A 144,179-nucleotide genomic window follows, 5' to 3' on the forward strand; every position below is an offset into this window, starting at 1 on the left:
TGTGTTGAGGTGGAAGCTCTTGTCTTTGATTTATGGCCATTGCTGTCGCTGGGCACCCCCAAAAAGCGCCTGGCACCATCCTCTGGCACTTTGGAGATATTTATATGCATTGATGGGATCGCCTTCTCAGCGTTCTCCTCTCCAGGCTAAGCAGGCCCACCCCCTGCGGTCTCCCCTCGTAATTGGGATGCTCTTTAGTAAAGGTGAATCTTTATTAAACTTCGTGGCAAGGCTTCTGTGAGGCTCTGGTGGCGTTCACAGGCTTGTAAAGGGCCAGAGCTCCTGTCTGCTCCTGCGCCCCAGGGCAAAGAGGGGTCTGGAGGGGTGTTTGTGACAAGGTCATTGCCAGTTTTCCAGCTGGATTCAGCCTCTGCTCACCAGCTTTGAATAATGCTCTTTGGCAGCCTGGGCCAAGAGAAGAGCAATGAGGCTGGTGAAGGGACTGGAGCACAAGTGCTGTGGGGAGAGGCTGAGGGAGCTGGGGGTGTTTAGCCTGGAGAAGAGGAGGCTCAGAGGTGACCTCAGCTCTGTCTAGAACTCCCTGAAGGGAAGTTCTGGCCAGGTGGGTGTTGGTCTCTTCTCCCAGGCACTCAGCAATAGGACAAGGGGGCACGGGCTCAAGCTCTGCCAGGGGAAATTGAAGTTGGAGATCAGAAAAAAAATCTTTCCAGAGAGAGTGCTCAGGCATTGGAATGGGCTGCCCAGAGAGGGGATGGATTCCCCATCCCTGGAGGTTTTTCAGCTGAGTTTGGCCGTGGCACTGAGTGCCATGGTCTGGTAAAGGGACTGGAGTTGGACCAAGGGTTGGACTTGATGATCTCAGAGGTCTTTTCCAACCCAATCCATTCGAGGATGCTATGATTTTTTTTTCTGTTCAGGTAGGGAAAAGAGACACATAGGACTCTGTTGCACCTGCTCCATCCTTCAGAGCACACATCATCCCCATGGCTGTCCTTGGCTGCTTAAATGGAAATAAGTGCATTAGGGATCATATTTTCCACTGACTTCAAGCACTGCAGTTTTGTTGCAGGCTGCCTTGAAGACAAGCTTTACAGATTGGAGTAAATCATGCCCTGTAATTCACTTGTCGCCTTGTTGGGGATGGAAACCATGAAAAAGAAAGGGTGAGGAGCTGAGTGGAGTGTGAGCACAGAGAGAGGATTACAAGGGAACAGGGAACGGTGAGTAAGTGGAGGTGAATGAGATCCAAGTGCAAAACTGTCTCATTCAAAGGAGACACAACCCTAAGTATGTTTACTTTCCAGAGCAAGGCACAGCAGTTACAATGTATAAGTGAATATGGCCCTTGAAGTTTGAAGGTTTATAATGCTGGGGGTTTAAATGCTAGAAATAATATCCTATTACATTTCTGTTGGGTATAACTAGTTATATTAGTTATATCAGGCTTTAGTGCTCATAAAATTGACCCTTGCTTTACTGTAGGCTGAGATGCCATTCCTTTGTTTTAAATAAATCTACTGTTTGCCTTGGTCATCTGAAGTTTCTTCACAATCAAGAATTCCAGACTTAGAGGATTTACACTTACTATCTTAAATGGGAGTAAATAAGATAGAAAAGTATATTGAAAGTAGTCTACCATAGGGGATAAAAACCAAAAACCACTGCATACATATGTAAAACCAAATGTAGCCTAAGGTAGAACTATAAATAATCTGTGTATTAATCATAACTTTTTATTGCACAGTAACATTGTGTGCAGGTGGTTTGGGTGTTCAAGGATTTACAAAAGTAAATTTGTTTAGCATTTTCTTTCAGCAAAACCTTAACCATGTTGTCTGGACTTACAGTGTTGTTTCAAAAATAATTGAAGCATCCTTGTAACATGTTTCATTCCATACTGTTGCTGAATATTCCCAGTTTTATCTCTACTGTTTTACTTTGTGGATTAATTGTTGTTTCCAATTCTTTGAGTATTTTCACTATATTTGCACAGAACTTCTCTGTCACTTTGGTTGTAGCAAGACTTGTTTCTTTGGCATGGTCAAATACAATATTCCTTACAAAGCCAAAATTTTAAGAATCTTGTAAAGCACAATAAAGTATTTTATCTGATTTTCAGGTTTAGGTGAGCAGCTGGACACTTTTTTTTTTAGTGTTTTGAGGGTCAAGACATATTGTGGCATGATTTTATTTAAAAAATATCAGCACATACATCATTTTACAGTATAATAAATATATGACAAATACATGATTTACTGAAACAGAAAAGAAAAACAGTGTTATGTGCACATGCAAAAAATTATAAATTCCTCACAGCAAACTCCAAAGTAACTAATTTTATGCATCTGTCAGATGGTCCTGCACAGTCCTTAACAGCACAGGTAGGGAAACAGGCAAAGCCAAGTAAAATGTGCTTATCTCCTTTTCTCAGAGATTAGAGCTAAGGTCCATAGTTCATTGGGATTAATCTTTTAATCACCCCAGAATCTGATATATATTCAATTTCTTCTCTAGTTCATCTTGTCCTGCCACCCCTCCTCACCCTTCCACCCCACCCCCACCCCCTCAAAAAAGGAGACAGACACATTAATATAGGCAAGGAAATCCAAAAGACTATGGAAAACAACTTTTTACTGTGTTCTCAGGTGTTTAATTGCCAAAAATACTTGAAAATCAATTTGACAGAAAAGTGAAATTGGTCTCTGATGGAAACAGTAGATCTTTTATAACAAACTAGACAGAGGAAAAAAATTAAAGCATTTGGAAATTGAGGCTTGGACTATTTTGTGCTTTTATGTTGTATTTTGAAATGAATGGATGAAATTTCCTTTTGGGGAAAATGTGACAAAGGGAAAAAGGGACCACTTGAATGGCAATTACAATTTTCTTTTTCCTCTTGCCTTTAAACCAACAATGTCTAAAATACTCTCTGTCTCTAGTAGAAATCATACATGGCTTAAGTGAACACTAGTTTTTTTATCCACAAAGATACTGTAGACACCAAGCCTTCAGAGTGCTGTAGTTCTCTCCTGTTTTTCAAACTTACACGGTTGGTAAGATAGAAGTTCATTCTTGCCTACAAATCAGTCTCTTCAGCCAAGCAATTAGAGAATTCTCTTCACCATTTCAGATTGTTGGGTATCAGGTGCCTGAAACTTTTTTGTAGCCACATTAGCAGAGCAGAATTATGTCTGCACTTTGAATGAGGAGTCAGAAAGAAAGGAGGAGCTGAACTTGAGGAAGTTTATGGCCAGACAAAGCCTGTACAAGTAGTTCTCCTACGTATCAGCATTATCATTTCTATTCCAGCCATAGGCTTAGTGCCCAAGTAGGTCACAGCTAAGATGGATTCTGACTTTGAGGCACAGTATAAAGAAGTCAAGAGGCATTTGTGTGACTGGATGAGGAGATTGCATGTATGTAACCAGACCAAGAAGACTTTCCCGGTTTCCAAGTCTGTGGATCTTGTCTTCCTCTGGATTTCAGGTTGGTTTGGACAGAACTGCACACCATCAGTTTCTTTCCATCCCTGCTCCACAGCCTGGCATCTGTGCAAAGCCATCAGAGCTGTGCTGGCTGGTCAGAGCTGTAGCACACACCACTGACTCACTTAGATGAGTATTTACAGGAACAGGATCCCAATGGGATGACAGCACACCAGCAGGAAAACCGACCTCAAAAAAATGGACTCTCTTTTTCAAGTGCACTTCAAAAACTCTCAATAGCAATAATTGGAGTCTACTCTTCCAGCTTTCACTCTGTATGTGCACTCTGACGATGCAGCCATGTCACTTCCCCCTCATCTCACAGGTCCTCTCTGCAACGGGGTTTATAAGCTATTGCAGAGAATTTAAAATTTTCGCCATCAAAATGTTGCACAGTTGCAGCTGTTCTTGTGTAATGTTTCTTCTTATTGATGACTTAGAGATTTATACACCCAACAGTCACAGCCATCAGGCACTGCCATCAGTATCACCTGGCTTGTTTTGGGTTAGGTCAGTTTTGTGGGCTGTTTCTGTGGCTTTTGGGAGCTCTCCCTCCTGGAGGAGGAATGAAGTCTGACTTGAAAGGTGGGGACTGTTTCAGGGAAAGAAACTGGTTTCAGGTGTGCTGTTTGTGTATATTTTACAGTGATTAATATAAACAAAGAGTTAAATTTCTCATTGTACCTGTCTATGATACTTCACATGTTTTGCAGCACAAACCCCCATGGCACTGGTGTCAAGCAAACAGGGGAAGTGAAGATAGCCCACACCTTTTTCTGCCTCTGAATTTCCATTTGCTTCATTTTCCCCTCACTCTTTTTCTGCTACTTATTTGTTTTAATTGTGTTGTCTGCAAGGCAGGACAAGGAATTTCATTGCATCTCTAAAATACTTAGCACTTTAACTTGACAAAAAAAATTAAAGCTTTCCCCTAAATACAGTATCACAGAGATTAATGAGCTCAGTAACTGCAATAGAGGGAGCAGTGGCTTTTGTGAGGAAATGGATACTGTGTTTCAGGTCTCCCTAGGAGTGAGAAGGTTAATTAAACCTCGGCTCATTGGTACAACATTAAATTTAAAACATCATCTCAGTCTTCAGGTCCTTATTGGGACACCCTTTATTGAAAGGCTTTCAAATATTTAAGCAACAGGAAAAAGGAAGGAAAGCAGTTAAAATGTTTCACTGATTGCCTTATGTTTTGATGGAATGTCCATTACAGGGGAAACTCCATGTTTGAAAATGTTCCTGATGAATTTTAAAATTATATGAACCGTCCTATTTTGGGAAGGCAGAGAGAGAAAAGAATTTAAACAGAAAGAATGGTGTTGATGAAAGAAAATAATCACCAGCAGGCAAGGGTGTGATAAGAGGAAAATCAAAGTCCCATGCCAGGTTTTGGCCAGGGTGAAGACAAAACCAGCAGTGTCCACAGTGCAATTTGATTCCCCCTCTCCAGTGTTGTCTGATGGCCTGTGAGATAATGGGGCCCAGGGGTACCATGGTAGATCCTGGGATCCCAGGATTTGCTAGCAATAACAGTCATGAATGTGAAATTCTTTGTATCTTTTAATTAACATAAAATCCAAATAAAGCTTTTCCATGAAAAGTCTTGTTTTTATAGTCTCCATATCTGACCACACTGTAACATTTCTATTTCTTGTGGTGGGTTGGCCCCAGCCAGGAGCCACATAACCCCCTGCTCCTTCATCCCAGTGGGACAAGGGGAGACAAGAGGAAGAGTAAAGGTGAGAGTGCACATGAGTTGAGATTAAAACAGTCAAATTGGTGAAGACAAAAATGAAACAAAGGAAATCACTCACCACCTCCCCCACACAGACTGATACCCAAACAGAACCTGCCTTGGGAGCCAGAAATCTCCCTTCCTCTTCCCTTGTTTTTGCTGATAACCATAACCTTATGGTACTGTGTTTTATGGTATGGGAAAGCCCTTTGAGGGTGAGCTTTCCCAGCTATGTCCCCTCACAATGTCTTGTCTACACCAATGTACTTGCTGGAGGAGAAAAGTGGGAAACAGCTTGATGCTGTGCAAGCTTCATTCAGCAACAGCCAAAACTTTGATGTGTTGGCAACATCACTTTATTCCCAAATTCAAATCACAGCCACTGTTAACTCCATGCCAGCGAGACCCAATGCAATATATAAACAATTTAGGTCATCATGATGCCAAATTCCAGTTGCATAAAGAGTATTGAGGTCTTCCCAGAGATATCAGTGTAGACACAGGAATGAGTAGCAGTTACACTGTGCCCAAATCTGCTTGTTTTTACATCAATCTTATTTAACACATTGGGTTGGTTTCCCTGAGATGACTTGGTGTAGGATTATGCCAGAGATATTAATGAAATAATATCCCAACTTTGACATATTGTCATCACTACTTAAAACAGAGCCTGCAGACAGATGGACAGTTCTGGATGAAATGGTAGGAGAAAGCTTATATATCTGGTTTTATACCAAAAGTTCAAATCCTGTCTGACCTGAAAATGATTATAGAAGAGCAATCTCAAGATAAAATATGAATATTTGAATGTTCAACTTTATGTGGACAGTAGCAAAGTTTGGAGTGAAAAATTCTGGAGGACTTTCTATAGAAAACCTCCTTCAGGCTGAGCATCAACTTCCATCTATGTGGAAAGTTCAAAGAAATTTTTTCCAATAAGGTTAAAAGATAAATCTTTGCTTGTAGGGATTTCTCACCTTTTCCTTTGATAATTTTGGTAATTAATATTTAGGGGAGAAATGGATATTGAAGTCCACGGGCTTCCACGGAGATGACCTTCAGTTTATACAGAGTTTGGGATTAGAAAGATCTATTTATTGACTGTAACTAAGTTTTAGAGAAGTACTTAAGGAAACCCTATCCCAAAGGAAAAATTATTCAAGGAATCAGAGCAGAAGCAAAAACATAGTTTTTGTTTTCATTTCAGTTTGTGGCAGCAGTCAGAGAACTGGCACCAAATGGTTCAGTCAGGTGCCACCAGGATGCCAACCTCTGGCCAACCCCTGTCCCAGTGGGTTTAGATGCACGTTCAGATAATTCCTGTTAATCAAACTCCTGGGAAAATGAGACACAATATGTTTGCCCCATTAAATAATTAACTGAAGTAACTCCTCTACATGTTAAGTATTTTCATTTCTTTGCTAGACTTGGAGATTTTTAGGTGAACAGTGAAACCAGAAGTTACTGCTTTATGCATTTGATGTCAGCTTAGCAATGGCATTTCACCTTATTGCACAACAAAAGAAAAAATGTGGTAGATGCACTCTACAATTAATGAATTTGTGTATGAAAGAAAATAAAAATTAATGCTTAACTTTTTGTCATCTCTGGGTTTTAATGAATAAAACACTTCTATATACAGTCAGTTGGTTATTTTTAACTGAATAAATTTTCCATAGGAAATCCTGCTTTTTATTATTTAATGAATTCACAGCCACCTGGAGAAACATAAAAAAAAATTGTCAAGGTTTTTATATTTGAGAAAATAATTTTATAATATTGTATAATGAATTTTTTTTTTCAAGATGAACACTTTAAAAGCCACCTTGTCTTTTTAAATTAGTATGTCAGCCACAAATCATTCATGGTACATAATATTCAGAATTTTGGCTTTTTATTTCGTATTACTGGGAAAACAAATCATCAACTAAAGTGCATTTAATAGCAACAAAAGCAGGATGGGTAATCTATTTCCACAGTAGCTCTAATCTGTCTGTAGATTTCTGTCTGTGTTTCTGCAGGGGAAGGTGCTGTATTGTGTGGGAAGATAGAAAAATATGGGAATGCAGAGAAGGGGATTTGAATTTTGTGGAAGAACCATGTGTGTCCTTGTTCTGAAACCTTTAAATTGCCACTATAACAATAAGAGGGACAAAGCTGAAATGTGGGTCACAGACCTTCAAGAAGAATCAGGAAAAGTTAACAGCCTGAAGAAGTAGAGGTGGAAAAAAAAATCTTAGAAATGCTTATTTATTTTAAATCCTCATTATATCATGGAAACCATTTAAGGAAGAAATCTAAAGAAAAACTGGCCAGCAAGCCAGAGCAGAACTGCTGACTGTGTCACAAGTGCACTCAGTAAAGAAGAAGTTCAAAGCATGAAATTCTGAGTATGGAAGTATAAACATCATCAGGATGTTTATGTTAGGTGTCTAATGGTGGCAGCAGCTGGGCTTTCCCCCTACACCCCACGAACAGCACAAAAGAAAGAAGAGGAAAAAGCAGAGGTGGCAGCCCTTATCCCAAGCTAATTCCAAATACCAGAGGAATTCAAGCTGGTTTTGTCTGCAGCTCTCCCCTCACAGGTCATTTGTATCCATTCCTGAGTCCCTCAACCTCATTTAGAAAGTAACCAGCAGCAGTGCAGTGATCTTGGAGCTTTCACAGCTCTGCTGAAATCCAAACAACTTTTCAACCAGCACTGGCAGAAACAAGGTCAGGTGCCAGCAGGCAGAGAAGGCTCTCAAACCCCAGGAGTTCTTGCGGCTCTGGACTATTTTCAGGACGGACCTGAGCTGCAAAACAGAAACACTTTGACTGCCAGGAGGGAGGGCTGATTAGATGGTCTGGAACATCAAGATCCAAATCTACAGCATCCAGCAGTCTCCCCAGCTTTTCACGGATGTTACTTCCCTGTGTCACTCTGCTCTGATCCTGCTCCCTGAGCACCCCCCTTTTCCTGCTCTCCAGCCCTGCTGAGCCCACAGCCACTGTAGCTTTATGAGAACAACAGCTCTTAATGCATGAAAATTGAAAGAATTCTCCGCACTCAAGAGAGGTTTGTGTGAGGAGTTTCATTCTCGTTTATGCCAAGAGTCTGAGTGGCAGAGTCCAAGGAGGAGTCACAGGATGCTCACATCCCAAGGTAGTTTTCAGCTTCCCCTTGAGACTGGAGACCTTAGAAGAAAAGGGCTTCTTGTTTGTCTGGAAAGTTATGGAATTCTGAGAGGAGTTAAAAGAACAGAAAGATACAAACTTGAACACTTGGCTGTATTTTAGAAAAGGAGAAGGAATACACCACCACGGGATGTTTGCATGCACAGCTCAAGTGCAGGGACTCTGGTACCACCACCAGCAAGGTGACTGCACTGCCAGACACAGGAAACCTGTCATGGGGGCTTAAAGGTGGAATTAAATATTTAACTTGTGCACAGCCACAGAGCTCCCTGCTTACAGCTCATGAAATACATCACTATTATTTAAGTTGTTTTACCAGCCATACAGTGCAGTCTGCACATGTTCACCTTCAGCTGGGGACTGAACAGATCAAACCACAGACAATCCTTTTCTCCAGCACATATTCATCACTATTCATTTTTACTTAACATACGAGATATGGGGTTATTTCTAGAAGTCACTTTAAAAAAAAACACATTACAGAAAACATTAATAAAATAAACGTTTATCAACTAATTATGTTTTTGAACAAATATATCATAACAGTAGCTTTGGGTTGTAACTTCATTTATCCTGCCACTTAGGACTAGCTTCTGAAGAGTACTGAAGTTGTTAAGAACTAGATCATAACATTTCTAATTCAATTTTCTAGACAATAAGGATCTATTCTAAGGATCTTTCTGTGATCTTTGTCCATCATACCAGCCTGGGGAAGAGCTCACATGCATCCAAGGCATAATGTAAAATTGGTGAGAAGAAGGAAGAAGGGAATCTTTTATAGTGAGTTACACAATTATTTAAATACCCTTCTCTCTGTTCATCAAGGGAAAACTGATTTCCAAATTAGCATGTAAAAAGTTATTAGTTGTTAAATTAAAATACATTATTAATTAGAAATTAGATTCCCTTGCAAGCAGGTCCTCCCTGGGTGGCAAAAGTGCAGTACGACAAGAATAATGAAGTCTGAAGAGGAGACCCAGAAAGCCACCCCAAATGCCTAGAGGTAAATATTCTAAAGAGAATCCTCCACTTGAGAATCTTTTTCTTTTTTTCTGCTCTAGATCAGTAGAACTCTGTTCTGTAGTGACATGACAGGTATAACCTGTTTGTTTGGAGAAAGGACAGCTCTTATGCATGGACTGGAGTGTAGTTACAAAGACATCAGATGTTTTCCTCTGCAGGAACAGGGATGGACTGTGGGTTTTGGCATCTGAAGTATTTGCAGAAGTGAGTCCCATTAAGAAACCTTTTTCTTATTCCACCGTCAAATGGTAAATTAACAGTAGCCTTCCCTCTTAAAGAAAAGGCTTGATAACAAAAATGCCATGACAGCAGTTCCCCTCACAGAAGGTTAAACTGACAAGGTTCATGTGATTTCACTGAGAAGGAGGACTAAGCAATGAGAGACATAACAGTACAGGAACTTCTGAGATCACAAAGACATCCAGGACACTCAGGCTTTTTCCACCACAGGTTTCTATTTCAAGGTTTGATCCTATTAGACCTTGGTGCTCTTTGTAATAAGGCTACTACTGAGCTGTAAATTAAAATATATCATTGATGGGAAAGGACAATGAAATCTTTCCATCAGTTCTTGCTCTGACCACCACTGCCCCCCCAAATAATGCAGAGATAAATATTTCCAACAGATGATGAATGCTACATAGTTTCACTGTCCCGTTGCAGCCCTGCAAAAAAACCTTCGCTACTTTTAACACCTTGTTAGTTTTTTCAGCTGTGCCTGAAGATGGAAAGGCACCGTGAACCTTGCCCTCAGCACCAAACTGAAACTAAGTAAAAGTAAACTCTAACCCTCCACAGTGAGTTGTTGATAAATGAGAACAGGTTTCCTCTTCATTTTAGTAAAGGTACTATATGGTTATGATGTTTTGGTTTGTATCTTGGGTGGGAGCAGGTTCTGGTTTGTCACAGTTTGCAAACCAAGTCCAAAGCCATTTGCCTTTCTGGTGGGTGTCTTAACAAATCTCTCCCTGCGTGGGGGGCAGCCAGAGGGGAAAATCTGGGTGTACTGAGGGTTTGGGTGACACTTGTGAATCTGCTGAGATCTCTGAGAAACCCAAGGGAATTAAACACTTGACTTCCATCAGACTGAAAAGGAAGTCATGTGCCTAAGCCTATTAGTGCTTGTAAAATTCCCAGACCTAATATTAGCTCCAGAGGTTGCTCCACTGAGAGATTCTTTTGAGAATAAGAAAAAAACTTCCATATTGCTTCCATGTGATTTGTTCTCCCTAACCACGTTATCACACTGGAGTTCACAGCAATAATTTATGTTCCATTATGTGTGGTACTTTATTTAGATAGGCCAGCTGCTTTCTGGTATAGCTGCCAGGAAAAGAGTGCACAGTCTTAGGAAATAACAAGTTTGCAGGTTTCCCTTGCCTGCCTTACTAGTCCTACAGGGGTGCTGGGGGGATGTTGTTTGTTTGTTCCCATCTGATAGGGAACTAACCCCAGTATGAGCAAGTTTTCTCATACCAAAAATACAGAGTTCTGTTCTGTAGCACATGGCTATGTCTTGTCCACACCTCACAGCTGCAGAATATTCAAGAGCCCTTTCATAGAAGCATTGGTTGGCAGTTTGAGAAGGTTTTTCCATCTTTTAGTGAGCAATTAACATTAAATTAATCAGAAAATAATTATGGGATTTGCCAGGTAAACTTCTATCATGTTCAGTTAGTGAGTCTTGGTCTGAGCATACCTGTTGGCAGAGAAAGGAAACTGCTCCTCCATCCTGGTAGATTATGCCATTATAACCCCAATATATTCTCTGTGCTGAAAGGCTTCAACTTCTTAAATAATAGGGGGAACATAAATTAAAGAAAATCTGAATTTTTGAATAAAGCTTTGTAAAAGATGGGAATTACATGATTATGTTCTAGGTGGAACATGGGAAGAGCCAAGTAGCAAAACAGGAAAGAGCTTAACCTGGCCATTCAGCATCAACTGCATTTTCCTTATATCTCATTTTTGTGCAATTGCTTAGAGTAAAACTTCACAGGTGGGAGAAAACCCACTTGTGCATAAAAAACTCAGCCTTGTTTCCTCAAAATTCACACTTCCCACAGTTGTTTGGAGAAAGGAGTAACCACAATGGGAAGGATTTTCCCCAGGAAGCCTCAGGGGATTAGCTCAGCTTTGTGGCACGGTGGACCCCACATAATTTACCTACAAAGCAGCTTTGCTGCACAAAGACCAAGGGCAGCAGTCAGTGGTCATTGCTCTGTGGTCCTTTATCTTCTGCCCTCTCTTGCCTACCCAGAGCTAAGAGTAACTGTACCAAATGTGTGGGGCTGTTTCCTGGCTGCTGATCCCTAAGGACACAATTACTTATACACCCTCCAGTCACCACAATGGGCTGAACAAGATTTAGCTCAAGTGACCACCTCATCTTAAATGTCACCACCTAAATGGAAATGCTTGATGGGCAAACAAACTGCAGGACCCAAGTTCTGCTGAATGAGTCCTGCCTGGTCAGATTATAAAGTGGACAGTTTTGACCACATGGGTTATGACAAAGCATGGCCTTCCTTTCGGGAAACCACCACCAAAAGGCTCCCACTTCCCTGGGGTGATGGGGGAAACACAAATGGCAGGGGAGAGCCTGAACCACTGCCACACGAGCTTTCTCTCCACAGACTGGAAGCAGCAGCCTGTAGCAGCATAGTAAAATGTACCTGCATGGTGGAGGTTTGTAATTAAAACATGCAGCTTCCAGCCCTGATCTTGACTAGATAACTTTGCTGCAGCTGAATTAAAAGGTGGGGGGAAAGGGGGAGTGCGGCACTCTCCTACCTTTGACAAGGAGCTTTGAGCTGATAGGAAGCATGCGAGAAATAGCATTTTCCTGAAAATACTTGTAGAATTTGGAATTTGTACTTCATTACAGCCAAGGTAGGAGGAGATTTATGAGATTTCCTAAACCCTGCCTAGTTTCTTTCTTCTACTGATTTTCCTCATAAATGATGCAACCACGAGCACAGAGATACTCGTTACTTCACTAGAGAAGTAAAAATCTGAAATGTCACGAGATAACTAGGCCATTGCTGAATTTGGCTTTTGCAAATGCTGCTCTGCATCAGCAAAATGAAAGACAGTTCACATGACAAGTCAAAGCAAAGTAAAACAACCTGTCATCAGAGGCAACTGAGCTCTGCACTATGTTCCATGCAATCCATGCCCCGGAGTCCTGCTCTCCATGTTCCATCAGTCACAAGCTGGTGTCTGTGCAGAGGCTTTTACCACAGATGGCACAGTGTCACCTACTTTCTAGCAGGTGCCTCAGGAAGCAACGTGCTTTGCCTGCAGCATGGAGCTCCAGCCACGCCATCTCAGGTGCCACAGCTCGAGCCCCAGCAGGCTCATCATGGGGCCCACCGCAGTCCTGCCCCATTGGCACAAACCTTTATCACAGCAGAACATAATGATGTTGGCAGTATAGGACACTTTTATATATGTGTATATATGTATATGTAATATAATGCGTTGATATCATACCATATACCTTATTATACTGATGTCATATATGTTATTTTTGTGGGTGACCAATAACTTCCAGCAGCAAAAGAAGGCTCAGTAGAGATGGGTGAGGGTGATTTGCCTGTGAAGTTCAGGGAATGAATTACAGAATATTAAGGGCTTGAATAGACCTTAGAGATCATCTAGTCCCAACCTCCCCTAACATGGTCAAGGACACCTCCCATTAGACCAGGTTGCTGAAGGCCTTATGCACCCTAGCTTTGAACACTACCAGGGTTGGGACAGCCACAACCTCCCTGGGAAACCTGTTCCTGTGTCTCACCAACTTCACAGTAGAAAATTTCTTCCTAATATCTGATTTCCACTCTTTCCATTTGTACCTCTTATTCCTTGTCCTGTCACTACAATTTCTGATGAATAGTCCTCTGGCTTCCCTGTATCCCCTTCAGATATTGTATGGTGCTCTGAGGTCTCCGCACAACCTCCCCTTCTCCAGCCTGAAAAGCCCCAATATTCTCAGCCTGTCTTCAAAGGAGAGATGCTCCAATCCTTTTATCAAATTTGTGGCCTCCTCTGGACTTGCTCCAACAGTTCCATGTCCTTCTTATGTTGGGGACCCCACATCTCCACACAGGGTCTCACAAGGGCGAAAATCACTTCCTTCCACCTGCTGGCCACGCTCCTTTGATGCAGCTCAAGACACTTTTGGCATTCTGGGCTGCAAGTGCACACTGAGGAGTCATGTTGAGTCTCTGGTCAACCATCACCCCCAAGTCCTTCTCCACAGGGCTTCTCTCAGTCCCTTCTCTGACCAGCCTGGAGGTGTGTCTGGGATTGCCACGACCCAGGTACAGAACCTTGTTCTTTGCTTTGTTGAACTTCATAAGCTTTGCATCTCCAGCCTCTCCAGCCTGTCACAGTCCCTTGATGCAGGATGTGACTCACCACAGCTGTGGCAAAGCAAAAGAGACCAGAGAGTGGCCTTTGGTTTAGATCAACAGCTGCCAACAGCTGAGTGGATCAACTGGTGGCTTAAATCCCTCCCCAGGTTAGACTGGCAGAGAGGGACTTGAACGTTACACTCTCCATGTGTGGGATGTCTAAAAAAATCTAGTCAGAGTATTGGACTCTGACCTATAATATTACAGGTTCACAGGTGTGATGAAATCCAGGAGAGTATTTCATTAACCCATGCCACAGCTATAAAACTTTTTCTACCTATAAAAATCTGTTATACTTACATAAAGTTTTGTTTCACAGAGGCACTCTATCAAACCTCTCAGGAACAGATTACAGTCTCAAAAGCACATAGAAAGTGCATTAGCCTGTTCCTCCCCCTCCAAAAGCCCTCTGCCCAACATAGCAGGAGTCAGGAGAGTGGCACATTTGAACCATGAACTCATTCCCAGAGCAGCAGCTGATTGTATCTGGTGTTGAGAACATAGCATTGCTTTTATGGAATTCCAGACTGTTTTCCCAAATATATCAATGCAGTAGTGGAAGAAAAAAAGTGGAATTAGGAAGATGAGGGATACTAGAAAAGCCACAAAGTGCTGCCACCAGTACCATCCAGCTTCCTACTGTGTTTGCGGTTTAAGGAAATGGTGTGTAAGAAGCTCCCACAGCTTAAAGATCACTGTGGTGTGGACTGCTTAGTACTGAAACAAACCACCTAACAACATTCCCTGTGCTTTCATGCAAGGAGCAGATGTGTTCTGCCATTTCCACAGCTCCCTTACACTGTGCTGACTGTCAGACACTGCAGTGACATGCTGCCCCATTCACCCACCCCTGCCCATACACCCCACTGCCGGACACTTCTACATCTGTTGTGATGTTGTGATGCAGTTGAGGGTGTCTGACACTGGTTGGTTCCATGTCAAAAATCCTCGCCCTTCAAAAATGAATTAAGGATCCAAGGAGATCCAGTGGAGGCACAGAAATAAGCAAAGCTGTATTTGTACAAACTGAAAAGTAACAGAAAAAAGTTTCTGCTTGCTTTCTCTTAGAATTGAAGTCCGTCCTTTCCACAAAAAAGCTCTGCCCACACAGAGACACATGTGCAACTGATCTGTCATTTTAAGGCAGCTCATCACCACCTAGACTATTCAAAGGGGAAGGGATTAGGGAAAGGAAAAGCTACAGGAAAAACTGAGCTTATTGCTTGCAGCGTAGCAACAAGAAGACCCAGGAATGTGATATTATTACATGGGGGTTTTTTTGTTTTGTTTTTTTTAGGCTACAGGCACATATAGGCCAAAAAAGAGCTGATGGCCCAGGGGACCAAACAGGTACAGAGCCAAGTCAGCCTGATAGTAGAGGCAGAAACTGTAGGAATGACCTACTGGTGAGCAGCCGTCTGGCAAAAAATACGGTGAAGAAAGCAAAAATGCCAAGAGATCATCCAGGGGGTCTTGGTTTTCTCTCAGGTAGGAGTGTATAATGTTGGAGAACAGCTGAGAAAGGTCTTTATCTTCCAGTGAAAAATAGAAACTTAAAAGATGTCAGATTTGACAAATTGGTTTAATCAACAGCATCCATCCATACAGCCACCACACCCTACTGCAGTCTCAGCTTCTTAGATCATACAGCTTTGAGTTTGTTTTGGAGGACTCTTCAGGAAAGGAAGATTCCCTCCCTCCATTCTGATCATTTGGAAGAGCCATTCAAAACTTTATATATTGCTGCCGTATATGCCTTGGTATTGCACTGTCCCTCCACCATTCTCAAGCACTGGCTTCGTGCAGGGAATGCCCATAGACTTAAGCTTGTTCTTGTTCCCAGCCCCCACAAAATGATTCACCCAGATTATTGCTGCAGACATGAACCCCTCACATGGATCAGTTTGCAGGACTGAGACCAAAAGGCATAAATGGAAATAAAACCAACCAAAGCAAAAAGAAGATAGCCCTTAGTGAATATTTAGTTACAAAAACAAGAGTGGCAAATATGAAAAGGATGCAGGTCTCCCAGTGAACACAGCAAAAATATCAGATACTGGGCAGTCACCCTTTTTCATTCAAGTACAGTTGAAAACCTCTATGCCAGCACATAATGTACAAAATCACATACAGTTAAATAAGCAACTAAAAGTGTGAATGAGATTCTAGTATACAGTACTTTCACACAGCCAAAGCTATTTTATTTTACAAGATGAGTCTTTTGTGTTCATCTTTTTCTGAAAGCCCAATAAAACCAGCATGAGCTACTTAAGCAAAATTTAAGGGACCACTTACAAAGTAATATTTGCATAGCACTGTAAATCTGCGTATTTGCTTGGGCACAGTTCTTATTAGAAACTACAGTAGGTGACAGGGTTGGGTTTTCTTAATAGTTTCTTGTTTTTCTTTCACGAGATTCAGACACATCTCTTCTGAACATCATAAAATCAAGTGTAGGAAATACCTGTAAAAATGTACAAAAATATATACACATGCACACTAAACGCATACCCTGTATACAGTTTTTATTACTCATTAGATTTGGCTAATAATGATCATCTAGTACTTACACTTCCCTCTGAATGACAAGTTTGCAACAAATCAATCAGCTTAAGGATGGTGAGTTTTCTCAGAGAGAAGGTTTTCATTAAAGCTACAGTACTTGCTGGTGATCTGAGGAGTGAGGGCTGCGCCGGCAGCGGCTGCCGCGCGTTCAGGCGAGTTCAGCATTCAGTTGTCACAAGGTACAGCTCGGACAAAGCTGAAGCAAAACAAAATGAAGGGACACAGCTTGGCTCTCTGCACAGATGCACATGCACGTTATAAAGGAGGTTCACAGAACCAGTTCATGCCTTGGGTAAAAAAAAAAATGTAATTCCTGATTAGGCTCTGCTACCTACTCTCCTTCCTCCTCAAATTAGATTTTAGTGTGATTTTAGTAAATCAGTGTGTTCCCTAGAAAATGCATGTTGGCCAAAATAAAAGAGAAATAAAACTTGGTTAAGACTGCCAGTTGGCAGTGGTAGCTCCCATACTAAAGAGTACTTCTAATTTAAATTTTAAAAGTACTATTATATTCTAGTTTCTGCTGAAGTGTCTATTTTTAAAGTACATTTCCTTCTAAAAAGATAAAATTCTGTTTCTACTAATGTAAAGCCTTTAAGAAATAGACAATCAACTTCACTCAAGTGCTCTCAACAGTGAAAGTGCACATACTAACTTTCTTCACAGTTTCAAAAACTAAACGGTAGCTGGTAACTACAGGTCTAACATTTTAAGAAATACAGGCAGCTTTTCATAAATCTAGAGAGGCTGAGGATAAGAGAAACACAATATGTTTGTCTTACAGGTGTCAATCCACTGTCTTCCCAATTCCAAAGTAGGAAATATCTTCAAGTCGTTTTCTGGTGAGTAACAAATGCAGCATGGACCCTGTAACTCTGACTTCCAGAATGTTTTCCCTCAAAACCACAGCAGGTAAAAAAGCCCCACAACCAACAATCTGCAAGGATCTTGCTGCAGAGACTGCTGAGGCAATGAGATAAACTGTCCTTTGGGATAAACATGGGGGAGTGTGGCAGAATGAGAGTTGCCATCTCTAACAAACCCTTAAGATGAATTCTGCCCCCAATCACATGAACATGGCAAGGGTTATCTTGCAAGTTGTCACTGGGAGGTCTCATATTCATATTAGAGTCAGACTTTGCCTCACACACACACACTTATCTCCGTTTGCAGAGCTCCTGGTAATCACTCAGTTTTCTCAGAGAAAGAATTTGGCTGGACCTGTTGGTGTTCCTCCTCCTAGTGACGCATCCTGTGGTGTTCCTCCTCCCTTCAGTGATGCACCTTGCAGCTCTCAGCATGGCTGTCACCTGCTTCAAATCCCAGCTTCACTCAGCCCCAGCAGCCCTGGGGCCTCCCATTATGATCAAAAAGTTCAGAAATACAGAAACAAGTAGCTGGGACAAGTACAAATTCAGCATTCCTGTAACAGGGATGGACTTCTTTGTGCAGGCACAAACCAGAACACGTGGCAATCACCTGCTGTGAAACAGAACCTTCACACCAAGGGACAAAAGCACATGGCACCCAGAAGACACTGTGAGCTACAGCACTGCATCCAATCTTCAAAAGTGGTTGAGGAAAGGAACGTTCACTTTTATCTGCATTGGCCTCCAGCATCTGCATGAAACACTTGGGCGAGGTCTGCCCAAGCTTGGCTTTAGACTTCATACTTCTCCAAGGTGCCGAAATACAGGAGGTTATCTGTCTTCGATCTGAAACACCCTGTATAGTGTGGACTCAGCATTATTAAAAGCCTTCAACCTCACATTTCTGTAATCAAAATGTACATGAAGCAAAACCAGGTTTTTTGGGTAGTCCAAAGACAGCAACTGTACCCTTTAGCAACTATCAGATATACAGTGACTCCTGCTTGTGACTTACTCCAACTCTCGGTAAAGACCTTGTCTTTTCAGTTCTTTTCTCTTGGTTTCACCACTGCCAGAAGGACCTGTTTCCAGGTAGGGATGGCCTGTGTGAGCAGGCCTGGGAAGGGCTTCTCTTCCCTGATAAAAGTTTTGCTCTGAAGCAGCAAAGTTGCATTATTGCATACCACAAACAAAAGTGTGTCACTTCAGACCTACAGAGCACATCAACCAGCACAAATATTCAGGAAGACAAAACCCCAGCTGTGTGAGACAATTTCTGTAGCATTGGTTGAACTGGTAAGCTCCAGGTTCCAGCTAAGAGGTCGCACTTGAACCATCTGCAGAAGACACAGGTGAGCAAATACACAGACATCGGTGACGGAGACAAGCGGTATCAAGTGGAAATGAGTAGACACACTCACTTTTCCTGTGAATTCTAGACAATTAGGACACAGGTAGCAGTCAGATTCATTTGTCAGCAATTAAGTGTAGAGCCCTTCGAGATAAGTTAAAGCAGAACAAAGGAACATTGCCCATGCTCTTTGTGCCGGAGACAGATATTTCTCTCAGTGATGCAAAGTCAATTGCAAGAGCACATTCAGCCCAAAATGAGCTAGAGAGAACTGTAATCCTACCGAGCCAAGACCTCTGGATAGCAGGTCCTTCTTCAGCACCAGCTTTTTGTGCCTTCCTAACCAACATGCCACAATGCTGGCAGACTCCAAGTTCTTACACAAGGTTCTTAGACGCAGGTCAATGGGATGCTGCTTTGGAACTATAAATCCCACTTGGAAAGAAACCTCACTGTTCTTCATGGCCAAGGTCAAAAGCACACATCATCTGTCCATATTGGTCTGAGAACCACTCCTCTTTGGAGTCAATGCTGAACTCCATGGCAGTCAGCTTGCAAGTCCATACTGGAGAACATAGAATGTATTCTGAACAATTAGGCAGTAAATGAACATTCTGAAAGGTGGAGAGAGAAAACACTCCCATAACTGTAAGTTTATTAAACCTAGCATGGTTGAAAAGCAAAAAGACATGATATGATATATTTTTGTTTATTATTGCTCTTAAAGGGCTTGGTAGTCAAATATACAAGCTATGTTCTATTAAACCAGAAGAAAATAAGATATAAAACCTATGCTCACTTTTCCAATCCAATCCATCTGCTAATCTTCATTAGTGACATTAACTCAGCTATTTCAAGTCATTTTAATTTATACATACTCTGGGTACGTGTGCGCGCGCATGTATAAAAAACCCCTATTTGAGGACAGAATTCAAAATGAAGAGATTTGTGTTGGGTTTGTACTGTTTTGTGCACTGCTGTATGTTTCAGTTTTTTAAGAGGTTACTGATATGTCTGTTTAAAAGAGCAATTTTAAGTATCTGATGATGTATTTATTATATTTTCAAAAAGAAAGCATGACCAATAAATAATGATAAGAAAATATGAAATGTTGATTATTCTCCCCTTGATGTACATGCACTAATCCCATGATTCTGAATAGGGAGTTACATGCACTAAGAGGAGAAAAGGATCCTGTAAAGAGAAAGGTTATTAATTCCCTTCTCCTCTAAGCAGATCCCCTCTTCTCAGCATTAAGAAGGGATTTATTTTGTGAAATTCTTGTCATGCCCATTAATATACGGCTCAAAATGTAGAGTATAAAACAGTCAGTGGTCAGCCTGCTTTGCAAGCCTCTTCTGCTAAGCCAGTACAATTTATATATACTCAATATCATCTTCAGGAAGCAAGTATACAGCATTTGTAGCATCTTTCTAGGAAGCAAGAATTATACCCATTACTGAATTAGTAAAGGAAATAAAAAAGAAAGAAAAGAAAGAAATAACCCCCCACTGTTCTTAAGACCTCCACTTAAAAACAGGGGAAAAACAGAGTTAACTTTATCAGCATTGGGATGTCTGACTGTATTTAAAGACAAGGTACCAAAACACCCAGCCAGGAAAACAGAGTCATGGCTGGGCTCTGTTCTCCTCAATTCCAAAATCATATTCCAAATTCCACTAACATTAGCAACAGTTTTGCAACCCCTATCTTAGGGAAGATTTATTGAGGGGACAAAGATGACATACTAATGCTGGGGGTCTGGGTACAAGGATTCAGCAAGGTTGAGTCTAACAGGAGACAAAAAACGTAGGTCATCCTTCAAATGCTCTTGTTGAAAAGACCACAAATAAAAATCAAGTGCATGACAGAACAGTGATTAATGACCGCAAGTAAAATATTTTTCTAAGTTACAAAATTGCTCTTCCAGTGTTTGAAAACAGAAAAACCTGTGGGAGAAGAGGTTACATTCCAACAGTTAAGAGTAAATACGAAAAGAAGGTAAATTATTACTCTCTTATCTTGGGTTACTGGAGCAAAGATGAAAACAACAACCAGTGCTTTGATAAAATCTGTTCTTTACAAAAGTGAGATAAATATGCTAGTGGCATCTGGGTTAAAGATACAGACCCTGAGGGTCAGCTTCTGCCCTCAGCTGTAGATCTGCAACTCATTTCACCCACTTCTGAGCACAGCCAGATACAGATTGTGACCTTCAGATTTGAACATACAGGTAGTTACCATCTGTTTGCAAATAATTCTCTAGCCATGCACACAGCAGCAATCTACAAAAATCTCTGAATGTGCGCTTGTAAGAAAAGGAAAAAAGAAACAAGAAAGAAATAAAAGGAGAGAGACAGGTACAGACATGATTCTGATCTCTAATTTTCAGTGAAAAAAACCCAAAATGTCGATAAGCAAAACTAAAGATATTTAAAATCCCTGAAGAGAGCTCATACTCTTTCTAATGCTTAACAGCACAGCTCACCTGCCAATATACTTCACGTGAACATCTAAAGCATGGCCAAGTCAAAAGTGCAGCACACCCTTATCCTTACACACACAGGGTAAGATCCTGGCCCCATCTGAATCAATGTTGAAACTCATCAGAAGTTCAAGAGGTGCCAGCACTTGAAATCTGACTGCTACAGACACCTCCTTTTCACATTTTTGTAAAAGAAGACATTTTGAAAACTATTGTGCTGATTTTTGCAGTTATCTCCCAGTTTACTGAGAGAGGTTGGCTGAACTGGGCTTTGGTAATGAGAGATGCAAACAGGAACTAAAGGAGAAATGGTTCAGGACAACCGAATAAAATTCCTTCTTTGCACAACTTCAAATCCCATGGTCAACCACTAATTCAAAACACAAAGCAAGCCCAAACAGATTCAAAATTGTCATCTGTGTTTGATGTGAAACAGGACAAACAGTATTCAAGACTGAAGTAATATTTTGAAATTAAACAGCCTTGAGCAGTTAGCAGGAGATGTGATGGGAATTTTATACTGTTTTATTATGGATCTGTTCTATGGGAATTGCTCATGGATAATGCACTGCTTCCAAACTCTACCATCCGTTCTCCTGCATTACAGAAGTTTTAAGATGTTGCCTGAAAAAAGTATCAATGTAATATACAAATAGGATTTCATCTGTAGCCATGACAACATAGCCAAAATTACTCTAACCCAATGAACACCTGTCAATCAATTTAAGTAGGGTGTTTTTTCCTGGCTCATTAGTAAAAGAAGTTGGAAATCAATAAACATTACGTTGGCTTTAGCAAGAGGAAACATTCAATGGCTCCTGTAGTAAAAGTGAGTGTAGTGCTCTTGACAGAAACCAGTGTTTTCAGTCATCTGAAGATACACATGACCACGTGGCCTTTTCTCCCCCACCCCAAGTCCTCCAACAAAGCAAGAAAAATTAGTTTCTTCTTCCACCCCACCCCGGATTTTCTCCCATAGCTTCATTACAGTAATCCTTAAACAGGCAGAATGTTGATGTGTTCTCTTCAGTCGATGCCTCCAACATCTTCATTCTTGGCTCAAGTTTTATTCATTAATATTAGTCAGCAGTTATTAAGAAAAAGATAGTTTCTAAGTGTTTGTTGTTGTTTTTTAACTGAAGTTAATTGGATACCATAGTCTGGTTATATGTGCTGAACTGCAGACGTCAGTTATTCCTTTTTCTTGAATTCCTGATTGCCATAGCTGGAGCCTTTTTCTATTTCAGTTACTCCTATCAGTCTACGAACTCCAAAGGAAGCTTTAAAATATAACAGAGAAATGAAAGGCATATTAAAACCAGTTCAAGGATTTAGGAAGTTACATATAAACACAAGCAGAACCCAAATGAATTCACTCAATCCCCAGGTCAGTAGAGACTGCAGATCACAGTGCACTGTATGAGGCTGCACATGGATCACAGGTCAAATGGCACTAAAAGAGGGGGATAATCCAGACTGAAAAATAGAATTGCTGCTTCTGTTGATTAACAGGACACTGAAGCATATCCTCCTCCCCACCCTATTTTTTTGGTAGCTTTTTTTTGTTGGGAGGGTTAGAGTTTATGTGTTTGTTTGGTTTTGGATTCACAGGCAAGTCATTCAGTGAAAGTAATTTTTTCCTTCAGGCACCATAATAATGGACTACAAGACACCTGCTATAGATTACTACAGTTTTTGCCTAAGATATGAAGGCAAGTCTGCCTCGACTAAAGCTTTTGAAATAATTAAAATGCTGTACAGTATAAAGACTACTGAGTGAACTCTGACTATTTTTCTGCAAGATCCATTGAGATTAATTAATACACAGAACTCATTGGACATCATGGATCTTGTTATGTGTCACACTGGGCTTGGCATATTCTCTGCTTTTATTACCTGCTCCAACAAGTCCCAGGAATGCAAGGATGAGGAGAGGTGATCCACTTGCAAAAACTCCAAAGCCAAATGTGAAGAGAGGAGAAAGGAGAACTGTGGCCCAAAAAAGAAAATTTAGGAGAGTCCATGGTCTCCTAGGAGGTTTAAACTGCTTGCCAGGAAATACACCTTCCTGATTATACATCTCTTGCAAAGCATCCTGGGGGAGAGAGAAGAGAGAAGAAAATAGATTCATAATGTTTGCAGCAAGCAATCCAAGACTAGTCAACTCCAGGACAACATCAAGGGCAGTATCTGTGGTAAATACCCACCAAGAGTGCACAGCATGCAATTCCAGTTGCTGTCACTTATCTGGGCATTTCTGTTCACTGCCAAGGTGACTGTATGAGTCCTTTGAAGGTAATTTTGACCACCATCAGAAACCAAAACCTTATGGTCCTCTCCATTACCAAATACCTTCATCTCATCTCTTAATTGCTCAGAAATCAAGGGCAGCATCAGACCACAGACCAGTTCAGACACTATTTGTGCCCTTAGCTGGGTGCTTTTTCTTTCTGTTTTTACTTCCAGGAAATCCAGCATGATTTAGCAAAGCCCAGCAGAAAAAATGCTATGAACAGAGCCAGGAGGAGAAGGCAAGGAACAAGCTAACAAGCAGAGACACCACCATGCCTGTCACAACCCAGGGACTCTGACTGAGCTGCTGCATCCCGAGCCAAGCCTGCAGAGAGATGCAATCCTGAAACATATCACTCAAATGCCCACAGTCCTCCCTCAGACTGCAAGAATATTCTCTAAGGTTCCCAAGCCATTACTAAGGATGGCTCAAGCCTGGTTATTTCTTATTTTTCCAACTTAGGTGTTTTTTCTTTAAGTTTCCCTTACAAAGGACTAAGAAGCACAAGGGGTTCCTTGCCAATAACGCCCTTTTGAGGATACATCCCCTGTGCAGGAAGAGGATTCTAGTTACAAAGTAATTGGAATAACTGGAAGAAGAGGATTCCAGTTGAAAAGTATTGCTAACACTGTAAGATAAATATATGTAATACCTACATATATAAGCAATACCTCCCTGGCAAGACCTCAAACCAAAGCTGAACTGAGGTACAGCCAACATCAGGAGGGATGAGAGGAAATTATGCCAAGTTGCACCAAAGGAGGTTTAGATTTGATATTAGGAAGGAAATTTTCCATGAAAAATTCTGTAAAGCAGTGGAACAGGCTGCCCAGGGCACTAGTGGAGTCACCATCCCTGGAAGTGTTCAAAAAAGATGGATGTGGCACTTGAGGGCATGGTTTAGTGGTAAACATGGTGGTGGTGCTAGGCTGATGGTTGGACTTGATGACCTTAAAGGTGTTTTCCAACTTAACAATTCTGTGGTGCTAATGGGAGGTGTAGGGAGAGGATGGTGATAGCTACTGCTCTCTGTAAGGTAAATTCTCTCTCATTAACTGAATTGGAGCTTAGGTATTGGAACAAATCAGGTTAAAATAAACAAAATTGAAACTTAGAGCAATTTGCTGTCTACCTAAAGACTAAGCACAAGCCTGGAAATACTGCATAGCTGGAGAAAGTCCAAGATAGTTTTTCTACACTTCTGTTTTCCCACAAAGATAAGCAACACAAAAATCAAGACAGACATTTGAAGTTTAGCAACCCACCAGTTAGGGCTGGGCAACGTTAATTACAGTTCTCTCCTTCTCCCAATAGAACTGTTAAATCTGTGATCAGGAAAATAACTAAGGTTAAAAAGAAAATGACACAAGGAAAAGCTTTGAGCCATGTGAAGGCATGATGTGCTCTATCACTCCCTGGCAGCAGATCCCAGGGACTGTCGCACCATGTCACACACCAGTGCAGAAGTATTACCAGGAGGCAGAAGGAAAGTGACAGTGGAAGAAAAATGAAAACAAAGAACAATTGCAGCTGAAAGCCAGGACTGGCTGTCCCTAACAGACAGTTATCATTCTTCTCGAGTGCCTAAAAACACCCACAGGGAAAATGGAGCTTTTGGAAATGTACGACAGAGATCCAAGAGCTGAAGAATGTAAAAAGACAGTGGCTTGCTATTAGTCTTCCACAATTCAGGCATATCTCTGAATTCCATCATGCTTCCTGGCAATTTGAGATGTACTCACTGGCCAGCCCTCTGCTGCGCCAAGGGGCTCTTCTGTCCTGCTCCTTCCAGCAATTTGAGGGATGGCTGCCTAATTATACATAATATCTTACCTCTTCTCTCCATCCAGTGGAATAGTGTCCATTACTCACTGCTTTAATACATTCCCCCTGTGAAAAGTCCCAAAAGACAGAAAGAAAACAGAGCTGTTTACCTTTTCCTGGTAAAGCTTATGAAGCCAGTTTGCAGCTTCCTTTTCATCTTGAGGGATATCTTCCAGAGGAAATCTCCTGGTTTGGTAGAGAGATTGAAAAAAGAAAGAAGAAAAACAAAAAAGAATTAAGGGAAAATCCAGGTATTTGACTTTAACCTGCTACTAGGGAAGATATGGAATTCATTCATTCATTCTTCACTGAAGAGCATAAATCACAGGCAATACTGTCACTGATGGTAGAGGTCTTAAACACAGAAAAGAACTGGGACTTCAATAACAAACTATTTTTCCATCTGAAAACTCAGATTCTTAAGACAAAAGAAATTGTACAGGTTCCAACAGTTTCAGAGCACATTAGTAAAATAAGCATTTCCCCCTCAAACACTGTTCTTTCTTCACCAGATATGCCACTGGTTGATTCGCAGTGAGCTCAGGCTGAGACACCCAGAGCTGGGAAAAACATAAGCAAGTGGCAAACCCAAGGATAACTGTTTGTTACATTTTGGTAGTGAAAAGCCTGTTTTAGAGTTAATGGGAGAGGTGGTTAAAAGTTCACTTCAGAGCAACTCTCAGGAAAGTATCATCTTCTGCAGGGACTGCACTTGTCCCTTCTGCCTCTCCAGCCCTGCAGACCAAGGCAGGGAGTTCTCAGTGCCTGTGAAAATTATACCCAATGCCAGGTACCGACCTGACCTTATTAAGAACAGGTGCCTTTTAAGAGCCTCTTTCTAGTGGTGAAGAGCAAACCATTTCTTTGTGTTCATTGATTTTCCAAGACAGGCCACTGGCATGCCCACCAATGTACTGTCTCCTTTCTCAGGGACACAGATATCAGTCCTGGATCGAGTTACAAAGAACTTGCTCAGTTTGTAGAAGGGAACCCCACACCTCATAGGCCAAGTATTGCCAAAATACATCCAGCATGAGGATGTCAGGGCTCCCTTCCAGGAGGGCAGTAAGAACAGGAGGGTGACCTCTGGGGCACCTGTAGACAGTAATCCCACATACAACTCATTTGCTGCTGTTCAGCCAAGGAATACATTTCCTCAGTACAAGCTAAAGCCTTTGAGTTTGCAGCAGCACAGGCCATCAAAAGAGTGTGCACAGCAGTTCAAGGGAGATGATTCTGCCCCACTACTCTGCTCTGGTTAGACCCCACTTCAAGTGCTGTGTCCACCTCTGGGGTCCCCAGCACAGGAAGGACATGGACCTGTTAGAGTGAGGCCAAAGGAAGCCACCAAGATGATTAGCGGGATGCAACACCTCTCCTATGAGGAAAGGCTCAAAGAATTGGGATTTTTCAGCCTGGAAAAAAGAAGGCTTTGAGAGGACATAATTGTGGCCTTCCAGTACCTGAAGGAAGCCTAAAAGGAAGATGGAGGAAGACTTATTTATGAGAGCATGGAGTCACAGGACAAGGGTGAATGGATTCAAACTGACAGAGAGTACGTTTCAATTAAATGTTAGGAAAAAATTATTTACTGAGAGGGTGGTGAGGCACTGGAACAGGTCACCCAGAGAAGCTGTAGCTGTCCCATTCCTGAAAGTATCCAAGGCCAGGTTGGACTTGGAGCAACCTGGTATAGTGGAAGGTGTCCCTGCCCATGGCACAGGGGTTGGAACAAGATGATCTTTAAGGTCCCTTCTAACCCAAGCCACTTTATAATCCTGTGAATACGTTCTAATACATTTCTAATAATTTTTGCATCCCATAAATGACCTTAACACAAGATCTAACAGATTTACTGTCATGAGCTCTAACATAAAGAGCTGCTCAATTAATATAAATAATGCTCATTAAAAGCTCAGTAAAAAGTCATTTATTGGAAGCTCTCTGGTGAAGCTGTCGTGGTGTTGCTGTCACCACTAGAGGGAACTCACAGCAATAGTATTTGGCAAAATCCTGATTATTTTCTCTGGAGCCAGTTGGGATAAAGACTATATCCACTGCAGAGAGCTAAGCTGCTTACCTCTGCACAGGTTACTGCATACACACATACAAAGAACAAGAGCTTACATGCTTCCCTTCTCTGAGCTACATTAAGTCTGCTGGACACAATAAAGAATATGTTCCATTTTCAGGGAAAAAACCTGTTAAAAGAGTCTCCTTATATTCACAGCTTCCTCTCCAATACAGAGAAAAAACTTTAAATGCAGAAAAGCATATTGAGAATATTGTTTCAGTCCATAAACATAATTTAAATCAAAATTATCTAAACACAGCCATTTCTTTCATAGAGTACAATTAGTCATTTTACCTGGCAACATCATCCTGAACAGAATTTTATGAACTCAAACCCTAAAACAATTGAAAAATATATTTCTCTTCTTTCCTGCCACTATCTCTCCAAGAAATAAAACCATCTTGCACCTCCATGAACAAGCCATAGGATATTTAAGTGAAGTCAGCTGCTTTTCAAGGTATAATTGTACAGAAGTGCATCCATGCACGTGTTCCCCAGATCCAGATAGATATCCTACATTCATCTGCCATCAGTATGGAATTGCAGGTGGCAACTGCCAGACCACCTGTTTTCCTGGCTGGCAAGTTGTCTGTTCACTTTCCTCATCACCAGTATGTTTTGCAAGAGCAAACAGTCAAAATGAAAATCCTTGCAAATGAGCTATCCTAGCTCTCCACAGACAGCTCCACAGTCTCCTTTCCCACCGAAAGACTAAAATGTTTTGGACATTCAGCCATTCAGGCTGAAGCACCCTGCCTCCCCTGGGATACCATTTCTTCCTCAAAACTTGCTGCTATGCCTCAATGCACTGTGTATTTCATGTGATTTCCTACAAAGATTCTACCCATTGGTGGCTCTGGCAAGACACACTTGCTTTGATTAGATGGACTGTGTATAGAGCCACTGCCATCCACCTGTAACACACAGACCTAAGGCCAGAGGGCAAAGGTGTGTGAGGAAGCAACAAAGCTTTTTTCTTTTTTTTTTTTTATTTTTTCTTTTAAAAAACCAAGCATCAACCTCATCATGAGAATATAGCAATGTTTTTCAAAGCGTGGGTGAAGCCCTCAGAGAAGCAGAAGAAAACTGACAAAATGACTGTAGAAAGAACAACCAGGTCATTTGTCAGGTTCAGACATAAGAGGGGAAAAAAGAAATTCAACAGGAAAGGGTTTGTAGTTCTTATGATCACAAGAAAGCCTTTAAAGGAGAAGGCAACAAGAAGAAAGCAAAGAAAGAGGAGTGTGTGTGTGCACATGTGTACATGCTGCATGGAGTTAGGTTTTAGCAGTTACTCTTTCAGGCAGAAGAGTAATGAGGAATGTGAGGAATGTTCCACCTCATTCATAGGATGTCTGAATTTCAGCATTGCTTAACTTCTAATCTGCTAATCAAACCATGAGAGTGAGGGAGAGAAACTGGTGCAGGAAGGAGCTTTACACTACTTACTACAAGGGACAACTGAAGCTGGACTGGCTATCTATGCTGTGCACATGCTCAGAGGGAGCTGGGAAGGGTGCAGGAGAGTGGGTTTTCTGTTGCCAGCAGAGAAGGAAAAAAGACAAATCTGTAACTGCAGAAAGCAGGGAAACCTTGGAACAAAGGTGTGGTCACACCTTGGCTTAAAAGGTCTGTCCAGTGCTCTCTGACTTGCTGGGTGGCATCATGTGATCTCACATAAAAGCGAACTGACACCTTGGGGAAACAGGGAGATCTTTGTGGCCTGAAAAGAAACTTAAAGGACAAGGAAAAGGGAAACAGGAAAAGCAATTTCCCTGCAAAATCCAAATGCATTCAACATGACAAAGTATGCATCTTAGGGCTCACCTCCATCAGTAAATGCTCACCTTACACACATATCTGCTTCATATTTCTTTCCATAAAGAATTCCTAATAAAGACGGGTTCTTGTTTCCTCTGAAATTTAGTGTTACATCATACACTGCTGAAACTGTTGCATAAAAAAGAAAACATGGCTGTTATAGCAGCAATTCCAGCAACCACCTTGCTGGCATCTTTGCATGAGACAGCAACAGAGCCTTGTGCAAGCCTTGAATTAATGATGTCATGTAGCAGAGAACTTCACTACATTGTGTTTACAAGTCATATTCATCCATATCAGCCCCCTGACATCCCCAGCTCTGTGGCACATGTGTTGTCAAAACACCAGATGACTTGAACGGAGCAACAGAGGTTTATTGGTATTTGAGACTGGTATCTGACAGTTTTGTGGCAATTTACAAATTAGCAGCCGACACGCTGAGTGCTTATTACTGCCAGCTCACTAATTATCATGGGCACAATGGAAAACAGAATATACTACACTGTGCCACACAGGGTACTAAACATCACATTACAGCTGATGCAAAGAATGAGTAGCAGCTTGGTAGTACCTGTTCCCCTGAGACACTGGACAGCAGTGGTGAAACCTTTGGTTCTGGGCAACAGGTGGTATTTCAGTTTAGGCAACCCCTTGGATTCAGCTACTTCCATACTGATACGGTGCTTGGTCTCTGTAAAACGAGTCCCTTCACAGTACAGGAGAAACTAGTACGAGACAAAAGGCAAAAAACAGGGATGTCTTGAGATCAACAGAAACGAAGAATACTGAAAATTGGTGTCAGATAAACACACATCCATGCTTGTGCACACACTTCAATTGTCTCGTCAGTTCATCAAGTATTAGGCATAAGCACCACCTCAACTCATTAGCAATTACCTTTAATTTTACCAACACTCACACGAAATTTAAGGCGACAAAAAGACAGCCCTAATTGTGGCACTTGCAACACACAAAATTTAGGAAATTGATTCACTCAAGTCAATTTTAATCATGATTTAAATTACCAAGCAGGAAGGCTTGATTTAAATAATCAATGCTAACTACATTTTGCGCTTCTATTTTGTAGTTGTTTTCCCTAGAGACTAGTCCTTGGTTCTCAGTCGTAGAATCATTAAAATGTATAGGTTTGCAGATGAAGTTCAGTCTTGAGATTTTCTAATTGGGAGGGTTTTTTCTGTTTTTTTCCAACACTAATCAAGAGGATATGTTAAATATAGTTCACATTCATATATTCAAGCAATTAAGCAGCTTAAAATCCATTCTCCAGATTCTTACTTTTTCTATCTTTGTAATGGTAGAAAATCACAATGCATTCACAATGTTCTAGTAAGGATTAATGTTTCACTATTCATTTTAACAAGCTGTATTGGATAATATTGTAAAAATCAATTTAAATGCACAAAGAACCTCTTAAAATGTTTTATAAGCCAAATAATTGTACATTACCTGTGCTGCTATAAAAGCAAAATTGTATATTTATGAAAACGTTTGCATTCAAAGCTCTAAGAAAGTTAATAGGTTGATTATATCACAGTGTTGCTGCAGTGAAACCTTACAACATTGCACATAATGAAACAGAGATGTTTTACCTTTGACTTTAAAAAATGTCAAAATAAAATGGAAAAATGTAACTGCAAAAGCAGATATAAGTTTTCCATACATTCTCTTGGACACTTTTTGGGAAACCTGTAATTTTACAGATCAATGAACACACTAACAGGAATTTTCTATCAAAATCCATGGTCTGTGCATCCAAATTCATTCACTTCTCCAAAAAAGATTTCTTCATTTATGTGTCTTTCCAGCCTTCCCCAGAACATGTACCTTAATGTTATATAGATTTAGTAATCAAATATAGGCTTTTTTATAGTTAAAAATAAGTTCAGACAAAATCAACAAGTATTACACAAGCCTGATTTATAAATTATCGTTAAGCTTCTGAACTGTGTCCCAAATAACTTCTCCTACCAACAGGCAAAGGGAGAAACTTTCTACCACCATATCCCAAAAGACCTCCTGAAGCAGAGGATGGCTTTTCCCTGGCAACACATGGAAGTGAGCAGACCTCCTGACACATAAGGCCAAAGTACCACCACTGTCCCCATTTCACTTCTGGCAGTCAGTACTGGAGGAGGAGCTCAACACTTACCCACATGTATTCAGGATAATCAGACAAACGTTTTAACCCTTCAATAACTGTATCTCTGTCTTCTTCCCATTTCCTTTTGCAGAAAACAATCTCAAGGAAGTACCACGTCCAACCGATTAGGGGCACATATAGCAGCTCTCTCTTAGCAAGGACTTTGGAACTCTTGGAGAAAAAAACGAAAACAACAATCCAAAAATGTCATTTGTTGATTTGTACTATGAGATCAAATACTTTAAAGTTAAGATGATGAAGAGCTGATGGAGTTGTATATGGAAATTCAAATGCAAGAAACTCTATGTCTGTGTTTTAAATGGACCCATCACCCTGCAGGTGAAGGGGAAGCCCAAGGCCCCACATACCCCCAGCACTCCAAAGCGCTCTGTCATTGTCCAGCCACACAAGAAGTCGATTTCAAAGTTGTGATTCAAGATGATGATGACGTGTTCTTTCCCAAAGGTGTTCACCGTGGCCTCGTCTGAGAACAAGGTGCACTCTGTGCCTGACCACCATTCCAGCAGCATTACCAACTCTAACAAACATGGTGAAGATGGAGAGAGGTGTTAGGGGTGCCCCTCACAGAAAGCTTTTAGTCCCAATCATTTAGTCCCTTTTGATTCCCAGTACAGTCACCTTCTCAAACCAACCCAGGGGAGATGAAATGAAAGCTTGGATAGGTATAGACCAAATGACAGCAGTAGTTAAGGCACTAGACATATGCATTATATATAATTTTAGCAAGTTTGGGCATTGTATTATGAACACGAAATTTCACAATCACTGGGAAAAAAGCCCAAGAACTTTGTGCCTGAAAACAGACAGTGGAACTGTTGATTGCTCCACTAAATGAGCACAGTTTCTCCCAGGTGGAATACAAGTTATGCATAGATGTAGCCTAATGCTTTTACTCAACAAGAAATAAGCTTTATGGAGGTAAACAGACCAATAAAGCTTTTTTAAAGGGATGCAGTGCCATAGATCTTCTGTGATAGATTTTAATATTAGAACACAGAGCTGTAATCATTCTGCATTATGGTCATCAACACAGAGTCAGAAACAGCAGACAATGAAGATAATTTATCAAAATACCTGGGCAAAGACATGAATAATAAATTGTGTCTTTTACTGCAAAAGAGCCTTTTTCCCTCTCTTTCTTAAGTTTTCAGTATCATAGCACTCCACCATGAACATTTCCTTTGTTACCCAGCCTTATTTTCCACCTCTCCTTTTTAAATCTTAAAAACCCCTTCCACTTAAATTCAGCATGCCTTGACTGTAGTTGCTATGGTTAGCTTATTTCTCTCATTTCAGTACATCGAGGCAGATGGAAGACATTTCTCGTATCATGGGACAACTATAAAAAGTATGAGAATAGTTCATTCTCCCAGCAGGAAGACTTGCTTCCATGCAAACTGTAGTCATTGGTATTTCCTCATTTCAGTGAGATATGGATGCAATCATAGTCTGTTTGCACAAATATGGTTGTTAAAAAGTCCACCTCTTCCCACATTACTACAGCAAATTTGCAGGGTCAGATCTGGAAGGTGTCCCCTCAGTTCCCTACATCAGGTTCTGCCAGGAAGTATTTCAACTTCCCGTCGGGAGGACCTGGCTTTGCAAAACAGGGCAGTGCCTTCCTACACAAGGAATCAGTGGGATCAGACAGGGTCATCTATCCATACTGCTTAATAAGAGTGGGTCCCATTTTGCACTACATCAGAAAGAAGGCAAACAGTATTTAGGTGAGTGATAGCAAAAACCAATTCTGGTCTGCTAAAGATACAGAGCTTCTCTAGCACTAGTTTTTTTTCTTGTGACCACTCACTCATCCACCAGAATATTCTCCTGTATCATTTTCAACACTTCCACATTTGAAGGCATGACAAAGTTGTGCAACTTGCTGATCAAATGAGCTTAACCCTGGTCAACTGGAAATACAGCAGAGCAAAGACAGAATTATCTTGTTCATTTACACCAGCTAGAGGTTTCTACCATCATTTCCCAGCTTTGCCTCCTTTGTGATCACTTACTTTCCTTTCTCTGGTTACCCTGGCTCGAAAAAAGGGGAAAGAGGACAGGAGGAGTGTCCTCAGTTGAGAGCACCTTCCAAGCAAGTGGCCAGGGGAATGGAGTACTGGTACCAAACACAGGGTGGTACTCAGAGCAACTTTCCCTTTTTGTTGCTGTGTATGTACTCAGCAGGAACGTCTCCAGTACCTGCTACAGTTGCTTCATTTTCTCATCAGAAAATATAATAAACTGGATGTGTTTCTTCTTCAAAATTAGAAAAAAAAAAATCTGCAGGGGCAGGTGTGGATGCCTCTCTGCAGAGCATTTATTTTACCATTCTCTAAAATAGTAGAGGATTTGCCAGAGTTCATACTGAGAGGAGGGTTGATGAGCCAAAGAATGAAAATGAGGAAACAGATTGTCCTTTGCAAGCATACTGATAAATGATGTAATTATAACTGGGAGTGGGCTCATTTCCTTTTTTTTTGGTGTGTGGGTTACAGCTACTTTGCGTGGCACTGATCCTGCTGATGCTACAGCAAGCACATCCTTCTGAATGACGGGATGGGAATACTCACTCTGCCAAAGATATTTCCTGCACAGGGCAAGCAACATCTTGCTACAACCAGCTCCTGTGGCTGGGGTTTCCACACACCAAAGCCAGGTGCATTTGCAGCCTCACAAGCCACCCACAATCAAAGCAAACAAGAGGCACAGCACATTCCTCAGCTGAAAGTACCAACACTTGAGAGATGATTTTTGCAACTGGACTAAACTAAACACGCTGCACTTTCCAAAGGTGTGAGTCATCTGCAAGGATCTGCTGTGTGACAGAGTGAAGTACAGACTACCTGTCACGAAATGCAAAGGATTTATGTTGAGGCCAGAGCCCGACAGACTTTCTTCCCCATATGTCTGTCACGAGCACTGCACAGTCACTCTCCCTCCCCTTCAGAATCTGTGCTTTATGTATTTGGGAGGAGATACAATGAGAATAGAGCCTGGTTTTCAGTACACAGCCAGATACACAATCACCTGTGTATCCACCCCTGCACATTGATCCTCTCCCAGGTGGGCAGAGCAGCATCTCTTACAGACAGCTCTGACATGAACCTCTTCAGCCTAAAAGAATAAACAGCTTCGAGTAAGAGAGCAAAATGTAGCACCCAGGACAGAACACCAACCTGCAAGTTCCTTGCCAAAAGGCTTCCCCATAATGACATATAGCTCATTATGAATGGCAACTTTTGAGCTGCTGCATTTACATGGCTTATTAAATTGTTATAAATCACAATTGAAGTGCATATTCTGTCAACTCTTCCATTACAGGCCATCAGCAGTCTGCAATCCCACATAACATTTACATTAATTTTCACAGTTTAATTTCTCAGTTAATTTATCACAGGATATACACTGGGGGTTATTCTAGGTACAACCCAATTATCTATTCAGCTTCTGCAAATCTCTTTGAACAATAGTGTGGGATATTTCCAGTGTTAGAAGACATAAGATAACAGCATTTAAAATGTGATTTTTTTCATGCACAATGCTAACTTGTAGAAGCTTGAACCTACAAGACTTACAGGAACCAGCAGCTCACATCCTCTGAAACACAAGACTATTAGTGTAACAAAAGTTTTCAGCATAAGATCAGATTCTAGATTATTAAAAGGACATTAAGAAATTCTTGCAAGCAAATTAAATATGAAGAAACCCCATACACCCCCACTCCTCTCCAACTAGGCTAATTTTGAACTTTCTTCTAAGCTCTTCCCTTACAATACCTTTTCTACTGAGAGTTTGCCTGCCACTGTATTTAGATTTCCTTTCTCCTGTGCTTCTCAGGCAATATTCTCCACAGGCAGGACAAAAAGCACAGGAAGGACAAGGACAACAAGGTTAAAAAGAAAACAAACTAGATACTTTGGAGAGTTTTTGTTGCTAGTACTTCACATGATGACTTATGAGATGTGGGTGCCTGTCAGTGGACTGCTCAGCTGCAATTTCAATACTCACTTTGGTGACTCATTTGCCCAAAGTGGGAGTTGGATGCTGAGCTGAGCACTAAGGTAAGTGGCCGTGCATACTGGGAGGGGATGGAGAATGGAAACCGATTAGATGATTCACTGCTGAAACAGGAGGTGACATTTGGGCTAAGGAGCCTTCTAAACACTCATTTCAGAAATCAAAACCCTGCTAAGCTGTGTGAGGAGAAAAAAAAAACCATTCAGAGGGAGGAACTTTTGCAAAGCTCTGAAAGAGGAGAGCAAAGCAGTTGAACTTACTGTAGAGCTGACCCAGAAAAGAAGAGTGACAAATTGCTTACAAGGGAAGACCCTGGTATCAGGGATGGACACTAGAGTTTAAGAGGACTCTGAAGCTTCTCACACAGTTCACCTGCAGAGACCTCTACACTACAGACTCTAAGAAAGACCTCTCCCTCTGCAGACCATACAATCAACTTGGGCTCCTAAGTGCTCAACAGCCCATGTACTCAATATCTGAAGTGGTCCCAGAACTCTCCCTTCCCCATCACTCAGCACAGGCTCTGATGCTGGATGAAGATGGCATTGAGACAGAATCAGCAATTCTTATCAATCCATATAGGGTTGAGCATAGGGAAGAGCTTTACTTCTCACTTTTTTGAATGACAGAGTGGGAATATATATCAGTCCTTCTGCATAATTTCCCAGTATTTCAATAAAAATGGCTGTTTTGAACTGCTTTGAAAGAGTCAACCAACCTATCTCTCTCTCCCGTCTCTGTATGTATCCATATACACAAGTATATACTTTTTTTTTGTAATTTGTAAAGCAGAAAACAAGAAAACCCTCTCCCCTCCCCAGGCCCAGCCCTCACATCCCCTTCAGGCATACTCACGGCTCCAAAGGGAATAGGCAAGGCGACAGTTTACTCGGCGATAAAACTGCTTGTTTATGGGCCAGAGGACTAGCGTGCATAGTTGAATGAAGTTAATGATCAGTCCACTCACAACAAAGACGAACCCAATGAGGAGGTGAACTATGAACTGAGTCTTCAGGAAGGCAATGAAGCCCATGATAACCACTCAGAAGCGTGTGCAAGGGCCGTCACTCAGAATAACTGTCCTGAAAGAGAAAACAAACAAACGAGTCAAATGGAGAGTGGATTTACAAGCCCTGGAACAGTCCATGCAACTTCAGCAAGAGGAACCCAGCCCAACAAACACTCTGCTCTCCAAGCGTGCCTTCATTCAGGTCTTAATAAACTGGTGACTGTTCAAATCACTTCCAAAAATAAGAAGGAATCATTATTTATAATTTACAGCCCACCAACAAGATTATTGTTTGCTGAAGACAAATCTCACACCTCTCTTCAAAGATTATATAACTGGACTTAATGCTGAGAAGAACACAGAGCCCTGCAATCACAGAGAGCAGTTGAGCCCCGATGAGTAAACAAGCTGCACAGCAACTGCTGAGCCTTTAGGGGTGCTGTCCCTGAACTGCAACAGGAGCCTCAGCCCTGAGAAGATCAGGGCGGGTCACACAGACCATCAGTCGGGCAAACACTAAGGCACAAAAATGGAAATTAGCTATTCCCACATCCAAACACAATGCTGGAGAAGGTTTAAGAACTTCTCACTTTGTCAAGCCACAGTTCCACAAACAAATATACAAGTTAGTGTGGGAGAAAAAATAAAATAATGAAAAAGCCTCAGGTTATGTAGGAGTACAAACTTGATCTCTAAAGGGTTTTGATGCAGAATCTTGATTCCACTGAATTAGCCAGAGCATTTAATTCTGAGCATGTACCATATTTATACCATGTGCAGAAAGACTGGCAATGCCTGAATCAGCAGAAAGTCACAGGAACTCTTGCAGACAAGCCGGATTCACTACAAATCCTGTCAACGTAAAGTTTACTCAATAAAATGTATTTACCAAGCCACCACATTGAGTCTGTTCCCAACCCCATGTTATCTTGCACTGGCCTTTTTGACCTGTTGAATACTGGAAGTCCTACAACAAGGCAAACCAGGCTGTCAAACCACAGCCTCCAATTTTCATGTAAAACCCAAAAGAATGACCTTGATGTTCTGCCACAGCCAAAGCTTGCTAACAGTTTTCATGCTCAGCTTTTATAAGTGTTGCAAATGGCCAGATCAACCAGTAGATGGTAACAGATACTTCTGACTAGCCAAGCATCTGAAGGTGATGTGGATCTCATGTCCAAAAATAAAGTACATGCCGCTGTGAGGAATCAAACTATTTTCATTCACCACCTGCTTAGAGTATGCTGCTATTTATAAAACTCCACAGTAATTTCATTTGTGAAAGGTTGTTTTCTACCATCACTTCAGGAAATCAGGTACTGTCATTAAAGGCAGAGAGTGTCTAGCTTTTGCACAATTAACATCCATTTGCATCATTAGTATCCACCCATTTCAGAAGCACATTACAGAGGCAAAAAAAAATCCCAGTTTCAATACAGCCAGTATTATGCCCACTACAGAAAGCAAAGCAAGGAAAATTGAATAGTATTGGAGCTTATGATAAATAATATAAATCCTCCCAATGTTTTCCTGTAAGAATGAAAGAAACATTTCTTCCACTAATAAATTACATTCAGAACAGCTGTTTGGAAGCAGAGACTTCTGTTTAAAAGGAAACAAGTGAAGCCCTCCTTCTTCTTCCCTCCTCAAAAGGCTGCAGGGCAGAGTTGTCTTGTACAGCCAAAACACAGCACCAGTGTTCACACATTACTGTATAGGACCTGGCCATGGTGTTCAGTGACTCCCTAACACAGCAATGGGGCTCATTTATCTTTCCCACTGGTATGTTCTAATAAATACTGTCAAACATTAAACACCAAGGTCTTTGCTTCCAAAATCAGAGCCATTATTTTCATCTGGTTTATCTCAAAAGCCATTTCAAACAACCAAAGAAAGAACAATTCCCTCCAAATATTTTTCGAGTTCCTATTTGCCTTCTGTACAGTCATATGAAAGAAGCTTTGCTGATGTCTGTATCGGGTGTCAGACCATGCAAAGGTTGGACTCGATCTTGCAGGGTCTTCCAACTTAAATGATTCTGTCTATCATAGTCAGTAGACCAGTACTTACCGTCTTTCGACACACAGCTTAGCCAGTTTCAGACTAGGACACAAAATATATACAAACAATACAAGGAAAAATAGAAATGACAAGTATTATCCTCAAATAAAATAGTTTGGCTCTACTTCCACTGCCTCGTCATTTTGAGCAAAGTCTAGAGCACTCTGGCATTTGTCCTTAAATTAAGGACACCGTGGTACTAAAGACCCAAAAGGACACAGCCCTTTCTACATTGCAGCACACTGTTTCTCCAGCTTTGTTACACATGGAAAACAGGATTTATCAGTCCTGCACCAGCATCCTGACCCACATGGTGGTCACAATAGAAACATTAAGGTTGGAAAAATATCTCCAAGATCATTGAGTCCAACATTTGACTGATCACCACCTTGTCAACTAGACCAGAGCACTGAGTGCCACATCCAGTCATTTCTTGAACACTTCCAGGGATGGTAACTCCACCATCTTCCTGGGCAGCCCCTTACAAAGTCTAACAACCCCTTCCAGGAAGAAATTCCTCCTGATGGCCAACCTGAAAATCACCTGACACAGCCTGAGGCAGTTTCCTGGGAGAAGAGCCTGAACCCCACCTGGCTACAACCTCCTTTCAGGGAGTTGCAAAGAGCCATAAGATCGCTCCCGAGTCTCCTTTTTTAAGGACTAAACACCTCCAGTTCCCTCAGCTGCTCCTCAGAGGGCTCATTCTCCAGACTCTTCACCAGCTTCATTGCCCTTCTCTGGACTTGCTCCAGCACCTCAATGTGTTCCCTGAAGTGAGGGGCCCAGCAATGGGCACAGGACTCTAGGTGTGGCCTCACCAGTGCCAAGTTCAGGGGGAGGATTGGATCCCAGAGCTGTGTGACTGGCTGGTGACACAGCACACCTGGGCTCACTGCACCCCTGTGTGTCTGGGGACTGTGAGCCTGACCAACCCTACTACAGGGCAAAGAACAGCAGCCACAGCACAGCTGGTTCCTCTCCAGCACCTTCCTTGCACAGTGTTTGCCCAATTGCTCCATAAAGCACAGCTGGTTTACTTGCACCTCCTCTTAAAATGGACAATCATCAACTAAAATATGGGTTAGTCTTGTCTGATCCTTCCAGTTTCAGTGTTGGATATAGAACCTGCCGGTCTCCCTTTTGGCAATCCCTCACTTAATTGATTTGACTTTTAAGATAATTTGTTGTTAATCATAATCTAGGAATTCTTCAGTGTTCTACATTCCTGCCCATGTCAATCCTGCCAGGCAATTTAGGGACAGGGTGACAGGTAAAAGGTGGTCAGCAGCTGTTCTGTTGAATCCCATGGTCATGCTGGGGAAATCATTGTTTGCGGGAGTGAGGAGAAGCACCACTTCTGCATCTGACACATTGTGCTGGTTTAAAGCTAAATCAGCAGGAGAAATGAACCCAGCACAAAAGAGATTATAAGTCAGAGTTACACTTTAATAACAATATTACAATAAATGCAATGGCACAAAGAGAATTAGGTTTTAACCTGCAAAACCCAGAAGTGTAACCCAGCACCCTGGGCATCAACACAAAGGGGTTTGTAGCCTCTGTGCTGAACCCCACGTGGTTCCTCCAAGTCCAAAGTAAAAGGAAGCAAGAAACCTGTTGGTGCAGATGGTGGTCGCAGTGTGGTCGAGAGTGGTGGTCTCCTCCTGCTGCGGTTCTGGTCCTCCTCTGGATTCAAGGAGTGGTTCCCCAAGTCCCCAAACCCCCAAGATTATATCCCCTCAGATCCAGGTGGGACTGCCCAGTACCTCCCTCAGGTCAGAAAATTGCACAATGGGTGATCTCACTCTGTGAGTCAGGGGGAATTTTGAAGTCCTTGATGGCCCTTTAGCAGATATGACACCTCAGGCTGGGTGTGGAGGTGCTAACGACAGCCTGGAAGGGAGTTATCACAGCTCTTATCTCACAGGTGTCTTTCACACCCAGTTTACAACCTGAGGGGTTGGGTGTGCCCCGGGCTGCTGCTGCAAATGGTCCATTGTTAACAGTTCTTGGGAAATGGCACAGAGGGTTCAGAATACACAGCCTTTGGTCACAGCCACACAGCGGATAAACTGGTTCCAGCTTGCTGAACTAGGTATATATTAAGATCAGCTAAGTGAAGTGTCTAGGAAGTAAACATCTGTCCTAGTCTAATACAACAAGTCTTAGCACAATTAATTTTTTTCTCTTTTTTTAAGTCTACCCATGTCATCTGCATATTCAAAGACCTGCTGGTAGAATCATATTTTCTCCTTTCTTTTCCTACAATGCTTTGTAAGTTCACAACATTGACCTTCCAGCACAAAACCTCCATTTCCTCCTGCATAGCCACACTGAGAACTGTGGGACACTTCAGTACTCCCCCTGCTCTCACATCCTCACAAAGTCCCTCCTTTCACAGCCACACTGCCAGACAGCACCAGGGTAAATCCAGCTCAAACCAAAGAGCACTTTCATTGCCTTTTCGTGCGTGACCTCACAGGGCTGTTTGACTTTCATAAAGTCAGAGACCCCTCCCCACAGTATTGATCACAGGATCATAGAATCATTTGAGTTGGAACAAACCTTAAATATCATCCAGTTCCAACCCCCTCCTGCCATGGGCAGGGACACCTTCCACAAGACCAGGTTTCTCAGAGCCTCATCCAGCCTGGCCTTGGTCTTTTATATGCCCAGATGAAAAAGTTCTTAGCTCTTTGCTTTAGGGCTCCCTCATTTACTCATATACCTCTCAAGTAAAGGGCAAGGAGGCAGATGTCCTATGGCTTTCTTAGAGTGGTGGGTTGACCCTGTCTGGACTCCAGGTGCCCACAAAGGCAGTTCTACCACTCCCCTCCTCAGCTGGACAGAAGAGGGAAAATGTAACAAAAGGCTCATAGTGGAGATAAGGACAGGGAGAGATCATTCACTGGTTACCGCCATGGACAAAACAGACTTGGCTTGGGTAAAGAGATTAAAAACAAATCTTAAAACATCCTTCCCTCCACCCCTTCCTTTTTCTCAGGCTCAGCTTTACTCCTGATTTTCTCTGTTTTCTCCCACCAGCAGTGCAGGGGAATGGGGGCTTCATAACTAGTCTTGTCTGGTCCTTCCTTCTTAGGGGGAGGATTCCTCACACTCTTCTCCTGCTCCAGTATGGAGTCCCTCTCATGAGAGACATCCTCCATGAGTCCTTCTCACAGGAAGCAGTTCTTCACCATGGGTCCCTTCCATGGCGTGCAGTCCTTCAGGAACATGCTGCTCCAGCATGGCTCCCTCATGGGGCCACAAGTCCTGCTCCCAGCATAGTTTTTCCTGTGGGGGTCACAGCCTCCTTCAGGCATTCACCTGCTCTGGTGTGGGGTCCTCCACGGGCTGCAGGAGGATCTCTGCTCCACCATGGACCTCCATGGGCTACAGAGGCACAGCTGCATCACCATGGTCTTCACCGTGGGCTGCAGGGAAATTTCTGCTCCAGCATTTGGAGCACCTCCTCTCCTCCTCCTCCACTGGCCTCTGTGTCTGCAGAGCTGTTTCTCCCACATTTTCTCACTCCTCTGACTGCAATTGCTGTTGTGCAGTTCTTTCCCCTTTCCCCTTTATCCCAGAGGCACAGCCACTGTCACTGATGGGCTCAGCCTCAGCCAGTGGTGGGTCTGTCTTGGATTTGGGAACAGAGTTCTGTCCTGAGTCTCCACATGTCTGGTGTCCAAAAGACTTCTCTGAGCAGAAGTTGGAACACAACCTTTTCCATTTAGCCAGCTTTCTACATTGAAAGTCCTAAGGATGAAACTTCCCTGAGACTTCCTCTGCCAAAGGTTACTGGAATGTGCCACCAAGCTCAAAAGCCATTAGAAGGGATGACAGAGAAATGGGATTGCATCAGCCCCATTTCTTGATGAAAGCAGGTTTAAAAAGCCCCTGATGCACAACATGCACATTACAGCATTTCATGAAACACAGATATTTAATGAACTCAAAATTAAAAACGAAGCCATTAATCATTCTATAAGACAGTATATCCACTTTGAACTCCGGGTTCTAATTAATTCATTGTTGTCATGTGTGTACAATTCCACTGAAGTCCATCATGTTTGCATGAATATGAGCATGAAATTAGAAACTGCTCCACTGATTCTACTATTCCAACACAGTGAGAAATCATGTGTTTGACAACAACAATAACTGTGGCAGCCAGTACTTACACCTCTAAGGTTTTGCCTTCAGTTTTTCTGAGCATGCTTTTGCCATTTTCCAGCTGTTTCCACTCTGCCATACTTACCTCCACTTATGAAACAAATTACAGACATCTTTTACCCTGAATATCTTGGCCCCACCCAGAATTCTTCTATTTTTATCTACCTCCAAACAATTTTGCTAATTACAACACTGAGTTCTACCTTTTGCTATCATATTTTAAAATACTGTGTTTTTCAGGTGAAGTTTTGTAACCCTCCTTGATGTCTGTATAAACCTGGTAAACCCTGTTTATGAAGAAAGACTAATGATACTGTAAGTCAGAAGCAGTACATAGAAGGCATTTTGTTGCCCATATGGAGTTTCCTCACCATTTATCAGAATTCTACATTCAGTATTCTGCTCATTGATAATACACAAGGAAAACTAAAACCTGTTTTTCATTCAAAGTGAGATCAATGTGTTCCATAAGCTGCTTCATGAGTATGGGGAGAGATGCAACCAGCAGCAGCCTGGAGAAATGAAAATGCCCCTTCTCTCAGATTACTTTCTACCCTCCAAATTTCTCTGATGACCCAGCTCAGGCTGCTTCTCTTTCAAAACCACGAAAACCAGCAGCATAAGTGTCTATTCCCTCACCTCTCCCCATGAGATCAGAAAACACAGGAATACTAAGCAGCTTCCCAGCAGTCGAGGCAAAGATATGAAGAAAAGCTTCCAATGCCCCTGCCTACACCTGTTTGGCATATAAAAAAAAGTCCAGTTCCCAGTCTGGATATTGGAGCATCCTTCAGAAGTACCACATTGCCACAGGGGCAGCAGGTTATTTTCCTGCACAATCCAGGGATATACCACACAAAAATACATTGATCATCTTATGAGTTGTGCTCAGTGATTAGAAGTAATTACCTCAGTTACCTCTCAGAAATAATTTTTCTTTGCAGAATACACAATATTTTTCTAACTGAAAGATAGAAGTGCAGCGGTTACCCAACTTTTCAAAGTGAAATGATATATTTGTAGCCAATAACTCTGATACAGGAAAATATTCAGGAAGAAAATAGGTCATTAATAGTCATCCACTTCCTGCACTGTATCACATCTCCTTCTGGGATGAGGAATTTGGGAGCCTGACCCCTTTGATGCAGAAATCATTCAAAACCAGCAGAGAGTATTTACCCAGGGCTTTGCCCCAGACTTCAAAAAAAGCTACTTGAGGCCCCTGCCCAGTCTGCCATGGCACCACTAAAGCAGTCTCCACTCAGGCATGATTTATTTTAGAAGAACCACTGGCAAGCACAGCTGTCTAAGTAGGCTAGAAAACATAGCTTAGATCAACAGCAGTGAGTCAGTATAGCAAATAAGGCAATATGGTATAACAACAGCTTTAGTATCCATTTGAACAGTCTGTACTAGGGATTCTCCAGATAAGCTGTAAAAATATCTAGCTACTCAACTGCATCCCACACAGCATTACAAACTGTCTACTACAGACCCAGCCTTTCAAACTTAAGCATGGCAGAAAGATTATCTGAATTTCTCACACAGTATAGGTCTAATTTCCCTTCACATGCCTCAATGAGATCCAAGGTTGATTCAGAGTTCATTAAAAAATCCTGCTTGTAATCAATCTTTAAAATTGAAGTGTTCAGAAGAGAACCTTAAGCTAAACTGAGGTCACAAAGATGTAAATTTGTTTCAAATTCCAAGAACTGGGAATATGATCTCAAAAAGAAAAAAATTATTACTGAGTTACCATCACAAAATTAAATGAGAACTTACTCCTAAAATTTTGTCAGTCTTGGCTTTGAAACAGCACTACAGCCACCTTCCAGAAAAGGTCTAGAGTAAAAGATTACCACCACTACCTGCCTGAAATACATGAATTATTTCGGTCATGATCTAAAGTCCATCAAGTCATAGAAGTTTCCACTAGTGTCAATAATATCTGGAGACATCTTTGATGAGATTAGTGTATTTCCATCAAAGTAAAAGCCTTTTGCTTAACTCATCATGCTAGTGAGATATCAATACTTCAAGATAAAAAAAAAAGGAGGAAAAATAAGAGACATAAGCTGTTCACGTTGTCTTGACATTCATGATTATTTCACGGGCACACAGGATGAGAGGTACTGAAAAGTCCTTACATTTCCTCCTGCCACAGGTCAAGTGTAGGTGTTAACTCCAGGTGGGATGTGATGGTCACTCAGAACAGTGACAACCATACACATCCTCAACTAGTCCCTGTTCGTGCATCCTCCACTGCATAAATATTCAGTTTTATTATTAAAAGACTGCAAATTTACCAACTAAACTTCATAAAAATAGATTACAAAATGCAGGTGTGAATAGTTTTCAGGAGCCAGGGAGTGACCACGGAAAATCATCCCACCATCCCACAGATGCCAAGCCATGGCATAGTCTCTTGCTGGAGGGCCTTTATATGCCCAGAGCACCACCTGCCACAACCCCACAACTTATGGAGAACATCCATCAGAGTTCCACATTCTACTGGAACTTCAGCCTTGGGACTGCTTTTCAAAGTGTGGAACTACTGGGCCTCCACTCCTCCCTGCTTCTAAAACATGAGGCAGCTTCCTATAGGATTAAGGATGCTCTAAAAAAAATTAAAAACCAGAACAAAACAAAGCAAGATAATCACTTGCTCAACTTGTATTTTTGTAGATAGATTACCAGAGAATATAAAAAGCAGAGAAAAATGTTCCAACAACTCAATGGAACTCATAAGGGGAAAAAAAGAGCTCTTGATGCTACACATCATTGCACTTGGGGGGCAGTTTTCCCTCTTCCTGGCCCTAAATGCAGTGTTACTGACATGATTAAGTCTCCTCATGAGCTGCAGAGAGCACTGTGCTTATGCCACTGCCAGAGATGAAATTATAGTTCTTTAACTTGTTGCTACAGTATTTCAACTGAAAACACATGCAGTATTAAAATGGCTCCATTCCAAATTTGATTTCAACCATTTCCCTTTATTGTACTTGGCACATAAAAAACCAAGAGAGCGAGTGTGCACAAATTAAATTTCTGCTCAGCACACACCCTTAGTTAACTCTGCCTCTATTTGAACAAATGGGTTGAATAACCAAAATGAATTCTGTCTTGCTTAGAAATCCACTGGGTGGAAGACAACCACCACAAGGAAGCAGAACTGCTCGAAGAATTTCTCTCCCTGCAAGCACCTCTTAATCAACAAAGAAAACAATGACATTTTCATAAGGATGTTCTGTTCACAACAGGGAACCCAGAGGGATTCTGTCATGAGTTCCCTGGGTAAAACCAGCCCAGACAACTTGGATGTCATGGCTGAGTATCACCAAACCTGACATCATTTTTTCCCCACAGCCTCCCATACTTGCCAGACATCCCAGGGGTCTGCATTTGAGCTTTCCAGTGAAGTTATCCCACTACTTCAAAACTTGGTTGTGCTTGCAATTTGTTTGTGTTCCAGGAAGACAAACATTGCCTTATGGTTTAGTAAACTTAGGATAGCTTCTATTAGAATATGTCATTTGTAACTGCTTGTAGGTGTTTGTGTGCTGTTTCTCCCCTGGATACACACACTTGTCATCCTTCAGTCTGCAGTCTCACTCTTTTGTTTCAGTATAAACAACACAAAATTAATTTTCCCTAAAGCTATAATTACAAAGTCTTAATTGCGTATTAAATTTAGATTAGATAATAATTGCAAATTTGGCAAGTTTGTTTCATTTCTCATAGGTACAGATGGGTTTTGTGGGTATATGCATATTTACAGATACTTGTGAGAGCCCTTGTACAACCCAGCCTTAATAAATCTTGTCCTTAACTTGAATATTACTAATTACAAAGGTTTTCCCAACTGCAAGCATTTGAGCTCAAACTCTTTCTTTTACCTTCTTCCTATCAAGAGTGACAAAAAAGCTACCCTGCAACTTATCTTGCTCTACAAAGTATATAATTAGCCTAAGTTTGCAAACCAAAGGCAGGTAGACACACATTACTCCTGGTTTCATCTTTAGTGGGAAGCACAGGGACATGAGCCATTGACCAAGGGCAAGGGGAATCTAGGCTCCCACCAGCCTGTTGGCACAATAAGACATAGCAGGAACAGGCCTGGCCCTTAGATGGAGCAGGAGAAATTAAGCAAGACTGCAACTAAAAAAAAAAATAAAAAAGGATAAAACCGGGGGAAATACCAGCCCGATGCAAGACATTTGCACTGAAATGCACGAGCTAGAACACTCTCATGTTCCATATATTTTAAGAAATAAATAGGAACAATTATCCAGTTTTGCAAATTCCTTGTGGCTCCAGACAGACAGCTAAGCATGACTCACTCAGAAATGGCTGTCAAACACCTTCTGCAAACTTGTTCTTTCTCTTGGGAGCTTTTAAACCTTCCCCTGGCCCTTCCTGTTTGTTTGGGGGCAGCTGTTCCCCCCGCTTTGCCACTTTAGATAAAACTGCCCCAAGGGAGAGGCAGGATGCTCATCCTTGCCAGCTCCCCAGTTCCCTATTCTTTCCCTCATGTTACACTCTCTCTGTCACACACACCAGTAACTTCCCAGGCCTGTGCAAGAGGCCTGCTGGGTGCCACAGAGGGTTTATGCCATTCAATCTGCACAGCATCACAGGCACTGCCTGCCCATCTGGTGTTCAGTCAGTATGTCAGCCCCAAGTTATGAAAATCATTGTCAAATTTCCAGCTTGCACAGACTTTGAGAGCTAAAGCAGAAGAAGCTACTGGAGAATTCAGCACACTCCAGCAGGTCTAACAGGTCCACTCCAGTTCTTCAAATGACAGACAAATATTTTCTGTGCTGCTGACTCTTCTCTGCAATTTCAGTCCCAGCGCAGTAGCAGGTTGTCCTGCCCAATTTCAGGGGAGGGAGGTGCTGTGCAATACTGGGATGCAGCATCTGCCAAGCAGTATTGGGATGCTCTTGCTGTTAAGTGCTCCCTTTTTGTTTACAGACAAGTTCACTCATCAGTGATATCCAAGAAAGGACTTCACAGAGTCACAGAAGGGTTTGGGCTGGAAAATACCTTAAAGATCATCCAGTTTCACTGCCCTGCCATGGGCAGGGACACCTTCCACAACATTAGGGCGCTCAGAGCTCCATTCAACCTGACCTTGAATGCTTCAGGAATGGGGCATCTGCAGCTTCTCTGGACAATTTGTGCCAGGGCCTCACCACCCTCATAAGGAAGAATTTCTTCACTATTTCAAAGTTATATTTCCTCTCTTTCAGTTTGAAGCCATTCCTCCCTGTCATGTCACTACAGTTCCTGATAAACAGTCCCTCTCTGGTTCCCCTGCAGCCCCTTCAGATACTGGGAGGTGCTCTGAGGTCTCCACACAACTTTCTCTTCTTCACGCTGAACAGCCCCAACATTCTCAGCCTGTCTTCACAGAGTAGGTGCTCCAGCCCTCTTACCAACTTCATGGCCTCCTCTGGACTCACACCAACAGTTCCTGCCCTTCTTGTACTGGAGGGACCAGAACTGTATACAGGTGAAATTCTTGCTTGGAGTACCAAGCAAAGCCCCTTTGGTAAATACAGTGCAGCCCTTTACCCCTGTGCACAAGGAAAGGGATAACCTGGGAGAACCAAGAGCCATCTGGAGCTCACTGCACAGCCCAGCAGCAGCTCACACATCACTGAAACACTGCACTTGCAGTGAACAAAATCGCCACCAGCACCACAAGACATTTAAGCAGCTTTGAATGCTCATCATGAAAAATAGGCCAACAAACCTCTAACAACCACAGTATCTGCATGCTTCTGACTTAGTCCCAAAGTTACACCCCAGGCATGGGGCATGGGCTTTCCTTGATGACACCAAACAGGTCTGGAACACTGCAGATGTAAAACACACCCCCACAGGCACCTGTTCATTGTCCACTTGCTGGTGCTCTCTGCTGCTAAGCCATGACTGACCATTTTGTCTGCAGCACCACACTGGTGTGGCTTTAAGGTTTCTGGGTCTCAGCTGGCCAAAGTGGGGGATGAAAAGAGTGGGGCAATAGCCTACAACTGTCCACAAAGAACTGCTGTTACACCATCATGTCAGGAGATGTCAAGAGACCTTCCTTTCATAAAAAGGAAAAGATTTAAAATACTTCTCCTGCAGAGGCAGGATTAAGTGGCTGAAAACTCACATGCCCACTCCTGCAGCCAGGGCTGGAAAAATACCTGTTTTCTCTGTAACAGAGAACCCAAGACCTCTAGGCAAGGGACCAGGAAGCAACATGCTTCTCTGTGGCAGGAGAAGGATGGAGAATATGACCAGTTTTACCAGGTTTTGTGAATGCTCTGGAGGTCTCATGGTTCCAGTGTGCAGCACCACACTGACACCCCAAACAATGCTCCTCAGCTGACAGCAAGTCTCACTGCAGCAGGGCAGAATTCCATGTAGGCTTGGGTTTGAAAATCATTTTGCTTATACACATGCACATATAACACAGGTATAAAAACATGCACAGGTCCTATCAGTAATTTCCAAGTTAATAGTCTTAGGCCTGAAGCAATTTCATTTTAACTCAGTAGTTATGCTGCTATTTGGGAAAAAATGGTCCACAGAAAATCAGCTTTAAATCAGAGAAAGGATGTGAAGTATAAACCAGGAGAGCGTGGATTTCATGACTCACAAGTAATGCCACAAGGCTGGGCTGGCCATAACCAGTGCTCTTCTCAAATCAGCTGATTTATTCCATCCCACAGCAGTTTAAACACCTGTGCAGGTAATACAAAGTATTGGTGATCCCACAAACCTGTGATAAATCTTACATTTGGACAGGTGCATGAATGTTTTCTTTTTCAGGCAATGTGGCAAGAACACCAAATCTCTTCCCTTTCCACAAAAGTGACCGATGACAGATCAATTTTCTCATTAAGCCAAGGCATAGATTAACTGATAGAAAGTAATAAGAAAGTTAAAATGAACACTCAATATAAACTCTTTTTTAAAAGGACAGACAAAGGAAAGTCAGCCCCAGACTCATCCCTATAACCTCCCTCTCCACTTTATGTGGAGGTAGGTGGGCAAAACCAACAATAAAATTACATACTGTGTGTCATAAATATTAGTTTGATTTTAAAAAACCTACACCCAACATTAAAAAAGTGAAACATGGTCTAGCTGCTTAAAATGATGAAAGAGGACTGAGACCAAAACTTACAAACATGTGATTAATCACAGAAACAATTGAAGCTGTAAGTTACCTCTATCAGTCCTTCTCAGAGAGCTGAAAAAAGGGCACTTTCATTATTTTGAAAATCTCAGGATTTTGCAGCACCTGACTGAAAACCTTGTCAAGATTTAACCATCAGGAAATCACACTCTGCATCTAGCAACTCTATTATTTTCAACCTTTCCCATGGAGCAAGTGCTGATACTGACATTTTTCCCTCAAATGTAAGTATTTTCAATTTCTCCTGCAAAGAAAGACTTTTTGCCTTAATTACTTCTGGTTTGATAGAGCCAGCAGGTGTAGTGAGTATTTTCTTCATTTCAACTAGTTATTCAAAGTTGAAAGCCCAGTTGGGAGCCGAGAAAGAGCCTCTTGCAATCTCTGAATAAGAAACAGGTGGGAGAAAATGAGGTCTCTGAGTTTTAAACTGGGCCAGACTTTCCCTGGCACTTATGTCTTGGTTTTTTCCTCTTATAGTAGACTTCTGTTCTTAAAGTGAACACATTCTGGCTGTGGTTACATTCTTTAGTCAGAAGAATACTGTCCAGAGTGGATTTCCAGAGTAATTTGATATCATTCCAAAGCCTTTCATACTTTCTGAAGTTAAAGAAGAATAGTTTGCCTGCACAGGTGAAAATGCATTTTTATGAATACAAGAACCTGAAGCTACTACAGTTACAATTGGCACCATAAAACAAGATTCGGTCAGTTTTATATCTAGACACTGAGAACAACACTTTTTAAGCATTAAATTAACACTAGGGGGGAAATACTAACAAATATTTATAGAGTAACAGTTTGTCATCATCTTGACTCCTACTTTTTAACTTGAAATTAACATCTGCTTTGTATCTGGCAATTAATTCTCTCATCAGGTCCCAAATTCTGAAGTTTAATCAGGTTAAAAGAAATAATTATTTATTAAAAAATGAAACAAGTTAAAATATAACGATTTCACGGAGAAACTTGAGTATTTCTGTATTTTGATGCAGGGATTTATAAATTTTACAGTAGATTTGCTGAAGAGCCCTTTCCTGCATCACCTGATTAGTACAATCCCTAAGGTGTGAAACATTTCAGAGCACCTTCATCCTCCCTGAAGAGAGAACTTCATTGACAGCAAGTGGCCAGAGCACTGGCCAGCCAGCAGCTAGCTAGAGGAGCAAATAACAAATAACTTGCCACAGTGACTTCTTTAAAATACTAGGAATTTTTTTCTAGATAGCCCAAATAAACTTCATAACACCAGTAAGTCAGCACTCTGCAGAAAGCAGCAAAGGGTTTAAAGAACTACATGTTAAATATTGTATAAAAAGGCATCATTTGGAAAACACTGCCTATTCCCAGATGAGTGAATGGTCTCCCCAAAGACAAAAGTGCACAGCTCCAGGTGTCTCTGGGAGTCACACCCCTGAATGGAGGAACAATTTCCAAAGTGAGCCTTACAACTGCAAACCAGAAAACCTGACACAGTACATTCAATCTAAGAAGTGCACAGGGAGAGCTCAAACCTCCCTCAAAACAGCACATCCCTTTAGAACTAGGGCAGGGAGAATGCCCAAGTCTGATTCACAAGAGCTAGGGTAGCTAAGAGAAAGGAAAGAAAGCAGCCTTGAAACGGAGACAGCTAAAGAACTGAGACTGAGGAGGAGCACAGGGAAGCAAACACCACCACCAGACCATGATCTCCCTGAATCCACAGCACAAACAAGTCTTCCATCCATCACTCTCCACTTCCATGCCAGTATATTTAGCATGTTATTTCCTTCCCCTCACTACATGCAACTACAGGAGTTATTTATATGTCAAGAGAAATTCTCCCCTACTTGCTGCATCCACTGAATAAAATGACAATCTGGTGTTCTGACACCGATCTGACAGCTGCCTACTGCCATACCACAGAGACATAGTTAATATCACTACTGCAACACTTGGACTTAGTTAGGCAGGAGGAGCTTACTAATTGCCAGAAAAAAACCCTCTCTAAACTGGGCTGTTTGTTTTCTAATTTGCTGGGCACAAAGGAAGCTGCATCCATACACACACACACACGTCACACTGGTGCTGCTCTGCTCAGCTCTGCCCTGTACAGCACCTTCCTTCCACCAGACCTGCTCCCACGGCACAAGCAAAGCAATCACTGGCCAATCCAAAAATTTCCCAGCCGTATCAAGAGGGTACTAAACCCAAAATATCCATGACTTGTCTTGTCTCCTTTTCCATGAAAACATCTATTTTCAGAAGTGTAGCTTCTGTAATTGATCTCTGGAGAACAAAGGTTTTGTTTTTAATTCTCCCCTCGCCATGGCAATACATGTACCAGGCAGAATGATGGTCTATTTAGTAAAGTGCATCTGATGCTATTTCTGAACTCAAGGTATAAAATAATGTCCTAATGGTTTGAGAGTTTTATTTTTACAGTAATTTCACAAGAATTGAAATACCCATTAATTTTCTTACATTACAAGTCGCTTCTTCTGTTGTGTATTCTGCCAGAGAATTTTAGAACAAGAGTTGTTATATTTTAAGAACAACATTTTTTACCATGACATTTCTTTTCATACCATCATTTCTAGTTAGTTTTCTCCACAAAGCTTCTCCCTCTCCTCTGTGTTAATGAATTCTTGGTATCTACACTCGGATGGCATTTTTGTCATCCTACCTGCTCCCATATACACAGGCAGTTAGTCTCCTCCATCCTTCCCTGGCTGACAGTTCCTGTGAGTGCTTTATGATCTTTGCTACACATCTCAAAAGTTTGCTTTCAGCCTCTAGTTTTATAAATAAATGGGACTGTGTGAAAGCCAATGGAATATGCACATGACAATGATGTGAGAGAAATCGTCTCTGAACAATTTCAAAAAACATACAGGACTCACATACAGGACAAGCAGGAGAAGGGGAATGACTCCAGCTGCTGATGGCATCTGTTTGCCTGGCAGACTCAAATGCAGGATGAGAGATCAGCACTTCCCACAGACAAGGCCAAACTGTGGACACCTGCGTACGGATTGATTCCCTTCTTTTCAGGCAAAAAGGCCACCAGCAAAAAAAATCCACAGGCTGTTTCCAGGTTCACTTCAATTTCAAGGCCACCAAAGTTCAGATGTTTACTTTGCACTGTCAGCTGGCCTCTCCCAAGCAGCCACCTCTGGAAAGAGTGACCCATCACTCACCTTTGGGCATGGACTAATAACAGGGCATCTCAGTTCACAAAATTTGGGGTATATGTGCTTGGGACATGATGTCACAAAGCCACTGACACAGCTTCTCTTGCCTGTTCACCATTTGCCTGGCTGCCCTACCCAGGGAGTGCTGGCCCCACCCTGCAGGCATCACACTGGACACACACTGGGCAGCCAGCACAGATGTACCCTCTGTCAGGGGTCCAGGTCCTGCCAGAGCACACTTTCACTCAAAGAGCCCAAACACAACTGCTGGGATGATCAAAACCTTCTGGGAACAGCCCTTCAGGTTCCCAAAACTCCTTGCAGAAGGAATTAACAGCAAAGCTCACTCTTCACCAAGGCTTCCCTTCTTTTCTTCCAGACATTAAAAGATGACACCAATTTATACTACTACTGGCATATGAACAGTGGTTCAACATTGCAACAAGTCCAGAGAGGCTGAGGAAATGCTATCCTTGCACATTTTCAAAATCCAACTGGACAAAGCCCTGACCAAACCAACCTATTTCTAAAATAAGCCCATCTGAAAGCTGCCTCAAACTCAAATGAAATGCTCCAGAGGTCCCACCCAACTGTATTCTTTTATGTATTTTTTAATTTTTATAACGAATGCTTGTAAAATTACAAGCCTGCAATGAAAATCTCCATAGAAAAAAAGGATCCTGAGATCTCACATTTGACTTGTGAAACCATTCTGAGACCTCTTTCTCCTCTGAAATGTAATCAGTGAGCTCTACAAGAAGACAGGCACTGCACTTGGAGCAATGCTAATTAAGTCCGAACTGCCTGAGTTTTCACTCCACTTCCCAGGTGGTTTTTGCAGCCTGCAGTCAGCTTTATGTTGTCATGGCTACTCTTACAAGGATTTCACCCTTCCTTTAAACCTAACCACATCACAGCTGCAGTACAGACACACCTATCAGGTAACTCAGCCATAGATTCATTTTTTATCTCTACCAGCTGTGCAGATCTAAGATGTAATTTGAAACAAGTTCACCCTTCTTAAGACAGATTTAAGTCTAAGTATTACTTAGAGCACTTGTTTCACTCCACTTAATCTCTTTTCTAGCATTCAGTGATTGGTCTCTCTTATGGTGTCTTCCAAATTTCAGAGTCCTAACTCACATCTCTCTCATACCACAGTCTGACATCATCTGTTTGCAAAGGGCAACCGAATCAGCCACCAGGGACCAAGTGCCCAGGGAACTGTGCTGTTGCACATCCTCAGTGAAATGGGAACAGAGCTGCCTCTCTGGACCAGAGGTCTGTGGCAGAGCAACCACTGCACAGGGCCTGATAAGAAAAGTCCCTGGGGTTAACTTGGTTTATGTTCAAGAGCAAAAAACAGTCTATGCAGTGCTGACAGCTGCTCTTCCAGTCTTTCCTCCAGCCTTTAATAGCTCATGTTTTTCCTAAGCTCCAACTCCAACCCATACATAGGAATCTCTGTTTAATTCCTGAATAACAATTGCTCTGGTTGCAGAGAAGGGCTTGAGTAGCTTACAGAGCTGCCTGCCAAAGAGAGGAATTTATCACGTAGTTCCAAAAGCCTGGTTCCCTGTAAAGTTGGATTTTAGTGTTGACAGACTCTTTTACATGCTCACATCCATGTAGAGATCTGGATAGCAAAGAACATCATAATTTGCATCATAACAATTCTCCCTGGCTAATTCCAGTTATTTTGGACACACCCTCACAGACACCTGCATGTGGCTGCAAACTCTTCAGTGGGTTCAAACATCACTGGGGAGAGTGAGACAGATAAATGTATTTGAGCAGGACAACACTAAATTTTATTTCCATGGCAAAGCAGGCTGAAAATCTGCCAAGCTCAATCTCTTCAGGTCATCAAATTCAAATACACAGCAATGCTCTGCTAGCCTGGATAAACTCATGGTTTATGGACATGGGCACGGTCACAAAATTGTTTGGGTAATAAGTTTCTAGATAGTCAAGACTTCCATGTTTTTCATGAGCAGCAGCCACAGTACAGAAACAATCCCCGTGAAATCCACGATAAGAACAATACTCAAAGCTTCAACTTCTCTGCAAACTGATTGGAGGGGGGGACTTATGCTTATTAATTGATAATGTTATTAATTGATATACCTATCATATAATTTGCTTAGTAGCATAAAATTCACTGTATAACATACAATGAAACTCACAAGGTACAGACCTGCCCTTGAAGATGCAATACCAAGAGGCCCCAGAGCCTCTTGGGCCAATTAAAACAGCCAGGATACCCTATGAAATGAAGATAAATCAGAAAACATGTCAAAAGAACAAGATAAGTCCAATTAGATCAGCTACAGTTGCCAACAAGTCCGGTTTGAAGCAGTTTTAAGCAAAAGCTAAAAAGTTCATGAGAGGAAGACCACTAACTTCATCCCCAAAGACCACCAGAGACCCCTGCCCTGAATTACCAAGAGGAACAGCGCAGGCACAAGGAGGAATAGCACAGGGTGGAGAAAATGGAAATCAGTTCTTGAAACTCATTATAATAACCCTGCCCTCTCTAAAAGAATAATGTTTATGCATGAAGAAATAATAAATATGTATAACTTACTTGCAGGTGTGCATGTTTTTGAAGGAGCTACCCCCCATGCACCCGGGCCTGGAATAGACGTACATCTCTATAACCTTACTGGATATAGGGTCTTCTTTCCACAAAACAAACCCTCCTGATTTAGTTGAATACCCTACTCTCTTAAAATTGCATGGTTTAGTGGGACAGGTGTGTTAGGAAGACACAGGCTGTTTTAATCTCTAGCATTTATCTCATAGACAACTACTCAGTCAATGTAGGACACCTATCTTCTCAGTGCTTCTGTTTAAGCTGCCTAAATAAAGCAGCAGAGCACACAGTGGCTTTTACACAAATGTGGTGATATTCCAAGCACTGCAGCTCCTAGATTACAGGCACGCCATCCACAGATAACACAAGCCAAGCCCTAACTTGACAGGAACAGAGCTCAAAACTCATGTTTCCTCAGTTTAGAGTTTACACAGCAGCACTTCCCAGGGCAAACCATCCCCAGTGCCAGCAGCACAGAAACACTCACTGTCGGCAAATCAACCCTCCAGCATGGACAAATTGGGAACATCCAGGTTATTGTGCCTAAAATAACAGGCAGCACATTGACTCCAAAAATACAATTATGGGAATTGCTAGTAAAATCCAAGTGAAGATGAAGACAAACATTAGAGATCATGTTCTAAACTACCGCTTTGAACCCCTGAAACAGAGGGCAAAGCACAATTACCACAAACAAATAAAATAAATGGGCAGTGAAATTATCTAGCTTATTAAAACTCCAAGTCTAGCAGAGACCCCCCGTCTCAAAAAATGCTAACCTAGTGCAGCACAAAATACAACAGTAGCCAAAGTTTTGTGATCTGAATTATTTTGCTTTCAAAGTGTAATAATGAAATCAAAACATTCTTGGCAAGTTCAGGTGTTCGGGCACAACACTCAAGCTACAAGGCACTGCTAGGAACATGTTAAATTACCTTAATTTCTAATACAAAGTACACTAATTAATCAAACTAAATACATGTTAGTATTTCGGGTTCCTTTGGTTTCCCAAAGCTGAAACAGAAGGCATGTTTTACAATAGGGAAAATAAGAAGGGAAAGCGTTTTTTCAAATATTTTGAAGTTTGGAATGCGTCAATTAACAAGCACAAAAAATAGAGCAGAAGATTTTTTATGAGTTTATTCTACATATTAAGTGATGCCAAGCCTACATAGAATGATAAATCCATTATTTATGTGCTAAGTGGTTTGCTGATTGGTGAAAAAGGACAATTATTTTAAGGTCTCATATATTCTGTGAAGAGAATTTAACCAAGCAGACTCCCTGCAGCAGCAATGACTGACCAAAGAGGAAAATGTGATGTCTCATGCCCTTCTAATCTCTATATACTTTAGTTTTGCACTCTTGGATTGCTGCGTATCTTTGAGGAATTCACACCTGGTGTCAGAAGAAGCATTGTGAGAAGTGGCTGGGAAATGGGTGAGCCCTCTGGACTATTCCCTATTCAGCTGACTCTACCTTCGGGAGACTGTGGTGGTCCCTCTCTCATCTTTCACTGTTGCCTGAGCACCACCGTTCACATATGGGAGCAAGGCACTCTCATCATTTTCCCAGCCCCAGGCCCGCAGGATGCCACCAAATTCCAGGGGAATAAAGACTCTTCACTTCCTTAGATGAATTCCTTAGAGAACACAAACTAAGTCTAGCCCAGAAAGTGACCAAATATGTCTTGTCCAGCAAGCTGATAAGGGTGCTCCAACTCAGGAGAAGCAAAAGATCAGATGGAATAACAGAAAAAAAACTGAGTTAATCTCTCAATATGCAAAGTTGATTCCCTGATGAACTGGTGATCTCTAATCTTAATCACCTCAGCTCAGTCTGAAGATATTCCAAGGGAATTGCAGCAGCCAAACTAACACATTTAAGTAGGAAAATAAATAAATAAATAAATAAATTAGTCTTTCCAGTTATTTCCTACAGGGCAGAGTTATGTTAAAAAATTAATAAACTAAAATATTTATCAAAGTCAGCTTTCTTCAAGCATCAACAAATTAAAGAGTTAAAAATACCCAAACCAACAAAGCAAAAAAGCACTGAGGTGCTCACACTAAGTCTCATCTATATCTAATCAAAGAGGTTTGAATGAGCTTCCTTTTCACAAACAAATGGATGATGTAATTTTCTCCTGAACCTTGAGGTTGTCGAAGAAGAGGATCTGACCTAATACCAGCTAATTCCTGCTGTGTACAGAATTGTAATCTCTCCTGCAAACCAGATCTGACCTGGATTCAAATCAAGAATTTTAAGAGTCAACAAAATGGAGGGGAAAAAAAGAATTATAAGACAGATGCACATGCAATGTCCTATGCATAACAGGCACAAAAATTCATAGTTGTACCAGCACAAAATGGTAACTGATATCAGATGCACATTCTACACCCCAATATTGATTCAAGATACACAGAGTTAATTAAAAACTACACTGTGTTCATGTATATACCTATCATGTGTACTCTCTTTGGTAAAAAACATTTAGTAGGACAATTGTTAAAGTCCTTAAGCTTTAGGTTTCCTGATTTTTAACACTAAAACTGTAAAGTCACATACATATGTCTCATTTTTCTTGAACATTTGGAGGACTACAGAGGCTGGCAGTCGCACACATTTTAATTTGAGCTGCCACACTGTATAGCTGAAAGTTTACATATCTGCAGAGATTCACTGTAAAGCTTAAATGTAAATAAACTCATTAATATTAGAAGTGTGTGCATACTAACACACAGAGGATTGTAAATAGCACAGGCAGAGCTGCCTGGAGGAAGTACTTGGCAAAAAAAACCCAACAAAACAAAAGCAAAGATGATCACCTCACAGAAATTTATTTCTTTGTCTCCTAAACACCTTATAAATTAAACAAACACTATCATATGTTATGCTGGAAACTTGTTCACAGCAACATCACCCCCTGGAATATTTTCCAGTCATAGCCATGATAATTCCAACTCCAGTAGGCTTTTCCTTTCACAGTTGAAGTGTCATGTACTTTTCAATAAAACCAGTCAACACATTCTAGAAACTTGGGTTTCTAAAAGTTGCTGTTTGCTCCAGACATGGCTCTGAAAAGTTACAATATTTTTTTTTGGCTGTAAGTCTTGTAGAGGCACAGAGAAGCAACAGCAGCCCAGAATGTAGGGCAGACCTGCCCTGATCCTGCCATTCCCACTCCCAGGCAAGCCCATGGCTACGTGCAGCCCAATTTCCAAGTTACGTGCCCAGAGACAGCTACAAGAACACTAAGGAAGAGCATGAAATAAGAGTGAAAGAAGTTTATAAAGGCTCTCAGAACAAACTGGAAAGACACAATCACCACCTTACCCAATGCTGGCAATGGCATCCTTAGCCACTATACTCTCAGCTGGATAAAAATATACAAAAATTCAACCAACAGTGAAACAGAGTCCCATAACAATTAACATGGGCACCAACACAAATCAAGGAAGGTAACTACCCCCGCCACACCTCAGTAAGGACATCGCCCTTCCAGAGCACTTCTAAAGGACCACCACTCTCCAGCTGAACCCAAGGAAGCATTTTAAAAGACGAGCCACCACCACAGTCGCAGGACAAAAATCCAACTTACCAGTACAAGTAATAGGCTAAAGCCAGGACAATGAGCGTAGCACAGATCCCAGCTAACAAGCATATGCCCGACTGGTTCACCAACATCTTCCCAATTTGTTATTGATTAATAAAGCAAAACAAAACAAGCAAAAAAAAAAAAAAGAGGAGAAATGGAACAGCAAAAACGGACGATGCGAGTCTTGGCTGGGAAAGCAAATCAGTCTTGACATGGAGGAGGGATTATGGTGACAAAAGCACATCTAGGTAAATCTGGAAGCACTTCAGCCACTAAAACTGCCTGTTCTGCAGCAGGAAAAAAAGCTGGGTGTCCTCTCCATTACATGGCTTTGTAAAACACTGAACTAAAAAAGCCCCTCTTACCTCATGAATGAGAGTATAAACGGGGCAGAAGTGGACTAATATTTAAAATAGGTAATACTTCTCAATAAATATCACAGTCAGGTGGTGATGCTGACAAACCAAGCTTTTGCTCTAATCCAATAAGCTTCTTACAGCAAATTACCAGGCTACAATGGGCGGGATTCGCTGGCGTGGTGATGTACGTGTGCTCAGCACTGGCACTTGACACGTTCTTTTGGGTTTGGGTTTTTCTCCTTAAGAGTTGACAAAAGACTTCAACAAATTCTAGATTTTAGCACAAGGGAACTTCCCACCCCACCAAAGCCTTTCTCTTCTCCATGAAGAGCGAACAGAAGACCTGTGAGAACATGAGTGCAGAGAAAGGGTTTGGTTTGTATCCAGACTGCAGCCCTGGCAGGGCAGCAGGACCACTCACCTTCGCAGCACAATGAAGGGACATCTCTGAACTGCACAGACTAAAGAAAGGGACTCTCCAGCCACTTGAGGGGGACTTGGGACTCCACTGCTCCCACCCGTTCTCTGCAGGTTTCAGAGGAGAGCTTTACCCAGCTGAAGACAACGCTGTTTTCTCTCTTTTCTCCAAAAATCAGGGCTTTTGGAAGGCCTGAGCCCCAGCAGGCACAGTCCAGCAGCTCAGATAACAAAAAGAAATCTGAGCCCAGAGAGGAAAGAAATGAGGTGGCAGCAGATCCACCCCACACAGGCAGCAGGAACACGGTGCTGATGGTGTGATTAAGGCTCAGGGCACATCCGGCTGTTCTGCACCATAATCTGGACAGTCCAGACAAAGAGAGACCTGAGGCCACATCCACACAGGGAGACAAGAGTTGGGCTGAAGAGTGATCCATTCCCATTCACCTACCACTAAACCAACACAGCCCTCCGTGGAGATACATTTTTCACTGGCATCACTCACCTGGTCAGAGTTAGGCCTCTAGAGAAAGAAGCAGCAGCAAAAATCAAACTAAAATCTAGCTTAAATACCAAAGAAAAATTAAAATGATAGTCACAGCTCCTGAAAGCCCCATTTTTTTGGACCAAACTTTAGCAGCAGCTCTAAAGAAAGCCAGTGCACACTGTTAGTCCCCCTTAAACCCCAGTCTGCCCTAGAAGTTGATTCACAGAGATTTTTGGAGATTTCAATAAAGTTGAAAGAGACAGGACAAAAAAAAACTTAGGAGACAATAAACAGAAAGTTTTTACAATCTAAGAAACTGACAATACTTGGAACCATTTGGCCAAAAAGGAAAAACAGCACACTGTGAATTTAAAAGTCACAGCCAAATAGGAGCTTTTATCCAGTTCAGAAGAACTGACTGGAAAAAGAGTGTGCCCCTGAGTTTAAAAGCACAAACAAAATAAATACAACATACTCCCGAAAGTGTGGTGAATAGGGTCCAGTGGCATCCAGCTTCTTAACCAGGACAAAAGCATCACAGAACTAATCAAATAAAGGAAAATTTTGGTGCTCTATGTGCACCAAGTCAATAGGTCTTCCTGCCCATCTGACATCCAGCATGAAGTCCAGGTCTATTGTAAAACGTTTTTCAACCTCACCACAACTCAACCACATCTCTCAAGTGACTACACAGATAAAAGCCTTACTGCTATCTACATCTTTGTCAGTGAAGGAGATTGCTTGCAACTAAATTCCTTGGAAATGCGAATAATCAGTTTCTGTGGGCTACAAAGGAATTTTTATTGATTGTGTTCCCCAGACTCATCTTGAGACTGCTCATACTGTTTCTATTCTCAATTGCAGAAATCAGTACACTAAGTTACATTAAAATAAACCCCAAAGTCCAAGAGACAATCTCACACATAGTTCAAAGATGACAGGAGGGTTTCAGACATGCAGAGTCACCAAACTGGCACTTACAATGTTTTTGTAGGTGAAGCTCAACCACCAGTTTCCAGGACTGCTGATCGATACTTTTCCAATGCACCACATTCATTACAGAAAATGCACTTAATGGATTATGATTGGGCACAGGATGGCCTCAGGATTTTATAAATGAAAACAAAAACTAAAGTAGCAATTATCAAGAGGCCTCGTTTGGGACAAAAAAATTAATTAGGATATTGCAATAATTGCTATATTTGGAGCAAGGTTGACTTGGTATTTCTATTATAAAAGCAACTCTAAAATTATAGTGCTGGTATTCAAACAGTGATTCTATAATACTAGCCCTTACATAACAAACAGAAAAGGAGTTATCTAACAGAAACCCTATTAATACAAAATTATTTGAGTAATAGGGCTCTTGCAATGTATAAAATAGATCAATGTTATGCAATTACAAAATGTTGCCAATCTTAGTCTCTGATGATTAAGAAAAAACTCAGTAGTGTCTACTCATCTCTAAGACTACACAAAAATGCTCACCTTCATTCCAGGTGGTTGAATTTTCAAGACAAATGAGAATTTATCCTTTGTATTCAGATTAAAAACCAAAAAACTACAGAAGAAATTTCAGAAGTGTTAATTGCCTCTACACACCCAGCTGTGAAACCCAGGAACCCACCTCCTAGAGAGACTGAGTGAATCTGGAAAATGAATTGTGGCACAGGTCCCTCACTTGTTAAAACAGGGATGGAAAAATAAAGGATAAACAAAAAAGTCTCACCTGTGATCATCTGAGATGAGAATTATAAGAAGAATGATATGCTTTGCTTTTTGGATGGAAAATCATGCAGGGGAGAAAAAAAAAGTCAAGCTTCAAACATAAGAGACAGAGAGCGCCAGCCAGGAGACATCTGTCTGCATGCAAATGTGCTGTGGCTGAACCAGGAGAAGCTTCTGATGCTGCTACACGAAGGTTCAGCAAACACTGTATTCCTGCCTACCAGCCCCTACCCAAGTTCAAAGCTTTCCTTTGAAGTACTGAATACTAATTTGGAAGAAGGGGAAAGTCTGTCTTTCAGGAAGGGCTGAGCTGCTTTAAGTTTCAGGTATAAAACACCACTTTCTTCAGAAGAGGAGCATTATGACTTTCTCTGTGATTACATCCACAGTAACACATGGGCTGCACTCATTTACACCTCACACTTCTGCTCCAGTGTTTGCTCCCACAATCTGTACTGCCAGGATAGAAGAATCTTAAATAAAACTATTTATTATTTTTATGACTATCAAATGAGTCAGTAAAAAAATAACACATTAAAGTGAAGGCTCAGACAATACCAAAGCTATCCACACACTGTGGAAATCACAACTATAAAACCAGGAGAGACAGCAGGAAAGTTTTCCCCTGCCAGTGCTCTGGTAAACTAAATGTAAAAAAATTCCCAAAAGAGCATTTCTATTATTTCAGCGTACAAATTTATCTCCAAACTGCAAACTGCTCACAGCTTACCAGCAGTGGAGAAATGCAGAATATACACTGCTCAATTCTAACTTTACAGTTCCCAGCCTTGATGGATCTCTGACACGTGGGAAAGACCAACCAGCCTTCTGTCACCAGGCTGGCATTCGACATCGACAGAGATACCTCATCTGTACATTTCTGTATAGAAAGACGATGCTTTCACCAGCAAATTTTTCAGGGTTTGACCCTGGAAGGAGACAGAGCCACATGGAGAAGAAGGGAAGACAAAAGTCACTGTTTTGAAGCATCTGGATTTGGAAGATCTTCATATCACAGGGGAGACAGAGACGTAAAAATACTAACAGTAAAAGTAGGGGTTCTGCTGGGTCACTAAGGCAGCTTCATATAAAACCCCACTGTTTTGCAGTCAAGAACTAATAATAGGTGAAAAATATCTTGAAAAATCAACAGGTCTACAACTCCAACAGTTCTTCAGTAAGCTCAGTGAGCTGAACCAGTTGCTTGAATTCCACTGTGTGTGGAGTTTGATCCTGTGGAGGAGAATGCTCATGGCAGTCATACCACTCACACAGTGCTGTGCAGTCTGCTATTCCTAACCCAAGAGGGAAGAGAGCAAGAAAGGGAGAACTGTACAGCAGGGCAGGGACCCCAATCACCCCCTTCCTCTTTGTATAGAATCCAGCCTTTATTCTCTTTGCTGTCACCACACCTGCAATCAGCAGTGTGTTCCTTCCTCAAAACATCTATTCTTCTTTTGGATGATTTCACTGACAAATATTGCACAAGGGTGTTATCAATCTGAATGCACAATTGCCCCCTTTGGTCAGATCTCTTTTTACATATATACAAAAGCAGGTATCTTTCTAAAAAGATAGACCACACTTATCAGGTGAACTGATAGCAAAACCAAATATATGCCAGACAAAGTTTTATTGTTCTGTGTTTTCTGACAAGATCACACCAGCCCCTTCTGGTCTGGATAGTGGCAGCAGCCACACACCACACAACCTTTTCAGTGCACCCCTCTCTGCCCTAGGCAACATGGAAAAAAACCCCTCAAACCCTTAAACAAACCACCACAGAAAGAAAAAAATCTTCTCCTATGAAAATTTGAAGACCAATTACGAACACAAAGCTGAACTGCACAGACATCAATGTGAACATTTGCTCGTGGTGAAATCTTTACAAATTACAGCCAAGACACTTAACAAATACAGTACCCCACTCATTCAAAAACATTAAAAATGTACAGGTTTCTCACTTATGAGTTAAATTTCAGGCTGTTGTTGGCCATTTATTTGGAAACTAAACAGCACCCACTTTGCAAACAGCCCTTCTACCTTCAAATCCTTGTCAGAGAGATTTGAAGAAAAACATCTACAGCTCTCCCCACTTCTTAAGACCTTCCATCTCCTGGTGGCTTGGTGTCCAATTGCTAAAGAGGCCTCTAGTAGCACATATAGTCAATTCAAACCATTCTTAATTTGGCAGAGGGAACCTTCCTATGGTAGCACAGTCTCTGAAAGATGCTGCCAACAAAGATCACAAAGCCAGGACTGGTCAGCATTGTCGCGATGCAGTTTTGCTTGTTCAGCTCCTTCCCAACAGTGGCCTTTTAACTCAATGTTTGAGGAAGAGGTGGCCTAAATATCCTTTTTCTGAAGGCTGCGAAGGTCCTGGAAATGACTGGCCCATTAGAAATCCATACCTGCCTTGTACCAGAAACATTCAGACAGCTATGTTGCATGAAGGCTGTTCAACAGCTGATGGTGAAAGCACAGGAGTTTTCACAGATGCTTTCTGCTCTTTTTATTCTCATCTCATGTAAACTGGCTCTGACAGATCTAGACAAAAGGACATTAAAAAATCCTGACACTGTGAGTACATTTTCAGTTCTACAAATACTGATACTAATCTGGCCACAGGAGATTTCTTAGTGAGTATAACTCGAGCCAGGCAAGCAGCTGCCTGTGTGGAAATTGTTCATCTCCACATGTTCCACTGTATCACTTCCACTTCTGTCAGAGACAAACAAGGTCATGGGAGCAGAGGTTGTTATCTGTTACCTGGCACAGTTATGAAGCACTGAAAGAAATGCAAAATGTGAGATTACTTGTATAAAAGTGAGCACCCACTTCTCTTGGGGTTTGCAGCAATTTCAGAGCAGCATGACTGCCAAGTCAAAAAATGCTCCCCATCACCTGAAAAATTAGAAGCTAATTAGTAAAAAGAGATGTTGATTGTACCAAAGCCTCATATTCAAAAGAACCTATGTGCCAAACTCAAATTATGGACATCACTACTGCTAGCTTGACACTGCTCTTCAAAAGCTCCTCAGTCAGGCTGCATAATGGTTTGAGAAGCAGCATTTATGCTCTTATGATTCATTTTTATCTGCCAGAATAATGCTCAGATCATCTGCAATCATATGCCAAAAAATCAGATATTCAAGGATATTAAAAACTGCCTGCAGTTCAATGTAATGTGTTAATATAGGACACATTTATAGACAATGAGTCTAGCAAACCAGTCTAGCTTCATTTAAAACAAACAAACAAGCAGCCTGGTCTAATTACCAGAACTAATCTAAAAGAATCAATATTTCTCCAATCAAGACATATAACAAGAACCTTCATGCTATTTACTCAGCAATGTATATAATTACTTCTTGAGTCTGCAGACTGTGCTGTTCACTTTTAAGCCCATTAAACATGAACTACTTATTTTTATTCATTCTATTTAAATTCCTTTTACCTTTACTATAATAAACCAGATTTTTAAATAACTGGAATAATTGAAACTTCACTGCATTAATAAGTATTTTTCCTGTAAGTTCATTTATTCCAGGCAACTGGGAGCTTATCCTAAACCTGGTCTGACTGACTGCTCACAAGTCTTTACTTCCAGGCACTACTAGAGGCTAACTCTTAACTCATGCTTACGGTCAGCATGTCCTCAAGGTTTACTTGTATAACTGTTTTTACAGTTATTACTCATCCTAGATCTGCACCAACAAGATATAAGAAAGAATTCTTAAGAAAAGCTGTTGGGTTTAGGGTTTTTGCTGGGTTGGGGTTTTCTTGAGTTTTGATTTGGGAGGGTTTTTTGTTGTTCGTTAGATGAGGGGGGGGGTTTGGAGGGGTTCTTTTAAATTTTAGTTTAGACATCTTCATCAAATACATAATTTCCATAGTCATTAGGGAACAGTTAACCCAGTCAACCTGGTAAAGCTGAGAAACTGGCAGCAGTGGAAACCAGAGGATGAACAGCCTTAACAAAACAGCACCTGCAGCTGAGCTGTAAATTTAGGTTATGTGTCCCAACACTACACTGGCCCCCAGCCATAAGCAGTGAATATGTTTTCCTTCCAGGGCACACAGGACAGTAACAAGGGGCATTTCTGTACCTCCAGTACAGGAAAAAGGACTGCACAAGCAGATGCTTAGGTCTTTTGCTCCCATCTTGCAATAGAGATGCCACGCACCCAGATGATTTTTTCCTGAACAAGATGGAAGTTCACAAAACTGGCCTTGCTGCTAACACATAGTAATATTGTCCCTAAACACATCCTGCAATGGTCTTTGTATTCCCATCTGCACTTGCTGCTGCTTTGGAAAGTACTGCCAAAGGTCCTGAATGTGTGCTCTTCACAACTTAAACATGTGAAAACAATTGCTGCCACAGCAACATTGACATTTTCAAAACAATTACAAAAGAGGAAGGTTAAACGCCATTATAGCTTCTTATAAAGCACTTTCAGTTTGGATTATTTTCTTCTTCTCAAAATAAGCATCCCTAGGAGATCAAGTTTATAGGTCCTTGATTTCCAACAGCTGATCCCCCCAGCTAGAAGTGGATCTTGTGCTGGCCCAGAGCAGTGACCACCCTGGCATGGCTGAACTGTGATGGGTCCCTGGCATAAATGTCCCCAGCACTGTCCAACAAGGGTGCCCTTTCCTGAAGATTTCTGGGAAGCAAAGCTTAGTGGGCTACATTTTGGAAGAGCAGGGGGATTGAGTGCTTCACAAAACACCACTGTCATGCTTACTTCTTCCAAATAAAAGTTACAAGGAGAGCTGATCTGATGATCTGAGGCCCATCTCTCTTATACATGGGTTTAGTAGTCACAGGAGACATCCTGAAGTGAAGGACATGGAAAGAGTATTTGCCCTGCCCTGAAAGAGTTCAGAGCAACACTTCCCACCTTGCAGAAGTGCTCCAATGCTACAACACACCAAACACACACAGACCTTGAGTGTTTGTAGGCTACCAAGAAAAATTAGTCCTTGGTTATTTTCGTAGTGTTGTGACTCAGTAACACATCAGTGACTAATTATCTATTAAAAACAGATAGGAGAGAACATTACTTCTGCATGTTGCGCAAAATTGACTTTTAGCTTAAAAGTCAGATCACACCAGACTAAGAACAGGGATGGTATCTCTGGTAGCAGCTTTTCAGAACATCACTCTGCCAGTGAAGAGGCGTCTGTTTCACTGGGTTTGAAACAGCCCCTTCCACAACTTCCACATTGGTAAATTAAACATGAAAGCAGAGAACGTAACTGGTTTTTCAATGTGGTTTACATTTCTCCTTCGTTTAACTACAGAAACTCTTGAAATTGTGACTGCCATGACTGCTTTTGTGAGCTGCTTTCAGGTCCAGAGTGATAAATATTTAAGTCCACAAGCTCTTTGCAAATAATTCTTCTTTCCTCTTTGTGGCTCCCACCTGAGGTTATATGAAAATTGAATCTTCCAGCAAATGTTACAAATTACAGCACTGACAAGTTCGAGAAAGATAAATCCCCCCATCAAGACACACAATAAGAACAGCAGCAGTAGATAACACCTCTAGGGCCTCTGCCTGTGCATAAACCCCAACAGGAGGGAGTGTCTCCACTGGCAAATTCTATCCTAATTTCTCCTCCCTATAATTCAGCCCCACTCCTCCTTGCCCTTGTGCCTGTTGGTACCTGTTGTGCTTTGGTTCATGAAACAGGGATTTGTTCCCCAGTACTGGCATTCACTGGGATGCTGAAAACTCAGTACCATTTCTATAATCCATATTAATATCTATCAATCTGCTCAGGATTTATAGAATCATAGAATCACAGAAAGGTCTGGCTTGGAAGGGACCTTAAAGACACCTTCACTAGACCAGGTTGCTCAGAGCCTCATCTAGCCTGTTCTTGAACACTTCCAGAGATGGAGCATCCACAGCAATTTTAGGCAACCTGTACCAGGGCCTCACCATCCTAACAGGGAAGAATTTCTTCCTAATATCTAATCTAACCCTACTCTTTCAGTTTGAATCCATTCCCCTTGTCCTGTTGCTCCAGCCTCTCGTAAATAGTCTTTCTCCATCTTTCTTATGGGCTCCCTTCAGGTACTGGGAGGCCACTGTTAGGTCACCCCCAAGCTTCTCTTTTCCAGGCTGAACAATCCCAATTCTCTTGAATTGAGCCTTTCCTCATAGGAGAGGTGCTCCATCCCTCCAGTCACCTTGGTGGCCTCCTCTGAACAATCAAGAAGGTGACTGAAGGATTTATTGATGGGACTGTCCAACCCATGCAGCTTCCAGCATGGCCATCCATTCAGAACATTTAATTTCCAGATTCTTTCTCCTTTCAGGTTCTAGAAAATCAAGATAAGATACCCAGGCACACACTACACAAGGGCACAGGCAACGGGCACAGCAGGCTGCAGGGCTGGGTATGAAAAGCTCAAATTCTCTCTTCTCCAAAAAAAAGCAAAGCTTGAGAATTCAGGAGCTGTCACAAAACCCTGCCCCTCAAGCGTATTTTAGCTCCTCAGTAACACATCAGTGGCCTTTTCAAGCCTTAACACGTAAAGAAGAGAAGCAAAATTGTAGCCACGTAAGTTGAAAAATATCCTACAAAAGAGCAAACACATAAAAAAGGGTATTTTTTATGAATTTCAGTGGCATTACTCTTATACCAGTGTCAGTGAGCCCAGGCAAAAATGTCTTACACAACCAGCTTTAAAAGCAGGTGGTCACCACGACACTGCAACCAGCCTACTTTAATGACTCACCCTACTGGGTCTCTCTCCACACACCAAAGCTGCAGGTAGTCAGCATTACCTAATTCAGCTGCAATAACTCATTTTTGGGGGGCAAAATTTTGATCCAAGAATATTTAGGGCTTGCAGAAAGTGGCTATTTACCCACTTAATGAGCTGGGATCAATGCTGTAACTTCCTCTATAGCAGGAAAATTTACATGTGAAAGGGATGTAACTTTGCACTTTGAGTCAGAATACATGCCCTGAACACAGACTGTGGCTGATCCAGCACCTGCTGTCCCATGAATCAGAGCTTTGAGAAATATCCCACAGAAATCACTTCTTGGGGGACTACATGTCCTACAATAGACCTTGAAAGCTTATAGAATACTAAAGCAACAATCTGGGTCTTTGCAAAATCACCAAGATTAAACTACTCTCCTACTAAAAAAGCTATTAAAACCCCTAGTCTATGAAGTGACAGGGTATCAGAGATCATCATCAAAATGACAACATCGGACACTACAGAGTGGTTTTAGGATCCCATCATGTAAAAAAACTGTTCTACTCCTGTGTCAGTGGGGCCTCAGCAGCTTTCCACTTTCCCTGTCTCTGTTTGAAGAACAGATTAAAAAAAAAAAAAGAGAAAAAAAGGAAGTTTGCTGATACACTCAACATTTTCATACCCAGTTACTGGACAAAATTTAAAGATGCTTGCATTAAAGTCAGCCTAGGATGACCCTAGAGTCAGCATTCATGAGATTTCTATGAACTCTATAAAGGAGCCCCTGTAAGGACACAGGTCCCCTTCTATAGTTAAGGAAGAGACAGATAAGTATTTCTGGAGTCCTCTGGAGGTTTATTTGTGGTTAAGTCTCTGCTGCAATGATTACCAACACATACAACATGCATGAGGCAGCAGAAGCAACAAGCTGAAGCATTGATTTCATCCCTGAATTAAAATTCTCAGAGTGGGAGACTTCTGACAACTCTCCCAGCTGCTCATACAGCTCTATGAAAAGAACAGCATTTGCATCCCCATTTTTTTTCTACAACATTATTGCTACAGACAAAACGCAAATAGAGAAACATGGGGGAAGATTTCTTTCTTACCACCACACCGGGGACCACTTCTGGCACCTGGCAACACTCAGAGCAACAGCAGAATCCCCATCTCCTCCCTCCAGGGAAGTACCACTGCTTATGTTTCAAGAGATTTGCTTTTTCATTTGCCTATAAGCAAAAAAGACATTCTTTAATGAATGCAGGTGAAAATATTTTGTTTAGAAGCAAACCACAATGCAAACAACACCCAGCTGCAAACCCAGGTAATGAATTCTTGAATTCAAATATTTCTTACCAGAATTACACATCTTTTCCTTTTCTCTGCAGAAAAAAACCAACTTGATCCTTCTTCCCATCCATAATACTGCACTCAGCTCTACAGGTACCAACTACTATTGCTTTCAGAGGGTCTAACTGGCTCATGTCTATGAAATTAAAAGCAAATGTTCTCAATTTACATTTAGTAGTGAAATTGCAGCTTCTTTTCAGAACGGAGCAAGGGCTTGCATACACAAGAACTAGCCTACTTTTCCCCAGCTTTACTAATCAGCATAACAAAAGGCATTTATTTTACCTACAAACCCTGTCTTGAGAGAAGTTGCTGAAAATGAAGCAGAAGCAATTATCTACTCTCCAAACACACACTTAATCCCTATATTTTATCAAGAGTGTTTTTTATGATCCTGAAGCAATTAAGCTAATCATTATTTAATTTTAGATTACTGAACTGGAGATTTACTTCAGACACAAGCTCACTTTCCACATAATTTAGTCTCAGTAATTAGAGATGTGCTTTACCCAGAGGTGGCTTGTTTGAAGCGTGTTATCTTATTTCCCAAGCCTTACACCATGAAAGTTTCGTGCAGAAATCTACAAACCAAACTTTAAAAATGAGAAACCCACCAAAGAAACAGCTTTACCAGGGTGCAAACCCATTTTATTTTAAAAATAAAAGAATGAAGAAAAAATACTCTTCAAACATCTGCCCCAAAAGTCAGCGTATCACAAAACCTAAAAAAAAAAAAAGCACTTTTACAACCCAACACTCCTTGAACAAGCCATCAGAACAAACAAATCCTCTCACACAAATCGCTTCATTTATAACTTATTTTAACCAGGATGTAAAGTCTGGAGAAAAATACAAATGTCTTAGTAGGATGTCCAGTAAGTACCACCTGCCACAGAATGTAACCAGTACCGAATCATCCAGACACTTCCAGATTTCTGTGACAGTGTTACCAGAGGGACAGAAATAAGGACCAGACATGTAGGTTCATGCTGTGCATATTGACCCTGAAAATCGGAAAACTTCTCAACTCCAACCTATTCCAGACAAATTCATGTAAACACGTTGTTGAAACCAAACTGTACTAGGAAATACCAGTTAGCCTGGGTAGCTCATACCCACCTAGCTCAGCTTCAGGTCTGTAACCAGTTAATGGTATCACTGGCTATCAGTCCACCTGGGCTGGCCAAGGCCAGTTTTATGTCAAAACACAGTTGCTGGTTTTTGGAACAAAGGGTATCATCCTCTACTGCTGCCATTAAAGAGAAGGGAAGCAGATGACTACACAAGGTTTTGAAAAGCATACACTACTTCTTGCAACTTCTTGTCCAACAAAACCGACACATGCAACTGCTCAACACTCAATTTAAAGCCAACTATATTTAAAACTCTGTAAGTGCAGAATAAGCAGATTAATTTCAAGACTTTAGTGCCAGTACTTTTACAAACCAGTTTGACTTGCCATACATAAAAAAAGGCTACAGAACTCATCAACTGCACTTAAGATTTCAACAAAGACTGGCAAAGGAGGACTGGGAAGTGAAGCTACAAAGACTCAGGACACAACAGGTTTGCTGTAGGGAATTTACTCAAAATAAATATAAGTCTCATCTATCTGGATATTCAAAAAACATTATTTAATACTTTTCCATGTAGTATCACTATAAACATGTAAACTTAGAGACCAGTAGAGGAACTGTGACAGCAAAGATCCTGCCCAAAAGAGATGGTGACAGACAGCAAGGCAAGAAAAAGCTGCAAACACCTTGGAGGTTACTAATGAAAACACAAACCAAACAATCAGTATTCTGCTTTATTTTTAACAGATTAATGTAATTATGGCAGATGATGACAAAGCTGGGAAGCAATTTGAACATGAAGGTGCATTGAGTTATTAATACAACAGGCACCACGGCAGTAAAGACAGGAGCCACAGGATTAGGACCAAAGTCACTAATATGCAATGCACAATCACATATATAAAATAAGTTTCAGCCAGCCACTGGAGGGTGATTAGTGCCTGGAGAAGAAGGGCCTGGATGTGTCAGCCCATCCCAGCACAAGATGGCTGTGAGTCACCGCTGTGATGCAGCTGTGGAAAAACACACGTGCAACCCTGGGATGGATCCAGAGAAACATTTCCAGTGGAGAGAGGAAATACGGGGAAGTACATAAGAGGAACTGCTACAATCTCATCTGGAATCCTGCATAAAAGAGGCTGCTCAATTCAAAAAGGAGGCACTAGAAACACAGGATGCTGAAGGAGGATTTCTAGCACTGACATCGCATACAGAGTCCTGCATGCACCGCAGAGAGAGGGATGCAGGGGCATTCACAGGGAATGCAATTGCTCCTTGTAAGACAGTAAAGATAACCACTAGGAAGAGAATTAAACCACTTCAGGCAAAAAAGGCTGCTGGTCCCAGAACAAACACCTATCATCTGGTCAGGAATAAGTTCAGGCTTGAACCTCTTAGAACAGCAACGCTCTGGGAGACATTTTTGATTACAATAAACCTACAAGCTTAAGGAGGCCCTGTTATGACACATTACTTGCTTTCTTTAGCCCCAACTATTTATTGTAGCTGTCCCATCTAAGCATTCATCAGAGGGTCTATAAAACTGTCCCCAAGAGGAGGTGGTTCAGTTCTCAGTGCTGGTGGGGGAAGATGGTACTGTGAGTTATGGGGCTAGGGGGAAACTGATTTATAGGGTCAAATATAAACAATTACCATAATATTCCTACATATCTGAAAGGCAAAAAAAAATATTGCTTAACTTAAAATAATAACATTAGCCACTTTGTTTACATTAAAATCCTTACATGAAAGTACAGCCATAAAAAGTGTGCATTGGAAAAGCTCAGCCAATCTTGAGCAGTATTTCATCCTACTTCCCAATATCCCACTAGAAAGAGGTCTGTAAAACCAACGCAACACAAGTCAAACTGCTCCTTGGAACAAGCACGTTCCCTGGTCTTGAAACAATTCTTGAACGCTGCCTTCATGGGCTGTCAAAGGGATCTTTGTCTTTCCACTGCCTGTGTACAGCACCTCTCATGCAGGCATTTCACCAAAACTGATAAAACTGAGGTCAAAGTTCAGAATGAAAATAGTGCAGCTGGTAGGAGAATAATTTCTGGTTTGATGTTGAAGCACAGCAGTGTTATGCAAGAGAACACGACCTGAAAGCAAGTTTTAGTCTGACACTGTATTGTACTGGTAATTGTGTCAGAGGTGCTTGAGCCCTAAAGGATGAGAGCAGCTCTTCCCATCTAGGATCTCAAAGTATATACCCAGTGTGTGTGTATATATATATATCTCCATGAACTGGACACTGCAAGTTGTATCAAATTGCTTTTCTGATGTCTTCTAAGAGGGAACAAACAGATTTAGGCAGTACAGGGAGAATGAGAGTCACATTAAGTACACAAATAATTTTCCATTTCAAAAAAGTCCCCCAATTAAATATAAATGTGCATGCACTTAAATACACAGTTTCTCTCTTGCATAGCATTGAATTCAATATAACCTTCAAAACCATGTTCCCATTAGCTGCACTGATACCACAGCTTTGAAAATATTCTCAGTGCTTCAACATTTAAGACATACAAGGCTCAAAAATGGACACATGCAACTCTGTCTTCAGCATCATCACCCAAGGAGAACATTTCATTCCTTTTTATCTTCCCCACCCCTTCTTTCCTTTCTCCTTTTCTTAAATAATTTATTAAAACTACTGAAAGCATTTTTGGTCAGCTTTATTCCTACCCACAGGAATTATCAATAGGTATGAATCTTCTGAGTGTTTACTTGACTCACAGCTTGTTCTATTCTGTAAAGACCACCTTCCATGTAATATCCTGATGTTGATGGAGGAGTATCAGGAAAATAAGAAAAGGGGAAAAAATAAAAAGCTTGATAATGTAATTTTAACCACAAATGAACTTTCTCCCTAGATAGTAAAACTGGTTTCATAGCATACTTCTCCCAATGTCTTATGGAATCATCCATTATTTAAAGAATGGCTTCAAGAAAATTCTTCCTGCCACCATCCTACTAAAAGAAGGCCTCTAAAAACAGTCGCTTCCCTAATGATAACTGGGAATTATTAACTTGAAAGTGCTTTCAGAAAATAGTCTTCACTTATAGCAGGAAAAGCAGAGAGGATATCAATAAGTTATGATGGGTATACCATGTACAATCAGAAGTGTTTTTCACCCCTTATAATGCATAACTGAACTGTGAACCTTTTTGCCATGGATGTGAGTAGACTGAAAAGAGAACTGGAATTATTAATGACATGGAAATCACAGAGCAAATACCAGTCATTGTGTTGACTGTAAATCTTTTTGTAAGACAAGTAGTATAAACCAGAATACTGACCTAGATGGACCAATGAAAGATGGAAATTAAGACTTCTGGAGCAAAGAAAGTCTTTAATTTTCCATTGCAATTTGCAACAAAACCCTTCAGCTGTAAGACAGGGAACAGAAAAGAGAGAATGAAGTAGGTGAATGTATCTGCGGCCTTATAACTCCACAGAGTTTTCTTTTCATCCCCAAGAGTGAGCTTTGGCACCAGCAGCCACCAGTTTCACCTAAACTGTCCATATCCTTCTGAGGGGCCAGGATTCTGATGGATAAACATCCCTGAGCAGGTTCAGCCTAAAACATTGCTGCCCCCTCTTGTCCATCCCAGCCTTCTGCCAGGGATCACTGCTCCATAGCCTGCACTTGAGCTGCTCCAATCCACAGATCACTGTGTTAGCTTATCTCCCTGATGAGGATGGGCTCTTTCCATGACTTGTTATTTAGTTTTTATAGGCAGAAAACTGCCTCAGAGTTTTCCAGCTGTGAACTGCTGGGGCTGAAGCAGCTGCAGATGGTCCTTTCTGCAGTGCCAATGGTTGGCAGCACATGGAGGAGGAGGCAAAGTCCAAGATCATTGCAGCAGGATTGCTACAATCCTGATCTAAGTTGAAGAGGTTGAATTATTCTTGGTTAAAGATGCTGTAAATCTTTTGCTGCCAGAAAGCAGAAACAGGATAAGTCCTCAGCAAGTTTACTTTCTCAGATGCCTGTATAGCATTACAGTGCTGGAAAGCTTCCATCTCACTCCAAGCCTCAAACACAGGATTTCAAATACAGGACAGGAAACCCTGGCCATGTGAAATGATGTAAGCTGGGAAAGCCACAGCTGCCCTAAACAACCAGGGAAGAACAGCTTTGAACCAAGGTCAGTGTGCCCTGTCCTGGGAAGTGTTATCCCTGTTACAGTCTAGACAGGTTTACTCCCAAGAAATCTAATAATTTATCTGCAGTTTCTTACAGCCTCATTACATCTGAGGTTTTCCCTGACTTATCCCTGATTAAAGGTCTAAATGTAAAACAGCATAAAAGAGTAAGTGTAAGAGGGGAATTTGAGCAGCAGGCTTAGGCAAGGTTTCTGTATTTCCTTGTCTTTGGGAATGCTTGAGTTTTAGCTGGGTTTATTAATGAAATTTAAATTGTGAACAAATCTTGAATGTTGATGTAAGCTCATCCATACTTTATACAAGAATTGCCTAAGCTCGCTTCTGGGAAGAAGTAGGCTCTGAAAAATGACTTAAATTATTTTTCTAAATGGCCACTAATGTACACTTCTTTTCCTTATCTCAATGTATTATGTAAGTCTGTCATGCTCAGAATAATTCCTGCGATTTTTATTTTTTTCTTTTAAACACTGGGATACTCTTTTGCTTAGAATAAGCCCATTAGAGGAAAATTCTATGGCAATAGCAGAACATGGAGCTACATAAAGGACAGCCTTCACAGAAACAAGGAGAGGTGCTTTATCCAGCACCTAAATACTATAGAGAGAGACTTGCTGTGGAGTGAGTGTGGGAAACATACACAGGAATGATCTGCAGGGTAAAGGATAAGCTCAATTTCCTAATTTCCCTTCTTCTTACATTTTTCAAGTATTAAAAAAAAGCAACAAGAAAACCCCATGTTGTAAATACCCTTCAATGATTTCTTCTAGCTGACCTTAATCACACCACGTGCCTTTCATTACAGTGTTCCTCTGCTACCCTCATTTTGTGCCCTGCCCTGGGGCTGAGGGTCCCTGCACTGCCCCAGGTGCTGCACAAGCTTTTCTCCTATTACTCTGATGTTTTCTTTCCTGTGCAAGATTTACAGGTAGCTTTTCAAGCTGTAGGTCTTTAAATGGACTTCAGCCAGGAAAAAATAAAATTCCTAAGCACAGTTCTTCATAATTATCCAGTAATGAGAAGCAATTGATCATTAACTTTCATGCTCCGATCTTCCACAAGCAGACTCTCCACTTACTCCAAATTAATCATTTTCCTAGGAACTCACAAAGTTAATAGGAATGAGTTACCTCGTGGGATTTGAGAATTGCAGTGAGTCTCTGGCAGAAATACCTTCCCCTTATCTGTCAGGTTCCAAAATGAAAACTTGTAGGTGAAGCATTAGTCACATCAGGATTAAAACTCCCAGCAACCTGTACATCCCATCACGTCATCCTGAGCTCTCCCACACACACCCCTGCCCTGTCTACCTTAAGTCCCTTTTAGCAAGAGACGGTCACCAGGGTCACAAGTCAAGCAGGGTTGGCTAAAAATATTCTCCAGCACTGTCCCTCGGCTGCCTCACTGTTGTCCACCCCATCCTGGATATCATTCAAGCTGCCACGTTGTTTTCAAAGCACCTGCTGCTCCCAGTGTTGGAACCAGCCAACCCCAGGGGACAGTCACATCCCAGCACTGGGCACAAACTGGGGTGGCAGCTGTTTGTGGCTGAGGAGTCCTCATCCTCAGTACTTATTTTACTCCCCACCTTGGTTAGACTAAACTAGCTACAGGTATTTCTGTTTATTCCCTACTCTTAATTCAAACACCAGTAAAATTAAAAGGATCTTAAAATGGCAATCTAGTTAAGAACTGTAATAAACATGTACAGCATTTTGGAAATAAAATCTATTATAAAGCACTTAATCTAATTAAGTTTGTTCCCTGTCCAAGATCCTTAGCATTTTGCACTATGAAATTAAAAGCCTTTTAAGGAAACCTTTAAAATTCTCAGCTGCTGCAGATAAGCTTTGAACTGGCAAGAGTGAAACAAGCTGCATTTGCTATTGTATCTCATTCAGCACCAGAAACAAGGAAAGAACAGTTAAATACACCTTTATCCTGAGAAAAATAATATTCTCTGTTATGGGTGAAGTCATTTTGCAGTGAATGAGGTGATAATTTTAAAGCATCGCCTCTTCAGAATCTCAAAAAATTACAGATATGCATACTCATACTGTAGATATTCATACTCCACTATACATATGAATACTTCTGTCCAAGGAACAGTGTCTAACAATACAAAAATAAAAAATACAATCTTCAACAGAGCTAGCAGTCGAGGCAGAGAAGAGCAAGCTTGTCCTCTCCAAGAGAACTTGTTCACTGGATTTTTGAGCCATCTCTTTTCCCTTGTTTACACAGGGAAAGTTTTTAAATACCATCTTCATAGCATTTTCAATTAATCAGAAATACACACAAATAATAGATTTCCAGAAGCCTGATGAAGCCTGAGCTGGTTGCAATCCAAAATAAAAACTTAATTCCTAAGAGGAAGCATTATCTTTACACTGTCCTACCTTGGTCAAACACAGCAAGAGAGCAAGTTTGGTTAAAGGCAGAGGGGAAAAAACCCCAACAAATGAGTCAAACAGAAGAGCACGAGGCTGGGGAGACAAAAATACTTGCGATCAAAGGGCGGCACAGCATGGGTGTTTTATTAATCTTTCAGGAGCCAGCAAACAGCCCTGCCAGGGTCTGCCTAAGCTCCTCCCCACAGCCAGGGCTGCTCCACCAGTAAGAGGCAGAGAAAACCTCAGCAGATCACTCTCACTCTTCCAGCCTCAGGGCCCCAGCTCACCCCAGCCCAGCGTGACTGAAGCAGGTGCCAGCTATTTTTATGTCTAAACTGCAATTTACATCTGATCTGTTATTAAGTTCAAAGGGAGAAGCAGCCACAGCAGCACCACTGGGAAGCCAAAGGATTGTGCTCCCAGCTCCTCAGTGGGGAAAGGGAGGCTGAGCAGGAGGATGCAGTCATGGCCCTGCAGTGGTCTGCAGGCATGGTCTGCTCCAACCATCCTAAACCAGCATCTAGCTGATGCTGCACAACCTGTGAGATGCCACAAAGGCCTGAGCTCTTGCTCCCCATGCATCACACCACCTACTCCTGACAGCACCAGGAGTGGGTAACACACACTCACTTGGGCTGACCTCGGTGTTTCTGGATACTGATGCACAGTCTGTAGATAAAGGAATGTGGCACAGCGGATTTATGAATTTCAAAGTTCATGTATGACAGGGTACTGAAGTAATAATCTAATCTTAAACTGATTTAAATGTGTTAACTGATTCACTCTCATACCACAGATCTCAAAGGACTCTTCAGTACAGAATCAAGTGACCAACCATGAACACGAAATCGTGCCCACCACAGACCATCATCTGCAAATTGAATATTACTTCAAAATCCATCTCTTTCACACTATGAAAATCTCAGCTAAGATTATTCATTCCCTCATCTCACACTTAAAAGGATACAAGGATTACTATATCCTAGACTGTAACTACAGCTGTTCAGTGCAAGCAGCTTTCCTATCAAGGGACCATCTTTTCAGTGAAATCCATTATATATCTTAGGACTTGATTGAAGTATTTAGTAACTTTTTTCCCCCCATAAACACAAGAGCTGAGCAGTCTTTTAATCTTTGAGATTGTAAATGCCCAGCTCCTACAGCTGCAGTAATTAAACCAGCTTCTCATTCCATTACCCACATCAAGTCTCTTCCTTGGCATCTGCTCTATTCCCACACTGCAATCTTCAATTAAACCAAGATAAGCTATTTCCTAAGATCAGCTGACTTGCCTCTCCCTCAGCATCATAGGCAAAATGATTCTCAGCAGATTTGAAGCATCTTGCTAAATATCCAAAAGGTCTCTTTTAAAGAAATGAAAAAGTAGACGTCAATGCAAGTGCTTATTTTTAGCACCTGAGTTATTCTATATTTATTCCTTTATGTCTATCTAAAAAAAGTACAATCTCTGATGAAGCATTACCAGAAAATACATTCTACTGGGAAGTCTGCTTTATGAATTCTAGCTACTGAGCACTGCAACAAGTACATCACATCACCCATTCAAACACACAAGTCTAAGGGTGTAAGTGCACACAGGAGAATGTTTCCTCAGTTTCAAAGATGTGCTTAAAAAAGCCCCGGAAACCAACAAACCAATTCTCCCAGAAAGCAAATTCCTCAGTATAAACTTTCTGTCATTCTGCTTAGATGCAACGTTTCAGACTTATGCTTGGAAACTACCACTTTTAGGTATTTTTAATTGTCAACCCCCCAAAAAACCCTCAGTACACCTCGTGAGTTACCCGTTAAAAACAAAACAAACCCACAATCCCCAGCTCCAGTACACATCATACTTCAACAAAACCTCAAGTCAGCAGGAACAGCAGCAGCTCAGGTCACACAGATACTCAGGCAATAAAAGACTACTTATCTCTTCCTTGTTATCTTTCCTTTTACCTGTCACCTTCTTCCCCTGAAGACTCCTGCCCCTTTACCTCCACTGTATTTAGCCCAATAACCTCGTGCCTCTGATCTTATGCAAATTATCTGAAGATTTATTTTCAGGGACAGGATACAGTTAATCAAAGGTGTGGGAAGAGATATGTCAGGTAAACAGGAAAAGCAGAACTGTGTCAAGGAAGCTTCTCCTAGTTCTTGTAAACTTGCATTAATAAAGAAAAAGTGATTTAAGACATGGTCTTACATCCACAAAATTGGGAAGAAACTTGTATTTTTAAGCTAACAGAGTTTTAGTTTCCTGCTCTAGAAAGATATCTGTTATCTACCCACAGTTATTTAAGATTTTTGAGTTATGCTAAATTTCTTCACATACTTATCCAAAAAGAACAAGTTAGGATAGGGGTGGGGCAAGATAATACATACCTCTCTATATTAACTTGGAACTTCACTGTCCTCTGACCTTGATGGACTCTGTCTTCCTTCCAGGTGTTCCCTACCTACAAGACAGACATGTCTCATCACTCAGTCATACCCCCAAAGTATTTTACCAACTGGCATTACCTACACATTGACAGCTCTCTGATCTCAGTGTAAACAACAGATGGTTGAGGGACTCCAGAGTATGAAATCATACTCAGCACATGCACTGATATCAGATGAATAGGTTTGGTCAGTGGCAGGTTGTTATTACCTTCATGCAGTGCAAAGCAGCTGAGTCTGCAACTTGCCACAAGGTAAAAGTACAGACTTTCAAAAACCTGGAGGATTTCGAAGTTAAAAACATATGTGCCCCAATTACCTCTATCTCAGACTGACCTTTGTATGTTTGTTTTCAGAGACCTTGTCCTGCATCACTATTGCACTATGGAAGGCAGAATGACTCCAGGTTAATTTTATGCAGTTTTGAAAACAAGCTGCTCTGGAAGCTTTTACCTGATCAAACCCACCTAACTCTCCTATCTAGCTTTGAAATATTTTTCCCTACTGATTAAAATGCTCCCTGTGCAGCTGTGATCTCATTGTATTCTTCTGTGGAAAACAGAAGACAAGAAAATATCTAGTTTGAATTCAAGAATCCTCTCCTCATAGCACACATAAAATTCACCAAAAAGGCAATTCTCTCTGTTGCCAGCTCTACCTTTACTACCAAAAAAAATAGTTTCTTTATCATTGTAAAATAACCCAAAGCAAGGCAGCAAAAGCATCCAGAACTTTAGAAATCAAATGCTATACACGCTGTCTGGTTATTAAAAACAAACAATAAAACATCTAAACTAACCAAAATAAAGTTAGGGTTTGCTTAAGACGTACATCTGTTGGAAAAGGGACAGCACACACAATTTATCCTTATTTCCTAGATTAAAAGCCATTTATTCAAATGACAATTCTTTTTGAGACAGTTTGTCTACCTTTAGTGAACCAGATAATCTCTTTTTCAAAATGGATTAAATTCCAGAATAAGCATGTCAAGAGAAGTTTGCTCAGAAACCTGCACTGTGAATGAAATGGGGTTTGCCTCTGCCATCTTCCCTTTTGCTCTATTACTTAATGCCCAAATTCAGCTGTTTTATGGATTTGGTTAGTACTTGGGTGTCAGGCTGACCACATACAACCTGTGCACTGAAAGGCCAGTACACAGCCAGATAAAACCCATTTGTAACTACAGAACTGCCCACTCTGCTCTGTGATGTGCATCAAGCACAAAACCCCCAAGGACACGAACAACTGAGGGGTCACTCCCTGCACAGCCACTCCTTCATCAAGAGCACATGAGGGACAAAAATAGCTTCTTTCAGAGGAATTAAGACTGCAACATGATCTCCAGCTCCCGCCCCTGCTATGAGAAGGTGGAAAAAGCAAGAAGGGAAGTCCAGCAAGAATGCCACTGAGCCCCAGCCAGAGCCAAAGGCATCCAGGAAGCTGCAGATTCAACTGCTCTAACCCAGCACATTAATCCACAGCACCTATCTGCTTTTGAAGGGAAAACCCTATTGCTTCTGCAGATTGGATCACAGGATGATTTTGGTGTGCACAAAACAGATTCCCTTTGGAGGAAACCAAACCAGAAGATGCACCTAAACCCCAGTTGTGATGCAAACATCCAAGCAACAGGCAGGCTACACCTTCAGAGCTCTTCAGTATGCCCCAAGCAGGAGAAGTCTCTCCATTTGCCACAAATTTACGTAATACCTGGTACACTACACACTAAGCAAAGGGGTAAGTAGCACCCTTTGCACTTTTATAAGTATTGCATTTTCATATTTGATGTTAACCACCAGCTCTCAGTCCTTTGCAATCTGCTTTGTCTTCCACTGAAGCACCTCAAAAATGTCCAGGCTGATCAAAAGGGACAAAAAGGTGGTTGACTTGAGTGCCGCCAGGAACAGAGTGCATACAGAGGCATAAAAACATGGAGGGGACAGGTTAAAGAGATCCAAAGTCCATCAGGAATCTCTTGCTTTTTATTCCTCAGTGTTCACACACTAATAAGTCACAGCACACAGTTTGTTCCTCTGTTCCACAACACTGATCACCGTGGTTTTCCTCTGCGATAAGTGTCCTAGATGAGAGCCATGCTGGGTGTTCCAACTTTTTGAAGAAGATGTGGGAGGTTGAAATTACATCCTCGGTGTCCACAGCAGTCACCTGTGACTCACAGGGTGCTGAAGGTATTTGCCTCCAGCCTTTTGTGCAGGCTGACCAAGGCAGCATGTTCCACCTCAGAAAGGCAAGATACGAGGCCCTGGCCTGGAAATACACTCCCATGGTCTGGAGTCAGCAGGACTAGCAAAGGCCTGCCCCCACTGTTTACTTATCAGCAGTTCTGGTGCAGGCACCAGCTCACAATGCCTGGGGATCCACAGAGGCCAAAAGCCCAGGTTACCTTGTTGATAACTCCCACTACTTGGAGGTCAAAGGATTGGAAGACAGCCTTGGAAGCCTTGACCATAACTACCCCCAGACCAGACCTGACCCGCTCACCCCACATCAGTTCAGCACTTGTAGCAGAGGAACTGAGCTACACAAGACTTTACAGGTGGCAGTCGCTCTTTTGTGCAAGGTCTGGGCTGCTAAAATTCCATCCAGGAACTGCAGAGGTGCCATACTTGTCAGATGGCAGAAGGTCTTGACTGTGGCCCTTTGCACAGCAAAGCTCTGTGCCCACTCCTGGATATCTCATGTATTGAGAGCAATGGCATCTGGCTGGACAAAGCTTCTTCAATGGGACAGAGAATAAGCAGCTGCAAAACTTCAGAGAAAGCTCCTACTTCTGTCTTCTTCCCCAAACAACAGGATGTCCAGAAAGGTGGGACTTATTTTGGATGTGCTCATGAAGCAGTTGCTGGTGAAAACACCCATCTCTCCTGACACCACACAGACCTAGAGAATCAAGAGAGGATTCAGGCAGCAGGCTGCATAGGTCACTCAAGTGAGTAGGAAGAGAGAGAAAGTTCGTTCCCAGAAGAGGCAGAAACACTACTGACAGGGCAATGGCATTCTAGCATCATCCCTGTGAAACAAGGAAGAGGATAATTTGACACTTCCTGGAGCAACAGTGCAAGAAGTGAAGGTCAGGGGACAGCTCTCCCGCAGGGAGCTCTGCAGCACTCACAGGGAGGATGGCCTGTCAAGGAAGTAGGATAACTCAAATTCAAAGATCATGAAATGGACAAAACAAGCAAAACTGGAACCTGCTTTCCTGACCTGCTCCTATTGCACTGCACATGTGGTTAAAGTAAATACAGCCAGTCACAACTCTCCTGACAGAGGGATTCTCTCCCCTGTAGAGAAGAATCGACAGAAAACAGCTTCAAAATCCCAGCCACAGCCCAGCATTGGCACTGTGGGGAAGAAATGACTTCTGCTAAAAGGCATTCTGCCTATTACGTGCCATACTGCAGTACAGCTCAGTTGCTTGGGGGTTGTTTATCTTAATAAACTATTGCTTCAGGTAACTGATGGACAGGTACATTTTCAATCTTCACTTCCCTACAATATGTACCTTTCTCACTGTGGTTATAATCACCACAGCTACCAGGAAAAAAAACCCCAGGGATTAGCATGTCTATTTGAACTACTGATAAGGACAGAAAAGCATATCATATAGTCCTTTGATTACCAGTTTGAGCAATATTCTGAGTCTGAACAGTTCACATGGGTGTATTTTCCCCCTTCCTCCTCCAAACATGACATTCAAATACCCAGAGGTTATCAAACACAAAGCTAGTATTAATCAGTCTCTCTCAGCACCTGAATCCCATGGGCTCAGGGCAAATTGCTGTAGAAGTGTTTTTCTTCTTCAGTGGACTTTGTGCTGATTCACAAACCACATGAAGAGCTCAAGGCAAGGGCAGGGCTCCACCTTGGTAGCACCTTGCCAGGCAATGCAGCCACTGCTACTTGAAGCACTACTCCAAGCTAAACCAATGCTGCTAAAAGAAAGGCCAGAAGGCCGAGTTTGGTCCAAAACAAGTCAGAGGGAAACCTAACAGCTAGGCAGGATGGGTGACAGGGGCTCCAGTCTGTGGGAAGTAACACCTGCAAATGCTTCATTGATCAACCCACTGCTTTCCAAACATGATCCCTTTTCCACCTTGCTGCGAAGCATCACCAGCCTCCCATGCTGCAGACATGCACTGAAGATGTTTTTTGTCCTCATCCCTCCTGTCCTTCACTATTCTGGATGGGTACCCAGATCCTACACAAAGGAGGTATCAATGGATGGAGGGAAAGTTTCCTCACATCCTGGCTCACCCTGACATGAGGATATTGTAAGGATTCTCCAACACTGAGGGAGGTGAGGAGTAGTATTTTAACCAAAGGTAGGAGAAAACCCCAAGTCTTTATAATTAGATTAGAGACTGAAATATTTTTTTCAGTAGTTTCCTCTTCTACTCCTTTTTTTCCCTGCTCCTGCACTACATATACATGGTGACCTATCCTCCCAACCCTGAGCCACTGAAATCTGAGATACCACATCTTACATGCACTCACATTATCACCACCTACATGTAAATCCTCTGGTGGACCTCAGTGTTGGCTCTCCAAGAGAGAAGAAACAGCTGTAGAAGAAAAGGAATACATCTCCTTATCAGGCAGTTCACTTCTCTTTTAGGGGTTCAAGCAGAGGACAACAGGGAACAGCCAAACTGGGGAGGGCAAGGATGGACTAAGCAGATCTGACAGCTGCCTGGAATGGGCAGAAATGGTTCCATTTCCAGATGGGATAACAGGACCCTCAAAAACACCCAGGATAAATTTTGACCAGAGCTGTACACTAATACCTAGAACCATCCATTCCTGCTCATGTCTGGACAATACTCTGAAGCCTGGGGAAAGGACTAATTTGAGCATAGCTAATCAGTGGACTGATGAATCAGCTCACCAGTGTGCATTTTCCTTAGGGAGAAAAGGGAGAATTGGCAGAGGACAGAGCTGCAGAAGACAGCAATATGAGGAAACAGCTGCTGAATTTGATGCAGAAGCAGCCCATCATGTGAATAACATTTTGGTGCAATGTTCGTGGCCAAAAACCTCATCCCCAGCCAAGCACATCCTACGGCACGTAAGGAACAAGCACATTTCCTTAGGAAATCCACAGGCTTTCCAACTCCAAAATGTTGGAACAGCAAAACCCAAGACTTTTAGTACTGTACAGGCAAAGTAACAGCAAGACAGAAAACATTCTGTATTACATAGCAAATATAAAGGGAAACCCATATGGATGATAGTACCCTTGGGAGGACTGCAGTCATGTGCATCCAAAAGTGGAGTGTGTCACATACCCACATTTGTATTTCATGAAACGTGTGCTAGTTTAAGGACAGGTTTTGGAGCACCTTGAAGTCCACTGGCTTAAAGTCCATACTGGTAACTTTGCTCAGTAACATTTCATAAGGTTAAATACAAATTCAACTTGTAGTGTCTTCTGTAAAATTATTTTATAAAAACATTAAAAAGTCCTCAGAATACAACAAGAGTACAAAGCACCAGGTAGGGTCACTAAATCCTATATATGCTCATTTCCATATAGAAAAACATCTCCAGGAGAGGCTACTACAGGTAAGGGATCCAGACAGAGCAGTTCCATTTTTCCTGCCATTTGGATCAGCTGAATGCCACAGCAGCTGAACAGTCTGAGCAACCAGGCTGCACAGTCCCCCACACACCTGCTGCAGCTTAAATACCTTAAAGATTCTCAGGATTGTGCCACCAAACAATGGTTCCCCCTTGCTGTCTGACAGCAGCTCCAAAATGGAAACGCAAAGCACAGAAGAATGGCAGGAATTGGTGTTGGATCTTGCACCTGCAAAAACCTGTTGTCCTTAGTAAAACTTCCTGCAACACACTGGAAAGTGGACATCAGAGACCAAACAAGAGGTAAGTGAAGAACCTACAATCACAGATCTGTTAAATCAGACACATAATAAAAGATACAGGCTAGTTGCACTTTGATGACATTTATTTCCAAGCTTCCTTAATGGAACAGAGAAACATTATGGAGCAATACTGCATTTCATATTTTTGTTCAGTCAGACACTAGTTTACCACTGGACTAATACAGTTTCCACACCTGCAACATTTTCAGTGACAGGAAACAGCCCACCCCAGGACTGCTGCATTCTCCATGCAAAGGCAAAGAAACGTGTAATAAGAAATTACAACTGCAAACACATATGTGCTCCAAGGGCTTTTTGCACAATACAATCTATTCCACTACGCAATTTTTAAATCTGAGGAACAGAAGTAGGTTTGTATTTCTATGCCAGAATAACTGGTCCTCTCCTTTTTCTGAAAAGTAAATAAAACCTGTTCTCAATTCTGTCAGTACAGAGATGAGGATCTAACTTCAGAGAACTGCAAGTAATACGACCTTTTAATTTTTCCTAACGCTTCACATGTGTCCCATCAGTGGCATACTAACATTTTACTTATTCATCCTTTTCCTGCACAGCAGAAAAGAGCTTTCAGTCTGCATGAAAGATGATACCTTGGGAGCTCTCCATGGGCTTCTTATTTATTGTTCAGTAATTTCTTTCTCCTGCTGGCAACTGGAGACTCATTCACCAGATTTCCGTGGTGACAGGTATAATAAAAGGCAAGCAGGTATCTTCTATTGCATCTCTGGACACCTGCTCTGAAAGAGTTTTCTCTTCCTGCACACTGTTATTTGAACATATGAATGACCTTTTCAAGGCAAGAGCCAGTTTTCCACAGAACAGGCTTGGTCTGACTGTCACACTCAGGGGTGGTAAAAAAGCACATGTTCTCCTCAAATATCCTTCCAGCACTACCTTCATGAATTGAAAAACCAGCAGCTTACAAGATGTATTTCCAATCCTGCAAATTACAAGGCTTAAAGCAAGTAGGGCCTCACTGTTGCAGTCCAAATAACACCATTACACTCTGCCTATCAAGATTTCAATAATACAGAGCCCTGTGTATGAGTCCTGTTGGTTTTTTCACTGGTTTTCTTCCATGTGAGCAAAAGAACTACTTTCCCCACAAAAATCTAGACAGAACCCATAAAAGTAAAGCAGCAACTTTTTTTTATTCTGAATCCTGAGCCACTGAAAACAAATGGAAGGTTCTACATACACAGCTAATTCCAGAGACTGGTGAACCTTGAGACTTGAGATCATTGCTTTCTCCAAAGCCAGCTTGAAGAGTGGAACCATACTAACAATCATAGAATCATAGAATAGAATCATAGAATCAGATGGATTGGAAGAGACCTCTGAAACCATCAAGTCCAACCCTTGATTCAATCCCACTTTGATTTCTAGATCATGGCACTAAGCGCCATGTCCAGTCTGATCTTGAAAACCTCCAGGCCATTCCAAAGCCTATCTTCCACTATCTGCTCAATGGCTTTCAAATCAGTCAGTCCCTCTATGCAAAAGGCATAAAAATTAGATCCCAGGGAAATGGTGAAAAGGAGTTGGGATTGTCATATATCCACAACATCATGCCCAGTTCTGCCTTTAATAGTTCAAGAATTATGTTCACAGATTGAAAATTGTGTGTGGAAATTATTCACGAAGAATTTCAACCAGCAGAAAACAAGTCTTCAGCAGGAGACTCAACAAGGACAGATGATTCAAGTTTAAAGAGAAAAAAACCCAACAGAATAAAACCACAAATTTGATCACAGTCTAAGTTGCTATATGGAGTCAAGTTTTACAGCAGACTAAACCTCAGCTACTGGAACTAAAGCTTGGCAAACAAGAACCGTCAGCTTCTCGATGAAACAACAAGAAAAATCAGGTCATAAGCCAGACACTTCAGCAGAAATCACCAGCTCCTGGAACAACTTACTGAGGGCCAGGATAGTCTTCCTGACTAATCGTTATTTTATATCAAGTTTGGAAGCTTTCCTTGAAGGCCAGTTATGGTTTGTGTATGGATTTATGAGACATGGGGGGTTAACCCTGGGATAATTCCTTCACCCTCTGCTTTTGGCCAAAGGGCAGGTGTGTGAAGGGGGTGGGCAAAGACAGAGGAGAAGGAAAACAAAGAGAAAGTAGAGAAAAAGATACAGAAGGAAACAAAGAAAATATACTGATAATAAAGTAGAATGAGTAAAAGCAGACAAAAAAAGAGAAAGTGAAACAGTGTACAATAATGAAGTTATTAATTTTAGTAGAAGATACAAGGGGGGAAGAAAATAAATGGAACAAGGGAAGACAAATGCTTTGTAGGAGACTGAGGCTGCAGAGTTGACAAGGAGGGGCCATGAGGGAAAAGATGGCAACTTTGCTTGTTTTCTCAGATCACTGAGTATTTCAAGAGTGATTTTTCTACCCAAGAGAACCTGGCTCTAGCTGGCCACGTGGCACTGTGACTGGCCTTGTGTTGGGTAGGCAGGACACAATGCCCTGGGACAGAAAAATGCTACACCTAAAAATGCACCATCACATTCACACAGAGCCTGACTCTTCCAGGTGACAAATCCTTACTTAGTGATCCCCTGTCCCACGTGAAACATGGAAGCAAATGCTCTCAAACTCACTGTATTCCTTTGCATCCTGCCCTGATCAATACAGCTGTTGTTCATTTACTTGTTTTGAGCTCCATGACAAGGTGCAGCAGCGAAACTTTACCTGGACAGCAGCTCGGGGGGGGATCAGATGTGTGCAGGCCACTGTGATCCATGCCAAAGGAAAGGAGACACCAGGTACAGAGACACAAAAAGCAAGGCACTACCTAGCCAGGCTCTTTCCACTGGCTTCTTTAAGCAAAAACTACAGGATCAAGTAACAATAACCAAATAAAAAGGGTTTACCACATAATGGTGTATGTTCCTGAACTTTATAGTCAAGAGTAGCTGAAGTGGAAAACTATTGAAGACAGATCAAAATGTTCTGATTCATTAGACACAGAGGCTTTAAAACAGGCTGGTTAGTCTCGCTTGCAGCTCTATCAATGAAACCAATCAGCCTCTCTTAACACAGCAAGAAAGTTTATTTAGGGCAGCACAGCAGGCTCCCCTCACCTCTGCCAGGTGTGGGGTGGTAACTTGCTGGGGAAGGTGGGCAGAGGGATTAATTCCCTCACCAGATCCAAGTTTACTTCTATCATTGCTTTAAAAAAAAAAGTCACATCCAGCAAAACACACAAACAGAAACTTCTGAGTGGATAAACACTGCATGAAAGCTTACACTTCCTGCAGCTGAGCACTAACAAAAGCAGATAGAGGCAGAAAAACACACACAGCATCATATATGTACAGAAAAAGCCATGGGCAAAAATTAACTTAGGGAAAATAAGGCTCCTAAAAGTCTTAGGGAAGTAAAACCAGGCATCCTCTTGTGCTTCCAACTGTATGCTTCATCCACAAAGCTGCTTCCGCTGAAGATTTAAAACACATAACACAAAAAAACCCCAAAGACAAAACCCCTGCAATAAACACAGACATTCAAAAACATGTTTCCCTCCCTCCACAGAGTCTCTTTACAACTTGTGCAATACCACTCTGCATCAGTTCAGTGATCCTCACACTGCATGAGGAGGTCCCAAGCAGTGTTCACTCTGGAGGTATCAGAAGGAGAGACAGAAAAAGCCCTGTTAATGTACAGACAGACTTGAATGACTGCAGAATGACCAAGGAGAGGAGAGTAATTCTTCCTGAACATTAAGACAGCTGGCAATTTACTCACACCCCATGCAGAAAAGACTTTTGAGTGTTCAACAGCACAATCAAAGAGATTTGTTCCTTCTTGCATGTGCCTTTCCCTGTGCTTCCAGTTGCTCTGCTCCTGGACACTCCATTACTTATGTTAAAGAATATTCCTTTTTAATTTACCTACTGATTTCCAGATTAATTTCACAGCATGGTTTTTAAAATTTTAAAATCAAAAGAAATCACAACATCTGACTGCAGGATGCTAGTACTGTCCAAGTAAGAAAGTGGTGGGTTTTTCCTTTCTCTGTATAAAACTTTCAAACACAAAGAAAGGCCGGGGGGGTGGGGGGGAGAAGAGAGAGAGATAAATGAACAGTCAAATCCTGAGAAATCAGACCTCTTATTTTTATTTCAATTTGACAGATCTGGGTCCTCCAATAAGATTGACTGCCTTCAAGCTCCCTCCAAAAGACTCAAATCACATCTACATGCCAAAAGTCTGTTTTCACACCTCCTTGTCAGCCTGAGCATAGGGTTAGATTTTCTCTCATTGTTATTTACGAGATGCCACAAGACGCTAAAATGGAACAGTAGAACCACTTCCTACCCTTAGAAACTAAAAAGAAGAGAGATGCCTCTCTACATCAATCACATTCATTTCCACATATCATGGGAAGCAGAAGCTGCCTTATGATCCTCAGAAGAAGCAGAAATTCGTATGTAAAGACAACATTTCCTAAGTGGATGAGAGGTTTAAAAAAGAATTGCTGTTTCAGAAATATGGAACCCATAAAACAATATTAATAATGAAAGGTTAAAATATTTACTGGCACATGATAAAACACAATTGCACACTGAGAGGGCATCCCCCAAGTATAGCACATTCAGTGGTAAATAGATTAAGACTTCATACACACTCCAGAGGTGATGTGTAGGGGCATCGTAGTGTTAGGACAAGGAGTAATCAGTACAAAGTGAAAGAGGGAAAATGTAATTCAGATATTAGGATGAAATTATTTACTGTGAGGGTGGCAAGACAATGGAACAGGTTGCCCAGAGAGGTTGGGGATGCCCCATCCCTGGAAGTGTTCAAGGCCAGGGTGGATAAGGCTTTGAGCGACCTGGTCTAGTGGAAAATCTCCCTGCCTGTGGCAGGTGAGGTTGGGACCAAATGATCTTTAAGGTCCCTCCCAACGCCTCTACGATTCTATGATTTCCACTTTTCTTTAACGAGTTCCTGGCTTCACCTTGCTCTCCAGCACAATCATCACTTTAAAATGTGAAATCCCAAAATGCTTTTAGCAAACCCAGAAATAACTGCTGCCCCACTCTTCCCAGACAGCAGGTAACCCTGCAGCACCAAAGACCTGCAGCTGCCTGGCACAGGAGCCTGCCTGGCTTACCCACCATAGGGAACGATGCTCCAGCAGCAGAGGAACCACACACTGTCCAGATGGACCAGACCCTTCAGTCACAGCAGAGGAGCAGTTTTCCTGACCTCACAAGCACCTTCTCAGTCTCAGCACCCTGAAGAACTGGCCAACTCCACGCTGATGCCTCCTCCTTAATCCAGGGCTCTTTTGCAGACAGAGCACCCCACAGTATTACCAACACGAGGCACAGCTGGTGAGCTGCTTGCCTGTTTGCACACTCTGCTACTGCCAGATGTGTCCAGCTGCACACACCATGAGTACATTCAAAGATTAGGAAGGCATTGCTAAAACAGCCCGTGCTGGAGCAGAGCACGTTTGGGGAGGAGCTGCAAGTACGTCCTGACCCTCCTGTGCAAACCCCCCTTCACGTGTCCAGTTGCAATCTCATGTTGCTTAAAATATAAATACTGCCTGGAAAAGTCACATAACCAGGGTAAAGTGCACAGGTAAAGCAAACACACAAATGCCCTCTGGACTCTGACCATTTTTTATGGTCACAAGGAAGGGTTATGATTTCTCAGGGGTGCATTTGGCCAAGTGCCAGACTTGGCTTTTCCACCTGGTGTCCTGCCCCACTGCCCTGACCAGTGCAGCAAGTTGTCACCTCCTTCCCAAGCTAAATCCACCCCCTGAAAACATTTCTAGCCCCATGGCCAGTGGTTTGTCATGCCACAAAGCAGCATTTCATTACAAACCCCCAAACATAATTTGAACTATGTAGAAAACACAAATTGTAGTATTATTTACCCATTACAATGCTGTAACACGCTGTTGTAAGACTTTTTGCTTTTCAATGTGTGTACCACTGAATAGAATACATTTTGACCCACATATTGGCTGATTTTTACAGTAAGAAAAATAGGTAAAAATAACTAGAACATCTTCTATAATCAGATACATTAACTACTACTGCAACCAGCATTTGGTGCACTCCAAAGGAAAGCATGTTTGCTTTCAGCAGTGCAAGAATCTGAATTAAACAGAGTTTGAAGTGGTGGTCACTACAAAGATTGGCATGAGTTACTGATCTGGAGGAAAGACTTCTAATTATTTAATTCTAGGCTTAAAGTGCTGCCTATTGCTTGACTATTAGAAACCAACAACTCTGCTCCTGTCTCTCTTGCTCATAGAGAAAACTAAGAGAAAACAAATACATACTTAAAAAAAAATTCCTTTCTCTCCTTCCACTGTATCCCTTCCCTCCTGGAAGGGTTTTTTAAAATATTAAATGCTTACTTACTCAAAATACTAAACAAATTAATATATATAGACCTACAGGAGTCTTAATGAGAACTGAATCTTAGTAACCAAGTAACCTGCACCAGTTTAGTATCTGAGAGCCATTCAGACATCAAGAACAACATTCAGAGACTCCTTGAATTTTAGTTGATTTATACCATTGGAGTGGCTGCTTTTCAGAGGCTGGACTTTCTCCTGTTATCCACACTCATCTTTCTTTCCACAGCTCAAGATGGTTGTCATATTTTCTGTTCTAAGATGTTGTGCAATTATGGCCCCTTTATCTAAGCCCAAAACACTCTTTATGAATGATGATAAAATAATTATAAAAAAGCAGCTTAATTCAGGGCATATGGAAATCTTGAAATCAAAACAACTTAAACATACCTGAGAGTTTTAGTGAATAAGAGTTTGAGTGAATGACAAAGAATGGGATAGCACAGAGATGTAAGTAATTTTTGCTAGGGAACAACTTTGCTCTGCACATGACAAATATTTTTCCAAAGCTGGTAATCTCTGAAGATGTTTTCTGTTGTTTCTTTATAATGACACAGTTACAAAGCTATCACAGAGTGTTACAAGGTATTTATTAGTTTGGAAGTAGCGTGCTAAAGGACAGAAGGAAATTAGGGAAAAAAAAGCTCCTGATACCAATCACTACCTTATTCATTCTGCCTCGATCACAGCAAATATTTGGTATTTCATTAAAATGGGTATGATACTGTGGACCAGGAATAGGGGAGAAACCAAGCAATTAGACACTACACTGCTCAGCTGCCTATAGACTATTTAATGCATAATAAAAAACTTGATTCCAATAAAAAATAAAATTAAGGTTTACAGCACATGCAGTTCCACAGGTATCAGTCTTTGAAGGCAGAGAGAGTATTCACACTTCTGTGCACCTGCATTTTTGCAGTGATCCTTTATTATAGATTACTCAGAGACCTTAATTTCAGAGTTATTTTAAAGTCTTGCAGCCATGAAATTACATCTTCATGAGAGTCAAATAATCTCAGACTGAAGGGTGTGTTTGCATATTGGCACTTGAAGGTTTTGGCTTTAAGCACACAGAGAGACACTGAGGTGAAAAGATGACAGAGGTTTGAAGAAAAGTCTATCCCTTCCGAATGCTCCTACTTCAATGGGCAGAGCAAAGCCACTCCTTGAAATTCTCACCAAGACTTATGGAAGAGATCTGGGTTTCTAAACATAGGTGTCAAGAGCCATTTTTAGGTGTTTCCAAGATACATCCATATGGGACTGGCAGACATCACACCAGGCCATTGGGCAACTTATACCCTGTGGGAGAGGTGGCTCCAGGCCAGGAGAAACACCCTGGAGTGCCTAAAGAGACATTACATGTTCAGACACCCACATCACCCCACTAGTCTCTACAGCATTTAATTGGAGCAGAGAGGATTACAAAACTGAGTTTAGAACCAGCCTGGTCCCTCCATCCCATCCCCTTCCAGGCAGTTCATTTGGTGGATGGCCACATGATCTCAGCATGCAGGGAAAAAGCTGCTGTCTCAGTATTTTTAATACTTTGCAGTTTCACAAATAACTGAAGAAACTTTTGAGAATGGTGACCATGAGAAGAGCACATAATAAAAAACCCGAGCTGCACAGAAGGCAAATGAAAGACAGCAGTGGGAAAGGTCTAAACTTTCACACCACATCAAGGGATTCATAACATTATTTCCCTTTATTGCTTTGTGAGAGCTCATGGCAGTTTCTCTTTCTATTAAAAAAACAAAACAAAACAAAACCAAAACCAAAATACAACACGGGAAAATCAGGCTCGAGCATGGAAAAGCATATATTATGAACTCAAAAAATGCAGGTTTTAGGTATCAAAAACACTAACTTAGAGACATTTTAACTACCTGGTATGCACACTTCACATTTCAGAAAGTCTTTTCTACCTGCACAGACCCATCCTGTTCTCCAAGGACACTGTGATTATTGATGGGAACCACCATGATATGGTGAACAAAGGCAACATAAACATGGTTTAGATGCTCTGCCTTAATTTACTTGAGTGTTTTATAAGCTTACTCTGCTCAGTGGCAGGACTTTAAACTTCAAGTTCATACTAGGAACAAAATAGGTCAAAACAAAACATGTCTATGGCTGACCTACAGAAAAAAACACTAAGCCAAAAGGAAATGGCTTTATTCTCCTTTGGGCTTCATTACTTTTCCCAACATATTTCTGTTAGTCAAAAGTACATTTAATATAAAATAGAAATTAGTGTTCAGGAATCTGAAATGAAACCATATCAGGAAAGCCAGTCACTACTAATGGGAAAGACTGCTAGTAAAAATTAGTTTGAACACTTCAAATTCTTCCAACTTCTATTGTGAGCAATGCCCAGCAACCAAAACATGCCCGTACAAAATGAATCAGCCTTGACTGAAATTTGATTTTTGACCCTATTACATTCTTCTTCCCAAAATAACCTCTCAACAAACAACTAAAAAGGCTTGCAGTCAAGAACTGGCCAATATAACCAGAATCTTCAGCGAGTTTGCACAGCTCCCTCCACTTGCAGAAGATATCACTTCCAGCGCAAGAACTGCAAAGCTGTCTGTGCTAAGTTAACATCTGAACAAGTTTTAACACAGGATTTCTACATAAATTAGGATTGCATCCAGACCTGAAGCAGAAAAGTAGGACTCCTGAGAAAAGGAAGAGAGAGTGCATCCTCAAAAATGGGCAACAGCTCTTAAGTGCCTGTGAGAACCTCTCACCCTCTGACACAGCAGCACAAAGTAAAGAGGGAGTAAAGAGGGGCAAAAGAAGCAGAAAGAACTCCATGAGTTCCTGGTGAGGAATATAAAGAAATTTGACAAATTCAAGATGTGACAGATCCCAACAAGCAGTGAGTGAGGCCAGGAGGGATGTGCTGCAGGGATCTGGAACAGGACAGGCAACAGGTAGCCCCAGAAAGCACAGACTGAACAGATGAACCTCTACAGGCCCCCAACCCTCCCCCCCACCCACTCCTCTCTTTCAACCCAGACCACCCCCTAAACCCACAGGTTTAAGGCTGAAATAAGAGCAGGATCTGCCCAAACGTGGACCTGTTCCATTCAGGTCTGCTGGTTGCCTACACAACAGACACAGGAGAGAATGGCAGCTCCCACTCCGCAGCAACATAACATAAATCCCAGAAAACCCAGGAATAGTTAAATGCCACTTGCAGTCCCTTCATGCTACTCCTCTTTCCTCTCTTCTCCCCATATATATCTGGTACAAAGAAAAAATTATTAGAGGCACAAAAAGAAAACCTGATCTAAGTACACTGGAAGTAGAAAAATGAAAGACACAGTTTAAGCATTGCTAGTACAATTACATCATCTGTCATGCAGTGCAGCATTAAACTTACCTGCTCATTCCTGTAATTTGGCAACTGATTCTAAATGCTTAAAAAACCAACCTGACAAAACCCACAATAAGGAAGAGGAGGAGGAGGAGGAGGTAAACAAGAGAAAATTATACCAAAAGATCAACATAAGTTGGAGATGCACAAATTCACCTGTCTGAGAAGATCCACCCTCTTCTGGAGAAGACATGCAAGTTAAAAGTTTCAGGCAAAAAAACACAGTGGAGGAAAAAAACGTTCACCTTGTAATCAAGTTGTATGTGCTTGACACTGCTAGGACTTGTTGAACACAAGTGCTCCCAGACAGACACCCCTGAAGAGAGGACCTGTATCAGTGCAGTGGGTTTTTTAATTTCTATAACAATTAGTTGCAGGCTTAGAAGCACACAGCTAATGAGGACTCACTGACTATCCAGAGCAAACATACATCCAGATACCTGCATTTCTGCTGCTCATACCCTCTCTCATATGTGTAATTCCACCAGGTTTGTGAACTCCAAATACTACATTATCTGCAAGAGACAGTCTTTAAAGACAGAGGGTCCATTTACCTAACAATACCATCCAAAATGCTTCCAATGGACAGAATCCCACCTTCATGCTGTTCTGGAATTAATGCAGAAACACAGCAGGGCTCCCCTCATAAGAGCATCTGGCATTGTGAAAACCAGCACGTTACAAATTCCCCCAACAGCTATTGAGTCATTCAAGAGAGGCTCAGTTTATCTCAGTTCTGTCTCTCCTACCTAGGCACAGGCTCCATAGCCAGTGAGAGGCAGACTGGGTTTCCTTGTGGTCATGAGGAAGCAAGTTGTGTCTCATTTACATCAGATACACACACTTTGGATGAGTTTTTCAGACTCAGCTGATGACAGTTTAACATTGCTGAGGTAACACATTGGCCACTGCTGGACTCAAAAAACAAGATGCTCCACATTTGCTTGTGTGGACTGCCTGTGTTTTACCAACATGTAAAGACCATATGTCCTGCTAAATAATTTTAGGCATATAACACATAAAAGATACCATTTCAGGAAGCTGGATGGTATTTCTTTTCTGTTCGGAGTGACAGACCATCACAGTCCATAAATTTTCTGGTACTTCATCTCAAATACTTGCTAGCAAAGCATTTGTCAGTACAGGGAGCCAGGAGCTTGACTCAGACTTTAATTCATTGCTTATCATTCTGCAGAGCTACTTCAGCACCCACCAACTTTCTGCAGTGGCTGCAATACCAAAAAGGCAAGGAGGACTGTGTTGCAGAGAGAACCAGAACTCACATTTAAATTCTGTGGGCACAGACTGGCCACTTCTGAATGAGGTTTACCCAGCCTTCCAGCTTTTGTTTAGTGCCCTCCATGCATTCCTGGTAATTACAGCTTCTGGCCAGAGCAACTCTAAGGTACTTTGGCTGGTCATCAGGAATGAATTCTGTGCCACAGAAATTCACTGAGAGCTGAATGGTTGGAAAAATAGCAAATCAAAGGCAACCAGCACCACAGAGTTTCTGGTAGCTGAGTTCATGCACCAGTTTTGAAGCCCATCTCTAAGGTCAACATCTCCAAGGCTTTGCTCCACCTTCTGAATGGAACTCATGTGGAATGCAAGTGAACTGTTACACACACTCAAAGAGGAAGTTATGAAGCAGCCACTAATTGAAAGGACCTCTTGCCAGAAAAGCAAAAATACCAATATCCTTCCCTGGGTCATTTGGTCTGATGCATAAATTGATCAGCAATGCCCTGTGCTGGAATTCACAGCACATGAGGCTCCCAGCCTGAACCATGCTAGGAGCATAAGTCTCTACCAAAATAAAATTGAGTGTCTGCAGCTGAAGGAGATTTCTAAAAGTCACCTAACCCAGCTGCCCCCCATCTTTGTCAGTAAAGTTTCTTCATCATCTTTTACTTCTCCTCCTTACCATGACCACTCATTTCTTGTCCACCACCCCACTCATACCCGTCTTTTTCTTGGCACAGCAACACAAGGGGTAAGGCAGTTAAATGCCTCCCTGACATCTGATCCCGTCAGATCTCGGAAGCTAAGCAGGGTCAGCCCCGGATTAGTACTTGGATGGGAGACCTCCTGGGAAATGCCGGGGGCTGTATGTTCTGGTCCTGAGGACTTCAATGTCACTGTCCAAGCTCGCTCAGCCGTGACAGATGAACCTCAGGATGTAAACGGTGGGGCCAGTTCTGTGCACACTGAGCCTCACCTAAAATCCACTGCGCAGGCTGGAAGGGCACACCCACGTGGGGACAGCCCTTCCCAAATCTTCGTTCGCGAAGCCGAGCCACACACACACTAGAGCAACATAAGGGATGAGCAAAGAAGGCCAGAACATTCTTTGGATCTCCTCTGCCCCTTGCCACATATCATAAGGATGCATTCAGGTGGGGGTTGGTCTCTTCTCCCAGGCAACCAGCAGTAGAACAAGAGGGCATGGGCTTAAGCTCTGCCAGGAGGGGGTTAGGTTGGATATTAGAAGGAAATTCTTTCCAGAGAGAGTAATCAGGCATTGGAATGGCCTGCCCAGAGAGGGGGTGGATTCACCATCCCTCGAGGTTTTTAAGATGAGACTGGATGTGGCACTTACTGCCATGATCTGGTAATCACAGTGGTGTTGGATCAAGAGTTGGACTTGATCTCAGAGGTCTCTTCCAACCCAGTTCGTTCCATGACTCTGTGATTTCCCCCCAGGGATCCTGCACTCCAGTCTCTAGTGCAGAAGTATCAAACCCCAACTCTTCCCTGGCATCTGCCAGAATCTTTTCTTTTTGAGTTCTTTCCAGCAAAACAGATTTTACCACTCCCATTTGGCAATGGAAAGCATTTCCCTAAGTTTTCCAGCTCTTCACTCTGCATCCTAAATCCCTAACTTCTTGTCCTCTCTACAGCAGGCACAGCTAGCAATTCACTCTCTTCTCCTCTTGCAGCAGGATTTCATGTGTTCTCTACATAGACCTATCTTGTTTCTTTAAACCTTCCTTTTGGTAACATTTTCTAGACATCTCTGTGAATTTTTTCCACTCAGTTTTTCTTACAACTTTGTCTACAGGAAAAGGTGTTTCTTAAGAGAGAGTGCTTTCAGCTGCATGTCCGTCCAGTTCATGCCAAGGAAAATCACTTTGCAGGTGTGTTTATTTTTCCCCATCTTTTGGGGTCAGAGAGAAGGCAAGAGTTTGGGGTTCTTGGGAAGGTTTTTTTTGCAATCACCTAAGACTGACTCACATTCAGGTTTCACACTGTTAAGTGGAAGCACTGTATTTTTTGTTGTTATCAAAAAAGGTAGAAATACAAGCAAATTTGGAGCTTTCTTTCCCCTTAGATGTTTTGCCAGCCTCACGGTGTTAATGAAGAGCATTAAAGAAAAGGCTCCAGAGCAAATACAGAGGCACAAATGAACGTAGGCAATGGTATCACCAAAAATTGAGGCTGTTGTGAGAGAGAAGGATCAAGAGTTATCAGCAGAGAGACTCCTCCACTCCAGACTAAACTGCAATCCCACTAGAAATGATGGTGCCAACCTGGTTTTCAGTGTTGATATTCCTAGGAGCCAACTAGATGGGAGGTAAGCAGCCAGTTTTCTCTCCTCTGTGACAAAATGCTCTTTCCCAGGAGTACTCCACTATCCCACTACTCCCTGTGCTGGATCAGGCAGAAACCTGAACACAGAACACAACTCCATTTCCCAGATCTCAGGAAAGTTAATGCTGATCAAGAAGAAAAGAAAAGGCCTGTGGGAGAAAGAGGGCAGGCGGAGGAAAAGAAAGCTGTAAGTTGGTTATTTTAGGTCACCCAGTAAAACCAAAGCATGTGTGTAATGCTGCAAAGTTCTTATTTAGAACTAAATTCATGAGGTTCAGAAAGGGAGTTTGCAAATGTCCCAGTATGCTTCAGATCACTCTTAATGCTTTTTGGCCTGAACTCATCACTTTAAAAGCCAGTAATTTTTTCACCAAGCCCACTTCTCCCTCATACTTCTCTGTCACAGGTCAGTGATATAACAGACATTTCTCACCAAACAAATTAAATTCACTTTTTCTTGAAGGAGAAAGGTCAAGAGAATGAGGGCACCACTCTTTTAAAAAGGACATTAACAAATAAGTATGCTGAACCACGTATCTGCACAAACTAAAGAGAGACAGTAAAATCCCTGCTTTCAATGTGCTTAAATATTCAATTAAAAAAGCCATCCAGGCAAAGTTTTGTTAAAATAAATCAACTACAGAAAGGCTTGTTAAACCAATCTGAAATTCACATTCATTTTGGGTCTTCCTTCATTGAAAAGAAGCGTTTACTCTGGCATTACAAACCCAATCCTGTCCTCAAAGGATGTGCCTTCCTTCACAGCAGCAGTGGTGGGAAGAGTAACCAGTGCTAATTTCATACGCAACACCAAGTGAGGTAAAGCTTCTGCCAGCTTCCCTTGTACTAAAACACATCCTCCTTCTTTCTCAGGCCCAGTCAGCCAAGTTATCCACAGATAACCCTTCACAGCAGTTCACAGATTCCTTTGGGATTCACCAAGACAGCTTTAGAATTGGTGTCAGAAGAATTAGTGCAGATGGACATAAAGTGCAGCCTCTCCACCTGCAATGCCTTGAAGGAAAACCAAAGGCTCAGCCTTCAGACCAGACCTACCATATGGTTGCTTGACAAAACCTTGAGATCACTGCACTTGTAGAAAATGTTTAAGGTTTAGGACATTTAAATATCATGACATAAAAACAATGCAAGAAAAAAAAAAGAAAGAAAAGGATTACACCACTTTCTTTTATTGTAAAGTACGGGCTCACTACCTGAATGGGGTAAACACTCATAGGCTGTTGCATACAGTAGGTTCTATTGTTTCAATGATAAAAACTATCTCTTTTTTTACTGTGAAATATAGCCAAGATGATGCTGTGAATGTCTCAGGACTCATCACCACTACTTCAGTCAGCTCTTGTTCTCCAGCATGATATTGCATCTGAAAAGCCAACACACCATTCCAGTAGTGTACTGGAGTACACCAGAAAAAAATATAGCACACAGACTAAAAGGAAACTTTTAAGTAAAGCTTATTTTCTTACTGGTAGGTTGCTGACAAAAGCTTAAAAGTTAGGGAAAAAAACAAGTACCACCATCTAGAGGGTTTTGGAATAGGCACAGCTGCATCCAGGAGAGCTTGTCAGCAGTATATATCTAACAGCATAGGGATAAATACATATTTAATGGCCATATCTTCATTCAAAGACCACATGCTCCAAAAACTTTCACCATAAATGAAGTTACAGTCCTCAAATCTCAGCCATAGCTAGAGCTGCACCAAGCAAGCTGAAGAAATGCCATTTTTAACCAGTTTTCATTTCAAATGCAAGGCTGAATGCCCTTTCCAGGGCTGAGCAGGACTCAGGCAGCAAACAAGCACATCTGTAGCAGGTCAGAGCTATCTCACGACATGGCCATGGCAGCAGACAACAAATGATGGTCAGGGAAGAGTAGAGAACCAGAGTAAGTGTCCTGTGACCTTGCTGCTCCCTAACGTCCCAACACCTGGTGAGCTGCATCCAAGGAACTTTTCAAGGTAGAAAAAGTGCTGCTGCCTTCTGATTCAGCTTAAGGCACACTGCTGTAAGGCTGTTAGGCAGTGAATGCAAACTCCATCCTTTCAGAACGGGCATGGGGAGGTTCACTGCATGTTTTCTGATGCATATTTGGGCAGGAAAGCCTGCAAGGAATCCAGCAGTGTTTGGCAGTGATTAGTCTTGTACCATCACAGAAGGATGTTGGGGGAAAACACAACTGGAGAGTTAAGCCCCAAATTCAGCTTCCATTGTCAGAAACAACTTGACTTGAGACAACAAACTGAATTACTCAAAATGCATCCTATTTCAGATTAAGCTATCTCAGTTCTTAAGACATCATGCAAACACCCTTGCCACATTGCCTAGCTATATATAAGATACATCTGTTTACAAGTAGTTGTCCTCTCCACAGGTAAGAGCAATACCACATAAAAATTCAACATGAAAACCATTTACAAGTTTCAGAAAAGTTAGTTATGAGCAGACTACTAGATGGCAAAGCACTGTACCCCTGCCATGGGCTAGCCAGGAAAGCAAAAGCAAAAGACAAGATAAAAACTTCAAGCCACAGAATTTCAAAGGCCACCTCAATCCCATGATCCCCAAGATACTTCACTGGAAATGGAGATCAATAAGGATCTGGAATCTGGCTCAAATTCCCATTGCTACTTATACTTTTACCTAAATGTACTTTACAGGCAAAGTAAACTGAAAAAAAAACCCCACCTTGAAATAAATAGAGGTGAGAGCCTCATGCTCCCCAGGAAGAGAGGGGTCCAGCCCTCTGTACCCTGAATAACCCCAGGAAGCTGCCTGAGGAGCCAGAAGTGTCACCTCTGCTGGGACCACTAGAAGGAAAAACAACACTGCTCAGTGGGTGGTTTGGGTCACAGCCTCTTCACTGACCTCAGGAAATTAAGAGCTTTCTTTTCCTTTGCTTTCAGTCCTCTTACAATTCAAACCTGGCTGGCTATACATTTAATAACCCAAGGGCCATAAGCACCCAAGATGTGAGAGGAGAAATTCAGCTCAGAGAGGCTGATAGGGAGACCAAGGCTTCAGAAAGGTATTTGGAACAAGGGAGCCCACAGAAAAATACATACCATGCAGCATAATGTTGGGACAATCAATCACAACTACAACTGGGAGATGAGTCCTTGCATTAGGCTTTAAAGATGTGTCAAACCTACAACTACCCATCTCTGTCCAGATGGGAGAACAATGTTCACCCCAAAGCCTGCTGGAAGGTTACCAGCCAGGTTACTGGGTTTAAAATACTACCTTTATCAAACATACTGATTGTAGTTGAGTTATTTCATGGTACATCAGCTGTTATCAAAATTTGGGTCTATAGGCAGTCTAGCCTGTATCACTACTAGGAACCTGAAAACTGACATAGCAAGAGAAAACTGGAAACTGATAACACTAAAGCATATGAATTATGTCAAAAAGAAAAACAGGCTGCTTTTGAACCAGCACAAAATGCACACATTTCTGTCATGGTGTTCCCCTGAAAAGACAAAATCTGCATTTGAAGTACCAAAAAAATGGGGGGAAAAAAAGCTTCTTTGTGCAGAGTCAAGCTCAGGCAAATCTTGCAGCAGTAATTACAGACACTGCCTCTCCAAGCCATCTGCTGTGGCTTTTATAACTCCTGGAAGGGCAGCAGGCAGAGCTGGTGGAGGAGAAGAGGAGACACACGTCTCAGCAGCCAAAGCCAGGCTGCACAGAAAAGCTGCAACACCACTCTGACCCAAACAGGAACTCACATCCTGGTTATCCAAACCTCCTTCAGCTGGCAGACACCGCTGGTGTTCATGCAGTGGAGGAAACAGCTGGATCTTCAGCCTTTTTAGATCAAAGGGAGTCAGGAGGTCAATCTCAAGGCAACTCATAACCCTAAGCAAGCCCAGCCTGGCACGACCCCAGTGGGAAGTATCTGACCAGGACCTCGTCCCAGGAATGAGCAAATTTGCGCCCTGAAGTCAGTCTGAGCAATCCAGTTTTCAAATGCAGAAGAAGGTTACAGACACCAGCAAGGCCAACAGCTCTGCACATCTCCCCTCCAAGAAGTGATGCCAGTAACACAGTCTGAATAATTTAGAACAAGCTAAATCCCTCCTTTATCAGGACACACAAGTTCCAGCCTGATGTTGGTGACCACCTGCATGCTGATGACCACCTGCATCTGCAAAAGGTTTCATCAGCACAGTTACAGTCAGAAGGGGCAGCAGGACATGCTCACCCACCCCTTGCTCACACAACCACATGCTTCAGCAGCAGGCCAAGCCCCAGGCACGCTGCAAAACCCACTTTCACAGTACAGCTGGAGACAATGCCGATTAATTGTTTTGCCATCCATACAAAATTACTACAATACTCACTTCATAGGGTTGTCACAAGGATTATTTAACAGCTCTGAAGAGCTTTGAAGAAGAAACAGAGGCTATTGTTCTGAGCACCATAGAATTGGGAACAATCTCACATGAATTTTGCATGACTACATATGTGTCACAGTTGCAGCACCAATAGATTATTTTTCTCCACAAAAAAAAAAGGTCTCACAGTAGCTCATTTAGTCTGGGAAACACTTTAGTCAAAAATGTATTTTGTTTTGCTTGTTAATATATCCTAAATAGCTATCAACTTTGACTATTTAATTAATGGATTCAGGTGCTGTTTCCAGTCTCTCTTAATTAAGGGAAACATCACATTTTTTACAAAGAGCTCAGTTTAGGCTGTCAGGGCTTCTAGCAAGTACACTATAATTACCTCAGTACTGCCAACACACAACAACAAGAGAGGAAGAAAAGGAAATAAAAATTTTACTGAAATCTCACTTCACTTACAGCAAATTAGAAAGTCCATCTGCATGGAGAAGAGGTGCTACATATAGACAGATTCAATGTCACGCTGCTTATGCCTGACCATTAAAGAGCTCTTAACATTGATGCAGAAACATTGTAAAGGTTTCCAATAGGCTTTTTTTTTCACAAACACAGGTATTGAATTCTAAGTGTTCTGCCATACACTTGGAACCACCTCATCTGTATGGGAAACTTCTACCATTTCATTCCAAATGTATAAGGAATCTATATCCCTTTCATTCTCATAAAGCATGGGGAGATCAACACCTGCTCCAAGGATAAACATTTTATTTTCTTCCTGAGCAGTCTCTGATTCCAGCAGAAATCACAGTTAGGCAAAAAGGTTGTAGCCAGGATGAAGCTGATTTGGCTGAGGAAACTACCATTTCCACTACACAAAGCTTCGAATGATCTTTAAACTCTTTGGGACATAAACCACATCTTTTGTTTGGAAAGCAAATGCCACATTATTGATATTACTGCAAGATAAACAACAATATTAAGGCTAGTCAGCACACCAACTTTCATTCCCTGTCCAAGAAGAAACAGAAAGTTTCTTTATTTCACCCTAGTTCTGTACCAAGGAACTGGCACCTATGGGTGCACAAAGATGTGGCACTGCAGTAGCAAGTTCCACAGAGCCCAGGTCCTGAGTTCCCCAACTCCCAAGGGAGGCAGCAGCCCAAAATGTAGAGCCTGCTCTCCCTACAAGTTGTATGCCTTAGAATAGCAATGAGAGCAAGGCAGAACTAGGAAAAAAACCAACACAAAAAAGAAAGAAACATGAGCAGCCAGGCTGATTTACCAACAGCACACAGCAAGATGTACCATCAGTCCCAGCTATCCCCATGGTTATGTCTCAAAGATCAACAGCTTCAGAAAGTTCAGGGTGTCAAGACAGCGCTGGCCTGCTCACAAAATTCAAGAATGAAACAGAAAGGTGAGCCTGATCGTTTCCTTTGCCCACCAGTCCAGTGGGAAGCATCCTCAATGTACAATCCTCAATCCTGAGCTGTACATCATTCCAATACAGCTTTCCTTGCCTTTTTCCTGGAAGGTATCATAATAACCTGCACCCCTAGCACTTCCTTGGTTATGTAACAGGGTAATCTGACACAGCTGCTCACCACACTGTCCTAAACCTGTTTGGGTTTTGCATGGGTTTATAGTCAGAAAAAAGAGCTCTGTGGCTCTCAGTTCCTTCTTAGAACACTGAATACTCATTTGGGCAAGGGCAAGAACTCAAAGCTCCTGCTTCCCAAGACAAATGTCCCATCTACTAAACTGCAGAGTTATGTTGGTTATACAGACACAGACTCAGCAGAAGGAGGAGCTGCTGTGAAGAGTTAGATCCAAAGGGAGCACTCATAGATTGGTCTTTACAAAAAAGACCAGCATTTCTTTCACCTTTGCTATGACTTGTGTGGAACATCTCTAAGTGCTCAGCTCCTCAACACTATCACATCTTGCATGCTCCTAAATGTGTCCAGACTCAAAGGCACAAGGAAATTTCACAGGTACATCACAAGTATATACTGATTTGAGAAACATCAAAAAAAATATACATTAGCAAGGGTTCACTTCCTTTTTAACCATTTGAAATTTGGATCTTGTTAACCATTTGGATCTTTTTAACCATTTGAAATCTGCTATTTATGAACTCAAGCAGAATAGATTATTGACTTGATGCACCAGCAAACAAAACACTTCTCAAATTATCCTGATTTTAGCTACAGGTGCCTGTGTCCCAGTGATAATCAGGCCCCAACTTAGGTGCTGACTCATGCCTGGCATCCTGACCATAACTGTGCATCAAATGGCAAACTGACTTTCATTTAAGAGAATCTTCATCAAGCATGCAGCAGAGGCCTTGGGATTATTATGTTATGTTATTTTATGTTGGTTAAATACCATGAGTGAAAAAGAAATTTGGATAACACTTTCAAATACCTCTCCATTGCCTTCCTTTTAGTTTTACTTAAAAAAAAAAAGCTTTTAATTACTTATTAATCCTAGCACTTATTAAGAGCTACCCACAAGCAAGTCAAGAGCTACCCTGAAAGGCAAGTGGAGACAGAATACTTATTACTGGTGGCTCAGCATCAGAAAGTAGTGAACAGCCTGAGACATGCGAAAATCTTGAGTTCCCTTGGGTTTTTGTCATTTCTTTTGTTCTTCATCTCCTAATCCTCAAGGTACCAATTGCCTTTGTTCAGGCACTGACTATAATGAGACTACACATGCACCAACACTCAGTATGAACACTAAAAAACACAAACAAAAACAAACAAACAAAAAACAACCAAACAAACCAAACAAAAACCAAAACACTGAAAGAACTGGCCATTTTTAGCCACTGGAGATGATAGCTACGTTTCCTCATCAGTACCTTGGCCATTTCCATCCAGAATTATGGTCTCAAAAGCCAAAGAAGCAAGACTGAATGCAACCTTTCTTGGTTTTTTTTCATTGTATTTGCATAGAGTGTAGAACCATAATTTATGGCTATTGTAAATTTAGTATAGATGAACTCATTACAGTTAGCAGCAGTACTTCATTCACACTGGTTCCCCACAAAATGTAAGCCTCAAATCCAATTATTCTGTAATAGTTTTGTAAGTAAACAAAACACCATTTAGGATTTGAAAACAATGCATCTTTCTGCTAAGAGAGGCAGAAAGGGAAAAAAAAAACAAACCAAAGCTCGCACAGGACTATGCAATAATTTCATTTTGTAAGAAGATTAACACAGAGCAGAAAGCTTTAGCTCTGGCTGGGAAAAGAACATATACTTTGTGCTAGTAGAGTTCTCTGCAGTTGTAAGTTCTGTTTGTTAATGCACCTCTTCAGAGGCAAAAGAAATCACACAGGGAAGAGGAAATAACATTTTATTTCTCTCCAGCACTGCCTCAATTAAAACCCATTCTGACTTCAACCCTTGTCAGGTACAACTCACACCCTTTAGACAGAGCTATCTGCAAGGCATTGTTAAAATGCACTAGAAAGTTTTGATAAGGGGTCCTGCATTTTAATCATGCTCTGCTGGGACAATCTGGTCAGGTGTTTTCCCTGTGCTTGTTGAATTCAAGCTATATTTGGAAATCAACTGCTCTCTGTCCTGCTTTCTCCAATTAAGTGTGTGCATAAGGGTGCAGAGGTGAAGGTGGGAATTAAGAGAGAAAGAGATAATAAGACTTTCTTAAGAGTATATAAGTATACAAAAAGTATATTAAAAGTATAAGTATATATATAGAATATGAAAAAGGCTGAAAAACATACTGAAAGTAACACAATTTTAAGTGTGAAAATTCAAGAGAAATAGATGTGAAAGTGATGAAGACTAGAGTACACAGAAAGGAACCAAAAGCCAAGGCTTCCACGAAAGTTACTGGAAAGACTAGAACATTTATGATTAAAATCCAAGGTTCAAACCTGTCCACAGCACAAGGACTTTAGCAGCCCAGTGCTCACTGCTGCAAAGCAAGTTCTCTGCATGTTACAACTCCAGCTCCATTTAACCTCATCATCTCATACACAGCTGCAGGCTCACAAGGAAACGAATGAAGTGTTAAGTTCTGCTGTTTGTAGGATCAAACTCGAAAATAATACATATACCTATCTGTGATTACATTGAACTTCACCCAAGCAACCTGTAGTTCAAGCAGAGTCTCAAGTGAAGAGTGTTCACCACTAAAGAAACACTGCCAAGACAAGTGGAGAGCTTACCACTCTGCTCCCAAACATGCTTGTACATATCACCAATTCACTGATGGCAAACATACCATCTTGGACTCCAGCCTATTTCCCTTGGAGCAGGAGTGGGGGAAAGGCCATGGAGTTTATTTTGGACTTGAAATTAATGAGTAAGAGAACATGATGAACTAATGCAATTATTATTGCTTTGAAGAATGAGCATCAAAATTACTGGAAACTCTGACACTCTCTCATTCTGCATGTGCTCTCTGCCTTAATCAACAAGGAAATATGAGGATTAAAAGAGGAAAAAATATCGGAGGAGAATAGAAAAGTGTGGCATCAAACACAAAAATTCCCTTAGAATAGAGTGCATTAAAAGCTATAAGGGGATAATAAACACGCTTATTGATTTAAATGCCTACACATTAGGTTAGCACCCTCAACACCCTCTGAACAGAACCTCGGCACAACAGTATCCTATTTGGTTGCCTTTCTCAGATCAATAGGGTTTGCTCTTCTCCATTTTGCACTCGCAAGCCGTGCACCCAGGTACAGCCCAGCTCTCCGGAAACGGGCTTTCCTTCTTTCTTTCTTTTTGTTTCAAACCACTCTCCCACTTTTCGCCTGTCCATCCATCCTTTCTGCCTTCCTCCCACCCTCTCCTCACGCTCAGCGGAGAGCCCAGCCGCCCTCCTCCCAGCAGCGAGCCGCCAGTCTGCGCCTCCCGGGACGGCGTCCATCTCACCCCGGATGGGCAGGATGCGCTTCCAGCCCGGACCATTGTGCCTTTGCCCGCACCGCCTTCGGCCCCCGCCCCGGGTACCGCCCGCCGGCGCACAAAGCGCTGCGCCCACCGGCGGCACCGGCACCGCCGGACCGAGCCGGGCTGGGCCCGGCGCGGCTCCTCCCGAGCAGCCGCAGCGGGGGCGGCGCGATGGGGCCTTTCCGAGAGGGGCTCCCGGCGGAGCCCCCGGGCTGCGGGAGTGCCAAACTAGGGATGCTGCCCCAGCGGACGAGGGTCCACCGCCCGCCTCCCCTCTCCCGCATCCCGGCACCCGCGCCCCGCCGGCGGAGCGGTACCAACCTGCAGTCCCCGCCGCCGCCGCCTCCTCCTCCTCCCTGGGGGAAGAGCCGGAGCTGTCTGTGCCCGCTTCAGCCTCCAGCCCCCGACGGCGGCGGGCTGGCTCGGCGCCGCTGCCCTCGGGAGGCGGGGAAGGGGCGAGCGGGGCGGGCGGCTGCGGGAGCGCCGCTCATTGAGTGCGGCAGCCCCAGCTGTCGCCGCCGCTGCTGCTCCCCGCAGCCGCTACTTCCTGTGCGGCGATGGTTCAGTTCCTCCCGGGCCGCTGGGGGCAGGAGAGCCGGGGGGCGGAGGAGGAGGAGGAGAAGAGGGGGAAGGTCGGGTCAGATAGCGGGGGCGGCAGCGGTCGCCGCTGCTCCTCCCGCCCGGCGCGGCTCCGCCCCGCACAGTCCGGCCGGGGCTACGCGCTCCCCGCGCCGCAGCGGGACGCGATGCGGAGGAGCCGCCCGCCCTTCGTCCCCCGCACCGCGGGGAGCGCCCATCTCCGCGAGCCCGAGCCCCCGAGCCGCGGCTCCCCGGTGGTGGCTGCGGGGAGATCGACCGGCCCAGGGACGCCCCGTCGCCCCTCGGAGTCACTCACCAGAGCCGTGGTTCGCTCACCGGAGCGTGGTTCGCGCTCCCGCCGCTGCCTTCGGGGAGCGCGGTCCGTGGCCGCCCGGCCGGCTCCGCATCCCGCGGCGGGGAGGGAAGAGGAGGGGAGGGGAGCGCAGGGCCCAGGAGGGGTGAGAGGAGCTCCTGTACACACTGAAGGGGGGATCTGTATGGGAGAAAGGCGGAGATGGATCCGCGAGGGATCGATAGCGGAAACTCCCTGTAAAGCAGGAAACGGCCACATAACGGTGCTGATAAATGGCACAGTCCCGGGGCTGGATGGAGAAGAAGTGGAGGAGTAGGGGCTCCGCTTCAGGGACGATGTTCCTGTAAATCACAATTTACACTCTGCAAATCGATGCCCAGGCAAGGAACGGACTTGGTGGAAGCTCCCAGTGAAAGGACCGGGATCTCCGCTGGGTCATTTGGTTCTTACTTGATTGTTACAAATGTAACTCCGATAGACGGACAGTGTCTTTGTGTTCCTAAATGTAACCATGAAGAAGAGGTAGTAACACATCAAAGTCAGTACAAGTTTGGTCCGTTTTTCAGAATAATTCTTGAAAGATAACGGTTTTTTTTTTAATCTTTCTTGTTCTCCTCAGGAGGTGACAGGACTGCAGTAACTGCATCTGTTCTGGATAGAGAAACTCAACACATTGAGGCTTTTATGGGTGATGATGAGTAGGGGTAGGGAGGTCTTCCTCTCCTTTCTTGGATGCAGCATGAGGAAGTGTCAAAACCTGGAAGTCACAACCTTTAATTATTAAAAAGAAAAATAAAAGTGAAATTGGAACAGCATTTTTAAATACTAATGTCTACTGTTATCCATCAACCACCTTACTGATGCCACTAACTAGTTAGGTATGCTTTGCAAAATGGTGAATGCTTGCAGCTCTTAAAGCTTTTTGTTCAAGATCACATATTCATCACCTCTGAGAGACAGTTCCTTTCATTTGGTTCCTGGGTACACATTTTGGGAACACTAACATTAGGCAGTAATTTGGAAAGACAGTGGTCCTACTGCTTTCTGGATCTCCACAATAAAGCAAATACTACCCTCAGCTGCTGTGGGAGAACTTTTAGCAAAAGTGGGTTTACCTGTTGTTTAGGTTCCAGATGTCCCCCTCTTTTGCCTGCAATATGTGACATTCAGACCTACTATATCATAACCTACTTCAGAAAAGTACACACAAGTAATATGTAAATATTTATGTTCTGTATTTACTCAAAGTGTCATTAAATTCCTTTATTACTGTGCTTTTGCTACCACCCAGAACTCACAACCGGTTTCCAGTTGTAGCTGAGTTCTAGTATGGGGCAGAGATTCTGCCCTTAGGTCAGGTGAATACGTTGGTTTTTCTTTCCCCTCCATCCTCCAGCACAGCCTCTGGTTGTTCTGATCAGCCTCATCTAATGCTGCTCAGCCCATGCTGGTTTGGCCAACCACAAAACCTTTGGCTGGTCTTCTGTGCTGGTGGAACTTTATAACAGGTTGTTGTAAATTCCAACATCTTCCATGGCTCTCTGGAGAACAGCAGAGGTGATTTTAGTCCCTCACATAGCTCGGAATGGAGATAGGGCCAAAGCAACTTAGCCTTCCTTCCTCTGAGAGTTCTGGTGCTGAGCCTCCTGTTAGTCTTCAGTTTCCACACTGGTAGCACACAGGTATTTGCAGCTTGTTTTTTCTGCAACTTTTAGATTTGCACAAGGTTACACATAGAGTACAGCTTCAATTTTTAATCTGTGTGCACTTTAGTGTAGCTCATAAGTCCTTTTCCAAATAAGAAACAGCTCATTCAAGGAAATGATCTAATAGAAGTGGCTTATGGCAGTTTGATTGCAGAAATGGAGCATGACATCATTTCTTCAGACAGAAGAATATTCAGATGCCATCACTAATAGGAGGAAACTTAAGCTTGCCTGACCTGTTTCTGATCTACTCAAATTTTAAATACGAATTCCCTGTATTGTTACCTACTGCCAGTGCTTGTATTGTTCAGTGAGAGTGTTGTGCATATAACAATCAAATGATCAAAACTAAAATCTGGAAGGATAGTGCATTCACATGAGACATCTAAAGAATAAAACAGAAAGAAAAGGAAGTACATTTACAGTTTAGAAATAAAAATTGTGAATCTACTAAAACATCATGAAAAAAATCCCAAAGGTAGTACATCTAAAATTTGCCAAGAATGAACTTCTGCCCTCCTGCTCAGCTGTGTCCTGACATCTTCTGGCAAATGGCATCTTCTCTTTCTCAACACTTAGGAGAGCTCTGTGAAGTGCTGGTCATTACCTCTGGGATAAAAGTGAGAGCAACTGCCCTGACATTTATCCATTATCATCCCCAGGCTTAATATTAGCTCTTCCACAGAAGCAATGTTTGCTATATTCATGAAGCAAGATTTCAAATAAAGCACTACTAATTTTTTCTATTGAGCAAAACCCACTAAACACATCAAAGCAGTTGAAATCTACTTAAGAGCATCAGGAAAACAGCCATTTAAGTACATTCTAACTGTAGGTTCTGCTGGAAAGGAAAATCTCTTGCATTGATGTTCATGTGTCAGTTTTTCTGAAAATATGAATATAGTTTGGAGAAGCAGATTTCTCTCCACCTGAAGAGACCCTCTTAGTGTTTGAAATGTACCCACTTTCTACCTATCTCACCTGCTATAGCCTCTCCTTCCCCAAATCTCATTCTGGTTTCTCAAACCATTAGAAATCACTGGAGAATATTTACATATTAGTTTTCAATACTGAGCTGTGTCTAAGTCATATTCAACATGCCAGTGCAAAGGCAGCTCCTTACTGTTTCCTGTCAACCACAGCAAAGCTCCAATTCACTTCTGGAGTGAGCAGAATCCACACAAACACTTCACTTCTGGAGTGAGCAGAATCCAGACAACCACTTGCCTGTTGGTACAGCAGGTCCTGCACGAGCTGCTGAACTGTGTCTCACCTGTTCTTGAGTATTCAGGGGTGCTCTGGCAACTTCAGATAAACAGCCTTGGTCACTTATGTGAAAGCACGACATGGCAACAATGCTGTTATTTACTAATGTTGACCCATCCTGTCCTAAATTTAAGCTTTAATTAATTTGAGGTCTTAACGGCAAACACATGTCAATACGATGCATTAATGTGCACACGACACAAAAGATGTAGAAAGCCAGAATTCATCTCCCGAAGTGGTTAATACTTTAAATCCAACCTAACTGAATATCCGCTTAGCTTCCCAAATGTTCAGCATTGCCTTATAATCATTACTGCAGTATTCTCTGCTTTACTCTGTTCTCTCTCGTGCTGTGCTGCTGATAATGACAAGTGAACAGAAACCCATACTCTGAGCACAGCTTACTACCAATTACCTGAAAATTAATTGCTTCTAGAGATGAAATTTCTTTGGGAAAGTGTGATCAGCTTTCATTTGGTCATTTTTTTTGAGTTACACAAGCATTAAAAAAGTCCTATCACCATAATTACAAATTCTTCCAGTATGGTAGAAGAAATGACTGGAAATAAAGAAGCTGCAATCTAAAAATACATATAGTGCAGGCATTTCAGAAGGGACTGCTGATTTGGAGTGCCTTACTGTGTATACTTCAAGGGCCCAGCTTTTCAAAAGCTGTTGAGTTTGTATAAACAGTTCCCTTCCAGATGTCTCCATTGTGTATATCTTCTCTCTCCTCTCAGATTTAGTATTGGCTCAATTAGGAACGAACTGAAGAACTCTGATAGATAGAGTTGCTTATGAGACTGGAGCAGGAATTCCTGATGCCAGATGATTTTAGCCAGAGGTGACATCCCTAGATTTTCATCTCCAAGTGGACAGTTGAAAACACTTCAGGCAACTAAGCAAAATTTAAGTGGAAAACTTAGGCACCACTGGGAGTTGGGAGGTATGGAAAGCAGCCTAAATTCCTTTTGTGCACTTTAGATGCCTGAATACTTAACTGCCATTCTGGTGGGAAATGGACTTTAAATCATATTAAATCCAAGTGTACTTTAATTTGTATTTTCCTGATGCCTTGCACGCTTTTCGGAATGAAAACTAAATGAAATTACATACTGCCAGAAGCAGATAAGCATGTGTGTATGCTTTACACATCTGTACCTTCCAAAAAGGTTATAAAGTTTAAACAAATAAATAAATAAATAAATAAGAAGAAATGCAATGTTATACTGTTTTACTGAGCATAATTAAGGAAAACCAGTTTTGTCTCTTTTCCACTGAAAAATCAATTCTACTTCTTTACAGAAGAGTCTTCCAATACAAAAATCACATGATGCTGGGAAATAGGTCATGTTGCTTAGTGAAGAACAAAACCTCATGCAATACAAACACACAATACACATTTTGCTGTAACTAAAGATCCCAACACTTTCTCTCAAAATTGCATTTATCTTTGGATGCCCTGTGGTAAATTTAAGTTTGGTTCTCCTCACAAGGCACTTAGAGCTGAACAAAACACTCTTGATTTATACTGAAATTGCATATTTTTCCATGTAGTCTAAAGGCTGCATTTTGTACCTCTTTTTAAGGAAAAAAGTACCCGTTAATATTAGTTGGAAGTTTTCTGTACTTGGAAAGCAGAATCACTGTCCTATACATAATTGAATCTGAAGAAATTCTGGAGAAATGCTACTTTGGTTTAACCCCTCTTAGCAGTTTGTATTCACTGCTTCTCTTAGCAGTTTATTTTCAACCTCAGAAGCCCAAACAAGACTTGCTGTCCTTGCCAAGCCTGTTTCCCACTGATAACTCAGGCAGGGCAGTGAGTGTAAACATCTATACTTTAGATGTTGAGTGTGAAATGAATCCAGCACATGCTGTGCTGTGTGGCTGCAGAAGTGTGAGTCTGGAAGGGACCCTGGAGACTCCTTAGTCCAGTGCTCTTTTATCAGGTCCAAGGGCTACATAACCACTTAGATAAAATTAAGGGACCTTGTAATGCTCTCACAATGGTTTTCATTTACAAAGATAAAGGCTTAGGTGCAGCTCGATTACTTCTTTTCTTGGTTTCCTTTAATGAATTTATTTTCTTGCTTGCATGTATGGAAAGACGTGTTTGATCCTGAGTTTTAGTGTCCTATTCTATCAGCTGCTTTCTGAAGGATTATGAGTTGTGCACGGTATCCAGACCACAGTGGGAAAAAGTTCACCTTTAGAAGTCACCTATACAAAGAATAATGGGATATTGAAACCCTACTAAACATATATGATAAAGGAAATAGAATCATAGAATATGCTGAGTTGGAAGGAACCCATCAGGATCATTGAGTCCAACTCCTGGCCCTGCACAGGACACCCCAAGAATCCCACCATGTGCCTGAGAGTGTCATCCAAATGCTTCTTGAAGCAGAGTTGAGTTTACTGGGGATTCTTAATTCTGAATTTTCTGATAGTCACTATAGATGTAGGAAAACGATTTGACATTATTTGAGTCTTTAAAGTAATTCTGGAAGCTTAGTCCATTGATTTTCCTTTGTATTGCTGAAATGGTTGATGTGGGACAAAATGTGAATGCAAATGAGGTCCCTCAGCTTTGGAATGCATTAGGAGAGCTTCTCTGTCAGCTGCAGTACCTGGCTTTCTATCTCTTGCAGCACACACACAGCACTCAGTTTTGCAGGCAGTGCCTCCAGATTTACAACTGCATGTTGACAAACCAACGTACCTATTTCATGTGCTGCTCCAGCAAAAACTTACCCACTCACCCATCATTGCTTCTCTTGGCCAGAGCTGCTGGCAGGCTGCCCTGTTATGTATACACATGTAAACCACAAAAAGATAAAAGACTGCAGCGTGCCAGATCCCTAACATAGATGAAAAGTTGATTTCTTACCTCTGTGTGGAAGAAGTTGCTTTTTCCCGGTTTCTGAAGCATTTGAAGCTGAGTGAGCTGCTGTTACATGGAAAGGGATTTGCTTTCCCACTGTGGTTTTGATGCCTTTAAAAATGATTTTCTGGAGTAATCCATAGCTTTGCCAGCCTGAAACTCAATAAACATGGTTTTAAAAGGACAAAGATTTAGTGGTACTGCAGTCTGTGCCATATATCTCTGTTGATTTATTATTGTAAGACTGAGGCCAGAGATGATCGTCCAATATTATGTCATCATTGTACACAGTCCCTGATTTATGGAGCTGACTCCTTGTTTTCTCAGATGTGGTTTGGTGACACTAATGGAGCCAGACTGGAGTTATGACAATATACTCAAGAGGAAAACCAGACCCTATTTGTGCCATCAATTAATGTCGTAGGCTAAAGCCACTAGATAAGCCCCCAAACTCAGGTGGGAACTCCTCTGCAGGTTGCAACAACATTTCTGTATTCAGGCTTATTTGAAAGGTTTTGTGGTCTTTCTGTATGTGTTAATTGTTGCAAATGAGTAACTTTCCCAAGACAATGAAATGAAAATTGGATGTCACACTATCTGTTTGGTCTGTACATCTGTTACTGATGTTCTGGTTTGCATAATACCAGTGAATTTCTGTGCAGTTTAGAATACATACCATAGTTTACTGCAGATATCAATGTAATTGTCACATTTCTGAGGCCAAGTGGAGAAGACAAAGGAACCTGTGGACATCCCTTCCCACAAGAGCATGAAAAGAATTTATAGTTCACGCGGCCTTAGAAATCCCATAGCTGTTGAATCACTGCTTCAAAATCTACATTAACAAAATGCAAGTTCTGAGAAACACCAGTTCCACAGTCATGTTGCAGTCCAGATTTGCCAGAGATGGAAATAATAGTAGGGTATGGCAGATTTGGTCTCATCAGCAGTGCTTTAGCTTATCTGCAGAAGAAATGTTTGGATGTATTTGTGTCAGAAGAGAAAAGCAGCAATTACTGATGGGGAGTCTCTGAGGCAGATGCAAGTGCATCATCATAGGAAGCAGACTGTCTCTGCTCTCAGTCAAAAAGCAAAAAACAAGAAACAACCATATTTCAAAGAACCTGGAATTCATGAATTGCTGGTAAGTGTAATACGCAGTATTTGAATGCCCAGGTAAAGGACTCTGCTGCAAAGAAAATGGACAAGCTTCGGTAGGGAGATGGGGGTGCAAAAGCCTGTTATCATTGCTCCCATATCTTCACTGGGAATGAAGATATCACTAAAGCAAACTAAGTGTGGGTCTCTCAGTCTGGAGTTTAGATTAGAAAGCTCTCCTTATTGCAAATGTTTTCTGGTTAGAAATTGGATGTTCATTAATTCACGTGGAAGAACTGGGACTGACTTCACTGGGAGACTTACATTTGTATGAAATCATATAAAGAGGTCAGTATTTGGAGGATTCATGGAAGAAACCTTCCCATTGTAAAGCAGAGAGGAACTACTGAACCTCCTTGTCAAGAAAAAAAAAAGAAAGCAAATGTAGATAACTTGTTTCTAAAATACTTGCTATAGATAATCTCCTGGTAAAGACATAATTAATAATTAATATTTCAGAACTCAACCCAAGCAAATCCAAAGAAACACAGAGGCAATAGAATTTGAGCAGAGCAACTTCATGGCTAAGAGTTGACGTCCCTAGTAACACCATGTCAATCATCATGTGAGAAAGGACAGACAGAAGGGAACAGAAGGCCAGCTGAAACCATCCCAGGAAATTGCTCTGCAATGCAAACTGAATCAAATAAAAGGGATGAGTGGATATGTGCAGATCTTCCAGAAGATCTCTGTGTATTAACACTCAGGAAGGGATGCTGGAACTTGCAGATTTGACATGGCATTTTGATATTTGCCAGGAGATACCAATAAAGGCACTGCAAGAAGCAAAATACATTTCTCTTCTGTTACACATCTGCAAGGCACACAGTTAAAGAACAGAGACCTTTTTTGTATAGCCCTATTTATAAGTCAGGATTTATCAAATTATCATTTGAAGAATGGTGAAGATCACTGTCCCACACATCAGTCCTTCTGCACTGGCCTCACCAAAGAGCTCTGAGAGGAAACTGAGTTTCTGAAATCCCCACAGGAGGTACACACAGATGTGCTGTTTCACATGGTCTTCAGGATGAGGCACCAAATCAGCCCCCATTAAAGGCACAGTAGCCTTGTGTGGTGCCTTGGATCCAGCCATGCTGTACTGCTCTGGAGTATTGGAATGTGTTTTTCTGAAACACAGTCCTGGGCAAGATTAGCTAATAATAATAGCAACAACAACAATGACAATAATAATAACAATCAATATAATGATAATAATAGTAACAATAATGATGATAATAATAACAATAACAACAATAATGTTGTTGTTGTTGTTGTTGATGATGATGATAATAATAATACATATTCCCTGATGAGTGGCTTTTGGGATGAGACACAGTTTGGACGTGTTTCTGCAGGCAGCACAGCCTCAGGAGCCCTGCTATCCACAGACTTTTTGCAGGCTGGGCTATCATGGGGCTTCCCACCAGAAGCTGTGGGATTCCCATGGAGCAGTGTGAAGTGCAGTGGCTGGTGCCCCTAGGCAATTCCAGACACTTTCTTGCACCAAATGAGGATGCAGGTGGGGAGGCAGGGATTAACTCCAAACACTAATTACCACACAACTGCTACCAGAGCTCCATGTGCCTTGAATGGGTGCTTGGAAGTGCAAAACTGGAGGCAGCTGCACAGTGTGTGCACTAATTAATTTTAATTAAGATTTGGAGAACAAAAATTACAATATTGCCTGAATTATGCATCTTGCAGTGTACATTATGGGCATTCATCAAGAAAGAGCAATATGCCATTTCTTTATGGTGCATTTAAACCATGAATATCAGTACTTGTATCATTGAAACATGAAGCAGAGAAAAAAGGAATACATATTAACTCAACAGCTGTTCAGTACTAGAATAAGTGTAGTTGAAAGATTTTCTTATCCAGTGACTGAGCAAAGTGTTGGCAAATTCTTAAAGTATGAAATCCAATTATTGGAGCACTTAGAATATCTGAAAAAAAATCTTTCTGAAGTTTTTAATTTAGAGGAAAGAAGTGGGTAGTCTTTCCTTGTCTAATAATTTAAATGCAGACAGGTACCAGAGAAAGTTCCACAGAAAATAAATCAAGAATATGAAGTATAGACTGTCTTCATATTTTCGAGTTTCATTCTTTATCAAAAGTCCTTGGCACAAATTAGTATCAAATTAAATTTCTTTTTTTACTGACTGGATGACAGTTAATCAGGAACACAAAAATTAAGTATGTGGATAAAGGTATGCTAAAGTAGGTAATTATTTAAGTAAATATATACACAGATCTTGTTTGCAAGAATGGCATATGGCATGGGGTATAATTAGATATGATGGCAAAATGACCTGTTTTAATGGTTTTAATGCAATAATAATCAGCTTCTCCAAATGAAAATAGCAAAAAGATGAAGGATCAAAAAAACTCCTCAAGACTGATTATATAAATCAGTGAGTATCCAGCTATGCCTTAAATCATGACTGTAGTGACTGTGGATTCAAGATCAGAATTCTTGGGTGCCATAATTTCCAATCCATGAAATACTTTTGTCTATAAGAAGGAGCTTTCTTTCCTCATACAGAGTTTGACATGGGAATATTCCTAGCCACAGAACTTTTAAAATGCTGGCTGTTGAAATGTAAAGATAGGATAGAGGCACATATGTCAACCTATCCTATATCAACCTGCTTTTCTTGCATGTGTGTGCAGACCAGTTTTCTACTCCTAAGACTGACTGTTGAAAGTATAGCAAAGGCAGAGAATAGAAATTAATATCCTGATTTTCTTTTTTTTTTATTATAATCAACAAGATATTGCCTCCTTACAATATATTCCATCCACTATGCAGTTTACAGAACAAGTACTGATGATTAGAGTGTTTCATAAGACAGTCTGAACATGGGTTTTTGGGAAAAACTGTAAAAGATGCCATTTCCAACTGGGAGACAGCTCATTAGAAGGCATGAGACTGGCTCAAATTATGCCAAGAGGGAGAAACAAGAAGGCAAAAAGATCCCAAGGTATTCTGTTATGAGTATGGATTATTTGCCTTGCACTAAATTGAAGACATATTTAAGTAAGGAGATGTTTTCAGTTACTCTTTGGAGACTTTAAAAATAAATCTACCCTGCTTTCTGCAATTTTTCCTTGGTTTAATTGCTCAGGACTCCCAGGTTCTGCCATAGTAGCAGTCATTAAATCAGTGAATGATGCACACCAACATCTCAATGTCTATTTACCTACCTCTAGGCTTGGCTAGAGGTAGGTAAATAGTCTTTCTAGGTTTTAGTGGGTGTTAATTATTTGAAATACAGTGTGGCATCTGTGCCTGAAAAATGCCTCCTGTGCCTTTTGAGTGGCTTTTAAGCAAATTCTCCCACATCTCCCCAGTGTGGCAACCTCACTAGTTAAATGGAAAGGCAATCCTAAATTCACTCAAGGATGTTCAGTGTGCTGAACCTACCCTGCTCTGATGCATTTCCAGCTGCTGATAACTGGCCTGTCTCACCCAGCAATGCCCTGTGGATACAGACACATTTTATTTATTGGGAAGGGGGTTACAGACACCTTCCCACAGTAGATATCTGCATGGAGCTGTTTTTTACTCAAATTTCCTCCTTGCGAGCCCTATTCAACACCTACTAAAGCAATAGGAATCTTGTTACTGGCCATAATTGGAAGGTACAGCAGGCTTGGGTAGCTGGGATTTGGGTGGCTAATAGGTTTGCAAAGCTTCACCAGCAGTGTTGAACTATCAAATGCTGTACCTGTGTAGGGAATTTCTTGCCACCAGTATGGGATGACACAGAAGAGACAATTTTTGCTTAAGCTATGCTTTTAAGGGTCACTGAGATAAGAGGAAATATCTGCAGTCTTAAACTAAAGGGGTTTTATGCTCACTATCAGAAGATTGTAGCCAGCAGGTCAAAGGAGGTGGTGCTCCCCCTCTACTCTGTTCTTGTGAGGCCCCACCTGGAATACTGTGTACAGTCCTGGTGCCCCCAACATACGGACATGGGACTGTTGGAGCAAGTCCAGAGGGGGCCATGAATTTGATAAGAGGACAGGAGCACCTCCCCTATGAAGACAGGATGAGAACATTGGGGCTATTCAGCCTGGAGAAGAGAAGGTTGTGTGCAGACTTCACAGCACATTCTAATATCTGAGGAGGTGCTACAGGCAGGTTTGAGAGGGACTGTTCATCAGGAACTGTAGTGACAGGACAAGAAGTAATGCATGCAAATTGAAGAAGAGATATTTAAGTTAGATATTAGGAAGAAATTCTCTACTGTGGGGATGGTGAGATACTGGAACAGGTTTCCCAGGGAGGCTGTAGATGCCCCAACCCTGACACTGTTCAAGGCCAGGATGGATAAGTCCTTGAGCAGCCTGGTCTAGTGGGAGGTGAACCTGCCCATGGCAGGAGGGGTTGGGACTAGATGGTTTTTAAAGTCCCTTCCAACTCATTCTCTGATTCTGTGATTTATGATCATAATCAATACATACTCCTAATTATTCCCTTTGCAGCATTAAAGTTTATAGCTGCTGTTTGGAAAACCTGTCACCCAAAGTAGTCAAAAATTATTAAGTCAAGGGTTTAAGGGCAGCTTCTCCAAGAAAAAACCCAAACCAACAACAAATCTCAGCAACACAGCCAAATGTACTGCAGAAAAACCAGAAACAGGTCTTCAGAAAAATTAGTTCAGTGTAATTGGCTTGTCAGAAAGAGGAAGGGAACGTCACATTCATGTTGTTTCCTCTTACCCTAAATCAAGAAATGAAATTAAGGGAAAGTGATGCAATCACGGCTCTGATTTGGCTGTGCTGGTGCAGTTGTGTCAGGCAGTGCCAGCTGAAACCTCTGCTGTGCACATGGCCATGACACAGCACAGCCCGTGCAGGAGGCACCTCCAAGGCACTCTGTACTGCGACCCCTTCCAAAGAAAATACCTCAATTTTCCCTCTTGTTCCTCTGTCCCTTTCTTTCTTCTCCATTTTGTATACACTAAACACTTTGCAGGGTAGTGCTATATTCTATAATACATCAAAAATACGCAAACATATTTACAGTGAATCCACACAGTAAGTGGCAGTTTTTTCACCATTTGCTTGAATTCACCCACTAGTTAAAATCAAGACAAAGTCCATATTAAATGGAAGGGCAAAAGGTGCTTCCTAAGCATCAATGTTCTCTCAGATTCAAAGCAGAGAAGAATGAATCATGGAGAAAAAAAGGCATGGAAATGGCCTTGGCAACCAAGGGAACAAGGGGATGTGTTTTTTGTGGGGAAGGTTGACCAGAGGCCCACAAGATGTGGGAAGATGGTCTAGGGAATTCTGCACAGCCAGAAGTCATTATTAGGAAACAAAGAATAACTGATGAGAAACTTCATCAAAAAAAGAAGAGGGTGGTATGGGATAAAACTGTTGGTGATTGCTCAATGGAAACCTTGAGACAGTCAAGTCTGTTTTCAAAACAGTAATCTGACTACTCAAAAGAGGCCATACATGTTGAAAAGTTCACTCTATGAATAAGGAAAACAACATTCAGGTCAAGAAAAACACAGAGACCACAGAAGTCCTGCTCTTCTGCTGGCGCTCACTGTTGTGGTGCAACTCAAATCATACAAACCATTCAGTTGCACTGGTGCCCACCAGCATTAGCATCACAGCCTCACATGACACTTAGGAAATTTGGGGACTTCTGAGGAATTTGGAGGCTACTGATTGAAAATAATTTGTGAATTAGGAAGAGGAGCATGGACAGCCACAAGCTCTAGAAGTGATGCACACCTGGCAAGTGTGATGTGGACTGAAGGATTTAGTTTTGATGCTCCAACTTGTATGTAGACAGAACATGTAGACTTGTATGTGTTCAGAGAAGAACCTGTCCCCAGAGGAGGTAAATCTGACTGAATTTTTCAAGAGAGTAACATGTTAATAACTAATGGCAAAGTAGAACCACCACATGAGCATTGGTTTAGCAACAAATCAAATCTGAAGAGAGATTTAATCAAGGCACCAAAGACATGACAAGGAGAATGTCTAGTTTCCTGTACATCAGCACTTGATGACTGGGTAATTAATGAGGTTTGAGATTTCTTAAGCAGCTCAGCCTGTTTAGCTTAATAAGGAGAGAGTGATAATTATACGATAGGCTGTAATTATTGATCTACATGGGAGCAGAAATCTGATAAGTGAGAGCTCTTCCCTCTACCAAACAAAAAAGTCCAGTTGTAGAGCTGAAGATAGAAACTCAAACAAAAAGTGACACACAAAGTCTGAAACATGAGGATAGAAAAACAATACCAAACTGTACTAATGTGGAATTTCCCATTTCTGGCAATCTATTAGAAACCTGTAGATGTAGTTATGATAAATTTTCTGCTTCTGACAACCTTACAATTGAATTAAAAACAAAAGCTATATTTGGTTGTTTTGTTGGGGTTTTGTTTTGTGGTTGGTTAGTGGGTTTTGTTTGTTTTTGTTTTTGGGGTTTTTTGGTAATTATCTTGCTTTTGTTTGTTTTTTTTTTAAATGGAGTTTTCCCCAAAAAATGTGTTTCCAACAAGATTCTTGAGAAGGTGGATTGTAGGGATGCTCACCCTACACAGTCAAAACTCCATGTGGTTTATAATTGGCAAATCCCTCTTTTGTGTAACCTCACCTTTTCAAGGTTCTTAGCAAAGGGTATCACAGGTTAAAGGAGTAAATTTTTGCAGGAACTTCTTGTCAAAATATTGGCATCCCCTTACTAAGGTATCCTCATTAAATCCCCCCTTTTAAATTACAAAGGTGTGTGAGAAAGACCCAGACCTAAGGAGACCATCGCTGGTCAAATTACAGTGTTCTGGAGAGATTTTTCTAAAGTATATCAAGCAGAAGGAAACTTAAATAATTCAGAAGACAAAAGAAAAATCCTGCACTTGAAATCAACTGTCACATCCATCAAATCTTGGAGTTAAGCCTGGTACTTTACACTGAGCAAGAATTGCTTCCAGATTTCCACCAGTCACGAATTGACAGTCTGGGCTAAACAGACCATGATGTGAGTACCAAGAGAATAGATGAATTTGAACAGAGGGTGAAGGGAAAATCTAAAAGCTCCACATCCGGTGGTTTAGAAAAAGAAGAAAAGTTTCGGCAGAGTTTGGCCAGTAGCTTAATCTAGTCCCAGTACAAGCAAACACATCTCTGGCCTCCGGCAATGGGTGACGTGGATGATGCAGTCAGGCAGTGAGATGGATTAATAGCACTGGCCTGGTCACACAAAGTGTGAATCTGTCTGAAATCTGTCTTAATTTGTAAAAAATCAGGGCAGAGATCCAATAAAAGGAGGAGTTTTCTGCCTCTATTCTCCCCCTCCAGGCAAGACATGTAGAAGCACATTGTTACCTGGAGGCCAAGGGTGTGGCAAATGTGCTTGACCATCACTGGTGTGTGGCTGGTATGTCCACGTACAGAATCCTGGAATCATAGGGTGGTTTGATTTGGAAGGGACTGTAAACATTATCAAGTTTCAACCCCCTGCCATGGGCAATGCACCTCCTGCTAGACTAGGCTGGTCCAAGACTCATCCAACCTGTCCTTCAACACTTTCACAACTTCTCTGGGCAACCTGTGCTGATACCTTACCACCCTCACATTTTTTCCTAATATCTCATCTAAATCTACTCCCTTTCAGTTTAAAACCATTCCCACTTGTCTTGTCACTACGTGCCCCTATAACAGACTCTCTCCATGGTTCTTGTAGGGTCCCTTCCCTGTAGGACTAAAAGCACATGGAGAGCACTCCTGGGGTTATTTCTACAGCTTATTTTTGCAGCTTTTCAAAACAGAAGCAGGTTTTGACTTCTTCTAACTAACATATATAGCCCTCTTCTTGATATGGTCTTGGTCAAAAGCAAACTGTTCTCAGTTCTTCCCTTTTGGGGAAATGGATTTCATGTCTGAATTTTAGGAATACTGATTTGAAATCTCAGATTGAAGTCACTTTCCATGAGATTTGCTTCCAGACTCGAGGCATTATTGATTGTGCAGCATGGTTTAAAATTAAATTAAATGCATTAGTTTGCTCACAGGAAAATTGCATACAAAAGAAGTTGTTTCTCCAATTGAGTCTCCTAAAATAAAAAAAAGAATATTAAAAGAAGAGGAAGCAAAAGAAAATAAATACCCGTTGCTTAATAAAAATTCTTCTTATCTAACAATGTCTTTGCCTTTTTAAAGAGAATAATTTCTAGCTTTGAGAAAAATACTAGTGGAACAGCTCTCCTGTGAGCCACAGCAGGTAAACAGCAGTGCTAAAAACATAGCTATGGTTTTGGTAGGTTGCTGGGAGTGTGGTGAAACTGCTGTTGTGTCACCTAGAAAGATAAAAACTACGAATTCAGACAAAATGTGATAGCAGTCAGATTTTGAGAAGCATTTCCACCCATTGTATCAGACTAAAGCTCATTTTCTATCCTGGTAAAGTCTGATGTATTTTGGGATATTTTCTTATCAATCCTTTTTCTCATCTCCTTGGAATATAACAAACCAGTCAGCTTAGAGCATTATACAACAATAGCCAAGGAGAAAACATGGAATAAGACATTTCTACTGGCTCCATTTGCAGAACTCACATTAATCCAAACCAAGCACTGTGGTACTTCTAAGCAGTCCTGACTGCTGACCCCTGGAGCTTTAACCTGTCATTTAAACACTGGGGTTACTGCTTGTGTAAGCAACATGTCTGAGCTCTCTAATTTGAGGGGGGGAAGAAATGAAGTCAAACTCCCCTTGTATTTTCCTTATTCCATTTCAATTAGAAATGTTGTGATTCTCAGGGTGAGGGCCTGTTGGACAATACTGTATTTGCTTTTCATTCAGCACAATTAATAGATGATTTGCAGCAATCCCTGGTGCTGAGGGCAAGTTCCTCTCTGCTCACTGCCCCAAACCTTGCCCCAGGCACTAACCCTGGAGCAGAACACACTGCTGTTAGGGCAGGAGCAGTACTTCCCTAGAGATATGGGATGTGGGATATGGGAACCACTGCCCCAGCTGCCAAAAAACCTCCACTGGAAGGGGCTCTGGTGGGAAAGGCATCAGCTGGAGAGGGTTCCCACTGTAGGCAAGGGACAGAGTCTTGTTTGGAGGAGGTCTTGGTAGAAGAATGTGAATTTGGGAGCTGAGCATGTAGATAAAGAGAAATTAATCAGTGAACTCACGCAGGATAGCTGGAGAATCATAGAACAGTTTGGGTTGGAAGGGGCCTTTAAAGATCAACTGGTCCAAACCCTCAGAAGGGGCATTCAAAGTGGACAAAGTGAATGAGGTGGGATGACATAGCTGTGACATACCAAAAGGGATGAGAAAATGCCCATGCCTTGTGTGCACAGGCAGCCCAGGCACTTGGCATTTATCCCATTGTGTCCCACCTCCTTTGGGCTGTGCCCTCAGCTGGGGCAATGCAGCACACCCAAGCAGAAGGCAATTAAACTTCCTTCTGTATACCAGCAGAGACTCTTTTTAGCTTTAGAAAGCTGCTCTCCAGGGCCTAAATTGAACTTCAATCTACAATTGAGCAGCACTGTGGGGGCTCTGCTCTTGACTGGAGTACCTGGGAATTATTGCAATGTAAACAATAATTTCATAATATTCATGTGAGCCTGTTGTTGGATTGCAGAGTCACACATTACAGTTTAACATTCCTGGCATAAGGCTGCTTATGCGTAGTCTTGCAGAGGGCTTAACTGGGAGGGCTGGATAGATATGAAGGGATTGCTCTGGCATTTCCTCTGAAGGTAATATGAGTTCCACTGTCTACGCCCCAGTAGATCCATATGGAGGGTTCTGCTTTAAAGTTGGCTTTTATTCAAGGCTCTTCAGAGAATTGCCTTTCTTTGCTTTTCAAATATGGACACAAGAGAAAAGGAAATGTATCTAAAATACCTCACTGTTGTAGGATTATTTTTTCTATCATTTTGCTATAGCTGCATACTACTTTCCTCTTTTGTAAAGTGGCTTTAAAATACATGGGCTTAAAAGGGTGGAGAGCATGTATTTTTATTTACTACAACTAGCTACTGCAGAGAGCTTATGATTTGTATACATTTCCCAGGTGCAGCCTTGACTTCACAGCAGTCAGTAATAACTTTCCACTGACTTTGTGGGCCTGAGTGAAGGGAAAGGAATGCAGTGGTGTGATATTGTTGGTTGCTCCCCTTTTCCAGAGGTATTACCTTAACACCACCTACATTGAGCAAAAATCTAAGCAAACCTTGTCTTGACTTCTTGTTTTATGCTTGAAGGTCATAAGCCTCAGTTGTGTTTAAGCTGCACATGGACCTACTTCTAAAAACAGTGGAGTCTTCCCACAGGCACGTCTGGTATCTTATCTCTTATGTCCAGGAAACAAGCCTCCCCATCACACTGCTGTGGTAAGAAGGAGGTTTTGTAATATATTGAGAGTAAAAAATGTACATGAATTTATTAATTAAAAATTAGATCTTGCACTGAGTGTATCAATAAAATACCCCAAGAAGGTAGCATAGGTCATCCCCATGTCAAGAGATACCAAAGGACTGTTGAAATTAGAGGACTCCAGAGGGCACAAAAGTTATCATACTGCAAAGCTGAGGGATGTCAGGATTTTGTACATTGACCTTTTCCTTACTTACAACAATGACTTCTGTTGTTACCCATCACTGCATTGCAGATATCCCCAAATTTGAGGAACAAACTAGGAAATCATGCTGAACTGCAAAGGCTGCAGCAGTAATTAGTAGGATTCTATTCCCACACTTTGCCTGTTTTGCGTTATTAGAGTTACTTTGCATTAAAGTAATTTCTGTGCCAGGTTAATTGCTTTTTTCTTTTTCTAATGAGTTAGTTTCACTAGCTCTGTTAATTATATGTGCACATTCTGAATTCTGTTGCTTATTTACAGCACTGATCAGATAACTCCATAAATGTACAGCTTAATTTTGTGGTGAATTATGGTGGTTGAGGCCACCACAAGAATTTCATTAGCCTCAACTCCAAAGCATTGGCAGTAATTGCTGTAAGGCTATAAAGGTTGAGAAGGCTGTCATAAAAACACAACAGTGGCAATAAGAAATATAAATATTTTTGATTCCTGGAGACCAGATATCTTTACAGGCAATGTATCGTGTTGTATACATTTATATTTCTCTCTGTGCATCCTGGTGGCTGCAAGAAACTTAAGACTAAAGAAAACTTGACTGTAATGCTTAGCAGGTCACTGGTCTCCAAAACTGCAGCATTAATTGGCACTGTTAATAGTGAAGGAAACAAGTATCAGCAGTGGAAATGTTTGAGTGGAGGCTGGGTAACAACCCACATTGACACTCTCAGCCTTCACAGAAAGAACCTGTCTGTTTGCTATGTTAAAAATACACGAATGCTTCATTTCTTATCCCCTTCCCCTAAGTGGCTACTATGGTTCACAGTTGGAGGTGGATATTTGCTTTTGAGAGATCTTCCCATCCAGGAAAGGACAACTAGACCAGGAGGTTACAGTCAGAAGTGAGCAGGACATCAGGGAACCTGACAAGATACAAAGCAGACCAGAAGTCAGGTGCAATAATCGCAGGAGTCTCTTCATGCTGTGTGATGGGTAGATAAAAGTGTAATCAGTGTGATCCAGGAGCTGAAGCCACACAGCTACGAAGAATCATGTCAGGGGAGGGTGGGGGGCCAAGGCAGGATCCAGGACAGGGGTGCAGATGAAATCAGGCTGAGCAGCAGCATGTCAGGGCAGCCCCTTCAGCTGGCACTGAGCAAGCAGCCCCAGAGTAAAACTCCCCAACAGTCCTCAAAAACACACTGTGCCCCAACTTCTTGGGCAAGACATGACAGAGGCTGATGGGCTTTCATGTGGATGCAACCCAATTCCCACCAGCTCAGAGGACGAGTTTGTTGTCTGTAGAGGCAGAAGGTGGCAGGAGGCTGGTAGAGACCTCTAAGCTCTGCCCTGCTTCACAGCCCAGCAGAACGCCTGGAGAAGAGTCCTTCAAAATCAGCCATCCTGGAAAGAACCATCTATCTGAGGAGGGAAAAAGTCTCCTGCAGATCATACTCTGCTCTGAATATAAAGGTGGTCATATCACCTTTACCATCCTCTTTGTTGGGAGAGTCAACCTGTTCAGCCTCACTGAACAGTCCCTGCCCCACAAGCAAAGAGGAATCCAGCTCCCTGCTCACCTCCACCTTCCCTGCAGCCACTGAGCAGAAGAGTTTCCTCACTGAGCATGTAGCTTAAATCATGGAGAGACTCATGAAAAGGAGTTTTGACAACACCAATCCAATAGCCCCATGTGAAGGTAGAAGTGCCTTATCACAGAGGAGACAACTCCAATTCTTTCTGTCCCAGCAAGAAGAGCAGCAGAGAGAAGGGGCATCCAGACAACAAAGCTGAGGAATGCATGGGCCTTGTTCACAGGCACCAGGGTTTTCACTGTGTCTGGGCAGGTCTCCTCTGAGAAGCCAAAAGAAAAATAAAAAAACCCCACAGTATACATGCTTTGCTGACTCATCAGCTGAAAAAGTCACTGAAGGCTGAACAGCTAAGACAACTCTGGAAAGAAGACCAGGGAAAAAAGTAATATAATTTGTGCTCTTCAGAAATGCCAGAATCTCATCATTCCCTCTGGCGAAGGTGTGGTAGTGCTATTTCTATGGACACACTGTCCTGCACAGGCCCTGACTATTCAATCTTTTTCCTAATATAGCCAATCTCCTAAGAAGGATGAAAATGCAGCAACTTGTATGTAGCTCCAAACCTGCCATCCTACTGCAAAATAGACAAGCATTATGCTACAAGAGCTCAATGGTGCCTTCATACATGCAGACAAACCTGACAATGTTAGAGACCAAATACCTCAATTTTGCTGTTCTTCTGAGTCATAATCCTTAATGAGGTACAGGCTGTGTAGCTGCAGCATCCTGAGCTGCATTAAGGCAAATAAACACTGCTCTGTGAGAAGCAGAGCTGAGAAAGCTTGTGCTTCTGTGGTCTTGCATTCTACACCTCTGCTCTTCATATAATATCCCCTTCTACCTTCCTTTTGTCTCCTGCAATTCACCTTTTTCCTCTAATTTTTCCAACCCCCCTCACATCTACTCGTTGCATCCCATGGATGTGCACATCCTGCCTCCAACCTCTTCCCACACAGTACATCTGAGGTGGTTTGTGCTGCAGCCAGGCCCAAGCCACCCTGCTTGGGCAGGATACATCTGCCAGATGACCACAGGTCAAATAAAACCAGTGACTCCCAGCACAGACTGCAGCCACAGACTGCAGAGAAGGATACACATGGAAACTTCACTGGCCCCATGTCTCCAACTCACTCTCAAATTTGGATGGAACAGGTCCATTTTGAAAGGGAAAGTGACAGACAGTGGGATCTCATGGTCTTTAGGAGAACTATTGAGAAAGCACGAGAGGTTTTTCAGTTACAGGAATACAACTGGGTAACACCAAAGCCCAAGCCAGTGTGACATTTTGTAGCCAATCACTTTGTCTTTCTTTGTCTGCTTTAAAGCTTTAATGCCCATACCACAACTGCTGAACCCCAAGGCTCTGGTTGTACAGTAAATAGCAGAACTGACTTAAGCTGGCTCAGCACTTCCCAGCAGAGCTGCCCTCATCCCTCTCTTGTGATGTCTGTCCTCCTGTCCCTCTGCCCCTCAGGCAGAGCTGACTCAAGTGTCCTCATGGGTCTGTGAGGGACAGAAACTGGAAGTTGATCTGACTGCAGGAAAAAAAAAAAAGAAAAGAAAGAGAAAAGGGGAAAAAAGGCAAAGGCAAAATGGGGTAAAGCACAGGAGCAACAGAGTTCATGGCAGTGATTGCTTAAGTCAGCACCACCACTAAGGAGTCCTTTGTCAGATATGCTCTGAATGTAGGTAGGGACTCAACCCTCAGAGCTCAGGGAGGTAAAAGCCAGCCTGATGCTGGCACTGGTCAATTCCTCGCATAAGAAGGGAAAATGAAGATGTCTCTGAGCTGCAAGAATCCCTGCACTGCTACAGGCCCTTAGCTGTGAGAGGCAGGGGCCAAAGGAGCCCTGCTCAGAAGCAGCTGGTGGAGCCCATCTGCCCCCTCCATGTACAACTACAGCAAAGCTCTGCCTGACAAAGGCAAAGAAGGAATAACAACACATCTCAATCACTGAAAAGATGAAAATTCATCACTTCAGCTGTCCTATTGCAAACCCTGCACTATCCCTTAGGGGAGAAAAAAGCAGCTGCATCCCTGCCTGTCTTCAAAGGCTGTTTCCACCAAGGAGCTTGTGCACAAAGGCAAACAAACAAGCACAAGATGCTGCAGAGCCTCCATCAGCAGTTGTGCTGTGTCCAAGATAATAAGCCTGAGAGACTGAGCTTGACCTCAGGCTCATCACTACAGCTCAGAGCACGAGCAAACTCACCCCACATGGTCTGCAGAAAGGCTGTGTGGGCACACTCAGGGTTGAGAGTTTGACTTGCACAGCCACTGCAATCACTGCTTAAAACTGAGGTGATTCCCCTTGACCTGGTGGAAAAAATTCAATCAGTGAACCAGCAAAACAAGCAAACAAACAAAAGCAAAGCACAAAAATCCCAGGAACTTCTTAAAATATCTGCTGGGAAGTGGTAAGGAAATCAAATTTACCACCAAGCAAAAGTTACTCCTTTGTGGAGATTTGTAACAGAAATAAGTCTGGTCAGAATGAAGTATGAGTGGAAATGTGGTTTTGAAATCACCAGAAAAAAAACAGCAAAACAAGGGTTAAAAGAGCAGCCTCTGTCAGTTCCCAAGAACAAGTTGACAGCTATGATACACTAGAGAAGGTGATTTATGCCCAGACCAGCAGGTCTGTGCTCAGATAAAACCACAGCTGGGGTGGTTCCTCAACAGCAGATCCCACAGGAGGAAGGAAACAAAATTACAGGATGTTGCACGGGCCATTCATCTTGATGGTACCTCTAAGAATCCACAAAAATGGAAGAACAGCAAAAGCACAGCAGATTTTGCTAACCATCAGGAAGGATAAAGCAAGACAAATTCTGAGGCAAAAGGGTGATACCATAACAGTTGGCCTCCAACAGGTATAAAAGGCCCATCCAAACCGAATTTGCCATCATTAATGAAGAGGAGCCTGTGCCCGTTATTCTCTATGTTACACACAAGTGGTCCTTGGCAGACTGCTAAGCACACAGATCTGACTCCCTGTAACAGGCTGTGAGTGGAGAGGGTGAAATCTGGCCAAGAATGAGTCTGAGTGAAACCACTTTTGTTTAGTATGAAATCCCTTAAATTTTAAAAATTTTAAACCCCTTAAAAAAAAAAGTAAATTGAGTTTCCTCAGACCACACTCTGAGTTCCGCTGTTCTAGTTTCCCGCACCTGAAAGTGCAAAGACAAACAAGTAAAAAGGTTCATAACTCTGAGACATGATCAATTCACAAGCTACTCCTGTCACTTATAGTTTTATATTCTCCCAAAAGATTGCACGTTCCAGTTGATTTTTTATTTGCACTTCATCTATAACTGGAGTGGCTGAATAGGTGAAAAGGGTTTAAAAGTTGGCAGCTTTCCAAGTCCATCTCTCTGATCTCCCAGGTCTTCTCTTTATCTTCTCTCTGCTGCTTTATTGGAATGGGTGGGCCCCAGTTCTCCTCCCTGATCTCAGCTATAGACCACTGTGTTTTGGAACTGTCACAGCAATGAGGCAAATGATCCTTTTCTCCTAAGCATTTCCCAGTTCTGCCTTCATCTGGCGACAGCAGCAAAAAATGGCAAGAAGCCAGAATTCCATCAAGGTGTCTGGAGCATCAAACTGTAACCTGTCAAACCCCTGTGAAAACTTCCTTTCAAAACAAGCACTTCCCACAGAGTCCCTTTTCGCATTCTCTGCCTACTCTGTTTTGACCTGATTCTTCCTAATGCTTAATGTCAACTCCAATATTCCAATATCTCTATGTTATATATGACATGAGCACTATTTATTGGGTTATCAGTCATTTTTCTCCTATTAGTAGGTACAAAGTAATCCCAGATTCAGTGACTCTTCCCTGTTCTTCAGGAAGCTGAAGTTTTCAGAGCCACTAGAGACAAATTCCATCTTTCAGGGCATCTTTCCATATTTTAATGCAAGGTATGAAAGTGCCTTTATCATGAAGCAGTAAAAGCATGTCATGGTAGAGCTGGAGCAGGATAAAGGCATTTAGCAGAGCTCAGAAGTGACTGAAACTGACACCGAAAACAGGGAAATAAACTCTTTAACCAGTTTGTTAAGTTAGAAAGCCAACATTGCTTTGTCCAGCTTTCTGGGTACATGAGGGATCACTCCACATACCATCAACATCCAACAGCCTAACAGACCAGGTTATAGTCATGAAACTAATATATATTCACTAAATTTCTATTACATATTCATTGCATCTTCTGAATACATGCATATATGCTAATTATTTTAGAGGACATATTTGGCTAATTACTCCTTTCTCCTTGAGAATATCTCTAATATGTGGACAAGTCATGATGCCCTTCTCTTATCATTCTTTGCTCACCTGCAGTCTGTCTGTTCCCAAACTAAGACATCTGTTAGTACATGTTAATCACTGAAACAGGTAAGTAAGGCAACACTAACTTGCACAAGACTTACTAGTTACAGATGTGGGGAGTTAACACAAAGCTCCATTAATCTCTGGCATTTGTACCTAGCATTTTATGGTACAAACTAAGCATTAGCCATGAATGTAGGGATCAAACACTATTGTGCTAAAGTTAAAAGAATTTTCCAACATTCTCCTTCACTGCTGCATACTCATTTTAAAAGAAATTTAACTTGTTTTGTAAAAAAACATAGTGGGAGATCTCCCCACCTTGGAGCTGCTGTGCCATGCCCAGCTGTTCCAGAGGGGCACACAGCTCCCAGGGTTCTTCTCAGCTCTTCTCCTCTCCCTTCCTGCCTTAGGATGATCCATAATTAACCACCTCTCTCCTCTTCTTGAGAGAACTGTGCTGCCTCCCTGTTCTTCCCTGTCCTCTTGAAGACCTCCACGACCAGCTTGAGATCCTGCAGTTTCCTGCCCTACCTGTAAACTTCAGATAGAGTTCCTCTTGCTAGAGGATCTGAGCCAAAGTCTAGGCAGAAAATCACCTGTGCCAATCCTTATTTGTATGCCTGCTGGGGGATTTGAAGCTCTATATCTGTGCTGCAGCTTCTTGTAAATAAAAATATTGAGAGCAGGGAAAAGGCTTCCTGATGTGATGCCATCTTTTCCCCAGACTTGCTTTGTGGCTGTGTAGGATTGAACCCATCAAAGCCCCTCCTTCACCTACTGGTAAGAAGACACAAATAATACATCTGCCCCTTGGTTTGCAACCAGCATGAGCCTGCAGAAATGTGAGCAGTCTGCTTGAGGGAAAAGGCTGTGTAAGTGCAAACTTACAGTTCACAGTAGTCACCAAAAAGAATTAGTTTATGGCTTTACTTGCCAGAGTCCTTGTAGAATTGAGTTCTGGCTTTGAAAATTCCTGTATCTGTGCAGAGAGTATTTCTGTCGTAATAATGACAGGCCTTCCCCCCAAAAAATGGCAACTTTCACATTTTGTCTCAAATATTTATGTATGAGTGATAGTACATCACTTCAGAAGAAAATGTTGAAATGTATTATTAAAAAAGGGTCCAGCCAGGGCTCAACTTGGCCAAGGCATTAAAGCTAGTGCCTCCACAAGCTTATTGCAGTTCCACCTACTTTATCTGAACCTGTGTGAATTATGGAATAGCTCAGCTACACAAGAAAGTTCTCATAATCCATATTATCACTGTAGACAATGCAATCATCTGTGGTAGCTGTTGTGCTTCTGGTTAAACTGAGATCTTTTTTCCTCACATACTATTCATGTTGTATGGAAGGGATAAAAACCATTTGTGCTTCTTCAACAATTTTCAGAAGGTGAGAATTTCTCTAAGCCACTAAATACAGAATCATCTTTTCAGCATTCACATTTCTGGAATACCATGGGTTGTATACTATGTGTTAGAAAACCCACACAAGGAGAAGATGCTTATTCAAAATATCAGAGACACAATGTGGGCTTGCTGATACAATGAGAGACGTCTTCTGTGTCTGAAGGCTTGTTTTTTATTTCATTTTTTTCTTTAATTACCAACCAGCATTTGGACTCTAAATTGTAGAAGTCTGGACACAATGTTTTCTGCAGCTGAGTTGTTGATAGATTTGCTATTGCAGAAATCACAGTTGATCTGCAGAAAATCTATACAGCAGAGGATCTGTGACTTTAAAGAGCCAGAACAAGAACATGTTCTGCCTCACTCCTGTCCATGTGCTGCATAGAACAACAGAATATCCCACATTATTTGCAATCCAAAGCAGTTTTCTCTCACTGGAGACTCATACTGGTGTTGCCCAATATTTTTTAATTAAAAGGTTTCTTCACCCTCTAGGAAGAAAATAAAAAGGAATTAAAACCAAAACAAAACAATAACAACAAACAAACAAACAAAAAACCCCAACAACAAAAACCCAAGAAACCAAACAAGCACCTAGATGGGACTCTTTCATTTTAAGCAAAATTCAAATGTGCCTATTTTCCTTTCCCCACTTATTTTTTCCACTTACTGAAATACATTGATGAGCACATGCTTTATTTTACCTAAAAATAAACCCAGCCCTTTCAATCTCAACACGTTATAACACCAACCAGTGACTTGGTCTTAAACCACTGATTTATGCAATTTTGCCATTTCACAGTTTGGACATGAAAACTAATAGAATATTGCTCAGAAAGAACCTCTGCAAGCCCCACACACTTCTCTGAAGAAAATAAGTACTTGGCTGCCCCAGCTCTCGTCACCACCAGAGGAAACTGTTTTGCCTTTGCCTTGAGGCAGAATATTTAGAGTTTGTGTGTAATTTCTTCACCTACCTCAGACACCACAGTACCAAACATTTCTTGGAAATAACCATGCTGAGCAACTTCTAGTCTGCTTTCATCTGAGAAATTACAGTCTTCTGCTCCCATTCCCACTAGTCACCCTGCTTTATTCATTTTTATATTCCTCACTGGTTCTGCTGACAACAAAAGGAAAATATTTGTTACATTTTGGTGACAAACTGGCTGTATTTATTTCCATCCTGTCTTTACCACGTGACAGCCCCACTTCATCACTGTCCTGTTGCCTGAAATTTTTAATATTGTTTTTGCTGGGTTCTGCTTGGTTGGTTTGTTGTTTGCTTGTGGGTTTTTTTTACTTTTTCTATTAACATCCTTTGCAACATCTATCTCACCTTGATTCTTGGCAATTTTTACTTCCTTCCTGTACTTCATTAATCTCAAGTCATCAGTCTTGTTGTCTCTTTACTCTTGTGCTGGGGCTGTTGTTCTCTCCTGATGACCTTGAACTTTTCCTAAACATCCTTCCCGCTTCAATCAGGTCCAGACTCCATATGGTCATTTAATAAAAGATCCAAAAAGCTTTAAAAGCCCACTCTACAATTAAGCTTTCAAGCACCCTACAAGAGCCAACTACACAAATATTGGCCATTTTAAATCAAAAAGTATTTTTAAAAATATTATTCTTGTTATTAAACATATTAAAATCAAAAGCATTGTTGATATGCCTGTTATTCCTTTCATTTAGGTTGAAGAAATCACAGGGTACAGTTAATTTCTGAAATCAGTGCAACATAATAATCTTTTTTTTACAAATCAAAACTTTAGTGCATCCACACAATTTATTCAGTAGCTGTGTGGGAAATAGTAGGTAGATTTGCACTTCCCAGAATATCTGGATCCTATTATAATAACCAACATGTCTTTTAATCTGGCAGGTTAGCAATAGTTCTCAGTAGGGTTAATCCAGACAGTGTTAGAGAGACCATTACCTTCATCCAGGCCTAAACCTGGTGATAATTATTCTTTGAATCTTCTCTAGTGAAGCCTCAGAAGTTATTCTAACACTTCCCTGCACCCCTATGGTGATTTGGCTTCATGCACAGCATCATTCCCACTGCTGTGCTTTCTGCCCTGTTGTACATGTTGCCTTCCTGTGCTCATTTTACACATGGATACAGAGCACTTACATAGACAGCACCACTCTGGTTGTTCTTTTTTCAAGAAATCCTAATTCTTGCCTCTTTTACAGAGATTTTTTCTTCAGACTCAGGTCAGTCCCTTGCCAGTCATAGGAATGCACCTTATGAGGGTCACAGACTGGAAACAAACAGCCCTGCTTCCTCAAGGTTCATTTTCTTGGTTAGCATCTGAAGGTGGAACAGAGGGGCAGAAAGGTTAATTTAGGATGGTAGGAGCAGAAACAATTCCACCTTTGACCAGTTGTTCTGTTGCAATGAACTGTATTGAAAAGCAGGGGTTTACTACCTGTGAGGTTTGCAAAGCTTTTGTCAATGAGCACACTGAAGAGCTCTTTCTATGCTGTTATAACTGTTGGTACTTGCTTTGAAGAAAACTAAGATCTGGAGTGGACAAAGCTCTGAAAAATGGCTTTAAACTTGAACTGATTTTTTCCTTCACTTTACAACTACTTTTCTTTGAGAGTTGTCTATGATTTTGCATATTAGATTTAAGGCCCTTTAATTCTCATTGCATAATCTCGCAGGCTTGGCGTAGCTTTTTAACAACCCTGGACTGGCCCCCTTCCCCCTCCAAAAACCTTCCCAGCAAAAGGAAGAAAAACTGAAAAGAAACGAACTCAAAAAAAACCACACTGAATAAAAAGAAGAAATTATATTTTCTAACATTCACAACTACACCGTATACACAGTACGTAGGATCCCACCCCCAGGGGAAAGGGAAAAGGGGAAAGGGGACTGGTTAACCAGAAATTGGGAAGAAACAAAACCAAACAAAAAAAAAACCAAATGAAACAGACAAACACAATTAAAAACCTCAAGTAAGGGGAACAAGCATGAAACAATCTCACCCAGGACAGGAGAACCACCGCCAACCGGAGGGATCAGACTCCAGCCCTTCCCACCAGCTCCCCAGGCAAGGCAGGAATCAAAAAAACCAAAACCACTCCTCCCCTGCAACGTGGAAAACACGTGTGGAATACTTGTAACTTCCTTAGATACAATGGTTACTGAGGAAGCCATGGGTCAAACCATTACACACACCAGCTTTGCTGATTTCTTATCATACTAATACACCAATTCCATAACAGCTCTGAAGGAAAAACAAACAACAAAAATCTTTGTGTCTACAAACACTCACAGAATTACCAAGGGAAAGTCTCTTTGTCAGACTTATTTTTGTTTCTGGGCATCCCACAGTTTTTATCTGGATACATCTGGACTCACAGACCCCTTAGGAGGCAGCACTGAAATTTAAGAATTCAAACCAAACTTGTTAGAAATGATAACTTGCAGTGTAGCTAGGGAACCCATCTGTTTCTGCTGTTAGCTCCTCTCATTATGCCAGCACACTCTGTGCCCATGATCAGCCTCATCAGAAAGCGTGAGCACCAGTCAATGCCTGAAAAATTGTTCTGGGACCTGGACATGACTCCTAAATGCTTTCAGTGCTGAATGACTCAGTTCTGCCTTTCCTTGAGTTGAACAGTCTCACTCCCCACAGAGTCAGGCTGATATGAGTACTGAACAAGTAAGGAACTTTTCAGAGTAAAGAGAAATGCAAACAGAGAGGGAATGGATGTCACAGAAGCACAGAAAGGCTTAGCTTGAAATAGACCTTAAGAATCATCTTGTTCCAACATCCCCTGCCATGGGCAGGGACACTTTCCACTAGACCAGGTTGTCAAATCTCTGTTTTGATTTGAGTTTCATCCCTTCCAACTCTGGAAATCTCTACCTGATTTCAGGAGATCAAAGCAGCACAAGTAAAATGTTACTGAGCGGAAAAATAACCTGCAGCAAAAAAAAGCCCCCACACCATCAAAAAAGAAACATTGATTTTGTGACTACACAAGGTAGAACTCAATGGCTGCAAATGCCATCAGACACTCTGCTTTACACAGGATTTCATATTAGTGTTCTTGCTTAGCAGGAGTCATAAACCACTGAACCTTAACAGAACAGACAGAATTATCTCCTGTTCTGTGGACAATTGTCAGCAAATGGTGTAATGGCAATACTTTGGGCAGTTAGAATCTCTTTCTTAGAAAATGTGATCTCTCTGTACTGAGCAGAAACTGCACTGCAAATACACAGTCAAATCAGTGATGACCCTGTGAATCACAACTTCATGGTAGTCACAGTGCTTTTCACAACTCAACAATGCCAGTTAAATCAGCAGTGAATTGCAAAATTATTTAAAAAAAGAGAGAAAAAGAAAATCACCTCTGTGGTCTTGCTGGGAACGATGGTGTAAAGTCCTTCTGGCTGAGATGCCCTCTGAGTGCATGGATGTGAGCGGCTGCTCACGCTTGTTCAGAGCAAAGTGCTGACTAACTCATGATTCTCTGTGAAGTGCCAGCAGCATTTGAGTGATTCAGCAGCTGTCAAGTACAGGCAGAGCAAGTAATCACTCCTTATTCACTTTCTCCGTGGTGTGTTTGATTTTACATAGCCCTGTCATATCTCCTCTCTCTGGCTGTCTCTGTCAGACTGAACTGTAGTGTCTTTTTCATTTCTACTTGCACAGGAATTGCTTCACAGCTCTCACCAGCTTTGCCACCTTTTCTCTGTCTTTTCTAGTTCTCCTTACATCTTTCCTCCATGAATTTTTAAAAGTGATAATGCACCGTGTGTCTACAGAATGGCAAACCATCCCACTTCATTCCCTCATTTCTTTCCTTCTGGTTTTTAATTATCCATTTACCTTTTTGACAACTGCTTTGGGTTTAGCTGAAACTCTCTTGAACACCATGATAGTTTTCTTCAGTGATAATTCTTCAGAGCCCACCACTGTGCATGTAAAGTCGTGCTGTAAAATTAAATCTACTCCTCTGCACTTGATAGCATTGTCTGTCAGCCACTATTTTATTCTCAAGCTACTCAGTACTGTGAGACCTTTCTGTAACTCTTCACAATAGGTTTTGATTTTGATTACTCCAAGTCACAGACTATTTCAGGCACATTTTGTCACCTCCAGTGACAATTAATTTTTCAAGTCACCCCCGAGTGCATTTGGCTGCCCTGTGGCCACCACACACCCCTGAGTGACCCTGAGTGGTGACCTTGTCCTGTTGTGCTGACCAACAGGTATTCCTGCTCAGAGTTTCTCATCTTTAAAGTAGTGGCTAATCCATGAGATGGCTTTCATCCTTATGAAAACTCAGTTTATTTAAGGAAGAGATTTCACCAGAAGCTTTGAGGAATCCAAGTACACCAAGTCTACTGGATCAACTTTGTCTACATGTATGCTGAGTCCCCAAAAAACGCCTCCTAACAACAGATTTATGAGCTGTGGTTTCCAGGCTGTGCTGACTCTTCTCCATTATATTGTATTTCTCTGTATGTCCATTAATTATCTTTTCCATAGTGCTTCTCACAAACACCCCTTAAATGAAAATCAGGTTTATGAGTATAAAGTTCCTTGGATTCTTCTAGAGACCTTTCAGAAGTGGCCATCACATGTCCCACTTCCTCTGACCTTGAAGCTAATTTAAGCAAAGCCAGTTTGAGCAGTAGGTTATTCACCACAGTTAATAGTTTGGCAATTTCATATCAGAGCTGCTCTGAAACTCCTGCGTGAGTACCATCTGGTCCTGTTGATCTGTTGTTATCTGTTTTAGTGCTTTGTTTTAAAAAGACTTTTAATGTCCCTTCAGTTTGAGACCTTTCATCAGACTTGTCCAATTAAAATTTTCAATATGGCAAGTCCATTGAACTCCTACATTGGAACAAACACCAGTGCAAATAATCCATTAGGCATTCCCAACATTGCTTTGCCTTTTTTTCACACTTTGATCATTTATCTGCTACCCTGAGTTTCTGCCTGTGACCTTCTGTTCCTGATGTGTTTGAAAATGTTTTTATTATCACTTCCATGCATTTAATGTGCTGCTACCAAGAAGCTTTTTATTGCCTATTGCTCTGTTATGGTTTTACACTTCCTTTCCCAAAGTGTGTATTCTCTCATTTTTTTTCTCATTTGTACCTTCCCCTCTATTCTACAAGATATCTTTTTATAATTTTTCTTGTGGTTTCCTTTACTTTGTTCGTTACCTGTGCCAACTTTCAGAGTCTTTTCTCCACCACATAATATATCTCTACTCTGAATTTTCAATGTCTTTAAATGTGTTCATGTGACCTGCAAGCATTTTATTATTTTAACCATGCTGCTATCTAAAAGGTTTTCTCATTTGTACATTTTTGTCCTTTCTGAAGATGTACATTGTGATCTTTGTGGGGTTTTGTTTGTTTTGTTTTGTTGGTTTTTTTCCCTGTGGACATGCTGTATTTCTGTGGTCACTGTGCTAAAATGCTTTGGTGACACTTGTCCCCAGCAATATTCTGCTCAAGGCTCAGGTCACAACCAGGTACTGGTTTTTCTCAGCTGTGTTCCCTCCCCAACTGCTACAACAAGCACTTATTTGTGTGATCTGCAAATACAGTTGCTGCCTCATACTTTCTCATAACCTTCACCCACATCACTGAGACCTCCAATCTCCTTTGTTTTCTGCCATTTCGTGCTTTCTCATTGCCCTTGTCATTTATCAGACAAGGTCACCAGCCTGGTCAGGTGGCTGAGAGCATCCCTGTGTCTTCCCTTTTAGGCACAGTGTTTCCAGCCACAGGGATTTTCATTACCTGTGTGCCACAAATGACTTATTTATCTGGTTTGGCTCCAAGGGTTTTTTTTAACACAGAGTAGCGTAACATAATCTGCAACTTCTTTATCAATTGCAGCTTATCTTTTGAGTTTCTGGTATGTCCATTTCATCAATGTCATTAATTAAAAGCCTCTAGCCATTTAAATTTTAGACTTCCAGCTTTATAGAAAAGCCAGCACATACCTGTTCTTGGCTTTGATGATCAAGGTCTGGGGCTTTTTATTCATGACTGCTCCTTACTGTCTCCCTCATTAAATTAATCAGCTTCAGCCCTATCTTTTTTAGTTGCTGCTGTTATTTTTTCCAGATAGGATGTTGTTGAGCACTGTATATGGTCAGGAAAGACCTTCAAGTAAATTGAGAGAGATACAGGATATTTGCTCATTGATGTCTAAAAAAAGCTGGAGATCGTTCTGCCAGTCCCTGGCTCCTGCAGTGTGAGATGCTGCAGTTTTGTGTTATTACATATTAGTAGCACAAAACTGGGCAAAATCAGTCTCATCAAGAAGCAAACCAAGGATACAGCTTATGCTGTATCTGTAAAATGGAACACAAATTAAAAAGAGCTAAAAAATTATAGCGTATCCCCAATATTTGGGCTCCCAGCAGCAGAGCCTCAGAAAACCAGCAGTTGCATGGCAGGGACACAAGCAGAGCCAGAGAACTGATGGTTTGACAGGTCATCATCCTAAACAGGAGTCACAGTTCTTGCTTGGTCAGAAAATCACCCTGAAGTGGAGTCACCAAAAAGTAAAAAGGACTAAACAGCCACAAATCCGCATTTAACACCAGGGACACAGTCACACAGCACTTGCGACAGAGCCAGATCTCACTGCCCCAGGGTGAAAACATTATTTACCCTTACATGACAGAACCTACAGATTTTAACAGATTACTTTCCCTCCTTGTGTTGTGCACCATCTGTCGTGCCTCTCCTGTGTGTCAGCCTTGCAGCACGGCGTCATCAGTGTATTATTCACATTATTCACTTCTCATGTCACAGCCACAGTGGTGACCCTCCCACTGACCCCAAGCCCACTGTGAAGGGGGCTGAATAAACACAATATTATAATGCCAGCCTCCCCCTCCCTCCCCTCTCAAAGTTTGCAAACTGTGAAGAGTGCAGGCCTTTTGTGGCTCAGTGTGCTGCAGGCATGCAAGGCTCTTTTAATTATCTATCTTGATCAAGCTCAGCGTGGGATGCAAAAGGCCCTGAGAAACTCACCGAGCAGTGAGGGCGGTTGGACCACAAGAGTGCTATGGTTGCTCTGCTCAGGAGGAGCAGCACCACCAGCTCAGAGCTGGTCTTGCTGTGGTTACATCACACCCAGCTGAGACCATAAGGTTTCTTCAGCCAGGTGGTGCTTGAGGGTTGCATGCAGATGTAGGATAAGAAAGGAACAGCAAACACATCTGACACTCATCTTGGCAGACCAGTTGTTCCTTCTTGTCAAGTTCCTTTTTTTTTTTGGAAAAAAGAGGCTTTGCAGACCATGGAATGGATTTGTGCATTTCCTGGAAGCAATTCTGCATTGTGAGGACAGATATGGGGGGAAAAAAAACACATGGAAGGATGTGTTTTTGTAAACTACAGAGATTAGACGAGTCTCCTGGCAAGTATCATGACTCAAAAAAAAACCATTTAAAAACTCAAAAATTGGCAATAAGAGTTTTCTATTGAGAGTCTGGAGCTGAACCTGCACGTTAACACATTTTTGAGCTCCAGTGAAGAAACAATTCCTCCTTCAGGTCCAGATACTTGTGTGACCTTCACAGCTTGTGAAATTAGTGTCTTTTGCAGAGTTAAAAAAATACAGAGGAGAAAGAGGAAGGAAGGTGGAGAAATAAAGGAGCTGAGCTGACTTCTTCTCAACCCACCCATCCCATGACAGAAATGCCTCTGTGAAGAAAAAGCTCTCCCTGAGGGGGATACCAGCACAGAGCTCCAGAACTGTGTAATCCACAGCACAGTCATGGGTTTGGATATGGAGGGACAGGCTGAACCTTCCTGTCAGCACAGATGGAACCTGTTAAGAGACCTCCTGGTGACCCTGAGTGGCAGAACTTGCTCCAGGCTTTTGGACTGCCCTCTATTTTGTGGTGAATTTCCATCCCAGAAAGGGGCTGTTTCAGCTCTGGTGCTGAGGGTGTTGTTTAATCATAAGAAGGTATTTAATTTCCCTTCCCAAACCACCCTCCTCCCAAGTGCCTTGTAAAGAGACTGCATCTTCTTTTTATGGCCAAAGTACAGATAATTTAGAGTCCTCCAGTTATTATTTCTCATTAGATTTTAATTCAAGAAAGAAGCTCACACAGTTTGTTAAATGCTTTATTCACTGTCTTCCTGAGACTCTCATCTCATTCACTGATGGGTTGTGAAGACCTTCTTATTGATTTCCCTTTGGCCTTTTAGTGTATTACTGTGAAACAACAGTAAAAGGATTAACTGGGATCAGTGAGTAACAGGATGAATGTGCTGGCAGAAGGAAGAGAAGCTGGAGTAGAAGAAGAGAAAGCAGTTCTGGGACCACCAAGGAAGTTATTTGAGGCACCTTATGGCTCTTAACATTTACTTTTGAGAATCCATCAATGACAAGGGGGAGGCATCATGAAGCCTGGAAGAGGACAAAACACAAAATAGGACGAGAGAGAAGCCAGGGACTG

The 144,179-nt window shown here is 41.9% G+C and overlaps 1 protein-coding gene and 1 long non-coding RNA gene across 8 annotated transcripts; both read right to left on the reverse strand.

Annotated features, from left to right (window-relative positions):
- Positions 1–19,286: 19,286 nt before the first annotated feature.
- Positions 19,287–109,448, reverse strand: AGPAT3 (1-acylglycerol-3-phosphate O-acyltransferase 3). 7 transcript variants are annotated; one of them, XM_071566047.1, is made up of 11 exons: positions 109,183–109,448; positions 80,200–80,273; positions 69,931–70,050; positions 36,148–36,374; positions 31,620–31,789; positions 31,261–31,422; positions 29,662–29,815; positions 29,117–29,219; positions 25,306–25,381; positions 22,975–23,173; positions 19,287–22,358 (listed from the first exon to the last, which is right to left on the reverse strand). In XM_071566047.1, the coding sequence occupies exons 4-11, from the start codon at positions 36,323–36,325 to the stop codon at positions 22,270–22,272; spliced, it is 1,131 nt and encodes a 376-aa protein (XP_071422148.1). In that variant the 5' UTR covers positions 36,326–36,374; positions 69,931–70,050; positions 80,200–80,273; positions 109,183–109,448; the 3' UTR covers positions 19,287–22,269. The 7 variants fall into 7 exon arrangements, with proteins under 7 accessions (XP_071422148.1, XP_071422156.1, XP_071422186.1 ...); XM_071566055.1 differs by lacking the exon at positions 80,200–80,273; XM_071566085.1 differs by lacking the exon at positions 69,931–70,050.
- A 25,397-nt stretch (positions 109,449–134,845) lies between these two features.
- On the reverse strand, positions 134,846–137,792 carry LOC139680724 (uncharacterized). Its single transcript, XR_011699400.1, has 3 exons — positions 137,703–137,792; positions 135,686–137,022; positions 134,846–135,199 (listed from the first exon to the last, which is right to left on the reverse strand). It is a non-coding gene; the product is annotated as an uncharacterized lncRNA (long non-coding RNA).
- Positions 137,793–144,179: the final 6,387 nt, after the last annotated feature.

The sequence above is a fragment of the Pithys albifrons genome, chromosome 1 (genome assembly GCF_047495875.1).
Source record: "Pithys albifrons albifrons isolate INPA30051 chromosome 1, PitAlb_v1, whole genome shotgun sequence".
NCBI classification, from domain to species: Eukaryota; Metazoa; Chordata; class Aves; order Passeriformes; family Thamnophilidae; genus Pithys; species Pithys albifrons.

Bases quoted from the DNA above. Each gene is read 5' to 3' on its own strand.
- AGPAT3 (XM_071566095.1), bottom strand. From the start codon at position 36,325: ATGGGCTTCATTGCCTTCCTGAAGACTCAGTTCATAGTTCACCTCCTC. The intron at 29,220-29,661 runs GTACTACCAAGC...TTTATGCAACAG, and splicing joins CCAGTGTCTCAGGGGAACAG to TTTCAGCAGTGTATGATGTA. The intron at 22,359-22,974 runs GTAATAAAAGCA...TATATTTTAAAG, and splicing joins CCTGGGACTTGTTGGAGCAG to CTTCCTTTGGAGTTCGTAGA.